At 49.9% G+C, this 140,754-nt stretch overlaps 3 protein-coding genes across 4 annotated transcripts; 1 reads left to right on the forward strand and 2 right to left on the reverse strand.

The window, feature by feature from the left end:
* Positions 1–6,444: 6,444 nt before the first annotated feature.
* Positions 6,445–19,362, reverse strand: TBATA (thymus, brain and testes associated). Its single transcript, XM_053888560.1, has 10 exons — positions 19,288–19,362; positions 17,294–17,450; positions 15,701–15,936; positions 14,672–14,827; positions 13,736–13,812; positions 12,100–12,273; positions 10,115–10,196; positions 9,207–9,351; positions 7,679–7,731; positions 6,445–6,664 (listed from the first exon to the last, which is right to left on the reverse strand). Exons 2-10 carry the CDS (start codon positions 17,338–17,340, stop codon positions 6,579–6,581), a joined length of 1,056 nt encoding a protein of 351 aa, XP_053744535.1. The 5' UTR covers positions 17,341–17,450; positions 19,288–19,362; the 3' UTR covers positions 6,445–6,578.
* Positions 19,003–93,896, forward strand: SGPL1 (sphingosine-1-phosphate lyase 1). Its single transcript, XM_019444438.2, has 15 exons — positions 19,003–19,291; positions 35,984–36,045; positions 60,300–60,465; positions 66,713–66,780; positions 70,294–70,441; positions 73,686–73,762; positions 75,858–75,986; positions 82,842–82,930; positions 84,351–84,456; positions 85,818–85,916; positions 86,545–86,694; positions 88,007–88,245; positions 89,567–89,713; positions 90,680–90,800; positions 91,301–93,896. The coding sequence occupies exons 1-15, from the start codon at positions 19,018–19,020 to the stop codon at positions 91,439–91,441; spliced, it is 2,016 nt and encodes a 671-aa protein (XP_019299983.2). The 5' UTR covers positions 19,003–19,017; the 3' UTR covers positions 91,442–93,896.
* PCBD1 (pterin-4 alpha-carbinolamine dehydratase 1) lies at positions 85,024–101,300 on the reverse strand. Of its 2 annotated transcripts, none has more exons than XM_053888559.1 (4): positions 101,120–101,300; positions 98,280–98,411; positions 97,677–97,757; positions 85,024–90,777 (listed from the first exon to the last, which is right to left on the reverse strand). In XM_053888559.1, the coding sequence occupies exons 1-4, from the start codon at positions 101,120–101,122 to the stop codon at positions 90,766–90,768; spliced, it is 228 nt and encodes a 75-aa protein (XP_053744534.1). In that variant the 5' UTR covers positions 101,123–101,300; the 3' UTR covers positions 85,024–90,765. The 2 variants fall into 2 exon arrangements, with proteins under 2 accessions (XP_053744534.1, XP_019299985.2); XM_019444440.2 differs by lacking the exon at positions 85,024–90,777 and adding an exon at positions 96,529–97,059.
* Positions 101,301–140,754: the final 39,454 nt, after the last annotated feature.

Genomic DNA, 140,754 nt, shown 5'->3' on the forward strand with positions numbered 1-140,754 from the left:
CGTCCTCAAAGGGAGTAATCCGATGACCCAGCAATTCCACTCCTAGAGAGCTACCCCGCAGAGTTGAAACGTGTACGCACACAAAAACTTGTACATGACGGTTCCTAGCAATATTATTCACAAAAGCCAAAAGGTAGAAGCAATCCAACTGTCCATCAGCTGATGAATGGATAAACAAACGTGCTGTGTCCATAGAATGGAATATTACTTGGCCATAAAAGGAATGAAATACTGACACACGTTACAACATGGATGAATCTTGAAAATGTTATGCTAAGTGAAAGAAGTCAGGCACGAAAGCACATGTTATATGATTCCATTTACATGAAAAGCCCAGAATAGGCTTTGTGTGTGTGTGTGTGTGTGTGTGTGTGTGTGTGTGTGTGGTGGCGGCATAGGGCAGAGGGAGTGCTGAGGGAAAAGGAGAGTACAGCAGTTTCTCTTTGGAGTGATGAAGATGTTCCGGGATGGGCTATATTGCACGACTCTGTGAATTCTAAAAACCCTTGAATTTTGTACTTTAAACGGGTGGATTTTGTAGTCTGTGAATTGGATTTCAATAAAGCTGTCATATAAAAATAATAGTGGGGGAAACTGGGTGAGGGAACTCTTTGAACTATTTTCACAAATTGTCTGTAAACCTGAAACGGTTCTAAGATTAACCTCTTATTTTTAAAAAACTTACAGATGAAGTGAACAGAGACCAGACTGATTTCCTGGCTTCCCAGGACCCAGTCTTTTCCAATCCCTCTATCCCAGGCAGCTTGAAGAGGGCAATAGGGAACATATAAACCAGTGACACTCAGCCCTCAAGCTAATGTTCAGAGGGGAGGATGCAAGCAGGGCCCAGATAAACAAAAGCAAATGGGAGGGTTGGCTATAAATGTTCCAGATCCAATGTAAGCAAAGGCAAAAAGCGGACGTGGTGCCTAGACAAGACTTCCACAGGAAAAAAGGGAGGAAGGAATCAAAGAAGAAAGAAACGAGAGAGAAGAAGGAGAGCCTACAAGGGAAAGATGAAGCATCCATTCTGGAAGAAGACACCCCCAGGAATTGGAGAAAACAGACAAATGTTTTGCGTTCTCAAGAAATTAGAGATGACTTGAATTATCTGAAACGAGACATTCAAGTCAAGACGAGGCAATAGAATGAGTTGACAAGGACGTTGTGGGGACTAAGAAAAGAAACCAAGGACAAAAATAACACCGCACTGCGAATGGTTATAGTAGAGTCAGATCAAGGGTATAATTGACACGATAGCAAAATGGAAGACAGATTTGAGAAAAGTCACACAGCCTGGGGCAGAAATTAACCCAATGTGCAGTAGAGGTAAACTCGGAGACCGCCAATCCTCCCATGGGAAAGATACACCAGCAAGCTGTTTCACCTCTCCTCTGATTTCTCATCCATGAAGTCGTGCTAATAACAATATCTGCTACACAAAGTTCTGGGGTGTGCAGGCTCAAGAGGATGGGCTCTGCCCATTCAAGCTGCTCAGGATTTAAATCCTGAGTCTCATTCTTATTACGCGTATAACCTTGACCGACTTACTTCTTTCTTCAGCCCCTTATCTGTAAAATTGTCCTAACAGCAGTCATACAGACTTTGTAAGTTTCCAGTGTGGATTAAACACTTAAGAACCGACGGATACTTCTTGACATAACTTAATGAGTATGTGATTGTTTCAGCTCATGGGAACTTCATAAGTAACGTGCATACTGATGACAAATGAGAAGCATCCCCATTACATAATATTAAAATGCTCACTGTCATCATTCCTATTTAACATTAGTCCCTGGAAGTATTAGCTAGTGGAATCAGACAAGAAAAAAGGTATTATTAGCAGGGAGGTAGGTGTGGTCTGATTGAGACTTACAAGAGAGTATTGACAAGCACAAGATTAGGTAGCCAGAGGAAGAAGGAAAGACTTGATCTCGGTGGCTGGGGACAGAACTAAGGTTTGAGAAGCCAGGAAAGGTAGTGACATCTCTGTTACTGTAGCTCCAAGGTGAAGTCGGATACCACGTCACGGGTGGTCCAGCGAAGGTTACCCATGGGCTGGGAAGGTTGTTAGAGAGCTTCTGAGGGGTATCCAGCCATGGGATTCTAAGGTGCTACCAGTGAGGATACAACCTCCCCTGCCTTTGCTGCAAATGGGTCTCCCGCCTATTCTCCTCTATTTATGGGGAGTGGGGTAGGGGAGGGGCGGTTGTTGAGCCAGCACACTGGGCCGGGAGAAGCTGACCCCCACGTGTGTCCTTCAGCTAGAGTCCCAAGTGTCTCATCTTTAAACTGCCATATGTTCTAGTCAATGTCACCCGAGGTGTGGGCGACATAACTCTGGGGGGTGCGATGATGAACTTAGGTGGCCCAAGGAGGAGGAGTGTTGATACACTGCTATTTATCGTCATGTGTTCGAGGAACTTTTATAAAGAACGCATCGAAAGCATGATGCCATGGGCATTATTGCTTAGATCAAAACAATATTTAAGTAAACAAACTAAGAAAAGTACCTTTAAAGAAACCTTAGGAATAGCACAGAGAGTGAAGCATCATAACACATTCGCGATGGGGGCATCAGAAGGGCTCAAGTTTGGGAACCCAGGGCTCTTGTCAGTGACTCCGGAGTCTGACAAACCTGGATTCTAATTCTGGAGGCTTCACTTACCAGTTGCATGGCCTTAGATGATCCAGGATCCCTTTCATCATGTGGCATAAAAATCAATACTTTTGCACACTCATCTCCTTAGCAACCCTGTTCACAACCCAAAGGTCCGTCAATGGATGAATGGAGCAACAAAACGTGATGCACACATTCGACGGAATGTTATTCAGCTTAAAAAGGGAAGGGAATTCTGATGTGGGCTGCAACACGGACGAATCTTGAGGACGCCACGCCCAGTGAAATCAACCAGTCGCAAAAAGGACAGCTACTGAATGGCTCCACTTACTCGAGGGACCTGGAAGGGTCAAATCTATAGAGACAGAAAGGAGAAGGATGGTTGCCCAGGGCTGTGGGGACGGGAGGGGGAGTTCGTGTTCAACGCGTGCAGAGTTTCAGTTCTGCAAGATGGAGAGAGTTCCGGGGGTAGATGTGGTGATGGTCGCACAACATGCACGTGTTATTACTGGACTATACACTTGACGATGGGTAAGGTGGTGAGTTTTACGTTAAAAATGCATAGAAATCAACTATAAGAAGTAATTTTATGGACTCATATAATGGGGAACGATGGGGGACAGTCAGGGGCTTCAGGTGTGACCGATGCTTTCCAGTGATGGCATCCCCTCAAAAGCCAATATTCCCCTCCTCCCCCCAAATCCAAGGACAGTCTGTGATTGGCCCAGCTTGGGTCACATGCTCATCCTGCCCCTGAACCAGTCCCTGTGCCCAGGGATTGGGGGCTGTGGTTGGATGGAATTAGTTTCAGTCCCACCCTGGAAGGAGGGTGGGGGACACCTTGGGCAGGCACAAACAGCGGCTACCACAGTGGCTAAGGAGACTGGATCCCAAGAAGGACCCAGAGCCATAGGGGAGAAGGTTGGAAAGGACAGTCTATCTTCATGCTTCAGGCAGAGAGGCAAACGGTAGGGAGAAACTTCAGGGTCTGGAGCCAGGGGAAACCTAAGAGTGACCTAGAAGTGGCCAGTGTCCTGGCACCATGATGTCCAAGTGGGTGCGGAGTCACCGCAGACAGGGGGCGCTGCTAAGCATAGAGACTCTGCAGAGCCCTTAGGAGCCACAGCCCTGGAACCAGCCTGGCCTCCAAACCACATAGGATCTGAGGGCACAGGTGACGAGGAAGGCAGGCTGGATGCCACTGGCATTTCCAAGAAGGCCAGCGACAACTCTGACCAGTGCTATGTGATGTGTCTGGAACCTCCAAGTGCCCTCTGCTGCCTGTCCCCGTGGGGGTTAGTGGTGATTCCCTTAAAATCTGGAGATAGGACGTGGGCCAGTTGAGGGACTTTGAAGAGAGTCAGGGAGTGACAACAAAGCCCGACTTGCTCCGTATCTGAGAGATGGGGGAAGAGGAAGCAGGAGGAAGGTGGGCGAAGTGGCTGGGAGTGAGAAAGCAGCAGGCCAAGGGTGGGTGGCCCGCAAGAAGGCGGCGTAGAAGGAAAGAGCACTGACTGAGGAGCCCCGCAGCCCTGCGTCTGATCCACTATTTATTGGCTGTGTGAACTCTGATGTGTTACTGTTGCTTATGCTCTAAGCCTCGGGTTTTCCACCTGTAAAATGTGGTCATGACGCCTGCCTTACAGGTTGTCTTGGGCGCCCAATGGGGTCAGGGTATCCGTACGAGCCCAGCTCGGTCCTCCACGTCCCTGCAAGGTAACAGTTTCCCATTGGTAGAGATTAGTGTTCTCTTCCACAGTGTTTTTCTGTGTGCGTGGTTCAGCTCAGACCCTTTATCTTTCTTTCTCCCGATAGACCGCAGGGCTGCGGAGAAAGATCTGTTGGCCATCTACCCTCCAAATATATGTGTAAGAAGCCAGGCCCAGAACACCCTGTCTTTTAAGCGCAGTGATAAAGGGTGCAAAGGCCAGGCGGTGACACAGGCATTTTGCAGGGAGTTGCAAAAGCAAAATAGATAAATAAATCTCAAGGACCAGCTCAGCAGCTCTGGAGAGAGGGATACTCTCTGGAATAAGACAATGACGAGAATCTGCAGTGGCAAATATTAACCTCTTGGTAATACTTCCCGAACAGTTAAAGGGGAGGTAGGAGGCTTACTGAAACAGCCAGGTGTTCTGTGCCAACAAGTATGATTTATTCTGGAAGCAGATACCTTCTAGGATGTTCTACTGTGTGGATGGCTAAAAATTATTCCTAAGGGAGGAGGGAGAGATTGTCATAACTACAATTGCCAAGGGGCAAGGGCCCTGGTCTAGGAACAGACCTCTAGGTCAGCCCGTTGACAGGGCTGGACAGCCCAAGGGAGGGGCTGGAGAGCCAGGGAACGGGGACTGGGTGGGGGGGGGGGAGCTGAACTATTGAATCGGCAAAACTATTAAATGAGAGAAAATTCCTACACGGGCTACAACATGGATGAGCCTGGAGGACATCGTACTGAGTGAAATAAGCCAGTCACCAAAGGATAAATACTTTGTGACTCCACTGATACGAGGTACCTAGGGCAGTCCAGTTCCTAAGGGGGTGCTGGGGGCAAGGAGGGGGAACGTGGAACAAGTGTTTGATGGGCACACACATTCAGTTTTGCAAGGTGAAGAGCGTTCTGTGGACAGATGGTTGGTGATGTTTGTACAACAACGTGAGTGTACTTAATCACCGAACTGTATACACCTGAAATGTGGGTAGAGTGGCAAGGTCTATGCTATGTGGATTTTAGCAAGATTAAAAAAATGGAGAACAATGAAAGTACAATGAACGTGGGCTTTCTGGAGGCGAACGCGTGGTAGGGGTGCAGACGGGGGAGGACGAAGCCAGCAAGATGACAAGGGGCGTGGTTATAAAAGAGGCTGCCGCCAGGGGGACGTCCTCCGTGGGAGAGGGGACTTTAAAAAAACAAGGCGATCTCATAGGGACGTGAAGCTGTTGGCTGGATCCACAGCCAATCCCCGTCCAGCCCCTGATCTGGACCGAAGCCTGCGGCACACACAAGGTTTGCGTGAACGGGGTATTTGAGGAAACCCGGAGGGACGCAATCGGTCTGAGGTGCCCGTGAGGTGGGGCCGAATCGAGTGGCCAGAAGAGGACGGAGCGGTGATCCACGGACCTAATTCAGTGGAAGCAGGAGCTCAGAGCCACAGGCGACCATGACACTGTAGATCCTCAGCGCCTCCCATATCTCCGCGCCCCGGCTTCCCAGGGAATCTGCAGAAATCCCAAGGCTCACGCTGGACTCCCCAGAGGGTCAAAGCCCATCTTCTCTAGATCGTAAAGGGGAGCGAAACCCCAGCTGGGTCACATTTCCGCTACGTCCCCTCCTTGATCTTGCCGACCACCGTTTTTGTTAACGCTCACGCTTTTTGCATTGCAGCCACAACCTTTGGTGAGGGTTGCTGTCCGCAAGGCAGTAGAGCACAGCGGGGAAGAGCGGGGGGGTTCCCGAGCCAGACGTGCTGGATTTGGGTCCTGGATCCGCCACTTGCAGTGTGGATTTGGACAGATGGTTTGAGCCCTGATTTATTCATCTAGAAAATGGGAGCGATGATATTAGGAGAGCTTCTGGGAGAAGCTGGTAGTGATGGAGGTATTGGTATTACTTTATGGAGGGCTGTGGGTTCTTGACCTCCGCTCTGACCTACCCAGAGTCCTGTGTGTGTTGGCTCGGGAAGGACAGAGCCTCATTCTCAGGCTGCCTTTCAGCTCTCAGGAACACAGAACCAGCTGAGCCCCGCGTGAGTGATTCCACTTGGGCTTTCTTCAAGGGAGTGGGGCACAGGCCTACTACCGAGAGTAGGCATGGAATTGTCCTCTTAAAGGGAAGGTAGGTTTTTAATAGGCTCCCTGTGATAGGAAAGTCGGGGTTGCTGTTGAGGCCGTAGGGCTGGGAACAACCTTGAACCTGGGGGCTGCTCTTGAGCAGGGCGGGCAAAGTGGCTCAGACTCCTCAGCATTCTGCCTCTGGCTTTGACGGTTTCTCTGCTGCGTTCTGGCTTGAATGCATTCGGAGGACTTGGGCTTTCCCGAAATACTCTGGGAGAAGGGAAGACATCGGTCAGGAGAGGACAGGGAGGGGACAGGCCCCAACTTGGGAGCTGCTCGGGAGACCCAGGTGGACCAAGACGTGGGTCAAGCCCCGCTTCTGCTCTGGGCTCCGCTGGTGACTCGGGAGGGGCCGACTCCCCTCCCTGAGCTTCACCACTGCCTCTTCTGTCTACACCCAGGGAACAAATACCCAAGGAGTGCCTACTCTGTGCCAAACACTCAGTCGGGCCCCTGGGACCCCTTACAGTCTAGTGAGGGAGAATCGTGTACATGCTGGATATCTGTCCTCTTCTCTCCCCCTGCCCTGGCCTAAGGCACCAGAACCATGTAGCAGCCTCCTCCCCGGTCTCCCCTCATCCCCGCCTGCCCCCAACAGTCCATTTTCTACTCAGCAGACAGAGGGGTCCCCCATGCCCTGCATATAACCCTCCAGTGCACACCTATGCCCTCTGCATGAGACCATGGGCCGGCCCTGCCCACCTGGCCCATTTCCCTTCTTACTACTGTCCTGCCCCACAAGGCCCTGGCCACCCTGGCCTGCTTATGCCTGCTCGTGCTCTCACGCACACACCAGGCAGGTGAGGGCCCTACTTCTGGGCTCTCCCCAGACCTGCACAGGGCTGGATCCTGCCTGTCGTTCAGCCCAAGGAGCCCTCCCCCGACCCTGCCAGTCCTTCTTACTGTCCCTCATTTTACCCTGCTTTATTTTCCTCTGGCATCTGTCCCCTCAGGTGTTTTTATTTGTTGTCTGCACTCCTCCTCACGGGGCTAGAAGCTCTATAGCAGCAGGAACTTGTCTGGAATCTTCCCCAGAGCCCCACTCACAGCCGCTAAGCAAGCCTCTCTCAAATGAATGAGTGAATAGATGAATGGATGGAATGGGCAGCTTCCCTAGGACTGGGACTCATCTCTGGGGTCCTTGACCCCCCCCCCCCACCCGAGGAGTACAGCCAGGGTGGGACTCGAGGAGCACCCGGGATGATCTGCTGCGTGGAATCTTACCCGGTTTGTCGCCTTTGGGTAGAGGCGGTGTCTTCGTCTTCTTCAAGGATTGGCTATAACCGACACAAAGACAAATCTGGGAAGGCGAGGCCTGAGCCCTCTGCTGCAGAGTGGAGGCAGGGAAGTGCTCCGGGGAGACGCAAGAGCCCCCCCTCCTGGAGAGCCCCAAAGTATCTGTCCCTGGCTGGCACCACCCAAGCGGGACCCCGACAGACAACTGTGACTCCATTGCCTGCTGTGGCCCCAAGGAGCCAAGGCCCTTCTGCCCCAGGAGCGGTAAGGGAGGCCCCCGCACCAGCCCACCCCAGCCCTCACTTGGTCCCTGCTTCCTCGCAGAGAGGAAGCCTTCCCCCGTGAGTGGAGAAAACAGAATTTCTGCTGCCCTGATAGAGGGCTTCAGCTTTGCACCAAAGCAAACCTTTTTACGCACCCAGTGTAATTTTCTTCCCTAGGGGTCTGGGCGAGGGGTTTTGAGACGTGAAACGGAGGCCACCAGATGGGCGGTGGCTTGCCCCAGGTCATAGTGAAGCCTGCCTTCCTTCTGTGCCTCCCGTGGTCTCTCAAAGTGGAAAAGAGCATCCCGTTCCGGGCCAGAGCAAGAAGCCAGGCCTTCTGGTTAATGAGCACGAACACCTGCCTCCTTCCCCCCTGCCCATGCTGCAGCCACCCCACACGTGTCCCCTGGAGCGAGCACGTTCCTGCCTTCCCTTCCTGACTGCCCCCACGCTCTCATCTGCTCCTGCAAATCCTTCCTACGTCAGTAGTGTTCCCCAAGCTCTATCAGAAAAGCTCCGGAGATTGTCCAAATCACGCATCCCCCGGTTCGTCCCCAACCTGCTGTGTTGGAATCTCTAGGTATTCGCATTTTTAACAAGGTCTCCGGCAAATCTGCGTGCGGCTGGGCTCAGAAGTTAGACCAGCCCAAGGCCGAATCAACTGTTCTCGAGCCTTAGGTCTCTCATCTATAAAATGCAGGCGGTTGTATGGACCACAGACGTGTAAAGTGTCTGCCTGGACATGCCAGGCAGGCACGGTGGGCACCCGCTATTGCTAGTTCCGTTGCTGACGCCCAGGCCCTCCTCACCTGCTTCGTGAGGGCTTCCCTTTCCCAGTCTCCTCCAGCCATCCAAGGCGCTTAACCCCGGCATTAAGGTATCTCTGCTTGCCTGTGTTAGCTTTCCTCCTCTACTTGTCTTCTCAAAGACCAAGAGCATCTGGAGGGGTAGATGCGGCTTCTCCAGCCCTGCCTTGTTTATAGCTGACACAGGTCACCCCTTGGGCATCCCCCACAGCCAGCCGCCAAGGTCCGGTCTGGCAGAGGGGCCTTCATGCAGCACCGGCTGGACTGGAGGGTCCCTGAGGAAGGGCCCGGGCCCGCTCCCGCTCCCCCAGCATCGGCTCCGGCAGCCCAGGCGGTGGCCAGCGCCGGGATGCCTTTTCTGGACCACCCTTGGCCTCACCTGGGAGGACAGGAGGCTGAATGCGAGGGAACAGTTCTGGGAACTGCGGGGAGGGGTGCAAAGCTCACCTGCAGGGTGGCTGTTTCCTCTCTTGAGATGGCTCTTGGCCTTCCTGGAGCTGATCCAGAAGTTTTTCTACTGGGATGGAGTCTAGGGGCTGAGGAAGGAGCTGCGCCACCGCTGTCTGCAGGAGCCCCAGGGCCAAATCTTTCTCTGCAAGCACAGCCAGGGGGTGCAGTCCTCAGTGGCTACACCCACCCTGTCCTGTCCCCACAAGGGACGGGCTGGAAGAGGGGCCTCCAGCTCTCCTGCCCAGCCTGGCCCAAGCAGCTTTCTGGCTCCAGCTCCCTCTTCTGTCGTGGCCCCTGTGGGCACGCGGCCCTCCTCGCCCCCCCCTCCCCCCTTTCTGTCACTACTCTTTCATTTGTGTACACCTTGTTCTTGGCCCCCTCTGGCCCGCCCACCAGCCCACCCACCAGCCCACCGGTCCTGCCTCCTCCCCTGCCTTCTGCCCCTCCCCCGCCCCGCCTCCCCTCTCTCTGCTCTGCCCCTGCTGGGATACACCTTCCGGCCTGTGTGCCAGTGTGCGCGCGCGCACGTCATTCCCGTGTTCGCGAGCATGCGCCTGTGTGCTTATGTGCACGTGTTGCGTCTGTGTGTGCGTGTGCCCCACGGCGGTGGGTGAGGGGGTGTGTCTGCTGAGTACACCTTTGGACCCCGCCCTCCCAGGTGCCATGGCCAGTGGTCAGCGCAGAGGCACCTCCGAGAAGCAGGGTCGGGGCAATCCCACTGAGGACGGAGGAGGAGGGTGCAGGGGCGTGGTGCAGCTGGGAAAGGTTAGTTTGGGGCTCCAGAAAAGGAGAGGGGGCCCAGGCGGAAGGCCCTGGGCGGGAGCCGAATGACACCCAAGTCCTGCAGAAGCAGAGAACAAGGCCCTCCACTTCGAGAAAGACGTGGGCACGGGCTGCGTCCTCACCTTTCGGGGGAGCATATAGTAGCCAGAACTGGATAGCGCTCAAGGAGTCTGTCTGCAGGATTTGGCAGAGGAGCTCCAGGATCTGTGGGCAGGAGGACAGGCCTTGGGTCAGGGTGCCCGGATGGCACGTGCCAGCCAGCAGCGCAGGCCCCCCTCCCGCTCCCACAGCCACACGCTTGGCTAAAATGGTCCCCGCGATGGACCCTGCCCCCGCAATGGTCCCCTTCCCTGTGACTTCACACTTTATGGAGTGCTTTCTCTCCCGCCAGTCCTGGAGGGACATTCCTAACCTCCTCACTGGCCAGATGAGGAATCTGAGGCCTTGAAAGGACACCTAGCAGGGACAGTGTGGCAGAACGCAGCCTCTGAATCAGGTACGTGGGCCCCTCATTTGTGAAGCCTGCGTGGGCTGATTTTACCCCAAAGTCCCTCACTGGGGAGGCAAAGGCAGAGCTGGCCAGTCAGCTCCTTGGAGACGCGCCGAATCCTTGGTGTGGGGGTTTCAGGGACCACACAGGCCTCCCCACCCTGGAGTTCCCAGGGTCTAGAGATGCCAGCAAAGAGGTGGAGTGATCCCAATGGGCGGGCTGAGGGCCAGGGCTGGCTGATGCCGCAGATCGCCCAGCGTGGGGCTCCGTCCCGCCGAGCAGCGTGCACACTTTGCTGTCAGCTGGTTCCTCAGCCTCTGGCACCTTTGCCACTTCGGGGCCCTCTTTCCCCCGTGTTCTCCAGTCACGGGTCATCGGGGGAAGATCCAGCTCTGTGTCAGATGGGCTAAGGGGGCGGCTGTGCCTATGGTCGGCCGGAGTTGGGGCCTGCGGTGGGAGGTGGAGCCCCTGCAGTCCTGGGAAAGCGGGGTCCCCTTAGTGCTTGGCGGTCAGTCTTCCCATGACCTGAAGGGGCCCCGTCAGTCCCCAGCAGGTCTGTCTCATTCTTGGCAGAGTGGGAACTAGGCCAAGGCTCTTCCCAGGCCTATGCCTGCTAGGGTGCCCCCTTATCCCCAGATACCCGCCTGCTGTCGTGACCCCCACCCTGGGTGTGCCCCTGGGCCCTTCTCCGTTCTCCGCATCCAACTTACCTGCCCTGTGCCCCCTCCCCACAGGACCTGAGAACCTAATTCCAGGCAAGATGAGGCCGCCCTATGGTGGAGAAAGTACTGCTCTAGTCCCAGCTATGCTGCTCCCTCTCTGGGGACCTGGGCCACAGAATGTCACTTGGCAGGGCCTTAGCCTCCCTATCCGTGGAACGGGGATCCTGGGCCCTGTCTGCTCTATCCACTTCACGGGACTGTTGTAAGTCTCCAAAGGGACCGCGTGCTCGGAAGTGCTGATCACGGGGAGGGTGTCGAGATGCTGGCTCAGTGTCTAACCTTTCCTGGAGAATACGTATGCGTTGTCGCAGGGGACCCTCAAGTCGCCTCAGCCCAGCGGAATCAGTCACGGACTCATGCCAGGCCTCGATGGGAAACTTGCACGCGGAGGAGGTGGGTTTCTGCTTCATGTGGTACAGACCAAACCCCCCAGAGTGTGTGGGGACCGGGCTGGGACTGGCCTTGCAGCCTGCAGGCTGCAGCACACCAGGGCGTGGGCTGGGGACACGGCCGGCAGGACCCTGCTCTCCACGCGTCTCACTCCCTCCCTGAACTCATCCAGTGCCACGGCTGGAGCAGCCCCTCGAGACATGTTCCTGCTCCCAGCTTGGGTAGATCCTGGCACTAAAGCCCCGATGGGAAAGGCCTTCAAAGAGCGGGGGTGGGGAAGGCTCACACAGAAACCTGGAGGCCGCAGGGGATTGGATCCAGGCTCCTGACTCCCAGGTCTCACAGCCTCGGGTACAAGCGGCCCTGGGAGAGGCCGCACTCGAAAGCAGTTTGTAAGCACCTTGGTGGGATTACTGTGAGCCTGGGAGCAGCAACCACCACGTTCTCAGCCCTCAAGACGAGGCCTCGGTTGGGCCTGTGGCCCCCAGCCTTCCCAGGGCCTCACCAGCAGCTCCTGATCCGGCAGCTTGAAGGTCTGGACTCCTCCATCTTTACCAGAGGGATAAATCCGTGGGTCCTGGCGGGAGTGACGGTGGCCAATGGCTCTGGTGCCAGTGGGGATGAGCCTGCCGGTCTCAGCTGAGTATTTTGCTCCCTGCTCCCGCGGAGGCTCCTCCTTCTGCTGGGAGCAAAGTAGCTAGAGACTCCAGGCAGTGAGAGACAGAGAGAGAGAGAGAGAGGCTCAAGGAAGAAGCCAGAGCAGAAGAGAAGGAGGCCCAGTCACACCTCCAGGGCACCATCACCTCCTGGAATCCCAGCATCACAGCGTTGCAGGGACCTGGGAGGATGACCGGGCCAGCCCCACCCTGTTCTGGACCCCTCTCCCCAGCCGGGAGCCCATCAGTTAAAGCCAAAGTTCTTCCTCCTGGAACTTCTTGAATGCTGGAGCCCCTGGTGGTCCTCTGAAGTCCTCATACTTCCTCCTGGGTAGACGCTCCCTGCCCAAACCCCCCAAGCCCATCAGAGATTTGAAAGCAGTATCCTGGGCCAAGGCCCCCGTCGCCTACCTTAATTCCTAGCTCAGCTGCCCCCAGGTCTTTCCCCCAGAGCTTGGCATCCTTTCTTTGCCCTGGGAAAACCCTTCTGAGCCAGGCCTGTGGGTACAAGGCCTGGGACCTCCTACCCCTGCAACCCCAGTTGAGACTGGTAGTATCTTTCTTCCCATTTTAAAGGTAGGAAAAGTGAGACCCAGACAGTTTAGCTGAGTTGCAGTGAGCATTGCAGTGAGTTAGCTGCAAAGCAGGGATGAGAACTCTGCTGCCCAAGACAAGGGCAGGGGGTGCCTGGGTGACTCAGTCGGTTGCTTTCAGCTCAGGTCATGATCTCATGGTTCGTGCGACTGCACCCCATGTTGGGCTCTGTGCTGGTGGTATGGAGCCTACTTGGGATTCTCTTCCTCCCTCTCTCTCTGCCCCTTCCCCGCTGTTGTGCTCTCTCTCTCTCAAAATAAATAAATAAACATTAAAAAAAAAAAAAAAAAAGACAAGGGCAGGACCAGACTCTGTCCCCAAGGGCCAGGCCTGTCCTAAGTCCAATTCCAACTACCTTCAAGCTGCCTCCCAATTGCCTTTACTGGCTTACCAGCAAACAGCACCCGTGAGGCCACCCCATCCTGTTTGAAATCCTTCAGTGGTCCTCCGCTCCTTAGGAGATCTGACACTACACTAAGTTGAGAAACTAAGAACAAACGCCTCTTTTTGCCCACATTCAAAGTCGGCCCCTTCCCACCCTCCCCCCGATGGCTGCCCACTTCAATTCCCTGGACCTCAGCCCCGGTCTCTAAAGATGTCCTGCGTTTCCCAGCTTCTGAGCGTTTGAGCCGCCTGCCCCCACGAGGAATGCCTCCCCCGTCGGGTTCTAAACATCCCACCTCTGTTATGAACCCTTCTTGGACTTCTCCACCTAGCCACGATGGACCCTCCCCCTTCCGCTGGTGCCGCGCAGCCCCTCCTCCCGGGCCAACAGAGCGCCCCTGGTGAGTGCTGTCTCTGCACCCCATTAGGTGGAATCCACTCGGGAGGGATTCCAAGGGACGGCCCCGTCGCACCCCTTCCCAGACAGCTCCTGTGTTCCGCACCCACCTCTTTGCTCTTCAGCTCGTTCTCGGTGAAGACGGCCACCCGAGAAGCCAGGTTCTTCAGTTCCTTCTTCCAGGCCTCTGGGACGAGGGGACAAGACGTTGCCAGCTGATACCCGGGGTCCTCCTCTTTGCCCTCCCTGCGGCACTCGCACTGGGAGGGCTGTGGGGGGTGGGGAGAGCCTGCTCACCTCCCCAGCCTTCTGCCCTGTGTCCTACAGGGAGAGGGGGAGGCGGTGCCCTTGAGGGAAGGAGTGGCAATGCCCCCATTGGTAGGTGAGTGCCGTCGCTACTGGAGGGGGCTGAAGTTCATATCCCAGCCTGTGGCTTCCCCGGGGAGGTGCTGGAGATGCTTGGCTACAGGGGCCGAGATGCCTGCGGTTTAATCTAGCTTTGCCTCTTTTAGGAGCCGGAGGCTGGCACCGAGGTTGGCTCAGTTGCTATGCTGTGCCAGTCACTCAGATACTGGACTGTTCCTGGCGAACCCTCCCAAGCCTCTCTGCGCTGCAGGGCTGTCCTGGTTCCTCCTCCTTGGGGGCTCTCCCCACCCCCACCCCCGCCGGCGGGCTTTCCCTTGGCCCTTCCAGAAGGGTCAGACTGGGCAGGGCAGGGCAGGGGCCTCCGGAAAGCTTTTGCTCCAGCCCCGTCTCTGGCTGGATGGCTCTCACTGACTGGTGCCTGAACATACAAGCTGCTCAATATTTCCAATATCATTCCTGCCTGTAGCTGTCAATCACATGACTATCTGCCCGTCCTCTGTGATAACGCCTCAAACACCTCAAATCTGAGTAGGGGCCACATTTCTGAGGACCTGGGCAGTGGGGAAAAACGCAGATTCTGCTGTCAGAGGAAATGTGGAAAACTCTAGGGTGCCCCACGGAACCCCACTGACCTAAGAGCACTGGTCCTTTCCTTCCCAGGCACCTGCCGAAGTACCCACCATAAGGAAGCCAGGGGTCCCGATTGGACTGCGGGTCTCCGATGGGGACAGGGATGGTGGGCATCGCCATCAGACAGCGGGATAAGAGTGTGGCTTGAGGCAACGGGGCCAGAGAGAACTTGTCTCTGACGACACAGACGGGCTTCCCGGTGAAATCTGTGAAGGGTTAGAGGCTGTGGGAAGGAGGGCCTGGGCCTTATCTCTGATTATCTCTAGAGCAGGGCCACTAACTCTTCCGCTGCTACCTCCTTGATCTACACCACCATCAGGCAGGCCAAGAGAGTCACTCCTGTCACTTCTTTGTCTTCAACCTTCCAGTGGCTCCCACTGACTCAGTGAGATGGTTTAATGGTAACTGGGGTGACCTCTAAGGCCCACACAATCTGGACCCCCCCCCCCACCTCCTTTCTGGTGTATCTCCCTTCTACCCCTCCTTACTCTGTTCCAGCTGTACTGGCTTCCTTGCTGTTCCTCCAGCAGAACCAGGACACCTGCCTCAGGGCCTTTGAACTTGCTGTTCCCAGCTGGGACGTTCTTCCCCCAATATCCACACGGTTCACGCCCTCTCTGCTTTAGTTCTTTGCTCAAATCCCGTGCTATTAATCAGGTCTCCTCCCCTCTAGAGCCTTGGCACTTACCACACTCTGACACTTATCTATTTCCTATCCTTCCCCGTCAGAGTCAGCTCCATGACGGCAGGGACTGTCTTACCCTGCTGTGTCCCCGGGGCCTAAAAAAAGTGCCTGACCCAGAGTTCCCACTGAATAAGATACCTGAGTGGATGAATTGGCCTGCGTTAGAGAACGGAGTACCGTTCCGGGGCCGAACATTCATCCGTTTCTCTGATTTTTAAAATGGCAGAATTGGCAATGAGGGAAATCCTGTAGGGCTACACGGTCTGCCCTTGAGGTCTGCCCCACAAGTCCAGTCTTCCCTTGACCAAGTGCTTGCCAGTGGCCAGGCAGCTCTGTGACCCAAATCTCCATCCTCTCTGGGCCTCAGCCAGGCCCTGACCTCCCCCAGGCCTACCTTGGATGTGGGTCACGTGTTGTGGGTGGGGGTGGTGCCGGGAGAAGAAGGAGTGGTGGCTGAGGCGGCCAAAGCGGTAGGCCCCGGGGCTTTGGGCCTTGGGGGTCCTCAGCGCCGCTTGGATCAGCTGGAAATCCACGATCCCTGGGATCATCAGTTCTTTCCGTGGTCTGCCATTCCCGTGGCTCCTTGGGCTGTGCCCTAACTTCTTTTCAGGCTTCAGATGAGCCCTTGGACTGAAGGAGAAGGTCAAGGAGAAGCTAATGGAGCCTCCTGGCTGCAGTGCCCACCCAAGCTCAGAGCTCAGTGCTTATATGGAGTCTAGTCCCGAGACACGCTGAAGTCGCTTTCCAGGATTTCACTTCCACCCCCATGGCACCCAAAGCCAGGCCCCCCCACCCCGGGGTCCTTTCCCAACTGGCGCAATCCAGTTCCAGGGAGCCTTCTGTCTTCCTAAGGTGCTTCCACAGGGAGCTAGGATCTACTTGAGAAAACTCAGATGAATCTCCCAAGATCTCCGTTTTCTCCCGGAAACCATCTCTAAAGCCGGAAAAAGGACATAGACCCACCTACTCATCCAAATACGTGGGTTGGAGCAAAGGTGCATCGTATACACCTCCAGGGGCAGGGGGCAGACAAAGAGCCTCTCCCCAAGCCAACTACTGACAGCTCAGGAGAAGCCAGCTATAGGCAACACCCCCCCACCCCCCACCCCACCCCCACCCCGTCCCTGTACCCTCCGCGCAGACTTGGCCCAGACTCAGCGTCCAAGGGCCAAAGCTGGAACAACAAGGCCAGACCACGTCAGCAAGTCCTTTGCGGTGGGGGCCGCTCCCAGGAGATGCCGAGCTGACGGGGCAGCTATCAGAGTTGCAACGCTTCGGGGAAGCGTCAAGCTCTTGCTTGGCTTCGCTGGAGACAAGCTTCTCAGGTTGTCTGTCCTCCACCCTGCACCCCTTCCCTCTCCTGACGATGCTGGGCCCTGCCTCCGGAGGAGGAGCTCAAGGTCAGTCCAGCAAGGATCCAAAGGGGGGTTGCTCTCCACCTGGGGCCTGGTGAGACCACCTGCCTTCTCGCTGTCTTCATTCCCTTCTCCCGGTGGCCCTGGCTGAAGGGAGTCCCTCTGGAGAAGAGACGGACTCTGGATATGCTAAGCAAGACGCTCTGCCCCGGGACCCTCTGAGGATTTCGCTGACCAGGCCCCTGAGTTTTCGGTGCTGTCCTCCATCGGCCTCTAAGGGATCTGGGACTTAAAGAAATAAAGCAAACCTTCTCTGAAAGGTGCAGTTACTTGGTCTCTCCTACCCCAACTGACAGAGGGAGTCACCCCTTAAAAACCCCAGGAATTCTTGCACTCGGTGCCTCTACCCCCTGCCACCGTGTCCTTTCCCTCCCCAGGGAGGGACCCAGTCTGTGACCTGTGCTAACTCAGGCCTGAGAACCCACGGGGGGCCTGGCGGATGGCAGCAGAGGGTGAGGGAAGGACTGCGTCTCTTGGCCCCTGGGTCAGGTGAGTTCCCCAGGCCACGCCTGCCCCCCCTGCCCCACCCCCCCCACCCCTTTGGTCAGCAGGGCAGGCGCTTGGGGTCCTACCTCATCAGTGGATGTTCAGCCAACGGGGTCTTCGCCTCTGTAGCCATCGTAGACTTTCTAATGGATAAAGGCCGGCGCACTTAACCCTAGCGTTGAAGTTGGATAACAGGAACTCTCACAGACTGGCGGTTCCTGGAATTGTAAACCGGCACAGACACTTGGGGGAGAGGAATGGACAGCATCTCATAAAACCGAATACTTGCGTATGCCGTACCGCTCAGCAATTCCCTTCCCAGACATTCAGCCAAGAGAAGGGCGACCGGGGCCATCTGTGAGACTGTTCAGACCAACATTGTTCAAACTGGCAAACACCAAACATCCCATGGCGGAAGAATGGAGCTGTGCTCTGTGTGGTCAGCTGAACATCACCTTGCAGTGAAAACGAACCACAGCCACACGGAATGACATGGGTGAATCTCACAAATACAATTGCAAAGTCAAGGCAAGCAAGTCCCAGAAAACCTTACGGCCTGAGATCCTTTTTAAAAATAAAGTATAGGGGCGCCTGGGTGGCGCAGTCGGTTGGGCGTCCGACTTCGGCCGGGTCACGATCTCGCGGTCCGTGAGTTCGAGCCCCGCGTCGGGCTCTGGGCTGATGGCTCAGAGCCTGGAGCCTGTTTCCGATTCTGTGTCTCCCTCTCTCTCTGTCCCTCCCCCGTTCATGCTCTGTCTCTCTCTGTCCCAAAAATAAATAAACGTTGAAAAAAATTTAAAAAAAATAAAAATAAAAAAAAATAAAGTATAAAGGCAAGCAAAAGTCTCACAAATGTGATCAAATGAGGGGAAAAAGGCAAGAAAATGCTGACTGCGGTGATTCAGCTAGTGGCTGTTTCCGAGGGAAGTTGGGGGTTGGGGTGTTGAAATGGGGAGGGAGTACATAAGGTGTGTTAATGATGATATTCTCGTTCTTGGTTTGAGAGGCGCACTTGCTGGTGCCCATTATAATATGAAATAAACTAAATCAGTGGAGTGGATGAAGGATGATAGTTGTTGAGGAATTGTGATCAGTCTAAATCTATAGATCCGAATATAGCTATACAGCCATGCATATACACTTACATTTACATTTACATAGATGTATCTATTTATCTGTCCCCAAAGTGCAGGGATTGCGGGTGCTAGGAAGGGAGCTGGGACAGGAAGTCAGTGCATTCTGAAAATTAACTCTCGGTCACAAGATCTGCAAGGGACCCCAGAAATCCCCAGGGCCAAACGCTTATCAGGCTAGGGTGGAACTCGGGGTGGGGGGGGGCAGCACTGCCTGAGACTGGGGAAGGAGAGACTTGAGGTCCCAGAGCAAGGACCCAAACATCCTGACTTGACGCCTTTAAGGAGAAAAACAGTTGGCAGAACTTCCTTGGAGGGAAGCTGTGGATGTTCTCGATGACAGGGGCTGCGATCTAGAGCACTTACATGCTGCAGGCTTGAGAACAGGCCATTTGGAAGCCCCAAACCCATCTGCCTACAGGAGAAAGTACTTGTTAGAACGGAGACTTTCGAACGCTCTTGACTGCGCTCATAGTAAGAAACTCATTGTTACATTGTGACCTGATTCACATGTGCGTGTGCACACGCTTTTGTGTATGTGAAACTGAAGCAGGAACATCCCGAAGCAACACTTATCCTTGCTACATCCGATGCACAGTGATATTTTCATCGCACTTTTTGTTTTTTATTTTGTAAATGTTAGCTGTGACCCATTAAATTGATTTTATAAGCCACTGATGGGTCACAACCCACAGCTGCTGTGGAAAGGTCACCAGGGACTCGAGCAGGCCAGGCCTGCTTTTCCAGAGCGGGATGGGACGGGCCCCACTGTGTCTGCCTCTGCCCTCGCTTCCCTCTCTGCCTGGGGCCCCAACCAGCTGAGTCCAAGGGGTCTGAATGCTCACACCAAGCCTGAGACCGAACATCCCTTTCCTGTCTCAGCTCCCCCTGGACCCCTGTCTGGCTCTGGTGTCCACTTCCTCCCCTGGAGAGATCCGTGGACTCACCGAGGTAAGTGCCTGCTACAGCATGTGGGTGAGAAGTCCCTGGTGCCTGAGCAGAAAGGAGCAAGAGGGCACATCAACAGGGAAGCTTGGCTGATTCTGCGGGCAAGCCTGTCGGGCTTTGTGACTACGTGAGCCAGTGGTTGCTAGGTTACCCCTTCCCCACAACTCCAGAACCAAGCTCCCCAGCGCCCCTCTCCTCACCACCCTGGCTCCTCTTACCCCTCCAAGTTCCCTTTCCCCCTGGCACTGTGTTTTCAGTGGGGGCCCAGGGAGACGATGAGAGTCTGGGGTTGCTTTCAGCCAGCAAGCAGCAGGCAGGGAGAGAGAAGCTGGCAGAGAAGGCTGATGGAGCTGGGGCCCTGCTCTGTCAGCCCGACCCGGTCTGATGCCACCACAGCGGGCTCTGCCTCCACACGTGCCGGCCCGTTTCTGGGGACTGATTGGCAACCAGCTGTCTCTTAGCCGGAGGGAAGGAGGCTGCCCAAGTGACCCAGAGCATCCCTCCAGCCCCGCTCTAGGCAGGATAGCTGGGTGGAAAGACTGGTCTTCAGTTGGGCTGGGGTTTTGGCTGATTTGTCAGATGTCCCACCTTAGGTAAGTCGCCTGTGCTGCCAGGGACACAGAACCGTAGTAAGAAGGCTCGATTCGAATACCGGTTGTGCTCCTTCTCAGCTGTGTGGCCTCAGACAGATGACCTGATGTCTCTGACCCGCGATTTCCCATGTCTCTGAAATGGAGATGCTACTTCCACTCACTCTCATGGGATTGTTGGGAAGACTGAGTGACTCAATGCATACTGAAGTGTTTCCGACAGTGTTAGGCACTAAGTAAGAGCTCCTACCTCCTTGCCTATAAGGCGGGGTGGCCTCACCTGTTCCCGCGATTAGGGAAGCAATGCATCGAGGCTTATGCCTGGCACACAAGAGGTGCTCTAAAATGGTAGAAATAATCATTATGTCTTGATGGAGATAGGAATTTTTTTTGAGGGAGACAAAAAACACGCGTGTGTGAGTGGGGCAGGGCAGAGAGGGGGTCAGAGGATCTGAAGCGGGCTCCGCACAGACAGTAGAGAGCCCGATACGGGGCCCGAACTCACGAACTGTGAGATCGTGACCTGAGCCAGAGGCAGATGCTTAACTGACTGAGCCACCCAGGCGCCCCTAGGGATAGTATGTAGGTGGGATGGGTCCTTAGTCTGAGGACTACCTTGGGTAATTCACTTGATTGCTCTGAGGCTCAACTTGGACGTCCGTAAAATGATATGAGGCTATCCCTCAGTCCCTACGGGTGTGAGGAGATCAGACACTGTGGCAGGGGCAAACAGGTAAACTAAGGGAAAGTACCTGATGCTGTGTCCTCTTCTTCCAAGGGAAAAAAGGAAGGAGGAAAGCTAGAGACAGACCTGACTCTTTCAAAAGTTCTACCCCTCCCAGCTGAGGGTGCTGACCACTGGTGGGGTACTCCCTGATCTGTTCCTTGCCTCCCGTGCTTCTCCATCCATATAGGTCACGATGGTCTCCTTATAAGTATGGCTTTTCCGGGGCCTGTCTCTGCAGGAATGAGGGGACCCCTTTGAAACCATTCTGCAAGCCCCCTCTTCCACCCTCCTGGGAATCCTGGCTACTATTGCGATAAACAATACTGTGTTTGAAAAAAAAGACAAAGCTTTCTTCCCTCCTGCCCAGCCCCTCCCTGCTGCTTCCAGCTCACTTGGGGGATCTAAAGCCCCCCTTCCCCTTCCACCCCTTCCATTGTATTCTTCAGGACCAAACACCAGGCCTGCAGGCAGATTGCAGCTGCCTGGCGTGGAGAGAATACCTCAGGGAATACACTGTTCGGTAAGGTTGTTACCAAACTTGCTTCTAGTCGGCTTCTTTTTAGAGCATCCAACACAGGAAGGTCTGTCTGCCTGGAAATGCTTTGAAGTTTAGCCCTCCTGCCTGGATGCCTCAGTTATAAGAGGAGCAATATAAACTTTTATAGAGAGTACTTGCTATGTGCCAGGCCCTGTGCTCATCCTTTCAGATGGGTTATCTCAGTTAGCCCCGTAGATGAGGACATTAATGATCAGAGAAGTCCTTAGTGACAGGTGCTACAAACGTTTATACAATTTCTAAAATTGCCACTTTGTTCTTTATAGCTTCTATTTCTTTGCTGCAGCTTTCTATCCCCACCGCCCTTTATTGTAAATGCGTTTCTAAGTGCTCACTGAAACAATATTTTTTATCATGGCTGCTATAAAATCTTCATCGGATCATTCTAACATCTCTGTCATTTTGGTGTTGGCTTCCATTGTGTTTTGTGAGGAATTTCTCCAGAAATTTTCAAGTTTGGAGCATAGGCCGTACCTTTGCATTGTCTCCAGGAGGTATGGTGAGGCCTGCGTTTTCATTCCTGATATTGGACTGGATTTGTTCATTCTCTCTTTCTTTCTCTTTTGTTTTTCCTTGATTCATCCGGCCAAGGGTTATTATTTTTGTGAGGTTTTTTTTCCTTAAAAAGCTCCATTTTTTAGGGAGTTTCTTTGGGCCTTGTGTTCCTTTCTTTGGGCCTTGTGTTCCTTTCATAATTTCTTGATAGGGATACTTACGTCATTGACCTTCGGTTTCCTTCTTTCCAAATCCATGCTACATTTAAGGCCACAATAGCTGCATCCCACACATTTTTCAAGTTTGCAGGAGATGAATGCTGCCTTAGTTCGGCTTCAATTTGCATTTTCTCTAGTCAGATGGAGTATCTTTTCCTATGCCTAAATGCTATTTGGATACTTTTTTTGTGTGATTTCTGTTCATATCTTTTATCCACTTCTTCTGTTTGTTAGTCCTCATATGAATATATGCATTTATATATTAGAAGTTATCCCTTTGTAACATAAGTAAGAAAACATTTTTTTCTGGTTCATTATTTTTCTTTTGACGTTGCCTAGGCCTTGAACTCAGTTTTGGATCCCCGTCCTGCTGAGGGCTTACTCACTGACTTCTGGAGTTCAAACAGGAGAGCTCATTTTGACCCTTTCTGCCTTGTTGGGCTTTCATTTATCGCCACGTAAGGTCCACAGAACAGAGGCCACAAACACAGGCTCCAGAGACCCTTGGGCCTGCCATCTCCTGGCTATGTGATCTCAGATAAGTTTTGACAACCTCTAGACCCCAGGTTCCTCTTCTGTAATGTAAACATAATAATTCTGCCCCTTATGGGGCCGTTCAATCCCTAAATAAGATAACGCGCCTATAATCACTCAGCACAGTGCCTGGCCCATAGTGAAGACTTGGGGCATGGTATTTTTTTTAGATTATTGTTTACCCAAATCATGTGAACATTTCATGAATAGCTGCTGTGTTACCCTAGTGCTGTCCCCCATCAGTGCGGGAGAAAGTCCTGGGGTCACGTGCCTCTTGGCTCACCTGCTGTGTCTTTTCTGTTTCGTATGTGGAGCTCTGGATTGTGGCCAGTACCACTGGGTGCTTTGATGGCTGCCCTGAAAACGGAGAGTCGGCCAGGCTCTTGGGGTACACCCGCCATGGCATTGCCTGTGCCTCTGTTGTCTCCAAGTCTGTGTGACTAGCCTTCTGGTGGTCTTTTAGAGAAGAGGGGAGGAGAGAAGGGGTGTAACTAAAGACCACACATGGTTCCCCTGGGATGATCAAAGTTACCTGGTTACCTGTCAGCTGAGCAGGACTCACAGCTCTGGAGCTGACAGGTATAGACTGGCCTAAGCCAGCGCTCAGGAAGGTCACCCAACTGGAAGAGCAGGCATCACAGAAGAGAAAAGAAGCCTGAGCCCTCTAGAGACATCTAAGGTCATGGAACCACACAAGCTTCCTATATTCATCCTTTTGCGAGCTAAGTGTCTCTCTGACTCCCACCCCAAGTTGTCCCGTCACACTCCCTTTTGACACCCAATAACTCATTCAATTACGTCTATTTCTTCGCCGCCGGGTCGGAGGCCAAATCTGCCTTGTTCATCGGCTCGCATAGGCCGCCACTCTGCACGGTGGTTACACGGGTGTGTTTGTTCTGTGTGAATTCACTGGGTTCCTGGTGCAATCCCTGGTGCCCAGTAAATACTAGTTGAATAAATGAATGGATGAATCATGGAGCATAAGGTAGTTATTTAGGCCATTCACCCACTACATGCCCAAATCCTTGCCTCAAGATTCCTACCAAATGTGTGCCAGAATTTGTCAATAAAACAGCTCTGGTGACAGAAAGCTCTCTACTGCTCGACGCTCCCTGTTTATTTTGTGTAGTCCTGTTGGGCGGCAAAGCTCTTCTTAATACTGAGCTGAAATATATTTCCATGAGGCTTCCAGTTGGTATTCTTGTTCTTCCCTTAGGGTCTCATAAAGCAAACGTAGGTCTTCCTTGTGATCACAACCCTCCAGACAAATGAAGCTAGTGGACACATCTACCTCTTGTCCAGGCTAATTATAAAATCATTGACTAGATACCTATTGAGTACTTACAGCATGGAATGGACTAGAGCGTACAAAGATGTCTTCAAGAGGTTATAGGTCTTGGGGGCACCTGGGAGGCTCAGTCGATTAAGCGTCCGTCTCTCGATTTCAGCTCAGGTCGTGATCTCACGGTTCATGAGTTTGAGCCCCGCATCTGGCCCCGCACTGACAGCACAGAGCCTGCTTGAGATTCTCTCTCACCCCCTCTCTCTGCCCTCCCCCTGCTCATGCTCATGCATGTGCCACTTGTGCACGCTCTCTCTCTGTCTCTCTCTCAAAATAAATAAACTTTAAAAAAAAAATGGAGGCTACAGGTCTTGTGGGGAGTCAGGGAAGTGGAGATAGAATGTGGTAAGTGCTGGGGACAGTGGAGACACAGGGAAGGAGAGCCCAAGCCCACCTAGGGGTCTTGGGGAAGGCTCCACAGAGGGATGGGTTATAGACAGTAGAGCAGGGAGGAGAGATGTTCCGAGAAGAGGAGAGCGTGTGCAGAAGTCTGGGGATACGAGAGCCGGAGGCATGTCGCAAGAACTCTAAGTAGTTCCACACCGCTGATGAGACCAGAAGGCCCAGATTGGGCCAAACAGTTCAGTTGTCCCAGAAACCTTCGTGTGTCCTCGGCCTCAAAAGTGTCCCGGGTTGGATGATAAGCTATGTGGGCACTCGATGTCTGGGAAATAAAGTCTCAGTGTGGGGTAGAAGTGAGGGAGATGACGGTGAAGAGAGGCAGAGACTGATCATAAGAGGCCTTGTGGGCCAAGTTCAAGAAAAGCATTCCGTTGACTGAACTTTGTATGGTGTCTTCCCTTTGAAGTCATCTTCTCCAGAGGTAAGCTAACTCGCAGATCAGTGCATCTATCGACAGATGATTATTGCGATGGGCTGCCATTTATGGAAGACTTACTGGGCAGGTGCTTTCCACACAGCCTGGGCTACGGCCCCGGCAGCCTTGGCGGACCCTTGTTCGCGCCTATACTGTAATTGATTCTCTGCCGGGAGACCTTGGTTTAGACTTGTTTTTTATGGTTGTAAGGTTGTGTCCTGAGACAACACTGGGAAATCCCCTCAGGGCTTTCCGTTCCCAGCTAGAAACTTTGTAAGGCTTCCCTGGAGGGGGCGAACTCCGGTGGAGAGTAGGCTTATTAGCGATAAACAACTCGCTTCAAAGGACTGGAATGATTTGTGTACTGGAGAGACTTGTAAGAATATTCGAATGAAATGAGCTTAATTGGGTCTACCATGATGCAATAACCAGGTAGCCTTGACTTACATGTTTGAAGGGCAGCCAATGGACATAGTTTAAATTTTTGCAATTCTTGAGATACACGAGGAGTAGACAGTCAGAGTGGGCATCTGAACTATGTCCGAGCGAGCGGTTTCCTTTGTAGCGCCTCCTGCGACATTCGGAAGTGGCAGGTGTTGCTGTATGCCCCCAAGGCTAAATGTAGCAGTCGCCTCAAGGATTAGCTTCAGGCTGCTTTTGCCCACCAGCCAGCAGTGGACCCGAGGGCTAGTGGGGGCTCCCCGTCTCCGACCATTGTTCTGACACTTGGCTCAGAGGGGACATGAGGTTCCTAGGAATGGATAGGTCACCCCGCCCTTCCCATGCTGCCTGTGTCAACCCACCGAAGTTTGAGTTGAGTTTGGGAATCTCAGTGTATTAATTTGCTAGGGCTGCTGCACCACGGGACCAGAAACTGGGTGGCTTGAATGACAGACCCTGTCTCGTAGTTCTGGAGACTTAGAGATCTGAGATCAAGCTGTCAGCAGCACTGGTTCCTTCTGAGTGCTGGGAGGAAGAATCTGGCCCATGCCTCTCCCCTCGGCTAGTGGTTTGCTGGCAATCTTTGGTGTTCTTTGGGTCGGAAAAGCATCATCTCGACCTCTGTCTCCATCTTCTTCGTGGCATTCTCCCTATGTGCGTGTCTGTGTCCAAATCTCCCCCTTTCGAAAGACCTCTGTCACACTGGCTTAGGGGCCCACCCTACTCCAGTACGATCTCATCAGTCCAAGCACCCATCTTCTCTAGAAGAGAAGGTCATCTTCTCCAGGTACAATCTAACCTCACAGATAGATCAGTACATCTACTGATAGATGATTATTGCGATGGGCTGCCATTTATGGAAGACTTACCAGGTAAGTGCTTTCCACATAGCCTGGGCTATGGCCCCAGCAACCCTTGACCTTCCCTGGAACCGATCAGCTCTACTCCTTGCCTAGATGAACGCAGAAGCCTTGGAACTAGTCTGTCCGTTTGTACCTGCAGCTAACCATTCTCCACAGAGTGCAGAGGGACTGATTTAAGACCCAAATGTGATACAACCAGCCCCCTGATTAAAATGACTTCAATGTCTGCTTGCTGATATTTGGATAAAGATAAAAGTGCTTCATCCTACGGGGCCCTGTGGCCTCAGACAGGAGGCTGAACATTTGCCCCCAGCCTCAGTTGCTTTCTTTTTCTTTTTTTTTTTTTTAAAATTTTTTTTAACGTTTATTTTTGAGACAGAGAGAGACAGAGCATGAACAGGGCAGGAGCAGAGGGAGAGGGAGACACAGAATCCGAAACAGGCTCCAGGCTCTGAGCTGTCAGCACAGAGCCCGACGCGGGGCTCGAACTCACGGACCGTGAGATCGTGGCCTGAGCCGAAGTTGGACGCTTAACCGACCAAGCCACCCAGGCGCCCCCTCAGTTGCTTTCATTTAAAAAACAATCGAGGGGCGCCTGGGTGGCTCGGGGTCGGTTGAGCGGCTGACTTCGGCTCAGGTCGTGGACTCGCGGTCTGTGGGTTCGAGCCCCGCGTCGGGCTCTGGGCTGACAGCTCAGAGCCTAGAGCCTGCTTCGGATGCTGTGTCTCCCTCTGTCTCTGCCTCTCCTCTGCTCATGCTCTGTCTCTCTCTGTCTCAGAAATAAATTAACATTACATGCTGGAATTTTTTTTTAGAATTGCATTAAATTTGTAGGTTAATATGGATATAATTACCATATTTTGAACTTGGAATATTACCACCAATAAATATTGTATATCTGCCCATAAAAAAAAAGAAAGAAACATTAAATAAATAATTAATTAATTAAATAAAAATAAAAAACAATTGAATTGGCAATGCCCTGTTCCTTAGTAGAGGTGCTGAGTATGGCTGTTGACTCCCTGAAGATTCATGAAGCTTGACTTTGATTTGTGGACTTATGTGTCCATGGGGTATATTTCAATTAAAAGACAAAACTTCAAGACGTTTGGATAAGTTGCCCAACGTTCTGGGAGTTCCTTGGTCACATTCCCCTTTATAAAGGGCTTTTAGATCTCTTGACAACCACCATACAACTACAGATTCTGTCTCTCTCTCTCTCTCTCTCTCTCTCTCTCTCTCAGGGGGAGGAAAGCAGGAATTAACAAACCGGGGTGATTCAGCAAGTTACATCATGGTCACAAGATGAATTATGGAAATTGTAACAAGAAAAAACGACATGGTCCTTCAGCGTTTTTGAGCCCCTTTTGTCCGGAATTCATGCTGTTTCCTGTTGCTAGCGGAGAATAAAGAGTGATCTGTATGTTGCATCTGTCTCCCCAGTGCCCAGAGGGGTCAGGAGTGTGCTTGGGTGTCAGCACCGCGCGTCCTTTCTGCTCTAGGGAGGGCGGCTTCTCCGGAGCAACAGTCTTCCCGGCAGAACTTGGGCGAGCAGCAGGTTGTGGCCAGCTCCTCCGTGTCTGCCCCAAGGGACAGGGACTTCGAAATCGCTTGGGCACCTGAGAAAACAGGAAGAGCTCTCCACACAAGGCTGAAGGCGTCACTGGTAGTCTCTGAATGTGGCTTCTTTGGGGCAGTGACCGGCCCTGTAACTGGGCTCTGTCTCTCTGGGTGCTAAAGGCACTACAGGAGTCCTAGCAAAGAGAAGAAAGTAACTGCTGACTCTAGCAGGCTCCCAGGACATCACGATTTTAACATTGAGAGATTTTACCAAAAAACTCTGGATTTATAACTTACCTTGAAAAATGGAAACGTTGGGCCTATTCTCCCATTCTGCTTACAACCGCGGCGCCCATGACACCCTGCCTCATGCCCCACAGTTTCGGTTTCCCACACTCAGCTTTTATTTTATTTATTTATTTTCTTTGCTCCGTCCTGGGCACTTTCTACCGAACTGTTGTAGTTTACTTATTACATTTATTTGTCTGACTCCTTCCACTAGACTCTAAGTCATACTAGGAAAGAGATCTTTGTTTCGTTCAGTGAAACATCCCCTGCCCAGGATACTGTCACCTAGCATTTGAGTGAATGAATGAGTGAATGAATGAGCCAGAGGCAGTCACTTCACCTGCTTGGGTCCCTGAAGGTGCGGCTGTGCACTTGCCCTACACAACTGTCCCTACTGACCTGCACCCCGGGCCTCTCCCTCTCCTCCCTCTTCCTCTTGTCTCTCTGGCCACACCGGCCTTTTTGTCCCTGCCACTGGGCCTTGGCACATACGGTGTCCTCGGCCAGAACACTCTGTCTCTTCCTCTCTGTCTGGTTAACTCCCGTTCATCCTGTGCACTCAGCTCAAGCTCTCCTTGATCCCTCAGCCAGGTCAACCCCCCTGGGCATGGAGAATGACTGCCCTTAGTTTTTTAAAAGCCTGCTAGAGAGGGGCGCTTGGGTGGCTCAGTCGGTAGGCATCCGACTTCGGCTCAGGTCATGATTTCTTGGTTTGTGAGTTTGAGCCCCATGTAGGACTTTGTGCCGACAGCTTGGAACCTGGAGCCTGCTTTGGATTCTCTGTCTCCCTCCCTCTCTGCTCCGCCCCTGCTTGTGCTCTCTCTTTCTCTCTCTCTCAAATATAAAGTTTTTTTTTTTTTTTTAAACCTACTAGAGAAAATTACTTTAACTCTGTTTCTAACCCCCAAGGTTTTTATTTGCTGGTGGGGATGGACGTTCTCCCCTCCTCCGCTGACCCTGAGCTCAGTGTAAATCCAGAGCTCCTCTGAGTGAGTCAGCCTGGGAGCTGGTTCTGTGGGGCCAGGAAAGGAGTAACCACGGGCCAACGCTTGTAATTACCCCCTTAGTCCTCTGTTTACGCCGGACTTGTATTACCTGGACCTCTTCATTGCACCCTATCTGTGTCAACACTGCTGGGAGAGGGGGAGGGGGCCTGGCCTCCTTGGGCATTCTGGCCACACTGCTCACCCTGAGCTCAGGACTGGGACAGACACCCACCCCAACCAAGTAACTGCATGATGGAGGGCCCTTGCCGGGAACCTGGGGACAGAGAGGTGGAGTTCCCACACAGAGGCCTCTGGGAAGTATAACCAAAGTGAGGCGTAGAGAATTCTAGACTGCCAGAGTTGGACTGTAGCTTCCCCTCTGTACCCAATTTTGAGGTGAGAACATTGAGACCCAGAGAGGGTAAACGGTTCATCCAAGGCCACACAGCGCCCGAGTCCCAAAGCTGGCACAAGAACCCATACATTTCATTACATTTCCAGAGCCTGGGCTCCTGGAGCTGAAATGCCAGGAATTCTAGGTTCAGTCTCCACTAGCTGTGGGACCAAGGCATAGAAGCTGATGAGAATGGGTAGAACGTGGCACCTCTCACCTGGGAGTGTTCAAAATACAGATGTCTGGGCCCCACTCCCCATTCACCGGGTCTGCAGGAAAGCCCTGACATGTGGATTTGGAAAAGGTTCTTGGAGATGCTGACATGCAATGCTACCTGGGGAGGCTGGGCCTGGTCGGTGCTCAAGTCCCTTTTAGCTTGACAGATACTCAGCCGCAGATAATAAAATGAGGCTTGTGCTCAAGTGCATTCCTGGCCTCAGTCCACGGTAGCAGGTCTCAGTGGGTCGGCTCAGCTTCCAAGGGGGCATCCTGCAAATTTAAAAATTTTGCTTGTCACATGATGAGGATAGCGATCTTGCCATACAGACATTGCAAGGGCAGCCCCTCACAGTGAAGAATTGCCCCTGGGTCCTGCACATCTTTTTGACATTTTGCCAGAATGTTCATGTAGGTAAAAAACCAGGTCATGGGGCGCCTGGGTGGCGCAGTCGGTTAAGCGTCCGACTTCAGCCAGGTCACGATCTCGCGGTCTGTGAGTTCGAGCCCCGCGTCAGGCTCTGGGCTGATGGCTCGGAGCCTGGAGCCTGTTTCCGATTCTGTGTCTCCCTCTCTCTCTGCCCCTCCCCCGTTCATGCTCTGTCTCTCTCTGTCCCAAAAATAAATAAAAAAAAAAAAACAAAACAAAAAAAAAAAAAAACCAGGTCATGGTCACATGAGCCAAAATCCCAATGTCACTTTCATGCGAGGAGTAGATTTCTTTGAAAACATGGTTTTATTAGGGGCACCTGGGTGGCTCAGTCAGTTGAGTGTCCGACTCTTGATTTCGCCTCAGGTCATGATTTCACGGTTCGTGAGATCGAGCCCCATGTTGGGTTCTACTCTGACAGCATGGAGCCTGCTTGGGATTCTCTCTCTTCCTCTTTCTCTGCCCCTCCCTTGCTCATGCATGCTCTCTCTCTCTCTCTCTCTCTCTCTCACATGCTCTCTCTCCCTCCCCCCCCAAAAAACCCCCCATGATTTTATTATACATGCTTCCTGAAGTGCAGCCACCATGTGGAAAGTTGCATGTGAGTTGTCCTACCTTGCCTGAAACTTTACAACTCCTAATCCACCATTTTGGAAAATCACATCACCCATGGCAGGGCTACTAACATAGTATTTGAGTCCCTGAGACAACACCTCCGTACTGGTGTGCATTTGCAGCTTTCCAGGTCACAATGATTGTAGGTAGTTCTACAAGGATCCTGATTTAGCCCCCTTTTTTTCTTTCAAATGTCAACAAAGGAAACACGACAATATTCAAATAATTACTGTTTTCTCTTAAAAACCTGCTTATCCATTGTAAGTCCACGTATCTGCCAACTTCATGTACGATTTCATGACCTGGCTTTCACTTTTAAAATTAGGTCACTGTACTGCTTTGCGAGAGAATTATATGCATAGGTCGGTACACCCCCTGATTATAACAAATATATTTTGTAACCCCCATAACCAGAGAGTGTGAGGTCTGGTTGATTTGAGACGTACTGGTCTGCCAAGAACAAAACCTGTAGGAACAAATAGATCTGAGGCTCTTGGACAAGACTTGATAAGGCCTAGGGTGCCCATATGGGGCAAGGGGAACTTTAGAAAGACTGACCAACCATGAGGATGGGGTGCCGGTGGGGAAGGAAGAGGGGCCAACAGTAACACGGTGAGGGGGCTGGGCTTGGTTTAGCCAGTCACAGAGCCCAGATTTGGATCTCAACTGAGCTCATCCTAGACATGTGTGGTTCAGATTAAACTGATGTTCTTGGGTCCCTCTTGTGGGTCTGGGCCTGTGTTGGGTACACATGTTCCCCTCCCAAGGTACCACCACAGCCCTGGGGTAGATGCTATTAACCCTTGTTTGACAGCCGAGGAAGCCCAGGCTCAGCCCAGCAGACTGAGTTGTCTGAGGCCAAGTAGTAATCTCTGGGTGGAAGCCGCTCTGCCTGCCTTCAAAGCCATTTTGTCAGCACAGCCCCAGCTGGTTTCCTTCTGCCCCAGGAAGTTTGTATTTGTTTGCTTTCTGATAAGCAGTCACTCTGGTTTTGATGCTTTGCTAGGAGTGATCACACAGCCTAGACGGCAATGGGTGGCTTCCTCAGGAAAAGCGGGCTTCCTTGGGAAATGACTCTTGTTTCTCAGGGCTCGGCCGCTCTGACTTTTGGCACCTGGGACATGTACCTCAGTGGCCCACTGCACCTTGCAGTCTATCCCAAAGCGGCAGCCTCTGGGCACATGCTCCCGGCCTCAGGTGCTCCCATGTCTGGCTGGCCCTTAGCCCTCCTTCTTCTCAAGGCCACTTCTGTTTGTGTTGGCTGGTTCCGTTGTGTCACCCCAATCTGCTGCTGTTGCCTAGTTTCCCACCTCTCCTTGGGGAGGGCATTTTAGACTCCATGAACAGAGGTCCTGCGGGGGGCTTTCCTGTGGGCCCTTCCTTTCCAGGAGGGGTTCAGAAGCTACGAGGACATCTGCCCACAGCCCTGTCTTGAGGTGAGCTTCCACAGAAGGTCCCCAGTTGGGAGGGGAGGTGTCAGGGACAGGAATGGAGTCATGGGTAGCATGTTCCTGCGTTTTAGAGTGGGGCATGTGTCCTCATGGATGGGGGGAAGGCTGTCACTAACTTGGCCATGGATAGCTGTCATTTTAAGCAGCACCAGATTTGCTGGCAAGAATTGTTTTGAAAGAAGCCGCGTAGGGAAAAAAAAATCCCAGACCATATTCCTTCTCACTCTGCCCCCTGGCACCCCAAGCCCTCTGTCATCAGCATGAATTTCAGTCCCTCACCTGGTTCCCCCTAGGTATTCCCAGTCCCTCCCAAGTGTTTGTTACCCTGGAAGGCACCATGACGCCACCAAAGGCCAATGTGGGGAGCATTAGTTCTCTTCCTCACCCCTCTAAATATTCACCACCCCCCTTAAACCATCCCAAACATATGGTCTTAATAAAAACACCATGCTTTCTCTGCAAGCAGGGCATCCTGGGAAGTACTTCTCAAACTTTCTGGTGCATGTCTATCACCAGGGGGTCTTGTTTAAACGTACCCTCGGATTCAGTCTTCTGGAGTGGGGTTCCAAGATCCAGCATTTCTAGCAAGCTTCCAGGTGATGCCAGTGGTGCTCCTTGGGAAACCACACTCTGGGTGTGGAAGTCACCCCACCTCTGTCTCCCACCAGCCAGCGAAGCCTCTCCTAGCGAAGCCCCTACTGTGGGAGTGTCTGATGGGGGCAGAGGGGAAGCAAAACTGCCTGTGTCCCTTCTTGAGCCCCCTCTTCTTTTTTCCTATCCCTCTTCCCTCGGCACTGTAATTCCCTCTTTTATTTGTATCTTCTTTGTTCTCACTCCTCTTGCTTTCTCCCAAGGGCCCATCAGTATAGCTAGGACATGTGAGGTCGATAGGCAGTGGGGATTTTGTTCCATTTTGGTATAATGTGATTCCCCTGTGAAAGCTGAAATTATCTCCCTTAATCCCCATGCATCTTTTATCTTTGGCAGCTTTCTACTTGATGTTTCTCTTGTAATCCCTGATGTTATTGTATAGTTAAGGGGAGTGTGGGGTAGAGGAGCAGGGGGCCTGAAGTCTCTCTCTCTCTGTCTCTCTCTCTCTCTCTCTCTCTCTCTCTCTCTCTCACACACACACACACACACACACACACACACACACACACACACACACAGATACAACTTCTGTGCTCTGCAAGGAACTTCCAAGAGTCAAGTTCCTTTCTGGTCCTTGGTTTCTTCATACATATACTATGGGGTTGTGCTGGCAAATAGGGGAAGGTTCCTCTCCCTCTAACATTCTTTGAGCTTAATAAATCAACCAGCATATTTTCATTTCTCCCTACAAAATCCGGGGTTTTAACTTGCCATCCAACTCTACCCCATGCTTCTGTGTGTCTTCTGAGTGATCACTTACCTTCTCTGAGCCTTTGCACCCTCGTTTACAAGTTGGGAGATGATGAGAGTCACCTGATCTGGGCAAGTTAGGACACAAACAGGGCCCCGGATGTGAAGGTGCCTATCATAGTTCTTGGCAAAATAAGTTTCTTACTCAGCTCGGGCTGTTATAACACAATGCAAGATAAAGGTGCTGGCAGATTCAGTTTTGGGTGAGGAGCCTCTTTCTGGCTTGCAAACTGCTGCCATGGCATCATGTGCTCAAGTGACCTCCTCTTTGTATGTGATTGGAGAGCGAGAGAGCTCTGGTGTCTCTTCCTTTTCTTGGAAGGACACTAATCCCATTGCCGGGGCTCTGCCCTCATGATCTCATCTAAACCCAATGACTTCCCAGAAGCCTCACCACCACATTGGGGGTTAGGGCTTCAACATACGAATTTTGGGGGGGGGGAAGCAAACATTTAGTCCACAACAATAAGGATTAGTCAATGAGGCCGAATTGGTTGGTTCATCTGGGAAGAATGAACAGACCGTTCACGATGCGTGAGGAGCAGTGAAGTCGCACCACAGAGGTGTGGGGAGGAACCAGAGATGGACCCTGTCCTCCAGTCAGCTGGCACAGAGATTTTAGAGTAAAGGATGAGAGGTGGCAGCTAAGAAAGAGACCAGGGAGAGCAGATCCTGGGATGTGAAGAAGAAATAAAACACAGGGGTGGAAGTGGGGGTGTGGGGAGAACGTGCCTGGAATCCCAAAGTAACTCTTGATGAGTAGGCATCGGCTGGAGGTCCCAGGACATTTTTCTGACCCTCCGACGCTGAGAATGCGAGTCTGCTGGGAGACGGCAGCAAGAGCGGTAAGGGTCTGGGGGTGTCAGAGCCTGATGCAGGAGCTCTGAGAGGCAGACGTATCTCGGACTTCTGATGGGGTGGGGCTGAGGGCAAGGAAGCCCAGGGATAACCTGCTTGACTCTTTCAGAGGCTTCACCATTCTGGCTGGGAGTTTGGGAAATGCTGAGGGGGTGTGCAGAGAAGGGCCGGGCGATAAGGGATTTCATCCTTTTTTTTTTTTTTTTTTTAACGTTTATTTATTTTTGAGACAGAGAGAGACAGAGCATGAATGGGGGAGGGACAGAGAGAGGGAGGAGACACAGGCTCCAGGCTCTGAGCTGCCAGCACAGAGCCCCACGCGGGACTCGAACTCACAGACCGCGAGATCATGACCTGAGCCGAAGTCAGCCTAGGGATTTCATCCTTGAGAGCACTGGAGGAGTAACGATGGCGGTGATGCCACCCTAAGTTAGCGTCAGGAAGACATTTGCAAGGGGATGGAATTGGGTACCCTCGATTGGTGTCATCTTTGTTAAAATTCCAAGATTCCGCCTAGGGGTCGTTCTAAAAATCGGTTGCAGAAAAATACCGTGTGCTGATCGCTATCAGTTACATGTCGCTGTGGTGCCTTTGATTCTGCTGTATTAGTGTCGTGGGTAAGTCATGCAAAATGTGTTTGAGACTTAGCTATTTCACCTGGAAATGAAGGGAGAAGGGGCAAATCTCTGAGTCACCTATTAAAATCCCAAAGGTCTCTCTAGAGACCCATCTTGGGTGGTTGCCTTGGATCAACCTGTACAGTGCTCGGCAGGCTGACTCTCCAGGGCCTCCAAATGACCAAATGTGACCAGGAAGTTCGTTTTTATAACCAACGTCTAGCCTTAAGGAGAAGTGGCGGACCCTCTGCCTCCAGCGGGTCGCACCTCCCCCGCCCAGGGCCCTGGTGCTGGCCTCTGTCTGGCCAGCAGGCGGCGCGCGGGGCGGGGGGGCCCGGAGGGGAGGCGGGCCTCTGGCCCGGGCCGGGCCGTGCGCGCGCCCGACGCCGGCGCCGCGCACGCCGGGGCTGGGGAGCCATTTCCGGGCGGGGAGGGGCGGGGCCGCCGGCGGTGGGACCTCCAATCTCGGCGGCAGCGGCTGCAGGGGGAGCCCGCGCTCCGCCGCCCTGCGAGTCTGTCGCGTGGTGAGGAGGAGCCGGGCCGGCGAGAGGGAGAGGCTGAGGGGAGGAGCGGGGAGGCGGACTCCGGGCAAAGGAGTGCAGGGGGGCCGTTGCGGCTCCGGAAAAGGGACGGTCGAGCTGGGGCCGAGGGCTCCCGGGTGGGCTGGGCAGGGCAGGGCCGGGCAGCGCGGGGGAGGAGGGAGGGTCGGGCAGAGCGAGGGGCTGGCGGATGCCCGCGGGCGCGCGCTGAGCCTGGGCGCGGGGGGCCCGTGAGTGGGTGCGGGAGAGCGCCGGGGCCGATAGGGAGCGGGCTCCGAAACCCCAGTCCCGCGGAGGTAGGAGCGGACGTGGGGCAGCCCGGATCCGCGGCTCCTTGCGAAGAGAGGAAGGGCTCCGGGGTGGGAGGGATGGGGTCGCGGACGAGGCCAGGAGGCTGGACGCTGGGACGGGCTGCCCGCGGCGCCCGTCCGACTCTTCGCCCCGCTGCGTTTGTGGGCTGGGCCCCGGGCTCCGGTTGGCGGCGGGCTGGGCGTTTCCCCGGGGTGTCTACCTGGGGGGCTTGCTTCGTGGGAGGCTGGGCCTGGATTCGTTTGCTCAGCTGTGGGAGGGAAGGCCGGTGCCAGCAGGGTTCTCATTCGCTGGCCCGGGTGCTGGGGGTGGAGTGTCCTATCTGGGAGTGAAATCTGAGCTCTCAAAGGAGGGAGAGAACCATTTCTTGACTGCTCTAGCGACTCTGGGCGGGCAGACGCGACAGTTTAAAGCTTTGGAAGTAAACAAACCTGGTTCCCTTTTGCAGAGGGGAGGCTCCGTGAGGACAGCTGGAAGAGGAAGATGCCGAGTACGGACCTTCTGATGTTGGTGAGCTTTCCCAAACATCCCCTTTGTCATAAGGCGCTTGTCCCTTAAGTTTTATTTTTAGTCCAGAGGATCTGAGTGTGTAACTCTCACTTCTGATGCTTGCTTTTCGTAGCTGAGCCTTCCTGCTACCTTTATTTTGGGTTTAATGTTTGAGATGGGTAAGTGACTGAACTAAACATATGAATATATTTGTATTTAATGAATGCGAAGAATCTTTTACAGAATTCTTGCAACTTATTTTAATCTCTCCCTTCCCGTACTACCGGAGCAGTATTAAAACTTGTATTTAATTTTGTTTGGGTCTGCCGTATATTCGTTTATAAGCGTGTGTCTCCCAGACTAGAGTTATGATTCCTCAGAAAGCAGATATCCTGTCTTACTTGTTTAAAGAGGAATAAACAGGGGCACCTGGGTGGGTCAGTCGGTTAAGCGGCCGACTTCGGCTCAGGTCATGATCTCACGGTCCGTGAGTTGGAGCCCCGCGTCGGGCTCTGTGCTGACAGCTCAGAGCCTGGAGCCTGTTTCAGATTCTGTGTCTCCCTCTCTCTGACCCTCCCCTGTTCATGCTCTGTCTCTCCCTGTCTCAAAAATAAATAAAAACGTTAAAAAAAAATTAAAAAAAAAAAAGAGGAATAAACAGCCTGTCATGGTGCTCTGTGTATAGTAAGTGCTTAACAAATGCTTGTTGAGTTAAACTGGTTTGAATTTGAGTTATTTTGTTGGACTGAGAAATATGCCTGCTTTGGTAGAAGCTATTTTTCCCTCTTGAGATTTTCTGTGCCTTTTTTTTTTGTTTTGTTTTGTTTTTTGTTTTTAAATAACTGAGCAGGGAGAATAGCATTGCCAAATGCATGTTTACCAAAATGAAGTTTTATTCTTGGGACCTTTATGATTCCATAGAGGCTCTTTATTGTGAGAATTGCAGGGAGCCTATGGTTTTTCAGTAGCTATATAGAAAAAGAGCGTTTCATTTTTTTTTAAAGTTTTTTTTTTTAGTTGTTTTACATTTATTCATTTTTGGGAGAGAGAGAGAGACAGAGAGCATGAGTGGGGAAGGGGCAGAGAGAGAGGGAGACACAGAATCTGAAGCAGGCTCCAGGCTCCGAGCTGTCAGCACAGAGCCCACGCGGGGCTCAAACCCACAGACCATGAGATCATGACCTGAGCTGAAGTCGGTCGGCCAACTGCCTGAGCCACCCATGCGCCCCAAGCATTTTATTTTTAATAAGCTATTTCTCTGAGTCTGAGGTCTCTTTGTGCAAAAGCATTGATTTAAAAACCATTCCTTTCCCTTTTTTTTTTTTTTAATCTCACTATCGCAGAGAATTGGTAGCCATCACTGGGAACTTGGCAAAAGTGAGTAGTGAGGGTGTTTTTTGTACCCGGTGCTGACTTTCTGTAGTGGCAAAACCTATAAGGTCTGTGGGAAGGGTAAAGAGGGAAACTAAGTTGTGATTAGTTCAGGTGTGAGGCAGAGGGCAAGGATGATTTTAAAGACAGGTAAATACTTGGTTTATCCACAGATCCTGGTGAAGAGTTCCCCTAAAATAGTTTCTTGCCTCAGATGTCATGGATTGTCAGTGGATAATAAATAGCCTTATGTGATTTTAAATTCTTAGTGCAAGAGCCATATGTTAGGAAAATTAGGAGCTGTAAATAAGTAAAAGGAAGCAACCCCCAATAATTCCACTACTCGGAAATAACTACCGTTAGTACCTTACAGGGTTAATGCAGAATGATTTGTAACTATTGACAATTTGCTTTTCCTCTTACAGATCAGCATTTTTATGTAAATTAGGATTTCTGTGTGTGAGTAGGATATACCCTCGTGCCCAGAGATGTGCTTATTACTTCTAAGGCCCGTGGGCTCTCTGTAGCAGTGCTTTTATTCAGAATGTTAACTTTGGAATCAGTTTTGTTTTGAAACATTTCTGTAGCAATCACCACTACTTTTCATTTTCTCATTTGATGATCTAGAATATTTAGGGTGTTGATTTGCTTGTTGGTGTAGAGAATTAAATTCACACGGATAATGACTGGCCCTCAAGAATCCTCATGCTCTAAAGATATGGCACTTGTTCCTTGAGGTGCTTTCTCTGGAAAAGTTGTTATTCCTACTTTTTTTTTTTTTAATTTTTTATTTAAAAAAAAATTTTTTTTTAACGTTTATTTATTTTTGAGACAGAGAGAGACAGAGCATGAACAGGGGAGGGGCAGAGAGAGAGGGAGACACAGAATCTGAAACAGGCTCCAGGCTCTGAGCAGTCAGCACAGAGCCTGACCCGGGGCCCGAACTCACAGACCGCGAGATCATGACCTGAGCTGAAGTCGGACGCTTAACCAACCGAGCCACCCAGGCGCCCCTTCCTACTTTTCTTTTTCTTTCTTTCTTTCTTTCTTTCTTTCTTTCTTTCTTGCTTTCTTGCTTTCTTGCTTTCTTGCTTTCTTGCTTTCTTGCTTTCTTGCTTTCTTGCTTTCTCTCTCTCTCTTTCTCTCTCTCTCTCTCTCTTTCTTTCTTTCTTTCTGTCTGTCTGTCTGTCTTTCTTTGCCTGTGCTGTGCTAAAGAATCAATGGCCAGGGCCCGGTGTTCAATGGGGGCATTAAACCATCATTATCTGTGTTCTTTAGTTACTTTGTATGAAGCAGGAGACTTGTTCTGGGCCCTTTAACTGGGAAGAAAGGACCCTAGTTAATAAAAAATAGCCTGCATGCAGGGCAGCGTATTGTAGAACCTTAGAACCTCAGAATTAGAAGTAATCTTGGAGGCCATATGATGCAACTTCTTACTTACGTTGTATATGAATCCTTTTTTGAGCATCTCTGATAAATGATGTCTAGTCATCCCTCCTTTCTGCTGGGGAAATAAGATGGACATAAGCTAGGAGATGGTACACGGTGGATCCAGGAATAACAGAAGTCTGATAGTTAATATTTATTGAACAGGTATTACATGTTAGGTGCAGAAATAGATACTCTACATATTTATTTAATTTTCACAATAACCCGTGGAAAAGTATGCTGGCATCCTCCTTTTGTAGATGGAAAACTAGGCTTAGAGAGGGTACCACAGTGATGAAGTTTTAACCACACTTAAGTCTTACTTCTAATCCCTCCTTTTCTGCTTTGCAATGCTGTCTCTGGGCCACGTTCCCCATAAGGGACAGAAGAGGTTGGTGAGCTTTGTGACTGATGGGAGGGGGTTTGTGTGGACTGGGACTGGGGCAGGCTGAGTAGGATAGCTGTGCCCTCTAAGGGAGCACTTTGGAAGCGAGTGTGTGGGGTGCTTTTGTTTTCTAGTACGATCTTGTCTGAAAATCCATATTTTTAAAAAAATGTTTTTAAATGTTTATTTTTGAGAGAGAGAGAGAGTGCGAGCGAGGGAGGGGCAGAGAGAGAGGGAGATACAGAATCTGAAGCAGGCTCCAGGTTCCGAGCTGTCAGCACAGAGCCTGACACAGGGCTCAAACTCATGAACCGTGAGATCATGACCGGAGCCGAAGTCAGATGCTCAATCATCTGAACCACCCAGGCACCCCTACATATTTTTTTATACAGGTCTTGTTTATTTTCTCTCACCTTGCAGTTAGGGCACTATATTGCAAACTTAAGAGTTATATTCATATAAGTGTAATGCTGCAGTCTTTGAATTTCATTTCAGAATCATAAAGGGGCATACCACATATTTGTTATAAAGAGAGGGCGTTGGGTTTGGTAGGGTTGGAAACTATTGTGTGGACAGGATACTGTGAACCCAAAGCATGAAGATGAACTGGGGTCTGTCCGTGACAGACCTTGTATTCCAGACTACAGAGCTTGGGCTAACAGCCCTCAGCGCTTTCTTGCCCTTAATTTTGTCCTCTTTTGATAAGGTGGTTTGCCTGCCTTCTTCCACTTGCTTACTTACCGCACGTCACGGCCTGTAATACTTTCCACCTGTGTCTCACAGAGAGTAAGAGGGGTGAGAGTATCCATCGGACCCTTGCGATGCCTTCAGAAGAATGTCAAGTCCAGAAATTTTTTTAGGAATTTTTCTCCACGTTGGCAACCATTCTTTTCATCCAAGTTCTCCTCCTTCCTAGTGCTAGGGAAAGAATACTTTATGAAGCCAAGTCTTCTCCTTAGGTGGCTTTTCTCTTGTGAATGGTGCGGTGAATCGTATGCACCATGACAGTGCTGGGTCGAGTTTGAGATAGTTTATCTAGGGCCAAGGTTCTCACATAAGTGTGATTTTGCCCCTCCCCCCCCCCCCCCCCCCCCTCCACCTCGAAACATTTGGCAATGTCTGGAGACATTCTTGGTTGTCATACTTGGGTGCTAGTGGTCAGGGATGCAACTAAAGGCCCTACTATGCACACAGTCGTCCACTCTCAAGAATTATCTGGCCTAAAATGTCCGTAGTGCTTGGGTTGAGAAACCCTGGTCTAGGGTTCCTTACCATAGGTAATGGCATCTGGGTAGTCCTTGCATTCATACAGGTAGGGGACTGAGTCTTGTCTTAGAGTTTAATGGGCCTTTTACAGTGTTACTTAGGGTTGTTTTGCCCATGGATGAAGTCCTGCTTTGGGATATGTATATTGGACAATATACAGCATAATCTTCCATAACACAGTAAAATTGTAAGAAATGTTTTCCTTTGCAACATTTCTGCAGCACTCTCTTGATTTGGAAACAGTAAGCCTGTCTCCATTTTGTGTTTTGGGTTCAGATGGAATGTTTCTAGACCTTAGAGCTTTATCTTTGAGCCTTGAATCTTTTCCAGGCATGCTTTCTTTCTGAATGTCTGATAGGATTTGAGCAATAAACCAAAAAATCGACGCTAAAAGCTCATTTGTAGTATTTGAATCTGGTGTCTTATTTGTAGGATTGTCTCGAAGAAAGGGGGAAAATTCATTGGGACTGGTAGGACCTTTAAAATTTTGTTGACAATTTGAATGGCCCTCATAAGATAAGTACTGTATTTGGCATTGTTCCAGCCTTATTAGTAAAGTAAAACTTTAACGGCAAGTTTGATAATTTTTCCAGCTGTTGGTCTAAAGGAAGGAGGGGTTATAAATAGAAAAACCTCAGATCCCAGTTTTTGGCTTGGCTTTGCTGTCTGGGTGTCAGGAACTTTTAGTAACGTTTGCCTTCTTAACTAGGCTTTGCCCAATGTCCTGTTACATAGTTTGCATACATTGGTGGCACAATTGGCCGTCATCGTGGGATTAAGAATTTTCTATGGGAATTGATTTATAGTGAATCAGGAAACATGCAGAACAGAACTACTGGGAGAAAAACCATGCTGTGGGGTAAGAGGAAATACGAGGCATCTGGGAAGATAGAGTAGTACAGGCTGAGTCATCGGTTGGATATATCGATTATCTCCTGGGAGCCTCCAGTAGTGGGACTGAGGAGATGAGAGGACTATTTACAAACTGGGCAGAGTCGAGGAAGACCAGTAGGGGTTGGCGAAACACCTCGAGGCCAAGAGCCGTTAGCATTGTTAGGCTTGAAGGGGCAAAGGTGCAGTAGTTTCTGGAACCTTGAGAGGTTAGCTGTAGGCGAGAGTGACCCATAGGATTTCTGCCACTGCCAGCCGGTAGCCCTGCAGGAAGGGAATCCAGGGGAATAAATACCTCAGACTCTGTCAAAATTTTCCCACCCTCTGATCTCATGCTGGAGCCTTTCGCTGGCCAAACCCAACCGGAAAGGGAGCCTGGGTGATTTACTTCATGGAGGGCAGCCCGTTGAGGCACATAGAGGTGGAAGGTTGGGCTGAGGGTGTGGAGGAACCAAGGGAGGATAGCCAGTGTGCTAAAGTTGAGGTCAAGTTAGTTTTGAAAGGCACAAGTGAGAAGACAGCTTGTTAGCAGAGTCTGGTAAAATGGATAGGAGATGGAATGTTCTAGAGAAGGAATGTTCTCGCCGATAACAGAAGGATAGATTCAGAGGCAAAGTGTCGCCACGGCTTTGGCAAGGCCAGAGCTGCTTTTTTCCAGAGGTAGCCTCAGAATCTTAATTGCCTCAAGGGCCTTTAGAAATCCTGCAGTCCAGCTTCCCTTTGCTCTGTGGAAATCCTTCCCCCAGTGCCCTGCCAGGGGTGGGTGTGGGATGCTTTCTCAGGGAGCTCTTGCCATTGTTGGACAGCTTGAATTGTCAGAAAGGTTTTCATTTGTCCAGATCACTGAACACATCCATTCCGGTTAGGTTTGGCTGCTTATGAGAGAAAAACTAAAGTCATGGCGATTTTTAAAAGGTAGAAAAAGACTTCTCTAAAGTAAGAGGAACCCAGAGTAGACAATTCATGGCTGACGTGGCCATTCCTAGGTCTTTGAGGAGGTTCCCCCGCACATGGTGTGTCCCCTCCTGGTCCAGGATAGCCGTGCTGAGCTTGAGCTGTCAGGTTCATGTTTTCTCAGGTAGGAAGAGGAAGGGCAGGAAGAAGGGCTTGCCCTGCTTTTAGGTTGAAGGTGTTTTCACGTGGAACTTAGCATACATACACAAGACTGTATAAAGCACATCGCTACGTTTTAATAAAAACAGTCATAACATCTATCCCCCAGGCTAGAAAATAGAACATTTGGGGCGCCTGGGTGGCTCAGTCGGTTAAGCGTCCGACTTCAGCCCAGGTCATGATCTCACGGTTAGTGAGTTTGAGCCCTTCACCGGGCTCTGTGCTGTCGGTGCATAGCCCGCTTCCGATCCTCTGTCCCTCTCTCTCTCTGACCCTCCCCCACTCATGCTCACTCTCTTTCTCCCTCAAAAATAAATAAACATTTAGAACATTTACCTCCAATCCCTGATGACATCTCCTTTCCTTCCCTCTAGGGAGAACTATCCTGATTTTGGGAATAATTATTCTCTTGCTGTGTTAAAGGAAAAAAAAAAAGAAAAAAAGTGTTACCCCCATGTATACGTTCCCTAAGTTCAGTTTTGTTTGCTTTTTCACTTGCTGTAAATTGATTTATATGTATTTTTTGTGGTTTTCCCATGTTGCTCGGTGTTTGTGAGACTCATCCATGTTGGTCCGTGCAGTTTATTGGTTTTAGGTCCTTGATTCCCACTGTTGCATAATATTTCATCGTATGACTGTCACAGATTATCCGTTCCATGATGGGCACTTGGGTGGCTTCCAGTTTGAGGCTTTTTTGAACATTACCGTTAGGAACTTTCTGGTATGTGACAGGGGGTCAGAATTGCAAGTTTTTCTGGGATTTAGTCCTCCTGGTGGAACTGCTGCATTATGACTTCGCTAGATAATGGCAGACTTTTCAGAAGAAGCTGCAACAGTTTATACTTCTAGCAACAGTATATGAGAGTTCTTGTTCCTACACAGCTTGGGAAACCTGGTATTTACAAGGCTTTTTTACTTTTTGCCAGTCCAGTAGGGGTGAAGTCTAATTGATTTCCAGGTGAATTCCCCTAATTACTAGTGAGGGTGAGTGTCCTTTTCAAGGTCTGTTAACTCTTTGGAGCTCCTGTTTTGTGCGGGCCTCTTCCAGCCTTATGCTTTATCAATTATTTGTTTCTCCTTGTAGTTCTATTAGATTTTGCTGTATGTGTTTTGAGATTTTGTTACCAGGTGCATACAGATTTAAAATTGTTATATCTTACCCAGGAGGTTGTGCTTTTTATCTGACAGTGCTTTTTTGAGTTCATATAATACAGCTGTGTGAGCTTTTTGTCATGTAATGGGCAGATTGTAAGTGTTTGAAGGAATGGCTTGCCTGTTGCATAGGCAGAAACTGTGGAACAGTCTTCCTCCTAGTCCATTTTTATGGCACATTGTTATTTATATGTCCTATTATCCCATGAAGTGGATAAATCACATTTATTTTATTTTATTTTATTTTATTTTATTTTATTTTATTTTATTTTATTTTATTTTATTTTATTTTGTTTTGTTTTTTTTTAATTTACATCCAAATAGCATATTGTGCAACAATGATTTCAGGAGTAGATTCCTTAATGCCCCTTACCCATTTAGCCCATCCCCCCCCATACCCCCTCCAGTAACCCTCAGTTTTTTCTCCATATTTAAGAGTCTCTTCTGTTTTGTCCCCCCCTCTTTTTATATTATTTTTGCCTTCCTTCCCTTATGTTCATCTGTTGTATCTCGTAAAGTCCTCCTATGAGTGAAGTCCTATGATACTTGTCTTTCTCTGACTAATTTCACTTAGCATAATACCCTCCAGTTCCATCCATGTAGTTGCAGATGGCAAGATTTCATTCTTTTTGATTGCCGAGTAATACTCCATTGTATATATGTACACCATATCTTCTTTATCCATTCATCCATCGATGGACATTTGGGCTCTTTCCATACTTTGGCTGTTGTTGATAGTGCTGCTGTAAACATGGGGATGCATGTGTCCCTTCGAAACAGCACACCTGTGTCCCTTGGATAAATGCCTAGTAGTGCAATTGCTGGGTCATAGGGTAGTTCTATTTTTAGTTTTTTGAGGAACCTCCATACTGTTTTCCAGAGTACACCAGCTTGCTTTCCCATAAATCACTTTTGAATTTAAAAATGAAGTAGAGGGGTGCCTGAGTGGCTCAATCAGTTAAGCGTCCAACTTTGGCTCAGGTCATGATCTCACAGTTCGTGGGTTCAAGTCCCCCATCAGGCTCTGTGCTGACAGCTCAGAGCCTGGAGCCTGCTTCGGATTCTGTGTCTCCTGTCTCTGCCCTTCCTCGGCTCATGCGATGTCTCTCTCTCTCAAAAATAAAGAAACATTAAAAAAAATAATTACAAAAGAAGTAGAGTTTTCGGGTGCCTGGGTGGCTCAGTGGGTTAAGCGCCCGACTCTTGATCTCGCCTCAGGTCGTGATCTCTCAGTTCTTGAGTTCAAGCTCCGTGTTGGGCTATGCACTGACAGCACGGAGCCTGCTTAGAATTTTCTTTCTCCCTCTGTCTCTGCTCCTCCCCCATTCGTGCACTCTCTCTTTCCCTGTCTCAAAATAAGTCAACTTAAAAAAACATAAAAAAAAAGAGGTTCTTTTTTTTGAGGTATATCTTACAGTAAAGGGCACAAATCTTAATGGTACAGGTCAGTTATATTTGCATATGAGTATGCTGTACTCGCTGCCCAGGTACAAAGAATGGCCAGCATCCCAACAAGTTCCCTCGCATTTGGTACCCACCAAAGGTTATCTTTCTTCTCACTGTAGGTTAGTTTTGCTGATTTTTGAACTTTGCATAAATGGAAACATACAGTTCACGTTATTTTCTGAGTATCCTTTTTGCTGAATCTGTGAGATTCAGCCATGCCCTTATATAGCAGTATTTTTTTTTTTTTAATTTTTTAACGTTTATTTTTTGAGATGCCGAGACAGAGCATGAGCAGGGGAGGGGCAGAGAGAGAGAGGGAGTCACAGAATCCGAAGCACATTCCAGGCTCTGAGCTGTCAGCAGAGTCCGACGCGGGGCTTGAACTCACGAGCCATGAGATCATGATCTGAGCTGAAGTTGGACGCTTAACCGACTGAGCCACCCAGGCGCCCCTGGGTAGCAGTAGTTTTAAAACTCATGGCTGTGTAGTTGCACAATGTATAAAATCCCACCATTTATTCATTCTACAGTTGACGAACATTTCTGTTTCTGGTGTTGGCTGTTTTGAATGACACTTCTACGTTCTTGATTGAACATGTCTTTTGGTAAGCACAGAATTGCCGGGTCATGAGGCGTACTGCCAGACAGGTTTCCCGAGTGGTTGTCCGATTTACACTCCCACAAGGTTTTCTTAATATGTAACTTTTGCATTTCGCTTTCCAGCAACAAATCTTAAATTTCTGTTACCTGCATGCTCCGTGTGGGAGACAGCATGGAAAACTCTTTCCTGAAGCAGGTTAGGCACTTTTAAAGTGTGAAACACCCCTCCGTTTCTGTAATTTCCCCGGAAAGGAAAAGCCTACTGCATTCTTATTCACCTCGTCCATCACTATTAATAAACATTTGACGTAAAGAGAGCAGAGTTTTCTGTTAAGGGCAGACGTTTAGATTTGCAAAACCCCATTTGTAGCAGATAATTTGAAGGTAAAATCATAGTGCTCTGGAACTCCTTGGAGTCTAAGTAGCTGTTACAGTAGGTTTACACTTTGTGCTCCATATTGGGGAGACCTTTTTTTCTGGAGGCTTTTTCTGAAGGCATTTAAGTGTACTCCTTTGAAATGCATTTTGGCTGACGGATCTAAAAAGGGATACATCAGTTCTGTCTTGAGTTCCAGTCTTACTGGTGCTGGGACAGGTGAGGCAAATAGAAGATTCTGTTTGCAAACTCTAACAGGAAGGACCAGAGGACAAAAACAAGAATGCCATGGGAGACCTGCTCCTTGGCTAGCTGCATTGCAGCCAGGGCAGACGAAGGCCTAAGGTTATATTGCCCAGCCCTTTTTGATAAGCTTGTGATTTCAGATGCTTTCCCAAGACTCGTAACTATAGCAGTCAACAGCAATCTGTCCAGATGCCTGAAATCAGCCTTATGATCTGTAAACATAAGTGGGTAACCAGTTTAGTCTTGTTTTGTAAGTAAGAGGACACTTGTAATCTTCTGATCGAATTAAATAGTGGAAGGCCGAGAGTTGATGTAACATGTGTCTTATTAAATGGAGGAGCAGCTCACTGGTCGCCGGCGTCTTCCTACCATCCTCTGTAAGAAAACACAATGTAGGGGTGCCTGGGCGGCTCAATCGGTTAAGTGTCCTACTTCCGCTTGGGTCATGGTCTCACTGTCCGTGAGTTCGGGGCCCTGCGTCTGGCTCTGGGCTGACAGCTCAGAGCCTGGAGCCTGTTTCAGATTCTGTGTCTCCCTGTGTCTCTGCCCCTTCCCCACTCACACTCTGTCTCTGAAAAATGAATAAACCTTAAAAAAAATTAAAAAAAAAAAAAGAAAAAAAGAAAACACGATGTAGGCATGGGAATCAAACCACTTACAGCCTCTCCCCGCTCTATCTGTGGGACTTTGCTTGAGACATTGCAAAGGTTACTTGTCCTTGCTGCTTACTGAAAAGGAAAGGGGAATGTTTCCTCACAGAGATTCCGATTCCTCAAATACTTAGTGTTTATTATCTGCGGTTGCTTTCTTATTACCTTACTGCACTGAATACTCACAGCAGCCCTGAGAGTAGATAGATGGGGGTATCTTTTTGTCCGGTGAACTTTTTGTTGAATTATAGCAATGGCATCTGTTTTTGCAGATGAGCAAAATCCTGCTGCATCGAGACTTAGTAATGTGCCAGAGGCCACACAGAGCTAAAATTAGAGTAGAAGCTTTTGATTACCATTCCAGACTTTCCAGGGCACCACGGCTGCCTATAGAACACTAGTAACAGGCCACTCGGCGATCCCACAGAAGTCGTGACGAGTGTCAGTTCAGCACGGCACTCAGAGGTGGCTGTCCCTTTCACATACCCCGGGTAGTGGCTGGAGTGTGTGTTTATGAGCTGCCAAAGGAGAAAGTGTTTTTTAAAAACCTCATCTAAAAATGTAGCAGTTAATAATTCTGTTTATAAACTCTTAAAAATACATACCGTAAGACAATAGTGATCCTCTTTGTCTAGTTTGTATATAATTTCTAAGTTAGTTTTAGACATCTAGGGTTGATTTCATTTGGAGTCCAAAGCTTTATTCTGTGTTTCTGGAATTGCAGAGTTTCTGCTGGTTTTTGGCCCATATGGCAACTTGTTTTCAGAAAGGCTTTTGGGTTTTTGGGGGGTTTTTTGTGTTTTTTTTTTTTGTTTGTTTTTAAAGAAAGCCTGTGGATCTTAGGTGGTTGGTCTTAGCTACGTTTGGTAGACAGAGATGAAATTGCTGGGTCATAATGCCCCCCCCCCTTTTTTTTTTTTAAAGTGTACAGTTCATCAATTTTTTATCGTGTTCTCATAGTTGTGCAGCCATCCCCACAATCTCAGAACATTTTCAGAAGAGACCCCCCAGTTGTAGCACTTACTCCCTTATGTGGCTGCAGTCCCCGGGCCTGGAAGCCGCCACCCTGCTTGTTGTCTGCACATATCCTTATTCCGAGTGCTGCATACACACAGAATTCTACAGTGTCTGGTCTTTCGTGATCAGCTGTTTTCCTTAGCATGGTGTTTTGAGGGGTCATCCTGTTGTAACATGGATCAGAATGTCGTTCCTTTTTATTATAGTGCTGAGGCTTGTCCTGGAGAATTTGAAGTAATGGATGCTACTTCTCCTACAGGGAACACAGGAGTCTTGGGTTTACTTTACATATAATAGAATACTTCTGTGATTCGTTTTAGAGAGGGGGTCATTAACCTGGGGAAGATGGACCCCAGTGATGGCTTTTAGGATGTCCTGAGCCCTTTGTAATTATCTTCAGGTTTCATGTTCCCAAGCATTTTTTTTGTGGGGAAGTTTGGGGACTGAGAGTTTTTAGCTTTTGTTAAAAGATAATTTTCAAAGGGTGCCTGGGTGATTCAGTTGGCTAAGCCTTTGACTCTTGATCTCAGCCTAGGTCCTTTTTTTGTTGTTGCTGAAAAAAAATTTTTTTAATGTTTTATTTAATTTTGAGAGAGAGAGAGAGAAAGTGTGTGTGAGCTGGGGAGGGGCAGACAGCGAGGGAGACTCAGAATGTGAAGCAGGCTCCAGGCTCCGAGCTGTCAGCACAGCGCCCGATGCAGGGCTCGAACTCACGAGTTGTGAGATCATGACCTGACCTGAAGTCAGGTGCTTAACTGACTGAGCCACCCAGGCGCCCCTCAGCTCAGGTCTTGATCTCAGGATCATGAGTTCAAGCCCCACGTTGGGCCCTATGCTAAGCAGGGAGCCTACTTAAAAAAAAATTCACAAAAGGTAAAATCATGACACTGAAACAAATACAAAATGAACACACACTAAAATTTTACTTTGCTTATAAAGAGGAAACCAGGCAGATGTTCTAACCGGTTTGAAAGAAAGGTCCAAAGAACAGACACATTTTTATTTATTTTTTTATTCTTTATTTTTTTCAATATATGAAGTTTATTGTCAAATTGGTTTCCATACAACACCCAGTGCTCATCCCAAAAGGTGCCCTCCTCAATACCCATCCCCCACCCTCCCCTCCCTCCCACCCCCCATCAACCCTCAGTTTGTTCTCTTATGCTTTGGCTCTCTCCCACTCTAACCTCTTTTTTTTTTTTTCCCCTCCCCCATGGGTTTCTGTTAAGTTTCTCAGGATCCACATAAGAGTGAAACCATATGGTATCTGTCTTTCTCTGTATGGCTTATTTCACTTAGCATCACACTCTCCAGTTCCATCCATGTTGCTACAAAAGGCCATATTTCATTCTTTCTCATTGCCACGTAGTACTCCATTGTGTATATAAACCACACTTTCTTTATCCATTCATCAGTTGATGGACATTTAGGCTCTTTCCATAATTTGGCTATTGTTGAGAGTGCTGCTATAAACATTGGGGTACAAGTGCCCCTATGCATCAGTACTCCTGTGTCCCTTGGGTAAATTCCTAGCAGTGCTATTCCTGGGTCATAGGATAGATCTATTTTTAATTTTTTGAGGAACCTCCACACTGTTTTCCAGAGTGGCTGCACCAATTTGCATTCCCACCAACAGTGCAAGAGGGTTCCCATGTCTCCACATCCTCTCCAGCATCTATAGTCTCCTGATTTGTTCATTTTGGCCACTCTGACTGGCGTGAGGTGATATCTGAGTGTGGTTTTGATTTGTATTTCCCTGATGAGGAGCGACGTTGAGCATCTTTTCATGTGCCTGAAGAACAGACACATTTATAGATTAAGAACATTAAAATGAGTACACAAATGCCACCCAAACTATTTTCTTCCATAGTGGAGAGGGAAGTCACTTGAACCTTTACCACGTGGCAGGTTTTACGTGTTTATAGATGAAGAGTGGTTTGCATTGCTGTAATCATTTCCAACTTCCAGAGTTGTAAAATAGCTTCCTTAGAATCAGACTCTGGTAGCGTAGAGGGACATCCTAGACAATGTATAATTTTCCATCGAAATCACACATTGTCTTCTGCACTTTTGACGATCAAAAAAGTTTAAAACTCTTTCAAATGTTAACTTTAAATTGAGTGTCTTACCTCAGTTTAAAAAAATAGCTCCTTTGTGACTGGATTTTAAAGGCCGACTTGCCAAAGGGTGTTTTACATCAATTGAGGGCCAGTCAGAGACCCAGGGATTGGTCTCTGGTTTGTGCTTTTGAATAAGATTACATGTTCGAAATCTCCAGAGAGGTAGACTTTGCAACTGACTTAGGTTCCACTTCTGGGCATACGCTCAGTGTTTCTTATCTCTGACAGCAGCAGGACTATTGACAATGGAGATTTCTATAAATATAATCTGGAAAGTCTAGGTATCTTCACTCAGGGACAAAGGTAGATAATCCTTTTAGTAAACTAAGTCTGGGAAGGGAGAAGCCCTCTGACTTCTTCCCCAACTGTGGTATACTCAGGGAAGTCAAGACTTCCCCTTTATGTGTGTAGAATACAGGATTATTTCTGCTGGTCCTTGCTTGCAGTCTAAGGAGTTACCATTTGTAGTGCTCAGAGGATAGTGAACTTTTGTAATTTGAAGATGACTTCTGTGTATGTGCACACTGGGCTACTTACCACAAGAGACTGGGAGTTAAGGCCGTCAAGTTTGAGTAGTACCTTCTGCCCACATCTTACCGCCTTGCCTTTGGGTGACCATCTATTTAGCAAGGAAACCCGTAATTGCTCTTACCTCAACATCCCTCAGCCTGTTCCTCTGCTTATTGAACTTGGTTTTCTGCATTTAGCATTCGCTCCTAGTTTAAGCTCCCCATGGTGCCTTTCTTGATGCATTACAGAAGACAGGGGCTCAGAATCCTTAGTTGACAGAAACCACACCAGTCTTCACTTGATGCCTTGTCCTGACCATGAGTAGATAAATCAAAAACTGATCCACCCGTTTGGCAGGTTTAGGGCTGTCAGCTTTTACGAGCTCAGAAGCTTTGATTTTCCATGAGTACACTTAAAAAAAAATTTTTTTTTTTAATGTTTTTATTTATTTTTGAGACAGAGAGAGACAGAGCATGAGCAGGGGAGGGGCAGAGAGAGAGGGAGACACAGTCTGAAGCAGGCTCCAGGCTCTGAGCTGTCAGCACAGAGCCCGATGCGGGGCTTGAATTCACAGACTGTGAGATCATGACCTGAGCTGAAGTCGGACGCTCAACCGACTGAGCCACCCAGGCGCCCCATCCATGAGTACGCTTCTAATGACTTGAGAACATGGCATGTCAGTCTCCTTTCTGAGGCCAAGATTGTGTCTCCGTGATGGTAAGGTGCTTTGCCTGAATAATCTAGGGCTAAGTGTAGGGCAGTTATTAGACTTGGTAAATGTTTGTGGAATAGTACCAAGCGTGTACCTCTGACTCTTGAGCCATGGCTGGAAGGGAAAACGTGGACTGTTAAGCTTGTTGAGGTGAACTTCTCAGATACCAGATCTCTTGTTTCACATAGTGGAGTTTTGGAGGAAGTGTATGGTTTGCCCTTTACCTCCTAAGAAATGATGATTCAGTCCCTTCAAACATTTCTGTATTTGGTTTCATTGCTCGGTTCTTACTTCTTTAATGACCCAAGGGAGTTTTTCCTTCAGGCTTGTGATCTGGTTTTGCTAATAAACATTAATGCCTTTGAAGGCTCTAAAAACAATAGTGTTTTCTTACCTGTTTGCGCTTTGAAATTCTGCAGAATGTGATATGAAAGAGAACCATTTAATTAGCTTTGTTTTCTGTGTTTTTAGGGCAGAAGGGAAGTAAGAATGACTACACTAACTCTTTGGGGTCTCCTGTCCTTGAACTTTACTCCTTAACCTTAGTCCCGGGCTTTAGAGTACCATCTGATCGCAAGACATTAAGACAGTGGGTGAACTGGGTAAAACAGGTTTTTCTTTTACTTAGCAGCCCATTCCTGCTTTAAAGCTTGGATTTCTGGCTCTTCTGGAAGAACTGTTGAGTGGTGAAGTGTGTAGTTGTACTAGACGTAAAGAAAGTGGACAGAAGAGGAAAAACAAGTCCCTTTTTCTCTGCAGCATTGCAGGGTGGTGGCAAGTTTTGATTTTCATTAGTGTTTGGCTTAAGAATAGTTATTAGCCAGGAGCAGTGAAGCGGTCTTATGGATTGACGTGACTGGGCCCTCACACTTCCAGGGATGCCTGGGGATGCCTTTTTACCCTCATCTGAAAGATGGATAGCCGCCGAGTTTGGTGACTGAGTCTTCGTAATATGTTAAGTCAATTACTGAGCGAGTCTTCTGCAAAAGAAGGGGTGGGGAGGCTGTGTGACCTTTGGGTTTCAGCGTCTTCATCTGTGAGGGATGGAGAGTGGTCATGTACTGGTCTTTAACCTGTCGTCCCTGGTGGCTGTGAGACGATGTATCTTGTGAGCTCATCAGAACGGTGCTGGTGTGTGCAGTCTGGTTACAAATACCAGCGATTCTGCTCCACAGGTTCAAGTCAGTGGGAGAGATGCAGGAGAGGGGAGGCCGAATCCTCCCTGGGGTCTTACAGAGCAGTGCTGAGTAGATGCGGTACTGTAATTACTTCATTTGAGTAATTGTTGGGTTCTTACCACATTAAAAGTAGTGTAGGACATAGAAAAATTGTGTTGTTTGTATTCTAATCTGCACTTGGTACCATAAGAGAGGTCACGTGTGAAAACAGTTACTTGGCTGTTCTCCCCCACCAGGGTTGAATGCTTTGCTGCTGGGACAGATGAACTCACAGTGCAGTTGGCCAGTGCAGTTTGGCCCTGACTGACTCTTGAGAAATAGCCCGAATGGAGGCATACTGGATATCTGGCATAGTAGAAATGCAAAGAAGTCATTGTGCTGTGATAGGAAGGTGAACCTTTAGCAGAGAAGTGGCTTTCCCAGAATCCCGATTTCACAGTGACTCCACGGTGATACCGTGAGGCGTCACTGTTGTGAGTTTCTCCTTTCTCCTCCCGTGAGAGACAGACTCACGCTTGGACTCTGGTCTGCGTGTGGCCAGCAGCCCTCATTTGCACAAGCGAGCATTTCGAGTGGCACAGGGTGTTACTGGAGCCAAAGGAAGCTGGGGAAACTAGCTCCTGCGCTCTTTGATTTTGACCAGAAAACCTTAGCCGACTCTGTGCTGGGTAATAATCAACTGAACACGGTTGCCACATTTTCTTTGGCAAGGAATCTGTGTCGCTGTGGCAGTTCGGAAATTATTAGTAGAGTCCGTCAGCCTGACAGTGGGAATGTTTTTCTTTGATCTTTAACCTGCTTTTCTTTGAGGTGGGAGGGGCAGGAAGGGGAACCTATGTTGGAATAACTTGTTGCTTCCTCTGCTGGGCCTCACAGCATTTGGTTTTCTTGAGTTCTCTTCTTTTAGGTCCGACTCCTCCAGCAAACGTTTAGATGTGTGTAATATTGTGGAGCCCTGAGAGATGGTTCCAGACATCTTGGAATTCAACTCTGCTCGTGAAGTCCTGTGTTTTAGTTCTGACTCTGCTACTGAATACTTTGCTGTAGAGCAAACTTAACCTTTCTGATTTCACTTTGCACCACCTAGGATGTGAAACTGTTTATTCTATTGTTTTTAAAGTTTTTATTGCTATTTTATTTTACATTTATTATTTCTTTGAATGTTTACTTTTGAGAGAGTGAGAAAGCATGCACTCACACACACACGCGTGAGTTGGGGAGGGGCAGGGAGAGAGAGAATCCCAAGCAGGCTACACGCTGTCAGCGCAGAGCCCTGTGCGGGGTTTGGTCTCATGGACCCGTGAGATCGTGACCTGAGCCGAAATCAAGAGTCGGGCATTTCACGGACTGAGCTGCCCAGGAGCCCCGAAACTGTTCATTCTTAACCTGAGGACGTGTGAGATTATAAAGTACAAATAAAATAATATGAAAGCCATCGAAAACTTTAAGTTACATAAATATTACTAAGTGTTCTCTACAAGTAAGTTAATGCTCCTGAGTACTTCGCTCTTTCTTCTGCATGTTTGTCATGGCCCCTCTAGCCTTCTCTCAATTTTAGTCCCTCTGTGATCAGGTGGTCACGTAATCTTTGAGTTTGGCAGGGGAGAGAAAGTTCTAAGTGAAGCAAACAAGTGATCTCTGATCCTTATAAAATAGCACGTGTACAGTAGGTGCTCGGAAAATCATTGTCGAGTGGCGGGGAGCTTCAGTAGCCGTGGGCATGTGCTGCCGAGAGACCTCCTCTTACGGGTGGGGGTGTGGGAGGCAGCCCTGGGGCCGCCGCAGCCGCCCGAGATGCCATTGCTCGTGAATAAAACGAGTACAGACGGTCCGCCCTGGGAGGTGCTGGAGAGAGGATTGTTGTTATTTGTGTTAGCTCCGAGGAGGGAAGCACCGTCCACTGTGGGCCTGGAAACGTCTGCCAGATGGTTTTTTTCTCTTGGTCCTATTCAGTGTTTCTTCTGGTATAAATTGGCAGTGAAGAAATTCGACGTGGAAAAAATACCCCTGCCTCATTGGCAGTTGATCAAGTTCAGTGCTAGTTCTCGAAGGAGTTTTTTGGGGGAAGAGGTGTGGGTAGTGCCGCGGTGGGAACTTGCTTGTGGAATCTTGTGCTCTTGAAGTCATTTAGGGACGGGAAGAGTTAGCAGTTGTTGGGAATCGCCTTGGGCTGGTACCAGTAAGGAAGAAACTTCTGCATCTCTTTGACTGACTTGTTTCATCACATCATAATCCTGGCTTCGCAGAAATGTGAAGAGAATAAATCATAAGTGTAAAAAGCGCTGAGACCTTGTACGCTGCACAATACCTCTGTGTTAACAGCCTTCACTGCATTACACAACCGCCTTCTCTAATTAAAGAAGCTGGGAATACCATCGCTGAGGCACTGCTTTTAAACCTGAATGTCAGGATCCATTTAGAGGGATGCAGAATCAATTCAATGGGTCAAACATCTAAAGAAAGAAAGTAGACATAGAAAAAAAAAAAAGTGCATCACAAGTAATAAGGCGTTAGGTACATTATTCTGGAAACTTTTGTTTTGGTTCCATATCTTTCTGTTGCTATGTGTGTAGATGGTTGTAAAATGGTTTCTGTGTGTCTGTATTGGAAAAGTTTGAAATCCCATGGTCTAACAAATAACATGTCTCAGATTTTCAGAATTTGTAGACTTCCATTGCTGTGTTACTTTTAGGAAAGTGTCTTGCTCCCTTGAAGTGATTTGGGGGTTGAAAGAGTTCAACATGATTGGGAATAGCATGCCACCAAGCTCCCATGAGTTCTTGCAGCTCCTTTTGTCTAACAATGATTAGGATGATTGAGTACTATTTCGATGTCTTCCAGGCATCAGCTAAAACCTAAACCATTTGATTAGACATGGAATGAGTAAGAAGAGAAAGGCCGTGTAGTTTCCTCGTCCTTATTTGACAGTAGCTTCTTAAAAGAGTTAATATTTTGAATCCTCCTACCACGAAGGTTTGTCTTTTCTTCTTTAATATTATGCTTTACAAAAATTTACGGTATTCTTTGTCACCATTTTACATATATTCGGTGGGCAGAGTGTTCTGTTTGTTTTTATCCTCTAGAGGAATACATTCCCAATTTGATGACAGACTGGAAAGGAAGGAGTACTCTACTTGCGGAGTTTTTACCAAAACCACCGTTCTCTTAGGGGTCGGAGAAAAATGCCCACACACCCCCCCCACACCCCCACAGATACGCATAGACACAAACACAATTTATTTATTCTGTGACTGTTATTCTGTGTCCCTTTTTCTAGATAAAGAGTAGAGGCACAGCTTGGTGAAATAATTTGCCTGGCGTTGCACAGCAAGCTAGTGGCCTTCGTGGATGACCATTCAGAGTTCTTGTGTTTCCAGAGACAGTATGTAGGTTAAGTTGACATAAACAAAAGCTTGAGTATTGTAATCATTAATATATATGCAGGTGTATATAGACAAAAAATGTACTTCTGTAAGCAAAAAGACACGGTGGGAAATAGTAATTATAACTATATTAAGTTTCTGTGCTGTTTCTATGTAGACCTGTTTACCTGTAGTCATGACCCATGCATACAATTTTAGTTTGTTATGATCTGTGCAGTACATCCAAGGTAGATTCTGCCAAGAACATAAATTAGGAGAAGGAAACCCTAGGGATAGCACTGGAGGGTAATGTGTTAAGAGATCCTCTGTCCATGAACACTTAGAATGAGGAATTGAAGGAATACTGAACACTGAGTCAGGAGGCTTGGGTTCTGACAAGCCTGTCTGGATGGGCCTGGGCATGCTGTTTCACTTGGGGGCTTCTGTTTTATAAAGTGCAATTGTAGGCTTTATCTCTAAAGTTCCCTTCAGCATTTAGATTGTATTCTTCCCTAGGGCTGGAGTATTGCATCAGGATCCAGCCTGGGGTTTGTGCTGTTTGCAAGGCCCCAAGGGACTGCCTCATCCTTTTTTCCAAGGAGATAGCACACCTTAGCCCACAGAGCCCTATAAAGCAGTGAGCCATTAGTGCTGTGAGGTGCTTATTCGTTGGGGACTGAGCCTAGGTTGTTTGTAGTAACCTAGAAGGACCTGGGAGAGGCCAGGAGATGTAATTTCCGTGACCAACTAGTTGCCTACTCAAAAAGCTCACTAGGACCTTTCCAAATACAGTATCATTCTGTCTTTGGAGTAGGAGAATATAGAAATATATCTCTTCTTAAGGAGATGTGTTTAAGGACTTGGAATCTAAGGACTCGCATTATCTTCTTATAGCAGTTGGCAAGAACATATATTCTTGCTGAAAGTAATTTTATAAATATTAGCGAGGAATGCCTTCATATCTTAATAGGCTTTTTGAAAATTGACATAGTTTGCATTTGCTGATTCTTTGCTCTCTCCCTAATGCTAATTATATTACTCTTTGTTAAGTGCTAAGAAAAGTTGAGAATATCTACGGGCATCTTTTGACATAGGTAACCTCTATTTTCTGGGTTAATTAGGAACTAGTATCACCAGAGGAAAAGCTGATCTGCGTGATTATTTCTTCCATCATCCCATTCATACACACTATCTATCTATCACTCTATTTATTTATTATTTTTTGAGTAGGACCCATGCCCAATGTGGGGCTTGAACTCCTGACCCTAAAACAGTTGCAGGCACTTCCGCATAAGTCAGCCAGGTGTCCCATATAACTATTTAACCATCTGGTTAGATCATAGCGTTAACACCAGAAGATTCTTTATGATGATGGAAATCATGATACATCTTTGATGATGGTAGAGTCCTCTGGTCCTCCTCAGGTCCTGACCAGCACGGTCACTGCTGTGCAGGATTGAGGTTGTTGATAGCAACAGTGGGCTCTGGGGAATGGCCAGGAGCTATGAAGGAGTTGCAGATAAGCTGTGTTTCCATGGATAGCCCTCTAGGGAAGCCAGCACTTGCCTGATGTTAATGACCTTATACCGAAATCTAATTGCCAAGGATAGGAGTGTTTTCAGTAAACATTTGTCGAGCACCTGTCCTCCTCCTAAGCTTTCACACTCCTACTAGAACATTGCATGTAGATCTCTAACAGGCGCATAACTCAAACTAGTATCATTATCTTTATCTCAAAATCTCCTTTACCTTCTTCAGCTTCCCTTTCTTGTCTAGTCTACCATGGTTTAATGGTGACACCACTTGCCCAGTCTCTCAAACATGAACTTGAAAAATTGGAATTACCTATATTCTTCCCACTCCTTACTTCTATATGCCCTACTTACTTCCTGTATCTGTGAAATTAGAAAACCCTGTTTGTACTACCTCCAAAAAGCATTTTTAAATCTGTGCTGCTTTTTAGCCCCAATGTCATGACTGCAAACCCAGTTTATTTCTCCCCTAGACTGCTTCAGCTCCTCTTAACGAAAATTTGTGTCTCTGACCTCTGGCTTCCTTCTCCTCGTCTCCCATCAGGTTGTTTAAAAAAAAAAAAAATTGCTCTCCTGATTAACAACCCATGCCTTTTGTTTCCTGCTGTTCTGCAATTTGCCTTTTTTTTACACTCAACATTATGTTCTGGAGAATTTTTAATGTGGTTTATTCAGATCTTTTTTTTTAAATGCTGCATAGTATGAATACATAAAGTGTGTGTATTATAGATTATTTAAACATTCCTCCATGAATGGACATTTGGGATATTAAATTTCATTGTTATAAAGAATACTGAAGTGAATGTCCTTGGACCTGTCTCTTTGATATGTAGATATCAAAAAGGGGAGTATCTGGGTCAAAGTAAGTATGTTTAAAACGTTAATAGGCAGTGACAAATCACTTTACAAAAATTGCCTGTCAATTTATATTCCCACTGTACATGGTTTTTTTTGTTTGTTTGTTTGTCTTTTGTTTTTAAGACCATTTCTAATCTTTCTAATCTGGACCTAGTGTACTTTTCCCAGTCTCCGTTCTCCAACTGACATGTTCACTCATGCACTTGGTCCTGGTCAGCCACTATCCAAGTGCTGTGTGGTGTGGCCTGTGCGCTGGGCACTCTGCTTTGTGTTGCGGACCTAGACGTGCTGAGACAGATGGGTCCCTGTCCTCATCTCTGCTCTTAGACCATGCCGAATGTTTTTTGCCATCCCTAGACTTTTTTTTAATGCTTTTGCAGCTGTCGCTCTCTCTTCCTGGTATGACTTCTTTTTTTTTTTTCCTTTTAACTTTTCTGCCAAGAGAATTTTCTTTGATAGATCTTTTAAACCCTTTGAACCACATTTTCCCCACCTCCTCTTAGGTGAGTTCGATAGGCCTTCCTTAGTGGTCTCTCTTATTAGCACTTTACTTATATCCTTTCTGTAGTATTGATCCTAATGAGTTTGAATGATTTGTTCATGTATGCGTCAGCCTGTGTATGTTTGCGTGTGTGTACATATATATGCACACACACACACACACACACACACACACACACACACCTCTTTCCCATTAGATTGTAAGCTTAGTGAGGGCAAGACCTTGTGATGGTTACCATAATGCTTCCCCAGCTTAATGCCTTAAATACTGATGATCCTTTGCAAATGTTGAATAAGTGAATGAATAACAAACTATCAGATGAACTTGTTTTGTACAGGGCACTGTGGGGGCTTATAAATATGATTAAGATCTGATCAGCCTTCAAGGACCCAACCACGTAGTCAGGGAGATAAAAAACAGATGAGTAGACTGACTGCAGGGCACAGTGTGATAAGCTCTGTGTGGAGTCACAAGTGACTACCTGAGGAGAATTTAATGGGAGAGATGAATTTTCATGAGTGGGTCATGAAATTTTCAGGAGTCCAGATGAGAGGACTTTATTCTTGCTTGTGCCAGATATTGTGAGGGATACACATAATGATAAGAATTTAAGAGTTTTGTAATCAAGGGGCACCCGGGTGGCTCTGTCAGTTAAATGTCTGACTCTTGATTTCAGCTCAGGTCATGATCTCATGGTTTGTCGGATCGAGTCCCACGTTGGGCTCCATGCTGATAGCACAGAGCCTGCTTGAGATTCTCCCTCCCCACCCCCCCCCCCCCTTCTCTATCTCTCTCTTTCTCGAAGTAACTAAACCTTTAAAAAATTTTTTTAAAAAGTTATGAAAAGAGACTTTTGTAGTCAAGTTGGGCTTGAGAGCAGAGATTGGCAGACTGTGGCCTGTGGGCCAAATCGGGCCTGCCGCCTGTTTTGGTACAGTCCGTGAGCTAAGAATGACATTTTACATTTTAAAAATTGTTTTTACAAAAAGAATATTTTGTGATCTGTGAAAGGATATGCAATTCCAGTTTTAGCATCTGTAACGAACTCTTGCTGGAACAGCCGTGGTCACTCATTTCCCGCCCTCCATGGTGGTGTCTGTGCTACCAACGGCAGAATGGAGTAGTTGTAACAGAGACTGGCTGACCTGTGACACCCGAACTGTTTCCTCTCTGGCCTTTTACAGAACCATCTGCCCACCCCCTGCGTTAGCAGATGGGAGAGATTCCAATAAAGTAGAGAGGAAGAGAGAGCCCTTCGTATCCAGCGGATTCGTTTGAGTCAAGAGAGTGGGGCAATGAGCACTGCAGTCGTAGTGAAGCTTTAGAGCTGAAATGATGCAGCTGAACCATTTATTTTATAGACAAGGCAGAAGATCAAAACCCTTGTCAAAGTCCACCTGACTCGGAAGCAGAGCTTTGAGGACTGTAGAGCATGATAAGAGTATTGCCGGGGTGGGGCCAGGTCATGAATGGCTTTGCCCTTGAAGAAGGAGGGCCGCAGAACAGAAGTCCCTTCTCTCTCTGAATGTAATGTTCCTTTTTTCCCCCTTGTATTTCTAGAAGGCTTTTGAGCCCTACCTTGAGATCTTGGAAGTATATTCCACAAAGGCCAAGAATTATGTAAATGGACATTGTACTAAGTATGAGCCCTGGCAGCTGATTGCCTGCAGTGTCGTGAGCACCCTGCTGATAGTCTGGGTATATGGCTTCGTCTTCCAGCCAGAGAGTAAGTATACCGCCCCCTCCCGTCTGGAAAGGTAGAGTGGAGTTTCACCAGCTTTAGAACTCATGGCTGATGGATTGGACTAATTTCTTGCCTTTGGTTTGGTTCTGATTTTTAAAATCTGTTTAGATAGGAAGTGGGGCATTGTCTTCTGACTGTAAAATTATAATAAGGTTGTCTACATAAAGTTATAATAGCTACTCGAATGTAACTGTTACTACTTTTGTTGATTTTTCTGGATCTGCAGCTTACATAAAAAGTCCTGAGAAATCAGTTGTTGTAAGGATCCACAGGTATCTCAAAGTATGGCTTAAGCCTTTCTCATGTTTAGTTTCTTGCCTGGAACATAATTGTATTGCCCAGAGTTCCCCAAGCAGGAATTTATTACTTTCATTTTAGGCCATCCTTTCACTACAGACTGTGTGAAATTGGGACAGCCCTGTTGCAGTGACCATTTGAATGTCTGCTGTGTGCCGGGCACCGTGCTGGAGTCCGGGGATAGCGACACAGGTTATACAGGGTCCCTGTCCTCTTGGAGTTGAACTTCTGATGTCAGGGGGCAGACAGCACACTTTGAGCTTCCCGGGTAGTGACTCAGGGAGCCTGAGGGACATAGTGAAGAGGAGGTCCCTTCTCGGGAGTGCAGGAAAGGTGAGAAGTGACGTGTTTGCAGGTCCGCCATCCTTCCTAGGGTCGCACCCACCCTTCCTCCCCGGCCAAACCTGGTTGCGCGTTCCCTCCTTGTGGATTGTTTCCTCCTGCAGGTTGTGCTTGGTGAGTGAAATAGGAGTGGTGGGTGTTTCTGTAACACTCCTCTGCGCCCCGTCCCCACCCGTAGCAGCGGGCGCCTGAATTAATGGGATGAAAAAACCCAATAACATTGAAGAGGACTGCTTGTCATTTCTCACTTGTTTAAAATTTCCAGGACCCTTTGCCTCCCTGATAACATCTGTTTCAAGGGGCTCCTTCACTGTACTTTGTCTGCTTTCCTCTTGTTTCCCCAGGAGAGTTGACGTAGAAGCCACATTCTGTCTTACCTGCTTACCCTGCAGAGAGCCACTGAGCTGTTCCAGTAACAGTGAAGGGTTATGGCGTAGTAAACATTGCACTTAAAGTGGAAACGAGGGTTGATTGCCCTGTCTCAATTGTAGTTCACTCCAGCTTTCAAAACCCTGCCCTCAGTTTCGGCTCCTGGTCCTTGTAAGATTTTCCCTTAAACTCTGATGTATGGGACTGGCTAACCCTTCTGCCACAGTGGCTTGGAAGGGGACACGCAGAGACACAAGGCCCTGTGTCTTTCTGCTCAGGCTTAGCCTGTCCAGGGAAGCATTCTGTTCAGCGGTGCCCACCACCTTGTCCTTCCAGGTGAAGCAGTCTGTTGCAGAGGACTCTAAGGAGTAGCAATAAATATACTTCCCTTCCTTTCTTTTTTATTGTGATTAAAATGTATGTGACGTAAAATTTACTATTCTGTGCATTTTCAAGTACATTCAGTTTGTGGCACAACCGCTCCTGCCATCCATCTCCAAAACTTTCTCAGTACCCTGAACTGAAACCCTGGCCCCATTAAATGATAAGCCCCCATTAGCATATATCCCCCCAGCTCATACCAGCCGCCACTCTAAGTACTTCTCCTTTTAAGGTGGTGCATTTGTATGAAGCAACATAAGGTTAGAAGTCTTGAGATTTATATTTCTTTGAGATTTATATTTCTTTGCTCTGATGAGTATGAGCTTCAGGCATTGACTTCCGGCTTTACTTCTGCGGGCCACGGTGCCTACTTGCATTTTGCTCACCTGGTGGGAGAAGCATGCCGTCTTAGGTCCTGGTACTTACCTGCCTTTAATGTCGCAAACAGAATATGCTGGCCTCTGTGCACTCTGTGAGAAAATTACTAGTAGCGGTGTGTTTGTGGTATGTGCCATGTAAATCTTTGTAAGCCCAACTCCACATTATTTAAATTATTTTTAAAAAAATTTAAGTAGGCTCCATGCCCAAGGTGGGGCTTGAACTCACGACCCTGAGATCAAGAGTCACATGCTCCACTGACCAAGATACCCAGGTACCCCTTAAGTCATTTTTTTTTAACTTTATTTATATATTTTTTAATGTTTATTTATTTATTTGAATTTTTTTTAATGTTTATTTTTGACAGAGAGAGAGAGAGAGAGAGAGGGAGCGAGCGTGAGTGGGGGAGGGGCAGAGAGAGAGGGAGACAATGGAAGCAGGCTCCAGGCTCTGAGCTGGCAGCACAGAGCCCGACGTGGGGCTCGAACTCACAGACCATGAGATCATGACCTGAGCTGAAGTCAGACACTTAACCGACTGAGCCACTCAGGCGCCCCATAAGTCGTTTTTAATAACATGTTTTTCTTATTACGAAAGTAGTACGTGTCCACTGTAGAAAAGTAGGCAATACCGATAAGCCATAAGAACAAATTGAAAATCTTGCTTCCTAGAGCTACCCACTATTTACATATGTCTTTTTCTACATTTAAATCCAGTTGAACCATACAAAATCTCTTTTGTAGGTCAAAAGTTTTGAATGTCAACAATTTCATATAGTTTCACACACAACACACTTTTTATTTTGTAACTTCTAACTTGAATTTTAGACACAGATCAAAGTGTCTTCTCTCTAGAGGTTGGAGATAGTCTTGATAAAATTGCCGTTTTTTCAGTACCTTGCTCATGTAGGGGAATTGTGCTTACCACTGAACAGTCGAGTTATTTTTAGCATATTGCCCCAGAGGAGTCTAAAGTCTGGACTAGAGATAAATTCTGCTGATCTTCAAACTCTGAATACACTTCTGAGAGGAGAGGATAATTCTGGAACACAGGATGGACGCTGCTACAGATAAGAACAGGAGGCTGTAGGAAGATGGGGGTGGGAGTGTGGGCAGGGGTCAGCAGCCCTCTACGGTGTTATCTCTTCCCTAATTCTGCTCTGTGATTATCAGCTCATATCGCTATAACTTGATGTTGATTTAACTGTGGGGTTGTCCATAGTTCATGACTAGGAATCAGAGTTATGTGGTGGGAGGAGGTCATAACACTCCCAGCTTCTAGCCTTGGCACCTTAACTAACACCCATAAGCTCTCTCAGCCTGTTTCCTCACAGTAAAATGGGCAGAAGTACTACCCGCCTTCCTTAGTCATAGGGTAATATGAGTATCGAGAGGCATAATTTGAAAGGAATCTGTAAGCTGCAAGGAGCCATACGTTGTTGCCCTTGCATTGGCACTTACTATTTTATTACCTTAAAACACTATAATTACTTTTCTTTATGTACCTCTGGGGACTTTTACTTTTGAGATTATCTTTTCAGGTCATGACCACATGATCTTTTCATTTCTAATTTCTCCATCTCCGATCTTACATTTCTGTTCTTTCTACCTGTACTGTTAAATCGCACGCAGAGTTGACTCTGTCCTCCCCGGCCCAGGCACCTTACTGTACTTCTGCTCAAGGGACTCCTTTTTGCTGACCCCATTAGTTATTTATTTCATCTGTTAAATAAGGGAATTGTTCTGAATTTTTACAGCTTTAATACAGTTAGAAATATCAAATAACAAGCAGCTTAAACGTCCAACGCTAAATTTACATGCATTTGATGGGCTGTTACGGTAGTATTTAAAACTATGTTTAGGAAGCGTTCTTCACGTAGAAAATTCTGTAATCGAGAAGAGGGCACGGCATTGTACATGCTCTAGGATCACAGCTGTGTACTTCAGTGTGTAGAACTTAAGAGTGGAAGGAAGTACAGTAAAACCTTGGTGTGCGAGCATAATTTGTTCCAGAAGCATGCTTGTAATCCAAAGCACTTGTATATCAAAGTGAATTTCCCCATAAGAAATAACGGAAGCTCAGATGATTCGTTCCACAATCCAAAAATATTCATATAAAAATGAGTATAGTACTGTAATATAATACAAAATAGAAAAATAAGCAGCCTGCACGTTAGAAAACCTTCGTGACTGGTGTGTGGGAGACAAGAGAGAGGAGGGTTATTGTGTAGGACAGCTTTCACTATCACTAACAGATCACTGCTATCTGTTGACTCAATGGAATCTTTCTTTTTGTGCAATTTTAACAAGGAACCTCTGCAATGACCTAGTATAAAGCAGAGCATTCCTAAGCTCACTCTTGTAGGGAAAAGCAAAGGGCCGTCCATTGGTGCTTTGAAGTGACAAAAAATACACTAGTGCCAGTTGTGGGCACCTTTGAATGGTCTGAAAAATCACCGATTTCTGCCAAACACTGCGGCCTGAGACTGTGCATCCGAGCATGGGAGATGATTACCCACAATCCTGCAGAGAGAGAAAGAGAGAGGAAAGAACCATTGGTTCAGTTGTGATCATGTGACGTTGGGCGTCATGTACTGCTCGTATTGCAAGACATCGCTTGTCTATCAAGTTAAAATTGATTAGAAATGTTTGCTCGTCTTGTGGAACACTCGCAGAACAAGTTACTTGCAATCCAAGGTTTTACTGTCTTCCAAAGTGTAAACAAAATAGCAACTACAAACAAGTGATTTCAATCCCTTTGTCTTCTTATTCAGTCTCAGACTCAGTTACCTGCTTTGCTCCAGGCATTGACAGAGTATTGGCTCCAGTGCTGGGCCACAGAGGGCAAGGTGGAAAGACAGGCCTGCAACCCAAGCAAAACAACTAGTAAAGATTTAAGGTGTCCTGTCATCAGCGGTGACCGAAGGCACAGATGTAGTCTATGCTTGTCGGAGAGAGTTCCACTGGCCGGGGAAGTTGGAATGCCCACATCTAGAAATGTAGCAGAAGTTCATATTCATTTCCTGCCTGCACAGAAGCTAGGTCTAGGTTCCTTATAGACTCATTTGGGATAACTGAGAATTCCTGCTGTGCATAGAGTCCTGGGTGTCTAGGGCTAGGAAAATTGAGGCTTCAGTGTATTTATTTATTTTTTAATGTTTATTTTTGAGAGAGAGAGAGAGACAGAGGCAGAGTGTGAGCAGGGGAGGGGCAGAGAGAGAGGGAGACCCAGAATCTGAAGCAGGCTCCAGGCTCTGAGCTGTCAGCACAGAGCCCGATGTGGGGCTTGAACTCACGAAACGTGAGATCATGACCTGAGCCAAAGTTGGACACTTAATCGACTAAGCCACCCATGTGCCCCTTGCTTCAGTTGAAGTCCGTGCTCCATCACTGATGTGATCTGTGGCCTTGAGCAAGTTATTAATGCTTGATCCTTAGTTGCCTTTGGATGGTAGGCAATGCTTTCTGTATTGAATCTGAATTCATTAAAAGTTATGATGGTCTGTTTAGATGCCATGCACTTACAGTTATTATAACGGACAGGATCAGAATTCCCTATTTGTCCTGTACTCTGCCTGACAGGGAGTCCGATTGGTGTCCGTGATACTGAAGCCCTTTTTAGGTCCAAAAAATGTTGAAATGCTGTCAGGGTGTATGTTGAATGAGAGACTGGAGCATAGATCCTGAAGAAAAAGCGTGGCTTGGTCATTTGTTTTGGGGAAGGGAAGAGAGCTTTTGGGCACCTGAAACCTCGGGAAGGTCACCAGCTCTGAAATGATGTTATTCGACCCAGCATTCTGTTTCTGGGAATTTATGCTCTAGGCACGCGCTGAGGTGTGCAGTACCTGTTGCAAAGTTCTTGTTTCACTGTGGTTGGTCATAGGAAATACTAGAAATAACCTAACTGTCCACCAGGAAGGAGCAGGTTAAATCAGTTATGATACATCCATATGGTGGAATATTTTAGAGCTACAAAAATGAGTGAGGAAGCTCTGAGCTTTAAGAGAATATTCCTAAGTAGAAAAACAAGGTCTATTACAGTTACTAGAGTATGCTACCTTCTGTTTAAAAGGTGAGACAAATAAGATTTTATTTTTATTATTGCTTGTATAAGCATAAAGAAAGAAAAAAAAGAAAAAAACTCTAGGTAGGTATTATAGAAATGAATAGTAATGGTGTTTCCCTGAGGGTAGGATGAAAGTCTAGGGAACCGATAAGAGGGAAACTTTTAACTCTGTGTGTGTTTGTTAATTTAAATAACTTTTTGAACCATGTAAATTATATTACTTATTTGAAAATTTAAATGTCAGAGCTTTTTTTTTTTTTACAAAGGAAAGAAACTACATTTACAATCGGAAGGCAGGTGAGATCACAGAAGGCACGCGGAACAGTTCATATATTATGGCTAGCAGGTTTCATCCATGCAAACTTAGGTGGGTAACGGAGCCAATTGTATCTTTTAGGTTTGTGGTCAAGGTTTAAAAAGAGATGTTTTAAGCTCATCAGGAAGATGCCTATTATTGGTCGCAAGGTAAGTGGAATCTGTACAGATCTTCTCCCCTACCGCCACCCCATAATCATTTCCTCTTTCTTCTATTTACCAAACCTAGTGTGAATTCCCAAGGGTGAGGGTGATTCCGTTCCCCACCTCCAAGGAACATCTGACAATGTTTGAAGACCTTTCTGGTTATCACAGCTGGAGGGGAGTGCTATTGGCATGTAGTGGAGAGTGGCCGGGGGTGCTGCTAAATATCCTACAGTCCCCCACAGAAAATTATCTGCTCCAAATGTCAGAAGTGCCGAGGTTCAGAAATCCGACTTAACCCTTTCTCGAGCATATTGACCAAAGGAGAAAGGCCATGTCTGTTAAGGAAGAACTTGAAATTAGAGAACCTGACAGACGTGGCTATAGAGCAATATCTGGCCGTGCTGACTTTAGGTATATATCTGGGGTGGGGTGCTTACTTGGTTTAGACCACGGTTGGCAGACTTTCTCCATAAAGGACTAGATAGATAGGAGAGGTCTAGACTTTGCAGGCCATCCCGTGTCTTTCCGAACTCTTCAAGTCCGCCCCTGCAGTGGGAAAGCAGCACAGGGTGATGGGTAAAGGGATGAGCTTGGCTGTGTTCCAGTGAAACTATCTTGACGAAACAGGCCGGGGTCAGATTTGGGCTGTAATTTGCTGACAGGGTTAGAAACTTAGCACTGTTCTCTTGCTCTTTGTACCTGTCTGCGATATAGTATGTTCCCTTCACTGTGTCCTCTCTCCCCTCACCCACGCTGAGGATAAAGACTGTCACCTCTGCACCCTTCCCTCAGGTTCCTTATCACAGAAGAAGATAACAGTGCAGGCCCTGGGCATGCTCGGAAGAAGGCACATGAGTCCTGAATGTCGTCATCTCTCCCAGGGTCCTGCCTGCCCCTCAGCTTTCCTTCAAGCTTCCTTTCACTTTTGGCTCTCAGTTCCCTTTCCCTTTTCCCCTCTCAATTCCCTTTCCCTTTTCCCCTCTCCTGACCAAAATTCATTCAGACCCCTGTGCTAACTCTCCCATAACTGTGTATTTATTTTCAGGTGCATTTCCTATAGGGGAAGTAGAAGCAGTTATTGGAGGTAGAAAAGGGGAATGGGAGTGGATAGGCTTTGATTTGACTCCAAATCACCGTAAGCCCTAAAAGGAAATCTCCTTGAGTCCTGCTAGAGTTAAGGGATAGGGGGAGGGTGGACTGGATCTCGAAGGATACTAGCATTTTCCCTTCTCACTCCCTGGATTTGTCTGCTCTTTTTCTTCACACATTTCTCCTTCAGTTTCAGATTTTGAGACAAATAAATTCCAGACACTATTATTAAATTCATAAAATAGCAATTGGAAGGCACTTAAAACCCATATAATGACCTTTCGTTTTTTAGAACCAGATTTTGAGGCTCAGAGGCAAAAGTTCTTTGTTTTGAGTGAGCGTGTGTATCCTTGTGTCATTCATTCCCGTAAATTCACTTACTCAACATACAATTAGTGAGCACATGCTCCGTCAGATACTACTCTGGATGCTGGGGTATAGAGGGGAACAAGACCAAGTCCTTGCTCTGTGGAGCTTATATTTTTGTAGGAAAATCAGAAAATAGGTAAACACATAAGAATTTCATTTTTTAAAACAGTTTATTTATTTTGAAAGAGACAGTGCAAGTGGGGGAGGCGCAGAGAGAGAGAGAGACAGACAGACAGACAGAGGATCCCAGGCAGGCTCGATGCTGTCAGCACAGAGCCCAACACAGGACTCGAGCTCACGAAACCTCGACATTACGACCTGAGCCGAAACCAAGAGTCAGATGCTTAACCAACTGAGCCAGCTAGGCACCCCAAGAATTTCATTTTGAAATAAATGTTGTGAAGAAATTAAAATGTAATAGAGGTTCTGAGGCAGGAATTTGGGGGGGGTGCTTTCTAATATAACTCATTATCATTTTTTGTCTCTCTTATTACAACAGCATAGTCTGTGTGTGGAAACTCAGCTTTTTTTTTTAATGTTTATTTATTTAGAGAGAGAAAACACAAGTGGGGGAGGGGCAGAGAGAGAGGGAGACAGAATCTCAGGCGGGCTCCACGCTGTCAGCACAAGAGCCCGACTCAGGGCTCGAACTCACGAGCTGTGAGATCATGCCCTGAGCTGAAATCAAGAGTCAGACACGGAACCGACTGAGCCGCCCAAGCGCCCCCAAGGCTCAGCTTTCATAGTTTGCTCCTGTTGCACGCTTTCCATTTATGCGGCATAATTCTTCACGTACATCTTTAAAAATATTTTCGCTTCCGTCACACGCCTCGCGTCCATCACGTGCCCGAGAGTGTGGCCTCTGCTGTCTGCCGGCGCTCGCTCGCGAGGCGGTCGCAGGCGTGTTTCAAAGGTGCGGCTTTCCCTGTGGTTTCACTGGGGGCCACGTCTAAGGAGGTGCTCTTGTGTTGGAATCATCCGAGGCTACAGATGGGAAAATCTAAATGTTTGCAGTCAGATCGTGGGCCTGACACTTTCACCAGTGTGTTGCTGAAACCTTCTCGCTGTCACACACACAAATTGTGACATGTAGCCCTTTTTCCAGATCTAGCGCCCCACAGTCTCTTAGCACAGATAGCAGCCCCTGCTCTGTTTTGTTTTGTTTTTTTAAACCCTGTTTCTCCTCCCCACCTCTCAGCATGCCCCCATCACTTTTCACTACCTGACCTTCATTTTCGGTCTCTGCTGCTAAAGATAAGCCTCATGAGAACAGGAGTTATTTTCACTTGTACTGCCTCCCTTATTTTGTCCACTGCGTATCCCTGGCCCATAGTAGTAGTTCAACAAAGTAGTTCACAGGCTGTTGTGGTGAGGATGAAGAGAAAATAGCCATAGTTGATGAACTGTAGCAGAAAGGACCCCAGCCCCTCCTAGCACTCGAGGGCCAAACAGGACAGGCGGTGGACAACCTGAGGAGGTAGAGCGCAGTCCCCCTGGCATTCTACCAGGGATGTCTTGTGCACGCACATGAGAAGTTGTGGAGGGCCTCCGGGTTCTGGGTGTGCCCTGCGTGTGTCTGTCTGTTCAAGGAGCTCATCACCTCCTCGAGTACTAGGATCCCTCTTACCGCTTGGCTTATTTTCTGGTGGCTGTTTGTGACTCTACCTCTGTTTCTTTAGCACACACATTGTAGGTGTTGCCAGGACAGGAATAAGGTCCAAGTACTGCTCTCAGAGAGGTGCCGACCCTGGCAAACGCGAAGCGTTCACGTTTACGCGCTCGCCACGTAAAGCAGTGGTGAGGTGAGCACGGCAGAGGAAAGGTGTGGGGAATTGGATGCATCTTTGACTTTCAGAGAGAAAGGTGACGTTTAGTCTTCTAAGAGACATTCCAGAAAACAGCAGGTAGAGTGTCACCATATCTTGTTAAGAACAAGATGCCGTCGTCCCCGTTTTGCACGCTCGTGTCATGCCCGGCCTTGAGCGGCTGACTTGGTCTCTGCTCACCACACTGTATCCTTCCATCTCCGTGTTAACTTTCTCTCCCTTATCTTTGGAGATCCAAGATAACTTGAACAAGACCAAGGATGATATTAGCAAGAATATGTCGTTCCTGAAAGTGGACAAAGACTACGTGAAAGCCCTGCCCGTTCAAGGTCTGAGCTCGTCGGCGGTTCTGGAGAAACTCAAGGAATACAGCTCTATGGGTACGATTCTCGGCAAATGCGAGCTGTTGACTTCCTTAACGTGGCTGGTCTGGTCATCGTTTCATGATTGTACAGGTTAAGAACAGTTCACCCTTGGAACTTAGATGCTCGTGAGGCCCCGTCTCAGAGGCTGAATTTCTTTCTTTCTTTTTTTTTTTTAAAGTTTATTTTTTTTTTTTGACAGAGAGAGAGAGACAGAGCATGAGTGGGGGAGGGGCAGAGAGAGAGAGGGAGACACAGAATCCAAAGCAGGCTCCAGGCTCTGAGCTGTCAGCACAGAGCCCGATGTGGGGCTCGAACTCACGGACTGCGAGATCACGACCTGAGCCGGAGTCAGACACTCAACTGACTGAGCCACCCAGGTGCCCCTGAATTTCTTTTTTTAAAAAATTATATGTAAATTCGTCCTTCATCCATAAAGCAAAACAGTCTCCTGAGACAGTGGAACTTGGTCCCATTTCCTTTGGTAAGCCTGAATAAAATAAGTACATTTGTCTTTTAAAAAAAGCAATGAAAATGAAATACGGATCCATTATAGAAATTGTGAAATCTGCACAAAGGCACAAAAGAAAATAAAAAGTGACTCTAATTCTATCATCCAAGATAAACACAGATGAGATCCACATATAAGTCAGAGGTGTCAGTGTTTTTGTGTAACACAAACACATGTACACATACATGTACACGCATGAGTGTATAAGGGAAGGATGAATATACCGAGTAGCTCAATGTTTAAGAGTGTAGCCCACGGAGTCAGCCTGGATTCCCACTCTGGTTAGGCCACTTAAATATGGTCTTGGGTGCGTTACTTGACCTGTGTCTCAGTCTCTGTCCTTCTACAGTAGGGATCATGATAATAGAACTTACTTGAATAATCATAGAGCTCAAACAGGATGATACAGGTAAATGTATAGTAACTGGCATATAGTAAGTACTCAATAAATGTTAACTTACGAATACAAATACATGTTTGTTACAGATTAAGATCATATTACAAATATTTAAAAAAATAAGCTTTCTGGTTTGTCATCATTTTAGATTTAAAGAGAACTTGCAAATGTCATACATACAGAGATTTCCCATACGCCCCTCACCCTGCTTCTCCTGATGTTAACACCTAAACTCACCACGTTAACACTGGTTAAAACAGTAGTTAACTAAACTGCAAATTCTGTTCCTGTTTCACCAGCTTTTCCTCTAGTGTCCAGGATACCACATTGCATTTCAACAAACACACTTAAAATTTTCTACATGACGTGTTGAGTTTTTGACAGCAGATTGTATAAAATTAGATGCAGTCCAGGATTTATAGGTGATGGAAAGCAGGGATCGGCACTCTGAGACCTTTGTATTAAAAGTTTCCATGATTATGAGGGCAGATTGCTGCCACTGTATTTCCTTCCTTTCCATTTTTTACTCATTGTCCATTGCCATATTCTGTACCACAGGTAAAATGACAGGAAATGAAACCATGTATCCTATTTTCGAAAGGCTGGTGGCCTCTAATCTGAAGACACGCATAATACAGTCAGTCCAGTGTCCTTTAAGGAAGAGGGAAAGTCACACTGGCAGCAAGCCAGAGTTTGGCAGATGAGCTGAGAGTGAGGACGTTCACTGCTCAGTCTTCTCTCTTGTGGGAGCTGAAGATCTTGGCTTGATAGAGCCCGTGGCTACAGTTTTCAGTCCGTGCCTCTCTGTAATTGCCTTCTCACTGTGCACTTTCAGTAGGGCACAGCCGTCCTGTAGCAAAAGGACCTGGGATAGCCACGCTGGCAGATTTGTTGATAACAATGTAGGCTGCCTTTGGAGAAGCACGTCAGACAGGAAGTGGAAAGTTAGACCTCACGTTCTGGTCAGGAACCTTTCTTCTGAGCTTGATCCCGGTGTTGACCGCGTTCCTGATGCTGAGTGCTACTACATGTGTTGCCAGAAGGATGTGGCTAATTGTTGGGGGAGTGGGTTCCAGGCTCATGCGAAGGAGGGGACACTGAGACCAGGGGCCGATGGTACATGCATCGTCATGGTTTGTCTGGTCAGGGATTCAGTTCCCGGACTCCAACTCTGATGAGAGTGTACTGCCAGTTCATACTTTCTGCCAACTCTGCTCGTAACGCTCCTCACACTTCTTTGACTGGGTAGGAAGGGAGAGAAGAAGGAACCTCTTGCAGAAAAAAGTCAAGTTAGTCATACAGAGACCAGAAAATGAGTAGAAGTAAAGGAAAGTTTTTCTCCTTTATTTTATTTATTTATTTTTTTTAATTTTTTTTTTAAGTTTATTTATTTTTGAGACAGAGAGAGACAGAGCATGAACGGGGGAGGGTCAGAGAGAGAGAGGGAGACACAGAATCGGAAGCAGGCTCCAGGCTCTGAGCCATCAGCCCAGAGCCCGACGCGGGGCTCGAACTCACGGACCGCGAGATCGTGACCTGAGCCGAAGTCGGACGCTTAACCGACTGAGCCACCCAGGCGCCCCAAAATTTTTCTCCTTTAGAAGATAGTTGGGGCTGATGACAGCGTCTTCGTTGGACTATATATTTTTTTAATGTTTATTTATTTTTGAGAGAGAGCATGTACAAGGGGAGGGGCAAAGGGAAGGGAGACACAGAACTCGAAGCAGGTTCCACACTCTGCGCTGTCAGCACCAGAGCTGGATGCAGGACTCGAAGCCACAAACTGATATCATGACCTGGGCCATAGTCAGATGCTCAACCGACCGAGCCACCCAGGTGCCCCTGGACTATCTGTATTATACCTGGGTGCTGTGAATATCTTTTCACACTGTTGTTGATAGTAACGGAAGATCTTTCATCTTTATTTTGCTGCGCTAGCTCTTTATTGGAATGCTTTTTCTTGATTTATAAGAACACCTTTGAGTTTCCACTCAGACTTTGGGGTTTCTTTTGTACCAGTGGGGTTAACTTCTTATTTCTTCCTTATTAGAACCTGAGTGTAGGGGCACCTGGGTGGCTCAGTCGGTTGAGCATCGGACTTCGGCTCAGGTCATGATCTCACAGTCTGTGAGTTCAAGCCCCACGTCGGGCTCTGTGCTGACAGCTCAGAGCCTGGAGCCTGCTTCAGATTCTGTGTCTCCCTCTCTCTCTGCCCTTACCCCGCTTGTGCTCTCTCTCTGTCAAAAATAAGTAAATATTAAAAAAAAATTTTTTTTAAATAAAAAAAAAAAGAACCTAAGTGTCTTCCCAAAAGTTCCTGTTTACTGACTCACTGGTCTTAACTTTCTCTACAGATGTCTTCTGGCAAGAAGGGAAGGCGTCCGGAGCTGTGTACAGTGGGGAGGAAGAGCTCACTGAACTCCTCGTGAAGGTGAGTGCCAGTCAGTTTCTCTCCTTAGTTGGGTAATTAAAATAAAATATTACGTAGGGGCGCCTGGGTGGCTCAGTTGGCTAACCATGATCTCATGGTTCGTGGGTTTGAGCCTTGCGTTGGGGCTCTGTGCTGACAGCTCAGAGCCTGGAGCCTGCTTCGGATTCTGTGCCTCCCTCTCTCTCTGCCCCTCCCCTGTTCATGCACTTTCTCTCTGAAAAATAAATAAACATTAAAAAGATACTTAAGGAAAGCTTATTGTTAAAAATAACTTCAGAGAGTCTCTCTTTACCCACACATAGGTGAATATGAATCGTACTGTTAGAGATCTCTTCAGTCTGTAAAAAAGTACAATATGACCTATGTTTTTAGGCTTATACATGCCCTGTGTAGAAGGCAGATTACTAGGGAAGGTAGTCCCCCATCATTTGAGGTTATTAATGACCAGACATATTTTGTTTGCTAAGAAGGGATGAGGAACAGAAATTTGGTCATCATTTCCTATACTACCCACATCTCAAATCAGATGATCTGAGAATGAGCAGTAGGCTCACTCATGATTCAGATAATTCTTGTTTTCTGTTGACTTTAGAGTTGCCTATAGCTTCTTCCTTTTCTAATCACATTTATTTCTTAAACCCTGCTTTGTCATGTAAAATTGGCATGGGCCTTATAGTCTCTAAGGTCTTTGTGTTTGATTATAATAACTATGAAACTCCTCATACCTTACTAAATATTACAGGTTTTGCTCTGCTATGTCTTGACATAGTGCTCTGATCTTATTCTCTGCTTAAAAATCTTTCAGTGGAGAGGTGCCTGCGTGGCTCAGTCAATTAAGTGTCTGACTCTTGGTTTTGGCTCAGGTCATGATCTCACCACCATGAGACCAAGCCCTACTTTGGGCTCCATGCTGAGTGTGGAGCCTACTCGGGATTTTCTCTCTCTCTCTCTCTCTCTCTCTCTCTCTCTCTCTCTCTCTCTCTCTCCCTTCCTTCCTCTCCCCAAATCAAACACACAAAACAAAAACAAAACCATAAAAAAATAAAAAAACTTTCAGTGGCTCCCCACTACCTACAGGATAAAACCTGAGCTGCTTTTGTAGCAGAAGATGTAAGCCCCGTCATGAGCCAGCTTTCTACCTGTATTTTTAACCACTTTGTTACTTTCCCACATAAACTTAAACTTTCGCCTTTTCTCTTTGCGGCAGGCACATAGCTCACTCATACCATGTTTTCCTCCCCTTCACTCCGCCTGTTCTAAATGATGAATTCCTATTGATCTGTCACATTCCTAGTAATTCCACTCTACAGACACCTCAGACCCCTGGGGATGTTTGTTATTCCCCCCTTAGGGCCCCTTCCTTCGCTTGCATGCTTCTGGTACTGCACTGACCACAATAGCTGGTTTGTGCTGGATCCCCTCCTAAGTGCTTTGCATGAGTGTTATGTTATTTACTCATCGCTAGAACCCTAGCAGGTAGGGACCATAATTATCCCCTTGAGCATATGAGGAAACAGCCTCAGAGAGGTTATTTGACCTAAGATTACACAACTAGAGGTAACAGGTGAAGCTAAGATTGCAAAATGGGTCTGTTTGTTGTTTTATTTTATTTTTTATTTATTTTTTTTAATTAATTTTTTTTTTAACGTTTATTTATTTTTGAGACAGAGAGAGACAGAGAGTGAATAGGGGAGGGGCAGAGAGAGAGAGAGACACAGAATCTGAAACAGGCTCCAGGCTCTGAGCTGTCAGCACAGAGCCCGACGTGGGGCTCGAACTCACGCACTGCAAGATCATGACCTGAGCCGAAGTCGGCCTCTCCACCGACTGAGCCACCCTGGCGCCCCTGTTTGGTGTTTTAGTATGTGCTTTTAACCACATCTATGCTTCCTTTCTCACCATGCTGTAAAATAATTTATTTGCATGTCTGTTTCCTCCACTATATGTTGATCTTCTTTATGTTGGAGAACACATCTTACCATTTTTCCGGTTTCTAGTGTTGTGCCTGATACTTAGAAACTTTAGTGTAGTGCATGGTTTTTTGTCCCATGCGGTGTATTTATCATACTTCATATCTGCTTGCATTTCTTTGCAGGCTTATGGAAATTTTGCGTGGAGTAATCCATTGCATCCAGATATCTTCCCAGGACTGCGAAAGATCGAGGCAGAGATTGTAAGAATAGCTTGTTCCCTGTTCAATGGGGGACCGGATTCCTGTGGATGTGTAAGTATATGCAGGGGCCTCCAACTATCTTATTTTGTTAGCTTAAAATAGAAGAGTTTGTTGAAAACATTTTATTATACAGATAATATGTAATTATTGTAGGAAGATCCATTTTAACAGCAATGTAAAAATGTTAACTTTTGCAATTAAAAAAAACTTTGTTTTTAAGTTTATTTATTTTGAGAGAGAAAGAGAGCAGGAGCAGGGGAGGGGCAGATAGAGAGAGGGAGGGAGAGAATTCCCAAGCTGGCTTCACACTGTCAGCACAGAGCCCCACATGGGGCTCGATCTCACAATCTGTGAGATCATGACCTGAGCCGAAACCAAGAGTTAGGAGCTTAACTCACCGAGACACCCAGGTGCCCCAACTTTTACAGTTTTTAGAACATCGACATTTTATTGTACATTTTTTAAAAAAATTTTTCATGTTTATTTATTTTTGAGAGAGAGAGAGAGACAGAGTGCGAGCAGGGAAGGGGCAGAGAGAGAGGGAGACACAGAATCCAAAGCAGGCTCCAGGCTCCAGGCTCCGAGCCGGCAGCACAGAGCCCGACGTGGGGATTGAACTCACAAACTGTGAGATCATGACTTGAGCCAAAGTCAGACGGTTAACCGACTGAGCTACCCAGGCACCCCTTATTGTACATTTTTAAAGATTTTTTTTTCATTTCAGGTTTTTATTTTGAAAAATTTTAAACTTTATATGAGTTCCTATAACAGTTTAGAGAACACCGTGGATTCGCTAAATGTAAATGTTGTGCACATCTGCTCTGTCTATTCTTTTCTTTCTCTCCCTCCCTCTTTCCTCCATCCACTGACACACCCACTGCCTACCCATTGGTCTATATAATTTTGTCAAGCCATCATAGTGTTTTTGATATACTTCTCATTGTACTCGAGCTGGAAGTTTATTATTTTGCTATAAATCAAATCTCTTTTAGTTGGTTTAGGAATAAAAGAAGGGGAAGTTATCATTATATTTAAAGACACATGTAAGGATTTTTTGTTTCAGCTGTTCTTTCTAGTAGATGTTTGTTCATTTTCCTAAACTGTGATTGATAAACGTCTGTTTAGATTTGTTACTACAGACCGATACTTGCTTTCTCTAGAAGAAACTCAGGTCTCTCAATCTCTGCTTATGCAGGGTAGTTAGATTTAACTCAGCATGCTGTAGTGGTAACCTAGAGGCACTAAGCCTATCAGATACTTTTATAATCATTATAATATCTACAAATTTATTTTTTTTTTATTAAAAAAAAATTTTTTTTTAACGTTTATTTATTTTTGAGACAGAGACAGAGCATGAACAGGGGAGGGGCAGAGAGAGAGGGAGACACAGAATCTGAAACGGGCTCCAGGCTCTGAGCTGTCAGCACAGAGCCCGACGTGGGGCTCGAACTCACGGATCGTGAGATCGTGACCTGAGCCGAAGTCGGACGCTTAACCGACTGAGCCACCCAGGCGCCCCTCTGCAAATTTAACTATTGAAGGGCCTGTCCAAAGGCAAGAACATTTTATAGTTTTTTGTTTTTTCCAATAAGCAGTAGTTGTTTTACTTTATGTTGGCACCATGAAAAATCAACACATTCGTATATTCTGTATCTAACAGAATGGTATTCCTGGCATTCGTTCCCCCCCAGAATTCCAAAGCTGTTAAAAACTGAGCCAACCATAATCCAGCAATGGGTTCCTTTATGGCATTTATATGAACAGGTGGCATGGTGGGAGAGGCCAATATACTTAGAGTATGTGGGTATTCTCCTGTGCCACAGACTCTGTGGACTTCTAAGAGGCCATCAGTGAAGCAACCGGAACATCGTTTGGCCTTGTGTGGTCAAGTCAAGGATACACGTATCTCATGACCCTGAAATGTCACTACTCAGGGCGTACCCTAGGAAAACTGGTACATGTGTGTATCAGGATGGATGTATACTCATAGCAGCACTGTCCATGGTAACTGCAAACTGGCAGTAACCAGTGGCTGTCAGTAGTGCGGTGGAACATTGTAGAGTAATTTGCTTCAGTCCATTGGAGCTGCTGCTCCGATTAATGCTCAAATTGGCCCATTTTGACCAGTGGGAGCCTCTTAGTTTTGGCTCTTGGGTCCTTTTGTGTGACTCATGTAGTCTTTGAAAGCTTCCTTTCTTTTTCCCTTTTTTTTGAGAAAATACTTTTATTTGATGAAATATTCCAGGTTGACCTTGCATGCTTCCAGACCCTGATTCAGCCACTTGTCCAAAGAGCCCGGTCTCATTTAGAACTCTGTAAAATACTTACATGGTTTGTGAGTCAAACTTACGGAACAAGACAGATAAAAACTCAGCCAGAATAAAATCCAGAGAGACAAATAGAAGGCACAGAAGAGGTTGAGAGCCATGAGGCTAGAGTGAGAAGGGCTGACACACATCCGACAGGTGGTTAATTACCCAGGAGACAAGGGGAACTTGGACAGGCGTAGCTGTTAGAGCAGCGATGTTCTCCGTAGCAGCAGTGGCTGGGTGTCTGTGGGTAGAGGGAAGAGGGGCTGTGAGGTGATAATCGTTGGAGCCAGGAGATAATTACAGAGCTTTCATTGATTCAAGTAATTGATCAATGAGTTAATTTTTAAAGTAAGCTCTGTGCCCGATGTGGGTCTTGAACTCCCAACCCTGAGGTCAAGCGTCACATGCTGTACGCACTGAGCCAGCTAGGCACCCCTGCGTGGCAGTTCTTTATCGTTCCTTTGCTTGGCGTATATTTTGTTTCTTTAAATATATTGCACGTGATTATTTTCTATTCTGTGTCTAATTCCACCACTTCTGAGCCTCAACCTGTCTCTGCCGGTTTCACTCATGTTGTCTTGTGTTGTCATATTTGTGACTTCGTTGTTGTTTCAACTGTGAGCCACTCGTCTTCCCGGGAACCTATCTTTGAGGCCTAGATGGAAATGAAGGTCTGGCAGAGAAGATGTGCAGCAGCTCCTGCCAGATGCGGGGGAGTCGCTGGGAAGCGATCTGCGTCCGATGCTCAGCTTGCAGTTTCGTGCTACGGCGGTGGCGTGAGTTCACACCACAGACTCATGTGAAAGCGGTCTCGTTATCCGTTCCTGAGAGTTCTTTGTTTTTCTTCACCTGCCCGTCAGAGCCGAGAAAGCAGTTTTCTTGCTGCCCTCTTCTGCACCACTGGGGTATTTCTCGTTCCCCTGAGAATGTGGGTGCGGGTCCCAGGTCTTCAGCCGTGTGCTGTCAGAGTCCTTCCCGGGGGCAGGCCCTGAGTTGATCTCCTGTCAGTTGTCACAACGGGAGTTTGGTGTCCGGGGGCGGCAGCAGCCCTCACGGCCGAGGCCGGCTCTGGCCCTCCTGTATCTGTAGGATTCTCGACGTCGCTTTGTCCGGGTTCAGTTTACTCCTTCGTGTTAGCTCAGTGGCGGGTGTAAAAAACTGTTACTGTTTCCTCAGGCTTTCGGTCGTCTCTCGCGGGAGGCCCAGCTGTACGGTCAGTGTTGCCGGAGATGGGGTTCCGGGGTGGTTGTTTTCCCACGTGACCGTGCGCACTTCGCAGCCTCTTTCCCTCTGGATTTTCTCTTCCCCGCTTTGTCCTAGGCTGCTCAGCTCTTCCTTGGAGAATAGGATTTCCCAGATTTGCGACCGTCCCTGTGTTTCTTGTTGGAACCCCGTTTGGTTCCCCGTGTCTAGCCAGGAGGACGCAGCTCTCCATGTGCGGAGCGGCGTCCGTCTTTCAGTCTGTCGTTTGCTAATCTGGTTCGCTACACTTGCCTCAACCTTTCCTCCAAGTCATTGTTTTTGTTCTCGGCAGGGCTTATTCTGTTTCCTATGCCTTAATTCTGTGTTGGGATCGTTTGGTACTTTGTGCTTTGGGGTCTGTGGTCTCATCATCTTGTTTTTGGTGTCCAGTCATTCAGCACTTGTTCTCTTGAATCCACGTTTGGTTTTTTTTTTTTTTTTTTGAATCCACGTTCTTATCATATTGTCCTATAGTGACCAACAGGTGCGTGGATTTCCCTTCTCCTTAGGCTGTTACCATTTTTTGAGTTCGGCTTTTGTTTTGCGTGCTGCTTTTTTTTTTTTTTTTTTTTCTTTTTGAATCTTTGCATGGTTACCGGGCCATTTTCTTTCATCATGGCTCATGCTCCTCGGAACATTCGAGTTTGTTCTGCTGCATGGTGGCCGATCTCTCATGTGAGAGCATTTGGTTGAGCGCCGCTTTGTTGCACCTGTGTTGGGTTCGGTGGGTCTCGTCTGAGATTTTGTTAAGAGTTATCTCTTAGAGTTCACTCTGCCTAGCTGGAAGAGAATAACACCCTTGGGCTTTGATTGTTTCTTTAACCCGTTCTATATCCCTGAAGCCCTGACTTCAGGGGTCGGTCCCCACATTCTCTTCTCATTTTGCTGGTTTCTCCTTAGCTGCCAGGGCTACCACTCACTGATCTGAAGATAACGACACCCCCTCCATTGTTTCTCTGAAGATTTGGGGGCTTTAATGAGCATTCTCAGGATTTTGCCGGCCCACAGGACAGTTTTCAGGGCCTGGAGGGGGGATTAGGAACTGTATTCTGCTGTCTGCTGTACTTCAGAAACTTCTCCTTTTTCCTTGCCATTATTTGAAGTATATTGCTTCCGAGTATCTGTCTCTTTGTTCGGTGATTGTTACTGCAGGTTTCTGCTGCTTCTTTTCTTCCTTCTTCTAGGTCCTGGGGGAGAGAAGGTAGTTGTGGAGCGGTTTCAGCCTTCCATCTTAATCCAGAAGTCCAACCCTGGTTTTTGTTTTTGTTTTGTGTTTTGTTTTTGCGTTGCTACAGTTAAACCATGCCTCTTCCATTTTGATCTTTTTTAGTGGCTGTGTCAGGGATCAGGAGAAGGATGGAGTCTGAGATCTCCAGTCTTTTCTATTACATAAAATTTTATAAGAGAACTAATTACCTCTGGGATTATTTCAGTTTCTCTGTTTCTCTCACCCTTCTCTATTTCTGTCTCTCTCTTATATCTCTCTGTCTCTCTCTCACATGTGTCTGTCTCTGCTGCTTTTGGTGAAAACAGTTCGGGGTTCAGAGATGGGAAAGAAGACGACAGAGCCTCATGGCTGGGCTGTCTGTAGCATGCTCCCAACTAAGATCTTAGCTCTTTTTATTCTTTGTTCTTCAACTTAAGCTGTTTTTCCTTCTATTAACTTCACTTGCCTCAGAACGGATGAGAGGTTATCTTGTATACTAAAAGAAATTCTGTTGCCACAGAGAACAGTCTTGGCTTGCGCAAATGCCTTTGGCTACAAACAGCATCTGAAAGAAAATTCTCCAAGTAGGCCATGTTCTACTCTTGTTCTCTGACGTACTTACATATTAACAGCGAGAGTTGTTATAATGTTGGAAGAAGTTGACTAACATTACAAGTAGTTATTGAGGCTTTTCTCACTTCACGATTAAATTTCCATTTTTTTCTTTGGGCACACAGGGCAGTGGGAGATTAGCAGCATAGTTAAACGCAGAATTGGAGTGCCTGACTGGCTCAGGTGGAAGAGCATGCTACTCTTGGTCTCAGGGTTGTGAGTTCAAGCCCCATGTTGGGCATGGAGCCTACCGAATAAAAATTAAACAAAAATAAATAAACATAGAAATTGGGGGATCAGCAATAAAAATCAGAAGTAGAATGTAGATATTCCTGCCTTTACAGTCAAAGTGCACTGTTGTTTGCCCAACAAATAATGATGTTGATTTGATTCGTTATTGGACTAAAAATAGGGTGTGTGCGCTGGGTGACTAGGGGTTTGGAAATACTTTTGCTTAGGTCATCACGGGACCTTAGTAAGAGACTGACGCACTGGAGACTTGGACGTTGCTGGTTCTTCCCTGACTTTCTTCACAGCTGGTTTGGCTCCTCATGTCACATTCTGAGGTCTTATGCTAGACCACAGGACGTGCTGCTGGTTTGCAGAGCTGACCTCCTCTGTAAGCATTTTCATTGTCTCCAGCACAGAAGTGCCGGGATTTGTAAACCGGTCTCCCTTGCCCAAGTTCAGTGCATTACCTTGTGGGTGATGCTCACATGTTTCACGAAGACTTCCTGAATCAAAATGTGACTGACTTCTCTCAGCTAATCTTCCATGTACCTGCTGACCACTGGGATTTTGTAGCCAATGGTATTTTTGTCCTATATGTGGTTACTTTAGGAAATTTCAGAAATCACCGTCTCTCATTCCATCTCCTGTTAAGCTGTACTAAATGAACAAATGTAGAAAGTTTTACTTCTCAGCAACAGATGCTAATGGATGGCATTGGGTGAATTATTTTAGCCTTCGGGGCTTCTCAGCTGTACAATGAGGAAGTTATCTAAGCTCGTATGAATCTTCGGAGATGAGAAGTCTAAGAAAATAACCACCTAGCTCAGTGCTGTGGCTTTTTGTTTGATTGTTTGTTTGTTTGTTTGTTTTGAAATGATTCATTCTTAGATGCTATCTAAGAAGATAGCCTGATGGGTATGACATGCCTGTGTTGGTCATGGTTTATGAGAGTCACATCAGGCTTTGAAAAGTGTTAGTTGAGGTTGTATTAGGTGTCAGCTATTAGGCTAAGTGCTCAGAATATTGTCATGAGCAGATCGGTCCCCACCTTCATGAGTTTGTAGTCCAGTGAGGGAGATCGGGCTCATGACAGGCCCTCTGAGTGTTGGGAACCAAGATTGGGCTTAGCTGATAAAGCCAGATTTCCTTCCGGAAGACATAGCAGTGTCTGCTCTGCAGAATGCATTCGAGACCTTATCTGCTTCTGCATCAGACCACCATCAAGATCAAGGTGGCATCGATGTGCTTGCTGATCGTTGTCCCTCACTCCACTCCATGGATGTCGTCTCTTCTTTATTACAGGTGACCTCTGGGGGGACAGAAAGCATACTGATGGCCTGCAAAGCTTATCGGGACCTGGCCTTTGCGAATGGCATCAGAACTCCAGAAATGTATGTATGTGTGGCCTTTAGATTATCTGTTTGGAGTACCGCTGTTGCAAACAGCCTGACCATCTGTTTTCTGCTTCTTGTCTTCCGTCTTCCTCTGGCAGTTCCAGTCCTCATTCTTCCTTTCCTTTGCCCTTGACCCTCATCCCTTCACATTCTGCAATGTCCTGGGTGGATCAGCCAGTTAATTTTAAAGGTCATTCCCTTTCCCAGCTCGCAAGTTTGTACACGGCATATACGGATAGCAAGAATGAGATCCTTTTTCTAAAAGTGACAGAGTGACGGGACTACATCTTTGAATTCTGTGATTTTATTATAAGTAATCTGGAGCCTAAGGAAAACTCTAATTACCTAGTTCAGTGAAAGTTACTTAAATATAATAGGCTGCCTCGGGGTGCTTCCTGAGAAGATTTCAGCCTGAGGGCTGTTTTTTGGGAGGAAAACTTTAAAAAATTTTTTTGAGATTCATCCATAATGGCACCCCATGGGCATAATTTTGATAGTTGGCTGCATTTTTTTCTCTAGACCCTCTCCTTATCCGGTGTGTTTATACTGCATCCTCTGGGTTACTGTTTTCCTGCAAATGTCACTAAGGGTTTTGTTGCAGGTGATCTCAAGCCTGAGAGAGTAAATCACGGTGCCATCTTTCTCACACATAAATCTTAGTGCCTGGTACTTACTCAGTAATCGAGACTTTCCTTCCTTAAGGGGAACAGATTGATTTTGAGAGTGTAGTAATTGAGAGAAGTCTGAAAGCAAATACATAACCATGGCTCAGTCTCCTTTTCAGTGCTATTTGTCTTTTTTTTTTTTTTTTTTTTTTTTTTTTTAAGTAAGCTCTGTGCCCAGCGTGGGGCTTGAACTCATGACCCTGAGATCAAGAGTCACATACTCTACCAACGGAGCCAGCCAGGCGCCCCCCATTTCAGTGCTATTTGAAATGCTGCTTCCAAGTTTACAGGAACAATGGGAATTTTCGTTTCTCACAGGCTGTGGGCTTTCAGAGATGGAAGGAACCACTGACTTGGTAGAACACCCCAGCCAAGCGGTCTTGGGTTCCTGCTTGGCTGTGTATTGTGTCAGGCAGCACGTTCCCACCAGGGTCTCCCGGCTTTGGATGGCCAACACAAAAAGGCTCTGCCAGATGCTGGTCTGATCCAAATTCCCAATCCCTCATCTTTTACCTGTCAGCCCTCATTTATGCTTCGGATTTGCTAAATCACAGGGAGAAATTTTCTATAGAAAATCATTTGACCTCTTTTTATTTGTGGTTAAAAAGAAAAACAACATAAACACTTGTAAAAATGTGAGGAAAAATAATTAGAAGTTTGCTCTTGGGGATTTAGATGAGCTGCTAATGAGGCTCTCTCTTGAACCCTGCTTTTATCTGAATTTCATTATTTTCCTCTTCTCTATCATTTAGTGTGGCCCCCCAGAGTGCCCATGCTGCATTTGACAAAGCAGCCAATTATTTTGGGATGAAGATTATACGGGTTCCACTGAACAAAATGATGGAGGTGGATGTTCGGGTGAGTTCCCCTGAAGGGCCATTTCCTGCTGGGGACTGTGAGGTGCAGGAATGTACCCGACCGGCTGACTTTTTGCAACGTCGTGCACACGTGGGCTCCAGAGGCCTTGGACTGTAGCGGCCAGAGCCGACGAGCTGCTGCTGGCAGTGGTGATTGAGTGTTTTCATAAATTCAGAGGTCTGATAGCAAGATGATCTATCTAGTCCCTGACTTGAGACTTCGCAGACCTTGATTTTGCTTCAGCAACATCACTTTCCCCTTTGTCTTTGTACCGTGAGCACGGACTCACCTGCCCCCAGACTCTTCTTGTGGTTTTTATTGGCCTGAATCGGTATCCTTGGCAACAGAATAGTAACAATATTTATTCAGAACCAAACTACCCAAGTTATTAGCACTGGCATTATTTCTGCCTGCCATCTTTACTGATTTATTAACTGACAAATTAATGAGTTGACAAATAAAAAATATATTTAAGGTGCCAGCTTGATGTTTTGAGATGTGTATACACTGCAAAATAATCCCCACAGTCATACTATTGAACATACCCATCTCCTCAAATAGTTACTGTTTTCTTTCTTTTTTTTTTTCCTCCTTGGTTGGCATACTTAAGACTCCCTCTTCGACCTCCAGCTGATTTCAAGCATACAGTGCAGTATTGTTGTTTCGTGGTCACATGGCCATCCACTAGCCGTCCAGAACTTGCTGTTAGACATCACTGAAACTCGGTGCCCCTCATCCCCCAGCCCCCAGCAGGCAGCATTCCACTCTCTGCTTCTGAGATTGACTGCTGTACCTGCCGTATGTGAGATCATGCAGTATTTATCTTTCTGTTCCTGGCCTGCTTAGCAGTATGCCTTCCAGATTCATCCCTGTTGTCATAAATGGCAGGCTTTCTTTTTTTAAGACTGAATTGTAGTCCTTTATTTTTATGCCTTGCCTTTGTGGAGAACTTTCTAGTTTCTAGAGTGCTATACAAATTGCATCTGAGCTTTATGACAGCCCAGGGAAGTTGTAGAAGCTGTTAGTATTTTTGCAGCGCACAGGTGAGGAAACAGACCGGGGCGGTTAAGTAGTTTACCTCCGGTTTCAGCGCTAGTAAGTGGGGCCGGGACATGCTCCGCGGCATCTTCGCCCGATGCTGTTTCCTCCCACAGTGATTTGCTGTATTGTGGCCTCAGGCTGTTTTTCCCAGATGGACCCCTCTGGCCTGGTTTTCTGTGCTGCCCCCATGGCAGGGGCGGTCTTCTCTCGGGTTGGAGAGGTGGAGGCAGCGGCACTGGAGGAGCGCAGACCCTGAGCCAATAGCGACAGAGAGTAATGTTGACGTGGCTTCTCATTTTCCTTTCGACTTTAACCCCTAGGCGATGAGGAGAGCCATCTCCAGGAACACTGCCATGCTCGTCTGTTCTACCCCCCAGTTTCCTCACGGTATCCTAGATCCTGTCCCTGAAGTGGCCAAGGTACGCGGGAGAAATGGGCCGCTTGCTAGGCAGTCAGGTTGAGATTTTATAATAGAATCTAATGGTGCGGGACTCGGCAAGGAGAAGCAAGTGCGAGTTCAGGTTTGTGCACAAATCCCAGGAGCCGCAGAGGAAGCCGTCCAGCTCCCTTCGGAGCCTCTGCTGTAGGGGAGGGATGACACAAGGTAGAGCCTTTGTTGAAGCTGGATACTCTGGATACTCTGAAAGAGCGCCGCTGTTTCCATTCAGCCGGGAGATGGGCTGCTTGTTAAGGGTGTGCCTCGCAGGGGGCCGTGTCCCTCAGGCTCCCCGCCCCGCCGTTACTAAAGCAGCACCTTTCCCCCCCTAAATCAGAGCGCTGCTTGTGTCCTGTTCGGCTTTGCATTGCGTTTGGGGCCCTGCAGTATTTAGATATAAAATGCCACATTTCAGATGAATTATTTTGAAGGCTAAATACATTTGGAAGATGAGCTTTATTAGGAATGTCAAAACTAGCCAGTTTTTTAAAACATGAAAGCCATCGTGCATGACGGCCTTGGGAGTACAGCACACCTTTCCACCTGTGTCTTACAAAGTTTTTGTTATATGGCTATAAATGAAATTCTCTTGCGGTCTCTTTTGGAACTAGCTGGCTGTCAGATACAAAATACCTCTTCATGTGGACGCTTGTCTGGGGGGCTTCCTCATCGTCTTTATGGAGAAAGCAGGTTACCCGCTGGAGCAGCCGTTTGATTTCCGGGTGAAAGGCGTGACCAGCATTTCAGCTGATACCCACAAGGTGAGGCGGGGAAGGACCGAATGTTAAAGTAGCCATTTGATTATTTCGATTACTATCAACAAAATAAATTGGTTGGAGCGTTAGCGTCTGCCAGAAATGTAAAATTAAGTCCGGCTCTTTGCTCTCACCAGGGTAGCTGGTTCAGGTGACAAGTAATAGTGAAAAGAGACCCATTATCTTGGCGGCATGTGGCTAAGAGAATTTCTGTGCCCGCTGACGGCATGTGACTGGGACATGCTAGGACCTAGGCATGTGGCCCCCAGAGCAAAGCTTCCTGAAGCTTTCGGATCCTTTGGGGTGAGGTCGATGATAGAACTCCTAAGAGGGTGTATGCTAGTGCTGTAGCTCCGCGCTCCTGGGGCTCCTGCCCTGAGCGACCGTTGGGGCTAACGGGAGAGTCCTGTGGAAAAAGGGAAGAGCTTAGGTGCTTGGGAATGTTCGGATGCTGCCGCCCCTGGGGGACTGAGACCGAGTGTAGGTTGGTCAGGAACGCTCTTAAACGGCATCCGGATGTGGAGACGGAATAGTGGCCTCGGGCTGCGTGCTTTGTCTTGGCTGCACCGGCAGAGTTCATTTTAATTTCCAGTGTAGTGGGGACCTGGTTCTCAGACTCTGAATAATGTGTACGGATCTTCCGTCAGGATCTGATCCGATTTCACCTCGGCCCCCAGCAACCCCTGTGCCCCCTTCCTTACCGTCTCTCCCGGTGTCTGTCAGGGAGTGAACTTAGCTCCACGTGAGCTGCAGGGACAGTTCGTTAGGAGGGCACGTTTTCTATAAGGAAACCAAGCGCACAGTTTATTTTTCAGCTGCATCAAGTAGCTTCTGGACTCTGAGCACTGTGATTTTTTTAAAAGGAAGTATAATACCAATAAAAATAACGGGAAGGGAGTCAGCTCGTGATTTGAGTTGTTCCGAGTGACACGAATTCCACCCTTCTCCGCTCAAAGAGAGTTCCCTCCAGCCTTTAACCTTCTGACTTTGAATTCTTTTTTTTAATTTTTCAAGTTTATTTATTTTTGAGAGAGAGGGTGAGAGCAGAGAGAGAGGGAGACAGAGGCTGCGACGTGGGCTCTGCGCTGACAGCTGTGAGCCCACGGCGGGGCTTGAACTCCCGAACTGTGAGATCGTGGCCTGAGCTGCAGTCGGACGCTCACCCGACTGAGCCCCCCGGGCGCCCCCTGACTTTGAATGTTTCACGTGGGCGGGAAGCAGAGAGAAGCGGGCGCGTGAGAGAGAGGTTTGCGGGCTGAGTTTGTGGGGCAGGCGTGCCCGGCAGAACCGTGGACTCACCTGTGCTTCTCCCCCTCAGTATGGCTATGCCCCCAAAGGCTCGTCCGTGGTGCTGTACAGTGACAAGAAGTACAGGAGCCATCAGTTCTTCGTTGCTACCGATTGGCAGGGTGGTATCTACGCTTCCCCGACCATCGCGGGCTCACGGCCTGGAGGCATTAGCGCGGCCTGTTGGGCTGCCTTGATGTACTTCGGTGAGAGTGGCTATGTTGAAGCTACCAAACAGATCATCAAAACCACTCGCTTCCTCAAGTCAGAGTATGTGTGCAAGATCGGGATTCTGCCTCGTCTCTTGCTTTGTCTGCTCGTAGGTTCGAGGCGTCTGCCTGGCCAAGCACCCGTACTCCCAGCCCGTTTACCGTCCTCTGGAGACTGGGGGTTTAGGACAGCAGCTCAGGAGTGTGGTGCCGGCCCGAGAGGATAAGTTCCCTTGGTCTGCTGTGACTCGGAGGGTCAGATCCAGGCTTCGTCTTTAGCCATCGTGTCTCGAAGGACGTGTCAGCAACCGGCAGCTCTTACCAAGGGCTGATAGTTCAGTGCGAACTTGAGCATGTGTCCTAACCATCTGGAGGATGTGTTTAAAATGCAGAATTCTCATTCAGTAGATCTGGAAAGGGAGTCTGAGGGTGTGCGTCTCTAGGAAGTTCCCAGTGGGAACCGAAGCTGCCAGTCTAGGAATCACACGTGGAGGGAGAATCGCTAGTGTAGGAAAAGAATCGGGGATGAGGCGGAATGAATGGGGGCGGGGCAAGTGAGGAAATCCAGGGCTGAGCTAAGGCTGGAACTAGGCTGCGTGCTGGCTGGCTTACCTGTGCACATATTACCCGCCTGTCTCTGTGGCTCACCCGGGCTGGGCAGGCTTTTGCAGAGTCCTGAAGGTGAATGAAAGTGGCCAGTTAGGCCTGTCTCATTTGAAAGAAGCCTGCATATACCCAGCTGGTAGACCCGTGTGTTGAGAGCTGCTGTACCATTTCATGCATTAGGCATGACATGTAGGACTTTAAACTGTGGAGACAGATGATTTTGCCAGGATTTTCTTTTCTGTACATCTTTTTTTTTTTTTTTTTAATTTTTTAAATGTTTACTTATTGTTGAGAGAGAGGGAGAGAGAAAAAAAGTGCGAGTGGGGGAGGGGCAGAGAGAGGGAGACAGAATCCGAAGTAGGCTCCAGGCTCTGAGCTATCAGCACAGAGCCTGACGTGGGGCTCGAACCCACGAGGCCCGAGATCATCGCCTGAGCTATCGGACACTCAACTGACTGAACCACCCAGGCGCCCCTTAACGTGCATCTTTTATGCCTCAGGTGCCTCTCAGGCATATCAGAATTTGGGAGTTGGGCAGATAGGGTAAGAGCCGATGATTCTGACTCATTGGAGCTTGGTGGGATTTGGGCCTTTGAATACTTGTAATGTTTGGGGACCACTGCTCTCAGTCTAGCCACCTGATTTTAGAAGGTGAGAGAGCTGAGGCCCTAAAAGATTAGATTGTGTTATAGGGGAGACATTGAATGATTAGAGAGGTGATGGCCCGAGGAGTATATGTGGCTGAACTTCCTTTCTGTTCCTTTTTTTGTTTTCAGGCTGGAAAATATCAAAGGCATCTTTGTTTTTGGGAATCCTCAGTTGTCAGTCATAGCTCTGGGCTCCCGAGATTTTGACATCTACCGACTGTTTAACCTGATGACTGCCAAGGGATGGAACCTGAACCACCTGCAGTTCCCACCCAGGTAAGCTGGAGGAGCCTCTTCCCTTCCTGCGCACCGTGGCTGCCAAAGAACTCGGGTGGCAAGGTGACCCGAAGCGTAGAGATCGGCTATGAGGCCGGGCACCGCAGTGGCAACTGTAGTAGCTGTAGGATTGCGTCTTGCCATCTGGAATTACTCTGTATCCAGAACAAGACGATTAGCTTTAAAACTAGCAAAATTAGGTGGCAGCCTCTTGAGACCAGTGGCCGGTCACGAGACGCCTCCCCACCGCCCCTGCCGTCTTTCTAGGCTGTGCTCTCTCTACCCGTCTTGTGTACCGCCATCACATGGTGCCTACAAACTGACTGCTTCCCTCAAAACCTCCCTTAGGGCCTCTAATCGTTCAGGCCCGCTGCTCTCTCCTTTAATATGCCTTTGTAATCTAACCTTCCATGATGCTTACAAATAAATAAACACTCCACCCCAACGGCAGAGGTCTCTCCTGTGTCTTCTACGTACCCCGATCCCTTTGACTTCGTGGTGCCACTGCCAGTCCTGTGTGGACTCAGTTTATTCCTCTTCACTATCCCTCTGTTCCTCAGTCTCCCTCCAGGGGGAGTTAGAGTTTCTTCTTTGCCTTGAAGTCCTTCAAGACCCCAGCCCTGTGGCCCTGTCCCCATGAAGGTGTATCATCTAAGGTGAAAGCATCCCCTTGGTGGTCACGTGGCTCAAGGCCTAGCAGTTGACCGTTTTGGAGGGGAGGGGTGGGACAGAGCTGGCAGCTGTATTCATTCTGTCAGGATGTTCTCGATCATGCTGAGGCATGAAGCCCTCGTGTCAGCCCATGCTCGACAGCCCATGTATTGATCTCCCTGATTCCCAGGACTGGGAACACTCGTCACAAATCACATGAAGAAGCCAGCGATAAATTCCTGTGTGGGGGCTGCTTTATTTTAGAACTTTTTTCCCCCGCGGTTCATCTCTGTCTGTGTCTGTCTTCTCCCGTAGTATTCATTTCTGCATCACGCTGGTACACACTCGGAAGCGAGTAGCCATACAGTTCCTAAAGGACATCCGGGAGTCTGTCACTCAGATCATGAAGAATCCTAAAGCAAAGACCACAGGAATGGTAGGGACACTTGGGATTTTTTTCTTCCTGTGGACGTTTAGGTATCCTGGGGGGGTTGGAAGAACCAAATGACCTCGAGTCTGTTCCTGCCTCTGTTATGTCTCCACAAACCTTATCACTCCAAGCTGATAATCTCTGCCTCACCCGTGTCCAAGGTGTTTGGTCTCAGATGAAGTATGCTATGTAGAAAGCACCTTGTAAATTTAAAAGTGCCATACAAAGGCAGGTGGTGGTCCTGTCCCTTTGAAAAGAAAGTTTTGACACAGGAAAGGCAATAGCCTGCCTTTTCTGGAATTTTCTACAGCAAATCCCATAGGCTGGTTCCTTTGGGCAGAAAGGCAGACTGGCAAGTACCTGTGAAAAACTGTCTGGGTGGGCATGGAGTGGGGAGAAGAGGGACATGGAAGTCAGGGATGGGAGGAGGGGGAGATCAGAGCCACAGCTTCATCTCCATCCCTGTCCCCCTCATTGCCAGTAATGATCTCTGACTGGATTTGTAGGGTGCGATCTACGGCATGGCCCAGACGACCGTCGACAGGAACCTGGTGGCAGAATTGACCTCAGTCTTCTTGGACAGCCTTTTCAGCACTGACGCTGTAACTCCGAGCAGCCAGATGAACGGTTCTTCGAAACCCCGCTGAGTCTGGACCCTTCGTTGCCCCGAGGGGCTCCTGGCCTTCAGAAGGTTCTGGGGGTGTGGAACAGGCCGCGCACAGTTCGGACATCTGGTCTTGCTCCGTAGATCACGACGAGATGGACCACGAGACGGCTTGATCCTCAGGATTCTTGTTCCTCCTATCATCCTTTTGTGGTTTTGAATGTGGAGTTCCCAGAGGAGTCCATTACCTAATTATTTTGCCCTTGCTCTCAAATGTTACCCTAGGAATCGTTTTAGCCATTTCCTTCTCTAACCTTCTAGCTTTCCACTTCACTTCATCATTGTGTGACAGCTCTGACCTGTCCTGATTCCTTAGGGAGACTGGGGTATGGTTTATGCGATACGAGAGGGTTTTCTTTGTTCTCTCAGGCAGCTGGGCGAGGCAGCTCGGAAGCATCCGTGTGACACGCGTCTCCCCGGGTGGGTGTTAGGTGTACTCTAAGCACGCGGCCTTCTCGGCCCTCCTCTTTGAGTAGGTGAGTCGTCCGTCTTAGAGTCGCTTTCAGCACACCTCACTGTATTTTTCCAGGACACAGCTGGGCAGGCCGCTGTTCCTGGTTTGCAGGATTGGAGTGGCCGAGCAGATCTGCTCAGTCTATCAAGGCAGGCTCTGGAACGGCCCTCTTTCGTGCTCCAGGCCCTGGTCTGATACTTGGTTGCTGCCGTCTTTGGAGATATGTGTTTGAAGTCATGCTCTCATTGGTTTGCTGTTGTTCCCCTGGATTAAGAGAACGTGGTTTCTAGAGAACCCAGGACTTTCCGGCCCTCGTGCTGCCTGTCTGAATTGGCAGTGTTCGGAGCACACCTGTACCCTCTCCCAGGCTGGTGATGATCGGAAACCAGGGCCCTTTCCCTGCGTCTCTGAGTGTCAGAGCAGGATGAGTGCCCAGAGTCACATCTCTGTCGCCAGAGTTGGTGGTCCTCCCCTCCCCACCCCCCACCGTTGTAAGCCATCATGTACGAGTACGTTCACTTGAAGGAACAGCTCAGAGCACCTTCACGAGTTGCCTTGACTTACCCTAGGTGGGTGCCAGTAGGGTGTGAGAGAGAGCCCCCACGGCAAGGAAAATTTTCTCCCCGTTAGTGTGTTCGTCCTGCCTCTTTCCCTATATTCATCTCGCAAAGGTACTATGGCAGTTTAGCCTCAGGTACTGGACACTTCTCGGCCCTGGCTAGAATGAGACAAACTTGTTAGGATAGGAAAGCATGACGGCAACCGTCAGTTGCGGCCTAGGGCCTGGGATTCCTTCCTAAGACTAGTTGCTCAGGGTGGTGCAGGGACAGGACCAAACCCTGCACCCACTTCCTACCCCCTTCTCCCTTGCATGGGGCCCTGATCTAGGTGGAGCCACTGTCTTCCTCTGAAGACGACATATTGTGTGCCTTTTTCCTCACAGTGAGCAGTGGTGGGCTATTCCTGACCCAGGCCCTGGGGGAGGTGCAGCAGTCTTTGAGATTTTTGTTTGGGTAGGGGAGTACTTTAGGATGAGTCAGGAGAAAATCTCCTCTGTTCCATTACCCTTCTCAGGGACTCCTGAACCATTCAGCCTCTTGAGGCTGGTATCCTCTGGCCTCCCTCACTGGGAATGCTGGCCAGGAGAGCCAAGACGACCAGACTTTCCCCGCCCCCAGGCCTTTAGCACTGTACTTCCTCCACAATAACTGTGATTAGCTGGCTGTGTCACTGCAGGGCTGGTGTGGTATGTGTTCCTCCTGTCCATTGTGGGTTCCAGGAGAGGTTGGGGCGTGTGTGTGTGTGTGTGTGTGTGTGTGTGTGTGTGTGTTAGAGGGAGAGGCTAGGATCCTTTGGACCCGGGGGTCGCGTTCCCTCCAGTTACCGAACTGGTGGGCACCCCCCCAAGAGAGGGGCTCTGTGTGAACTGTCTCTTGGGTCTCCGGTGCATTCGTGGTGCTGGACAAACCACCCAGCAGGCACCACTGTGGTCTGTTAGCTGCTAAACTGGAGAAGCACATGCCCTGCAGAGCAAGCTGTTGCTTCCAGTGTCTGCAGGCCCCCCTCTTCCGTGACAGCACTGCTGCCCCGGGGGCAGTGGCATTTTTTAAAGGGACCTACTGTAGCCACTTTATGATCATGAGCCTTAGTTTGACTCAACACTTGTGGGCTTTCCATTCTCTGTGTATCTGTGCACCTAGTAACACCTAGTCTGGCAGAGGTGGGCAGAAGTCTTCACGATGTCATGTTGCTAGCAGATGTCACATTGGCCTCTGCAGAAACCGTACTGTCTTGTTTCTACATTAAGTACTCGCGTGAATATACTGCCGTGTCACTTTTAATATTACCAGTTTTATACTTGGAAAATGGTACTTGCCTCTTCTAAATCTTTTCTGTATTTAACCTCCTTCTTCCCATCTCAGTGCTCCCTTCCTAACTGCAGCAATATCTTAAAAAGCAATTAATTAAATGTCCCAAATCTTAACTAATGTGGATGGTTGTATTCAATGATTTGGATGCAGGTGGTTGATCCAGGGGGAGGGGGTCGGGCTGGGGCAGTTCTAGAACGGGCTGCTGGTGGGACATCGCCCCCTTGTGGTGAAACGGTTGTGTGTGGCCGCTGATACTCAGGGCCGTAGCCCTGGGCGAGAGCACCTTTGCAAGTGGCTTCTCCAAGAGTGGTGGTCATACCGGTTTTAAGGAGTTCTAGAACTTAGGTCTTTAGCTCCCCAGGACCTGGGCCCTGCCTTGTGTTTTCTGTCATCTTCATCATTACTTCTGCTGATACCTTAATGATGGATTGAGCCCTCTGAGGTGGGCCCCAGCCAGCTGGGCACTGGCTTCGAGGCCCGCATTTGATTTGGGAGTTGGTGGAACCCCTCAGAATAGCTCTGCACATGTAACCACTGGACACCTTGTTCCGTTACGAATAACAAGTGAGCAGTCTTTCCAAAGGGTTATTCGGGTCTTGGAGGCTGTCCTTCAGGTAACCCAGTTTCTCAATTCCATTTGGACTTTGTCAGAATCAAGCCAAGGAATGCGGTCTTTGCTATAGTTTTCTGCTAAATGACTTGGTTTCCTGAGCACCTACTTGCTCTGGGTAAACCCTAGAGAATAAGAGGCCAGGATATGCTTGGTTAGGGGACCCGGTCCATCCAAGAGTTGCTGTTTGAATGCTTACTCCTGCTACTTACTCTGTGAACCCTTTTGCCTTCCCTGTGGGTTCTTGGTAGCAACGAGCCACTTTTCACTAGACCTGGCAGTGACAGAAGTGATGATGGAGGCCGGATTTGATAGCCACCAGCTACAGCCTGGCTAAGCAAGAGTCAGCTGTTTGAGAACCTTTCTTGAGTTGGGAGTCTTAATTGCCTTTTTCTTGGGCTTGCTTTTTCATAATCTCTCCTTAACATCTTCCCATATAACTTCAGTTATTTGCATGAATTTTAGAACATTTATTTTGGAAAAAGTATTGCTTATAGGTCTTTGTCCCACAGAAAAGTCCTTCATATGACTGTAGTGTCCTCCAGGATGGTGTTTTCAACCCCTGACCCCTGAGTAAGCAGAGGCAGGAAGGTGACGTAACATGTGCTCCATACTTCATGTCTGGTGGCTTCTGTCCCCTAATCCGCAGTCATCAGATCAGAGCCCACTTAGGAAAAGTTAAGTCAGAAGTGGGGCAGACGGGAGAGCATCTGAATCTCATTGGTTTTGATATTAAGCTTTGCTAAGAACTTGCTCTTGACCTAGGTATTGTTATCTTTAGATCCTGCTAGTACCTCTTACCAACAGTATGCTGACTTCTCAGCCACCAACCTCTGTCTCTTTTCTGGCCCTTGTTGCAGGACCAACTCATCCAGGGTAACTGGGTTGTGACACCCTGTTCCAAGGGACTGTGGCATTTGCAAGTCAGCTTAGTATGCCGGCACCTTCAGGCTAGGGGGTCATAGGTGAGGGAGAAGGGCTTCCCCAAATCTTGCATAATGGCATCCGCAAAAGGACATCCATGTGGCATGCGCTGGGGAGAGAGGATACTGTGCTCTGTGGCTCCCACTTCTCCCAGACACAGCACATTATGGGAATATTCTACCCTAGAGTCACTAGGTTGGAGAACTGGTCTGTAGGAATTGGCTCCTTAGCTGCTCAGGTGGTAAAATAGCCCATCACCTCCTTAAGCTAGGATTTTTGTCCTCTCCCTTATGTAGTAAAAGCAAGTAATCCTTGAGGATTAGAAATCTCCCCATGGGATGGGGCACCTGGGTGGCTTCATTAAGCGTCCGACTTTGGCTCAAGTCATGATCTAGCGGTTCGTGAGTTTGAGCCCCGTATTGGGCTCTGTGCTGACAGCTCAGAGCCTGGAACCTGCTTCAGATTCTGTTTCTCTCTCTCTCTCTCCCTCCCTCTCCCCCACCGCCCCACTCATGCTTGCTCTCAAAAATAAACATTAAAAACATTAAAAACAAATCTCCCCATGGGATGTAGACCAGACAGATCATACAGCCTAAGACTGCCTTTTTTTTTTTTAATTTTAGTGCAAGTGTCAGTGGGGGAGGGGCAGAGAGAGAGAGAGAGAGAGAGAGAGAGAGAGAGAGAATCCCAAGCAGCCTCAAGTCAGCACAGAGCCCGACATGGGGCTTGATCCCACAAATGGTGAGAGCATGACCTGAGCCAGGATCAAGAGTTGGACACTTAACCAACTGAGCCACCCAGGCGCCCCACGCAGACTGCCTTCCTAGTCACAGGTCCCACCACGGATAAACACAGTGTCCTACACACCTTTACTTGTATTCATGGTGCCCCCTCAGCCATCTCTGCCTCAAGAATTCCATTCAGGTCTTCGAAGCATAATTTAAATGAAGCCTCCAGAGTCACCCTTGTCAATCGCCTCATGTTTCCTTAGCTCATTTCTTATCCTCGCCTCTAGCACTGACTTCATTCATCCTGCCTAGTGATAGTTAACTGCTTCCTGCTTAATTCCCCTACATGACCGTGAACTCCATGCAGACAGGGTGGCTCGGTCCTGCTTTTCCTCCGGTGCCTTCATTGAGTAAGTGCTCTAAATGCCTCTTGACTCCAGTTTGGACTGACCTGTGGAAAAAACCATGTTCCAGAGCTTGAGGCCGAGTGAAACAGTAGTTTTATTTGAGGCATAAAAGCACACGTGTTTCTGTCACATACGATGGGGTTGACTTTAGGGTCCTGGCTTCTAAGTTAAGACTGTGCATCTTAGACACAGCTTCTTGGGAAATGAATCCGAAAAGGAGCAAGACACAGCCTGGCAAGAAGACCATTACTGTTGTTGGGAAGTCGCACAGAAGGGGAAGATAGTACTCGATTAGCATACGTGTGCCAGAGCGCTGGGGATAAAGCGTGGTCGGCAGTGAGGCTGGCACCTCCTCTTACCACAGCAAGGACTCTCCCCTAAACGGAGGCAGCGGAGTCCACTTGGCAATTCTGGCTGTAGAACATCTCAGGGCTCCCCAGCTCCCTCCCTGGATTCCCAAATCAGTCCCTCCACTTCCCCCAAAGACTTCCACGAGGAAGGGCAGGGCCTATGTCATGGACACTGCTACTTGTTCGATGAAGCTGGCCAGGTTTATGTCCCGTTCTGAAAGGCCTGCACACTCATGGGTGCTCAGGGTGATGTGGACCTGAAACAAAACCAGCGATTAGGGCCCAGCTCATCTGCTGCCTTCGCCAAGAGCAGGAGAGGGTCGCGGCTACGGGGCTCAGCCACACCAAGGATTCCAGAACAGTGGCCAGGCACTACAATCTCTCCTGGGGGCTGCCTTGCCTGCCTGAGAGTCTCTAGCAACAGTGTAAACCCGCCACTCGGCACAAGGCGGGCACTGAATGACCGCATTTGTTCGGCAGGCAGGCCGATCTGTTTGCTGTGCGTGGGTATTCTTAGCTCAAGTTACTACTTTTTCATTCCTCCACACCTCCAGGAGGATTTAAGTCATTTGGAGCTATTAGCAATGACTACTCCCGATTCCCAAAGTCTTGCCTTTTGTGGGTTTTGCCGCCTTAATGTCTCCTTACTCTCTACCTCAACCGCAAGTTGTCTCACGAGTGTTTTAATTTGCACCTTCTTTAATTTGTAGTGAGACTGACTGTTTTGCAGGGGTGTTGACGCTGATTCCAGGAACGAGCTGAAAGGACCAGGAGGAGTGGACAGGCAGCCTCTGGGTGGTGAGGCCCCTAGGGAAGCCCAGGGAAGGGCCTTCAGAACAGGCTGGGCTGGACCCAGCAGGCAGGCATCGCTCACCTTGTTGTACACGTTAAACCATTCGGGGTGGTGGTCCAGTTTCTCCGCCTGTAGGGCCACCCTCGTCATGAAGCCAAAAGCCTATGTAGTGAAGTGAGACCCGAGTTAGTGCTCTGAGAGACAGAGGGCTGCTAGGCCCCTTTTCGAGCTGGTGTGAGACCTAGGTGCAGGATGGACCGGCTCCCCACAAGGAGACCCGTCCAGCTTTAGTCACCCCCCTGGCACCCTGCGGCTGGTTCTGCGCCGGAGTTTGAGGCGGTCCTTCTGAAGTGGGAAGAAAGTCTGGTTCCTAGGGCCCCTACCTAACTAGGTGGAAACACCACAGAGCTATTTAGTTCTGGCCAGTCTTTTGGTTATCTACTGAGATGTCTTGTTTCCTACTTGACCCGTTTCCTCTAAGGATTGTTTCTAAAAGTTCCAGGTATGGAGGGCCCAAGACCCATCTCCCCCCCTCTCCAGTCCCCAAGGATGACACTCCCAAGTCATCCGGACCAGGGTAGTGTCTGAGGGTCTCGGGTAGGAGGGCTTTAAGGGAGACAACAAGTCCCGGAATGGGACCCCGTCGCCCCAGTCTCAGACACTCTGTCCCACCCGGTGCCATACCCGATTGAAGTCTTTGAAGTGGAACTGCTTGAAGATGGCATCGCGGCCTTCCAGCTCATTCCACCCCACGGCCCTCAGGTTTGGCAGCAGCTGGTCCCTCTCCTCGGCACTTAGCCTGTGTGCTTTGCCAGCCTAGGAGAGGAAATCGAGGCCCAAGGGCATTTCTTTTTGCGATCCAGGAGAGTGCCCCATCCCTGGGGAAATAAATGTAGCCAGCCTGGGAGGGCTGTTCTAAAGCAATTGACAGGGAGGTGTTGAGGGTGGCGCCCTGCCCTGGAGGTGGGACCCTGGCTCAGGCACTGATCCTTTCTTAGATTTGGACACTTCTCTCTAAGAACAGAAAATCCTGAGGTGTGATGCAAGTCCCTGGGGTTGAGCAATACTCCCCCCTCACCCCACCCCAAAGCCTGACAGATTCCCCCCTCCCCCCGCACACACACCAAATAGGTCTCTTAAGTTAATGAGACAGATCAAGCCCAGATTCGAATGTACACCACCTTTCAGAAAAAGAGTACCCAGGATTCTCCAAACTTTTTCTGTTCTGGACTTCATCTAGTTCACCCTATGCCAGTGCTGTTGTTACTCAAGGAACCTGAGGCCTAGAAAGGCAAAATGACCACTGTGCTCCTCCCCCTACTTTCCCCTCGGTCCAAGAGAACACAGGCATTGTTCTCAAAGGGGTTCTGAGTCTGCCTCCTGGGGCTGGGCAGAGGAGCCAGCACCTAAAACACCTTCCAGATGACTCTTAGCCACAGCACAGTTGACATCCACTGGCCCTACCTCCCAGTGGGTATTCATCGTGGTCCCATGTAGCCTCTGAGTACTGGCTGCCGGGCCTAGGGGTTTCAGACTCCCACCTTCTTTTCTATTCTGTCAGCTTGGGGAGTCTGAGCCAACAGAGCTCAGTCCCAAAGTGGAAGTAACTTGGCCAAGGGCGACTGGCAAACCTTGGGCCTCATCCTATTTACCTATTGTGCAAAGTGCCCTCAAGGCAGCCCAAACTGGCACAGCCATGGGTGGAACCCTCAGAGACAGAAGGAAGCCAAGGTCAGTTCCACTCCCTAGGAGGATCCAGGCCTGGCACCAGGGATCCCAGAATCGAGACTTCTGAAAAGCACTCCCCCAGGACAGAATACAGAGTGCTAAAGGAGAAGTGAATCAATGAGATCAGGGGAGAGAACGTGAGGGAGGTTAGTTTAGCTTTCCTGAGGCAGCCGGTAGGCGTGGGCCGAGTTGGCAGGGCCGGTTCAAGCCCCAGTCCTGCCATCCTCCAGCCAGGCGACCCTGTGGCCCTCACCTCCCTTGGCTTCAAGGGCAGAAGGGGCCAAGAACTTCCACTGTCAGATCAGCAAGAGGAGCCAGTGGGACACTTTTAGTAGACTCCACTGTTACCAAGGGCACGGCACCTGCATTTATAAAAGGAGGCCCCTGGGGCTGGCAGGCCTGATGGGCCTCTCCGGTGTGGGGGTAGATCTGGAAAAGGATTGCAGCCTCCTCGAGGTCCATCTTTCTCTGCCTCCTGAAAACACTTGTTTTCTCTGGACTGACCTGGCTTCGTCAGGCTCCTTTCCTCAGCTCTGAGAGGTCTGCATCCAGTGCCCCACCCCTGCTCCCTTCCCAGAGCTGGCCCTTTCTCAGTGGCTGATAAGCCTGGTCCACGTATCCAGGCAACTGGATTAACTGATGTCAGCCCAGGCATCAGAACCCACTGCTTAGTTCTTTGGCCCAGAAATAAGTGGATGGGTACCCTTGTCCCCTGGGAGGCACCCCTTCCTCGAGAGTCTTCTGGGGACCCCCAAGTGTCACAGCCTGGGGCTGAAATGACAAGCTGCTCCCAGATCTGGGATTGGGTGGGGGGGAAGGGGCAGTGTTTGCTCGGTAAATCACAGGTCAGGCCTGGCCTCTGCCTTGTGGGGGAGTGTGCTGTCGGGTTACTGATTACCCGCCCTGCCCTGCATCTTTGGGGCCTCAGTGCACCACACAATCAGCCTCACTCCCCACCGCCCCTCCCTCCAAGCCACAGCTTTCCAAATGCCCTCTCAGCTGTTACCACAGTCCCCCCTGCTCCGGAGGCTTTGGGACCACAAAGGGGCTGTTTAGTAAAGCTTCCCCAGGCTAGGCTCTCCTCCCCTGCCAGGGCCCACCTTCACCTGCCCAAGAGCTGAGCACAGGGCCAGGGCCCTCCTGGGGGGAAACCCAGCCTGGAGGAGGGCTGATCCTGAGCAATCAGGCCCCTATTGCTGAGCACAGTCCCGGAGCTAGGCACCAGGGGCTGGCTCTGAGGCCAGGGGGCAGCACAGGGTGCACAGAGGGCTTGGCCGGACCCTGTGCCAAAAGTGCACGAGAGAAAGGTGGTAAACAGGCGCGCAGAACACAGAACCAGCCTCCCTCCTTCTCACACTCACACTCCCCCTTCCCTCAATACGGAAGAGGACTGGCGACCGAGGGGGAAGAGGTCTGCGGGCTCACTAGATGCCTCTCCCCACTCCCCTGACCGCCCTGGGCCCACCGCCCACGCCCCGCCCGCGGCAGCGAGGGGGCCGGGTTATACGGGCCTGGGAGCAGGACCAGGCCTGGGCTCCCGCCTCGCTGTCACACGGACCCGCCACCGCCCCTCTCCCGGTCTCGGCTCACCCTGGGATACTACCAGGGGTGCGGGTGGCCGCGGGGCGGAGACCCCGGCTCTCCGAGCCCGCGCGCGGCCAGCGGGCGCAGAGCTCGCAGGCACCGTACTCCACCCTCGTCGCCCCCCGCCGCGCCCCCGCGGTCGGACCCTTTCCTCTCCTCCGCCCTCCCGCGCGCCCCGGCCCCCACGGGCGGCGGGCGCGCGACCCCCTCACCATGGCGGGCGCGACGCAGGTGCGGACGCGGCCGAGCGGCAGGTGGCGGCGGGGCGACAGGGCGGCGCCGGGCGCTCGGGGCAGCGGGCGGGGCGGGACCGCGAGGGCCCGCCCACTGGTAATCGTTAACTCGGCCGAGATCCGCGCTGGGCCTCTGCCCCGTTCCAGCACTTTCTTCAGGGCTCTAGTCACCGGGAGCTCAGGGACTGAGAACGTGGGGCTCTAGGTGCGGACTTCTGCGTCTGGATCGCTCTGTGCCACTTAACCAGCCCTGTCACTCTGGGCGCGAGATTACCTCTTCCTTTTTTAAAGACAACTGATTGAGGTATTGACCTACAAGAAACTGCACGTAACCAAAGGGTACAGTTTGCTGCGTTTTGAGGTATGTGTGCTCTCGTGCAAGCATCGCTGCAACCAAGTTCATGAACATATATACATCATGCCTACAAGTTTCCCCCTTTCTCAGCCATTGATATGCTTCTGGTCACAATATGTTAGGTTGCATTTCCTAGAATTTTATGTGAATGGAAATCATACAGTACATACACTTGTGTCTGGCTTCTTATCTCTCAGCATAATTACTTTGAGGTTCACCCATGTGGTTGCGTGTATCAATAGTTTCTTCCTTTCTATGGCCAAGATAAAATAAATTTTATCGTATGATATCGTATGGATATACCACAATTTGTTCATCCGTTCTCTTGTTGATGGGATTTGGGTTGTGGGCAGTTTTTCACTATAACGAATAAAGCTGCTGTGAACTTTTCCATCCAAGTCTGTATACATGCATGCTTTCATTTTTCTTGAGTAAATGCCCAGGAGTGGAATGACTAGGTCATATGGCAGACGTGTTCATAAGCTTGTTAGGAAACTGCCAGACTGCTTTCCAAAGCGGTTGTACTGTTTTACGTCCCACCAGCAGTGTCTGAGAGTTCTAGTTTCCCTATGATGAGGAAAACAAAGGCAAGAGAAATGCAGCTTAAATTACGCCTGCGTACAGCTTGCAGCCCACGGAGAGACACCTGAAACATGCAGAGTGTGACGTTGCTCAAGGCACTCATGGCTGCCTTACTGCATTGATGTTGTTTGATTAAAGACCAAAAGTAACCTTATCTTAATAGCAGCCAGCCCCTCAAGGTCCTGAAAGCCTTGCTTCCAAATTCCTTAGAGACTTACACTATCCCTAAGCCCCACTAACCTAAGAGTATATAAGCAGTCACTCCTCACAACCCCAGTGCAGCTCTTTCTGCCCCCCCGGGTCCTGTCGGTCCTGTCCCTGTGCTGTAATAAAATCACCTTTTTGCACCAAAGATGTCTCAAGAATTCTTTCTTAGCTGTTTGCTCACAAACCCTCGCAGATGCCCCAATGCTTATTATGGTCAATCTTTTTTTTTTTTTTTAAGCTTATTTATTCATTTTTACAGAGAGACAGAGGGAGAGAGAGCATTTGCACACTCATGAGCGGGGGAGGGGCAGAGAAAGAGAGAGAGAAAGAATCCCAGGCAGGCAAGCTCAGCGTGGAGCCTATCCCGAGCCTCGACCTCAGGACTGCAAGATCCTGACCTGAGTCGAGATCAAGAGTCAGGCACTTAACTGACTGAGCCACGCAGGAGCCCCAGTGGTCAATGTTGTTCATTTTAGTCATTCTAACTGGTGTGTAATGGTATCTCACTGTGGTTTTCCTTTGAGTTTCTGTAATGGCTAATGATATTGAACACCTTTTCATGTGTTTATTTGCCATCGGTAAATCTGGTGAATTGCCTGTTCAAATTTCTTGCCCTTTTTGTTTATTTGTTTGTTTGTTTGTTTTTGAGCTGTTTGTTTTCTCATTGGGTTTTGAGGGTTCTTTATTCTGGATACGAACACTTTATCAGAGATCTGGCTTGCCATTTTTTAAAAATGTTATATATGTTTTTATTATATATATAATACAAACATGTTATGTAAACCCGGAGATGGTACTAATACAAGTACATGTTCATATGCCGATTCCCAGAACTAACGACAACTATTTTAATCTACCTACTTTTGTGCTTTCTTTTTAATTTTTTTCTAAGGGAACATAGTGTGTATTCAATTATTTTAAATGCCCAGTCTAATATACTAACCATATTTTTTTAAAAAATTGTTTATTTTTAAATTTACATCCATGTTAGCATATAGTGCACCAATGATTTCAGGAGTAGATTCCTCAATGCCCTTTACCCATTTAGCCCACCCCCCTCCCACAACCCTTCCAGTAAGTGGCTGCACCAGTTTGCATTCCCATCAGCAGTGCAGAAGAGATCCTCTTTCTCTGCATCCTTGCCAACATCTGTTGTTGCCTGAGTTGTTCATGTTAGCCATTCTGACAGGTGTGAGGTGGTATCTCATTGTAGTTTTGATTTGTGTTTCCGTGATGATGAGTGATGTTGAGCATTTTTTCATGTGTCAGTTGGCCATCTGGATGTCTTCTTTGGAGAAGTGTCTATTCATGTCTTTTGCCCATTTCTTCACTGGATTATTTGTTTTTTGGGTGTTGAGTTTGATAAGTTCTTTATAGATTTTCGATACTAACACTTTATCTGATATGTCAGTTGCAAATACCTTCTCCCATTCTGTAGATTGCCTTTTAGTTTTGTTGATTGTTTCCTTCGCTGTGCAGAAGCTTTTTATCTTGATGAGGTCCCAATAGTTCATTTTTGCTTTTGTTTCCCTTGCCTCCAGAGACGTGTTGAGTAAGAAGTTGCTGCAGCCAAGGTCAAAGAGGTTTTTGCCTGCTTTCTCCTCGACGATTTTGATGGCTTCCTGTCTTACATTGAGGTCTTTCATCCATTTTGAGTTGATTTTTGTGTATGGTGTAAGAAAGTGGTCCAGGTTCATTCTTCTGCATGTCGCTGTCCAGTTTTCCCAGCACCATTTGCTGAAGAGACTGTCTGTATTCCACTGAATATTCTTTCCTGCTTTGTCAAAGATTAGTTGGCCATACGTTTGTGAGTCCATTTCTGGGTTCTCTATTCTGTTCCATTGATCTGAGCGGCTGTTTTTGTGCCAGTACCGTACTGTCTTGATGAATACAGCTTTGTAATACAGCTTGAAGTCTGGGATTGTGATGCTTCCAGCTTTGGTTTTCTTTTTCAAGGTTGCTTTGGCTATTCAGGATCTTTTCTGTTCCCATACAAATTTTAGGATTGTTCTAGTTATGTGAAGAATGCTGGTGTTATTTTGATAGGTATTGCATTGAATATGTAGATTGCTTTGGGTAGTATTCATATTTTAACAATATTTCTTCTGCCTATCCAGGAGCATGGAATGTTTTTCCATTCTTTCATAAGCTTTCTATAGTTTTCAGTGTATAGATTTTTCACCTCTTTGGTTAGATTTATTCCTAGGTATTTGATGGGTTTTGGTGCAATTGTAAATGGGATAGATTCCTTGATTTCTCTTTCTGTCGCTTCATTATTGGTGTATAGGAATGCAACCAATTTCTGTGCATTGAGTCTATATCCTGCGACTTAGCTGAAATCATGGATCAGTTCTAGCAGTTTTTTGGTGGAATTTTTTGCGTTTTCCATATAGAGTATCATGTCATCTGTGAAGAGTGAAAGTCTGACTTCCTTCTGGTCGATTTGGATGCCTTTTATTCCTTTGTGTTGTCTGATTGCTGAGGCTAGGACTTCCAATACTACGTTGAATAACAGTGACGAGAGTGGACATCCCTGTCGCGTTCCTGACCTTAGGGGGAAAGCTCTCAGGTTTTTCCCCTTTGAGGATGACATTAACATTGGGTCTTTCATATATGACTTTTATGATCTTGAGGTATGATCTTTCTATCCCTACTTTCTTGAAGGTTTTTATCAAGAAAGGATGCTGTATTTTCTCAAATGCTTTCTCTGCATCTACTGAAAGGATCGTCTGGTTCTTGTCCTTTCTGTTGATGTGATGAATCATATTGAATGTTTTGCGGATATGCCAGTTTTTAATTTGCGCTCCACACTGTCTTTCAAAGAGAAAATGCTCTTAATTTTGATGAATTCCAATTTATCAAATGTTTCTCTTATGGATTAGTTTTTTTGGTGCTGCAACTAAGAAATCTTTACCTAACCCAATGTCACAAAGATTTTTCTGTTATGTTTCCTTTTTGTGATGTTTTCTCCCATGTTTTATAGTTTTTGGTTTTGCATTTAGGTCTATGATCCATTTCGAGTTTATTTTTCCTGTGCTTTGAGTTATAAATCCGAATTCACTTTTTGCATATGAATATTCAATTCTTCCTTTCTCCACGGAATTGCTTTTATACCTTTGTAAAACCTCAATTGAAGGTATATGTGTGGTTTACTTATAACTGACCTATACGTGTGGACTCTATCCTGTTCCATTGATCTGTTTGTCCATCTTTTAAAAAAAATGATTTTTTTAACATTTATTCGTTTTCAAGAGACAGAGACACTGAGTATGTGTGGGAGAGGAACAGAGAGAGAGGGAGACACAGAATCCGCAGCCGTCTCCAGGCTCTGAGCTGTCAGCACAGAGCCCAACGCGGGGCTTGAACCCACGAACAGTGAGATCGTGACCTGAGCCGCAGTCGGGTGCTCAACCGACTGAGCCACCCAGGCGCCCCCAACTGTAGGTATTTTTAATTTTTGTAAATGGATCGCTGTGCCATATCTCATTCAGTTTCTTTCACCCATGTCTGCTATCTGTGTACTTGGTCTGTAGCTTCTAACTGCTGCTGAGTGTCCCAAGTTATCCTTCCTCCAGGGAGGGACACTCAGGTAGCTTCCGGCTCCCTGCTCCCACCACCACCACTACCACCCGCCCCCCCCCACCCCCAGCATGTGAGTGTGCAACACACACATAGCAAAACAACAAAGAATGATGTCGCAGTCGGCACCTCTTCCAACCCTATGGCTCCCCGGCTTCTGGGGAGTTAGTCAGGCAACTTAAATATCAATGTCAATATATAAATATGTAAATATATATACATATATAAATACAAATATATAAATATGTAGCCTATAAATCCAGCAATCCCCTCATGGGTACGTATCGCAAAATAGCTTCCGATGCTCTGGACAATGGCCATGCTGGTCCTTATGTCACACGCATCGTGTGAGGGTTCCTATCACACCTAAGGCTACACTGGACATTCTCCAGCTTTTTAATTTCTGCCAAGTGAATAAATATAAGCCGATAGCTCACTGCTTTACTTTGTGTTTTTCTGATTACTAAGGATTCTGAGCCCCTCTTCATATGTTTGTTAGCACTTGGGGCTTATGGCTTGTCAATTACCTTTTTTTTTTTTTTTATTTTAAAGATTTTTTTTTTTTTTTATCTTTAAGTAATCTCTACACCAACGTGGATCTCAAACTCACAACCCGGAGATCAAGAGTCTCATGCTCCACAGACTGAGCCAGCCAGGCCCCCCCCCCCCCCCGTAAATTACCTTTTAATAGTCTTCCCATTTTTAAAAGAGTTTACAGTGTTCTCTCTCTCTTTTTTTTTAGTTGATTTGCAAGAGTTTATATCTAGACACTAATTGCTTTGTCCACTTTTTTGGATATTGCAAATATGTCCTCCCGTTTGGCCATCGACATACTAACTTCTTCCGTGGTGTCCTTTGTTGGGAGAAATTTTGTGTTTTGGTGTACTAGGCTTATCTCTTTTTTTTTTCTCTGCCTTATAACTTTGTGCCTTTGAAGATTTATCTGATAATTTCCCTGCCATGACAATATTCTTCCTTTTCTTTTGTTAACTCTATGGTTAGATAAATGTAAGACCTAAATGTAAAGGGTCCCCTTTTATATGCAGTGTTAGGCAGGATGTTAGCTAGTCTCCAAAGACCACATCCAATGGACCTTGACTGTCTGAGTTCATGCCTCGTGGCTTCTGCTCATCATCTGCCAGTGTGGGACTGGGGCTCCATGGCCGTCCAGACCTTCAGATGACTTCAGCCCCAGCAGACATCTGCCTGCAGTCCCAGGTGAGACCCCAAGTAAGAACACTGCCCAGCAGAGACCAGTCAACCCATGGAATTATGAAAACTAGTTGTACGTTTTCATTTTAAGCCACCAGATTTGGGGGTGGCTTGCCATCCAGCAATATAGGGAACAGGACACATAGATTCCCGAACAAAACTTAGTACCTGGAAGTGGAGTGCTAAAAACCAGCTGCCTGGGAATGGTGGGTGGGGAGAAGGCAGAAGGAAGGCTGCAAAGAGAGTAAGGAAGGTGCCCTCGCACTCAGGAGGTAGAAAGCTACAAAGAGTGTTGCTCCCACACTAACATGGGGAAGGCTGGATATACTACAAAATCATCACTTTTCTTCTGTTGGCCATGAAGCTGCGCTCTCAGGGCGAGGAGCCTGAAGTCCAAGGGAGGAATGCAGACTGGCTCTGGCACTTAGGAGGGAAGGGGGGGACACACACAGCTTCCCTAACAGTGGGCAAGAAGAAATCAGCTAAAACCTTAACAAGTAGTTGGGAGCCAGGGCGCATGCCGGAATAGCAGCCCAGAAGAGCTGGGGCCACAGACTCGGGGACAGTTTGCCTTCCGAACCCCAGCAGGTGCAGAGGTGAAAGATGGGAGGGAGACCCCTCAGCGGGGCAGGGACCGGAGGGGATTGGCTGCTACTGTGGGGAAAGTGCCAAACCCCGCCCTCCTCCAGACCCTGGTCACCAAGGAGCAAAAGCCTCAGTCACTCGGAGAGGACCCACACACTCTCACTTCCAGAGCCCAGATAAAGACCCACCGTGGCTTTATTTCCAGTAGGAGAAAAAAAATCTCTCTGCCCCTCAGGTTTGGTGCAGGAAACTGCTCCGAGCCCGGATCCTATACCAATACTTTTAGACGTCAGCTACCTGTTGATGAGGATGTGGGCCCGCTGGAGCTCTCACACATTGCCGGTGGAAATCCAAAATAATTCAGCCACTTTGGAAAGCAATTTGGCAACTTTTTATGAAGTTACACATACACTTGCCTTATAGATCAGCACTCTTACTCCAAGAGAAATGAAAATAGGTCCATGCAAAAACCTATGTGCAAGTGTGCATAGCAGCTATATCTGGAAATAATCCAAATGTCTATCAAAAAATGAATGAATAAACACATATGCATTCATACATTGGAATACTACTCAGCAATGTAAAAAAATGGGCTGTGGGCTCATTGAATGTAATGGCTGAATCCCAAATCCATTATGCTAAGTGACAGCAGCCCAAATGTCAATTGTACTGTATTATTATTTATATAATATTCTGAAAAATACATTATTTTACGCAGAGAAAAGATTAGTGATTGACTGCAAGGGGCTGGAGGGGAAGGACCTGGCTCCAGAGGGATGCAAGGGAATTTTGGGGGTGGCAATTAAAATATTTTGAATTCTGATTGTGATGTGTCAAATGACTGGATGCCTTCGCCAAAAAGTATGAAAATGTAAATTATAACTCAGTAACCTTGAATTAAAAAACAAATTTAGGGTATGAAATCTCAGGACAGTCATAACCATTGGATAGTTAGGTTCAGAAAGATGGCAAGTGGGCTTCTGGTAATGCTTTGTGTCTTAGTCTGCATGTTGGCTTTGTGGGTATGTCGGTGAAAAGTCGTCAAGCTATACATCTATGAATTATGAACTGTTTTAGATGTATATTATACTTCAGTAAGAAACGTTTAAAAGACAGTGATGAGATTCTTATTGGGAAAAAAAGAGGACTCAAGAACAATTAGGAAGATTGTCTCTTCAAGTCACCTGCAAGAGAGAAGGGGCTACCTAATGAACTTGTGCTTAGCTCCTAGCTGTCTATGATGACATTGAGAAAAGAGGGAATGGTGAGCTGGCAGTGAGCTGTTGGGTTGGTTGGTTGGTTTGTTTTAAGAAATCTCTCCACCCAATGTGGGGCTTGAACTCACGACCCTGAGATCAAGAGTCACGTGCTCTACCAACTGAGCCAGCCGGGCACACTGAGATATTCGTTTTTTTGAGCAGAATTTAGATGAAACAGAGAGGAGTCAGGACAGTCTTTCCAGTTAGCAAAAGGTTCTCAAAGTAAGAAATGCCTTCACAGTAAAGATCAAGTCAGGGCTGTCATTGTAAGACTCTCTGTTATGACCTTAGATTTGGGCTGCGTCTCATAGAAACTTTCAGGTAGACAACAGGTCTTCTAGAAAAATCTTTAGGATGTGGCTCTTAGAACAACTTTACCAAGCAGGAGAGCTGTTAACAATCTTAAGGACATTATTCTGCAGTTCCCTGACTCACAGCCAAGGTAGAGAGGGGCCTCTCTCGAGGACATTTGTGGCTGGAATTTTTGTTTAATAGAATAAACCTCCATAAGATTCATAGGAACCTCAAAAATGTTTTTTAAAAGAATTGTATTGGTAATAGCACTACCAACTTGGAATGAAAAGATAGAGACAATTCACAAGGAAAAGAGTCTACTGTACTTCCTACCTTCTAGGAGTAGGATTCAGACAGAAAAAGCTATTGCACTTCAAACAGGAGCATTTCTTATCAAGAAGAAAAAGCCTCATTTCAGAGAGAAGAACTCAGTGTTCTAAGCCAATAGATATGAAGATTTACTCCCAGGGGCAGGACTGGATCCAGGATCATGTGATCTATGATCATACCGTGATGTATTTCAGAATTGCTAAGGCCCACTGACTACCACGTGCCCCTTCTCTGTCCCCCCCCACCACCATTTTTAGAGAGAGAGAAAGAGAGAGAGAGAGAGAGCAAGTGAGCATGAGCAGTGGAGAGGGGCAGAGGGAGACAGAATTTCTCAAGCAGGCTCCACGCTCGGTGTGGAGACCCACGCGGGGCTCGATCCCACAACCCTGGTGTTAAGAGGGCAAGCTTGAAGCAGAACCATATTCTGGTGAAAGTGAAAAGGACTTATCATCTTCCTATAGGAAGCGTCATTTCCCTGTCACCCCTTTCTCCCCAGTGGGGCAAGCTTTGACTCATGAGCCATGTTCTCTGTGGTGGAGTACGAACGGATGAACGAACCAGGGGTCTGGGGGCCTCACATCGGGCTAAGCGGCCTCAACTCCTCCATTTAATGCCTCTGTCTGTCAGGATGGGGTTACGCTGCAGAAACAAGTAACCCCCCAAACCTCAGTGGCTCAACATAACGAGAGTTTCTTTCTCTGACACCGAATCCGAGGCAGGCTCCAGGCTCCGAGCTGTGAGCACAGAGCCCGACGTGGGGCTCGAACTCGTGAACCGCAAGATCATGATCCGGGCGGAAGTCGGAGGCTTAACCGACTGAGCCACTCAGGCGTCTGGATTAGGGTTGGTTGTATCTTAAGTTTTAGCTCACAGGGCTGTGCCCAGCTTCAGAGGGAGTGGGGAAGTGCAATTCTACCACGTGCCTGGGAAAGGACGCTGGAAATATCTGATGAGTTACATGAAGGACCCCTATGACGGAGCCCCTGGAGAAGTTGGATGCCGGCCCAGGTGGAAAGAGAGGCTGTCCTTTAGGCCACACAGCATGGGACTGGGCGTCAGGCATGTGGATAGCCCCAGGGGCACGGTCTGCCCAAGGGAAACTTCTGAGGCCCCTAGGTGAGTCTAGAGGTTCACAATGTCTGGATTTGTTTGGGCCATCTTCTGATGATCCCATTCTACCCCTAAAATGTCACCCTCCATTAAATGACTTAATGACCTCTTCCAAGGAGCAGGTACAGATCCAGAATTTTTGTATAAGCCTAATGTATTTTTTTTAAGGTTTATTTTGAGAGAGCACGCGCACATGCACAAGCCTGCACACAGCAGGGAGGGGCAGAGAGAGAGAGAGAGAGAGGGAGAGAAAGAATCCTAGGCAGGCTCCACATGCTGTCAGCACAGAGCCCGATGTGGGGCTTGATCCCATGAACTGCGAGATCATGACATGAGCCCAAATCGAGGGTCAGTGGATTAACCCACTGAGCCACCCAGGCACCCCTGTGGCGGCCCTCTTTTCTTTCTTTCTTTCTTTCTTTCTTTCTTTCTTTCTTTCTTTCTTAATGTTTATTTATTTTTGAGACAGAGAGAGACAGAGCATGAACGAGGGAGGGGCAGAGAGAGAGGGAGACACAGAATCGGAAGCAGGCTCCAGGCTCTGAGCCATCAGCCCAGAGCCCGATGCGGGGCTCGAACTCACGGACCGCGAGATCGTGACCTGAGCTGAAGTCAGACGCTTAACCGACTGAGCCACCCAGGCGCCCCAATGGCCCTCTTTTCTTTAAGAAAAAGAACACAAAGTACAGAAAAAGGCTCCTCCCTCAAATTTAAACTCAAACGCGAATATTTACTCAGAAGGAGAAAGGCAGTTGCAACAAATTGCAAGTTTAAACGAACTGCTATAAACATCACAGAGTTCAGAGAAATAATATAATATTTTAATTGGGGGCCTGACATGCCACCTATAATAGTATTTATTTCCTACGATTTCATCTACATTTTGATCACCTCTTCTATGATGGTAGTTTTTCATTAGCCTTTTGTAAAGAGAGCATAGGAAGATTCATTTCGATAACTACGCTAGAAGAAAGAAAGAAAGGATTATTTTGTTGAGAATTTCGAGGCATAAACTGACTTCACACATCCGTGCTTGCCAGTACAATCTGGATCTGACGATGAAATGCTGATACATTCTGTCTGTGCACTACAAACGGAAAAAAACCAGCAGTGAATATGTTAATATTAATTAATTAATAATTAATAACTGAATATGTTACATTATTGAGGATTTCGCTAACAAAGGAGAAGATGTCTTGTTTGACCAGGTGTTGATGAAAACGAAAACACGCGTTTTACAAATGGTACACAACTGACAACTGGAAGAATTTTCCAGACGTTCGGTGCTGGCTCTGTACCTAGGGAGGCTTTTTCCTCCTATATGGGCCACCTGCCTTTTGCCAGGGTCCAAGAGACACGTGCAGGTCACATGCAGAGTCTGCCCCGCACCTTTCTGTTGCTGGCCGGATGTGTTAGCATAGCAGGAGGCGGGGATATTTCTGGAAGCTGTTCCTACAACCAGAATGGCCAGCAATAGCTAACGTAGACACGGCAGTGACTGAGAATTACTTACATGTATCTATCCCTCTGAACCCAAATTAAGTGCGTTCCTAACTCAGCTTGCCCGTAGCCAGATCCCCAAACACATCAACATCTAGTCTAACACAACCCTACCTGAGGTGAGCAACACCAGGAAAGTGGGAAAGTCTGAGAGACAAAAGACAAGGGGGCTTGGCCTATTGGGTTTAAACTACCAAAATATCTTTCTTATAAATTTTATTCTTTTAAAGTTTATTTATATATTTTGAGAGAGAGAGAGAGAGAGAGAGAATGAGAGCGAGAGAGAACGAGCGAGAGAGCGAGCAGGTGTGGGAGGGGCAGAGAGAGGGAGAGAATCCCAAGCAGACTCCGCACCGTAGCGCAGAGCCCGACGCGGGGCCCGAACCCGTGAAACTTGAGATCATGACCTGAGCCAAAATCAAGAGTCTGATGCTTCACCAACTGAGCCACCCAGGCGCTCCCCCAAATACCTTTCTTTTGCAACTTTCACAAAAACACGTACGTCATCTGGGTTGGTCCTTGGATGGGTCCCATGGAGGGGAAGGCCCCGAGACTCAGAATCTGTTTGCTCCAGTAAATGAAGCCCTGCCAGGTGGCCTTCCCCATGGACTTCACCCACTTCCGGACTGAGCTTTATTTGGTCTCTTTCTTCTTTCCTTTCTTTCCCCTGCTCTGAGGGATGAAAAATGGCATCTCTGAATTCCCCACGGTGTCTGACCCTACGTCCTGTACTTAATACCCTCTCAACAAATGTTTCCCAGATCTGCGCTCACGTACTGTTCGTATGCTGGTTGAGATGGCCGCCGAACAGCATATAAGCTATTCTAGAAGGGCTCTCTCAGGGTGACATCTCTGTCACCAACATTTACGTACCGCTAATTTTTTTTTTTTTGCCAGATCCGAGGCTAAGGATCTAGAAGTTAAAACAAAAAACAAACGCAAACCCACACAACCTTTGAAAAAATAAAAAAAAAATTTTTTTTATTGAGGTAGACTTGCCATTTGGAGACGCTACATTAATTTCAGGTCGTACACATGGTGAATGAACAAGTCACACACACAGCCTTTTTTTTTTTTTTAAGTTATAGAAGGAACACATACTGATAGTAAGAAAACAACACGGCAAAACATCACAAAAAGATTGTGGATATTACAACTGGGTGAAAACCGTCTTTCCACGTTGCTTTGTACCCACCCAGGGTCACCACGCAGAGGCGACCGCAGGAACTGGGCTGGCGTCTGTGCTGAGGTCTGGCTCCTCCCCCAGCCTAATTGTGGGATCTTGAGCAAGTTACTTAACCTTTTGGAGCCTCAGTGTACTCAACTGTAAAATGGGGATGATGATGATGATGATGATGATAATGATAATGATAATAATAGTTGCCTTGTAGGGGCGCCTGGGTGGCTCAGTCAGTTAAGCGTCTGACTTGACCTCAGCTCAGGTCATGATCTTGTAGTTCATGGGTTCAAGCCCCGCATTGGGCTCTCTGCTGTCAGTGCAGAGCCTGCTTTGGATCCTCTGTCTCCCTCTCTCTGCCCCTTCCTTGCTCTCTCTTTCTCTCTCTCAAAAATAAATACAACATTAAAAAAAAAAATTAGCTGCCTTATAGGGTTTTTGCAACGACTAAATGGGCTATTCCATGACAAGTGCCTGGCATTGTGCCTGTGTCCTGTTAACCCCACATGAAGGTCACCTGCACCGCCTGTCTGCCCACTGATGCTATCTGCCTCCCTCTGCCTGAGGACGTTCTGGGCCCCTAGAACAAGCTCCGTAGAGACAGATGTAGAGGGAGGGTAATACCCTGTTCCCCACCAACGTGGACCAGGACTTAGTGGGTACAGTCCGCTTCCTTGCCCCTTGGGGGAGCAATCCTGGCATGTCCTACAGGGTCTCTCAGGGTCCCCAGCGGATTCAACCCATTGCCCTCAGTGCTGTCCTGCTCTTCAACGCACATGCCCTTGATTCTCCTTCCTCCCCCACCTTCCCACCTGCTATCTTTTGTTTTTCTTAATTCAAGACGGTCCTTTTCCTGTTGATTTGTAGGATAACAGCCCCTCGTTTGTTACAGATGCTGTAAATATGTTCTCGGAATCTCATTTGCCTTTTAGCTTAGTGGTACAGCGAAATGTTAAATTTTTAGAGGGTCAAGTCTGTCTGACTCTTCCCTTGTGGTTGCAGGGTCTCATGTCTAGCTTAGAAAGGGCTTCCTCGCGCCAAGATGAAAAAATATTTGACAGCTGGTAAAGTGTTCAGATTATTAATCTCTCTGGAATTTACTTTCGGGTGGCGTGTGAGACATAATAAATAATACTAGTAACAAAATCAACAAAAACAGCGATACTTACCAGTTTGTTGTCCAAATGGATAAGGAAGAACCCCACCCTATTTGTTCAGACCTCAACTAGTCTATTTCCCCGCCCCCCCCCCCCCCCCCCAATCTGGATGCTGCTCTCGCATTTTCCCCGAGTTCCCATAATCCCCGTAGCATGGCTTCTGGAGTCTTTGTTCAATTCCTTTGATGCAGCAACTCTGCCCTGTTTTAATTACTCTAGCTTTACAGCGCATTTTGATATTTGGTAGGTCGAGTCTCATGTCACTTTTTTTTTTCTTTTTTCAAAATGTTACTCTTCCAGACGAGCTTGAAAACCAGCCTCTGTCAAGTTTATAAAAATCCCGTGAGGGTTCCGATTGGAAATGCGTTGAATTTATAGATTTAATTTGGGAAGAATTGACATCTTCATATTATTGAGGCTTCCTGTCCAGAGTATGATATACCACTCCATTTATACAGGCCTTCTTTACGTCCTTCAGTAAAGTTTTATTGTGTTCCTTGTACGGGACTTGGACATTTCTCATTAAGTTTACTCTTTGGTATTTTATAGTCTCGGTTGGCCATTGTGCATAGGATATTTTTCCCATTACATTTCTAATTGGCCATGGTTGGGTGTGCAGGTGGGTGTGAATTTTGATAGTAGCTTGTCTGCAGCCACACCGATGCACTATTTAGTTTTAGTGTTTTCCTGTGGATTAGCACAACTCTCAACCAGCCGTGCCTGTGCCACATGGGACAGGCCCCCCTCCAAAGCGGAGGTCTCTGTTGTACCTGGTTGGATGCACTGACCCCCGTGGGGCTGCCTGGGGCAAAACTTTCCACTCATGGCCCCTAGAGCGCTTCCAGTTCTAAGCTTCTCTGAGTTCATAATTCTGGTCGCCGTGCCTGTTTTCACATGAGCGAAGAATCTTGCTTCCTCTTCCGGGCTTTGAGCCTCAACGTTTGCCGCAGGGGGCGCTGCTTTCCCATCCTGGACCCTGCTCTGTTGTCTGTGCTTCTGTTCCGGTAACTGGCCTTCCCTGAGGCCCAAGTGGGGGGTGTCCCCTTTCTCAGCAAATGAGGCTGCTCCTCAGGGACTCTCTCAGCAGTTCTCCAGGGGTGCAGAGCCTCAGAGCCAGTAGGCAAGGATGGCAGGGCCTGCCGGCTGGAATCCTGAACCTGGTCACCTTTGCGCCCTGTCCTAGGCCCACGGAGCCACCCGCGGGGCAGCTGCTCCCCACCTCCACCCCCAACACAAATGGCTCTTTCCCACTCATCTCTCACAGGGAGCATGGTTACCTATCAGAAGGGTCTGGAACAGTGGTTCTCAATCAGGATGGTGGTGACGGTGATGATTTTGCCCCCCACCCCCCCCACCCCCCGCCGAGATCATTTGGTCCCTCCCCATCACATGTCTGATGCTCAGCTTGGCACCTGGCTCCGATAGGCACTCATTAAATGTTGTTGAATGAAATGAGGTCTGAAAGACAGCTTAGGAGCCACCCAAGAGTCCTGAGACACTTGGAGGTGGCCACTGGTGTTTAGGAAGAGATTTCCCTGGGGTTGCTCAATGCCTCCAGTCACGGGACACTCACTGTCTTAGACGTACTCCATTCTGGGATGGCTCCAGCCATCTGGGCAGAAGTCCTTGCTGATGGGGGAGTGGTAGGTCAGGTGCTTTCCACTGTCTGAAGGCCACGTGGGACTGGGGACTGGTGGCAGCCATCCTGGACAGCATAGGTCTAGACATCAGAAATAGAAAGTCTCAGTTTCTTCCTGAGGGAGAGAAAAACCACCACATCCTCGTGGCTGATGAGTCAGCCTTCCTTCCAAAGGACAGCAGGGAACTTTGGCAATAGCGGTAGAAGCCAAAATCACCAGTTCAATTTTTTTTTTTAAGTTTATTACTATTTTTAAATTTGTTTTGAGAGAGAGACAGAATGCATGTGTGCAAGCGGGGCAGGGGCGGGGCGGGGCGGGGGCGTGGGGTGGAGAGAGAAACCCCAAGCAGGCTCTGCACTGTCAGCACAGAGCCCGACGCGGGGCTCGATCCCATGAACTGTGAGATCATGACCTGAGCTGAAATCAAGAGTCGGAAGCTCGACCGACCGAGCCACCCAGGCGGCTCCACAAATTCAGTTCTTAATGGGTCTCTGCCATGCTGAGACCAGTGTCCTCTCTCAAGGACCCTCCGGTCTAGGGAAGGAGACAGTTATACCGGTAACACACGTGACAAGTGCTATCCTAGAGGGATGTGGTGGGGCCGTAGTAGAGTGACACAGCGTAACTCTACAAGTGGGTGACAGTGTAGCGTCCACATGGAGGCATGACCGGCGCAGGTCTTGAAGATTCCCCGGGAGCTGGCCAGGCAGAGACAAGGTATGTGTTGGGGGGAGGGGGGGGCCTGGCAAACGTCAGCTGGCCTGAGGGAGGGCATGGCCTGTTCCTCAGGCGAGTCCTCAGTGAGCTGACCTGGGAGCCCCGAGGCGTTAGGAGAGGCTGACGGTGGTGGGCTGTGCATGCTTCCGCGGCGGGCTTCCCCGTCTCCGAGCCTGGTTCAGACCCTGTGGAACGGCAGCCCTAGGCTTTGGGGGCCTGGGGAATCCAGTTTTGCTTCCAGGCATCCTTGCAAGGCTACTTTCCACCAACAGGGGGCAGGGCAACCTCAGGAAATGATCCCCATTCTTCGGGCTTTGGGCAGCCAGATGAAGACCCGCGTTAGGTGAGACCTCTCCGTACTCAGTGGACAATTACCGAGCTTCAGGCTTGGTGCTAGGCTCTGGGCGCACGAAGACAAACCCTGCCCCTTGCAGCCCGTGTCCCTGAGGGCTTGTAGGGGCTGCAGGGAAGCAGTGATCAGTTCCATCAAGGTAGAGGCCAGAGGAGAGGTAGGAACTGCTCCCTAGAGAAGGTCGCTCTTTGGTTCAACCAAGACCTCTTGGCAGACGGGGTTTCATGATGTGCCACCGAGGGGACAGAGCCCGGTGCATTGGGGGTGAGACACAGACTGGAGTGCCTGGCTGCTGACTGCAGTCCTGGATCCCAGAGCGTGAGGTACAGGTAGGTACAGGGGCCAGAGAGCTGGGACAGTGGCAGGTGCGGCTGAAGGGACAGCTCGTGAAGGACCCTGGAGCCGCGCTAAGGAGCCCCGTCCTGGGGCAGCAAGGAGGAGCAGACAGAATTTCCTTTCAGAACACAAGATCGAAAACAACTTTTCGTCGTGAAAATGTACAAATACACCCCAAAGTGTGTAGTATAATGACTCCCCTGTGCCCACCGCCAATGGTCACATCCTGCCACGTTTTCATCTACTCTGCCTCCACGTTTTAAAAGCTTCCTGGGGCGCCTGGGTGGCGCAGTCGGTTGAGCGTCCGACTTCGGCCCAGGTCATGATCTCGCAGTCCGTGAGTTCGAGCCCCGCATCGGGCTCTGGGCTGATGGCTCAGAGCCTGGAGCCTGCTTCGGATTCTGTGTCTCCCTCTCTCTCTGCCCCTCTCCCGCTCACACTCTGTCTCTGTCTCAAAAATAAATTTAAAAAAATAAATAAAAGCTTCTTATTGTAGGAAATTTCAAATACGCAGAAAAGCTGGGAGCTGGTGTAATAACCCCCATAGACCACCACCTGCCTGGCTCAACAATGAATGATTTGCCAAGCTGGTTTCAGCTCTACCCACACCCTCAGATTATTTTGAAACAAATCACACTATCAGTTCATATATCAATATTTCAGTATGTATCTCTAAAAGTTAAGAACTCTCTAAAAACAAAAACATAACTGCACTACTGTAGCAAAGTTTAGAGTCATTCTTTAATTTCGTCCCTTATCCAGGACTGACAGAATTTTAAGCCCAGAAATGGCCAGACTTGGGTTAGCGTGTCAGGATCCTCGCCGTGGCGGAGAGTGCGGGACGAAATGGAGGGACGAGGGGCTGGTGTCGAGGCATCAGCCAGGAGACTTTTATGAGAGACCGGGGTAAAGCAATGAGCGCGTGAACTTGGCTAAGGCAAGGCCGTAAAGGTAGGGGCCGTGGAGAGCTTACCGGCTGCCAGAGGCTACGCGTGTCGTGTTAATCCTCACAAAGCCCACGAGGGACGTCTTGTTATCTCCTGTTTGCAGGTTGGAGACCATGGCTCGGATGGACTGAATTGGAGAGCATCATTCCCGAAGCCTTGGTTCCTCACCTCGAAGGCAATGCCTTCCTGGGGCATGGGGGCCACAGAACCGGGGGTGGGGGGGGCTCAGGTGCAGGGGTGTCAGCGGAGCTTCTGGCAGGTGAGGGGTGGGGGAGGGAGCTGTCTCTTTTCCAATTCCCACGGGTGCCCGTGGAGAGTCCGGGTGCTGGTGGTGGGTGAAGGGTCCCCTTTGCTAACCTGTACCAACGACACGCCACACATCCCAACCCACTCTGCCCTTTCCCTACTTTCCTCTCCCGGTCCCCCAAGCGGACTGCCGATCCCCATTCTCCATGTGAATGAGGCAGGGGGGCCTCATCTGTCAGAATCCAACTTAACACTGTGCTAGCTTGGTCAAGCCGGGGCTGACAGAGTCCCTTTTGATTGTCCTTGTAACATATCCTTAGAAGAAGATTGTGCTCCCCGCCCCCCATTCTTCACCCCACGGAATCTCCCGTCTGTAATCGACACGGGGGCCGGAGGGCTGTCCACTTCTCTTCTGGGAAGCATCCCTCTTCCCAGGGCCAGCAGCCAGGGGGAGGGGCGGCCTTTTGTCCGGGGCAGGTGAGCACAGACCTCCTGCTTGCTCAGATTGGGAGCCCCGAGGTGGTGGGAGCAAGTCCACAGCCAAGTTCAGGCCCATGCTCGGTGACGCGGTAGGGGTCTCCGGCCCTTCCTGGGCCTCCGTGTCTCAGCTGTGAAATGAAGTGTCTTGTCTCATGGAGACTCTAGGGAGACCGTCTCGGGGAATTCTGGCAAACCGAAGGACTGTGCCCGGTGAAGAGGGCGTCATGGCCAGTTTTGTTCCCCGTCGCTTCTGGACCTTGTGGCTGAGATCATTTCTGCTGTTCCTTCCCTCCCCAAAGTCAGGGGATGCGGCCCCTCCCACCCTGAAAGCCTACAAAGCTGCAGCCCTGCGTGCCCCAGGGGCAGTTTCTCTGGAGGAGGCCCGGGGACTTCCTGCCCGCGTTAGTCCCTCTCCTCATCTTTCTGGATCGTGAATCACTTCTCCCCTCCAGCCCCTGCCCATCTGACAGCTGCCACAGTCCCGGCCCCGCACACCTACCTCCCCTGCGGCCCAGACGAGCCCGTCTGTCTTCATTAACCAGGGATTTGGGCCACTAGTGCTGTGGGAAGCTGGGTCCTGGGAGGAGCCTCCAAGGCCTGGGCACCCTGGGCCAGAGCTCTGGGGACAGTGGCTTTGGAGGAAGATGAACAGGGCCTCGTTGGTGTCTGTTGCCTGATGACCCAGGAAAGCTGGGTGACCGATGTTTATCGATGTCTGATTCAGACTCCTGCATGCCCAAATCAGCCAACTATGAGCTGCTCTCCCGGGGAGCCTCAGGTGTGGCCTCCCCAGGGCCAGAAGGGGCAGCAGCGTGGTCCCTTATTTGATAGATGAGAAGATAGATGACCGGAGAGTAAGGGAATTGCCCAAGGTTACTGCCAGCTGTGATAGAAAGCCAGGGGTCCTGCGTCACTGGCTGGGTTCTCCCCTCTGCAGTGGGCCCCCCCGAGACATGTTGGGGCCAGGCCAGGCTTGCCCCGCCCCCACCCAAACATCCCGGAGGGGCTCTGGCCGGCACGACTCTGGCGCCTGACCTCAGGCTCCTCAAGACCTCGGAACCAGAGGGAACCTGGGGGCTCACCCTGTCCAGCCCCAACCTCAAATGGCAATTGTGGAAATGGAGGCACAAAGAGGGGAGCTACCTGCCTTCAGTCAGGCCACTGGGGAGCTCCCCTTCCGTCTGGGCCCTCTCATTCCTCTTCCTTTTCCTCCTTCACAAGCAACTGTGGGCCAAGGAAGGGAGAGGGCTGGACAGCCCTCCCCCCCTGCGCCCTGCAGGAACTAACAGGACCAAGTCTCCCTCTCTGTCGTAGAACCCACCTCGTTGTTCCCCCGGAGCCTCCCCAACTCAGCTCCCGCCCTGGTTAGAGCACTGGATGGGGAGGCCAGAGACCTGGATTCGAGTCCTCTCCCTGCCCATTGCTGTGTGATCTTTAGTAAGTTGCTTCGCTTCTCTGAGCCTCCCCTGCACAATGGTAGCATTAATTCCACTGCCTTGATCAAGTGGAGGAAGATGAACAGGGAGAAACACTAGACAAGTATAAGGGGTGGGCTTGTTCTGAGATGGCTAGAGGGACACCGAGAGAATCAGTGAGTATACAGAAGTTGGGTTCTTTCTGGGCCCCAGAAGACTGGGAGCGCTGACTCTAGCTCTGTCGCTGATTTGCTGTGTGGCCCTAGGCAGGTGGCCTAACCTCTCTGTGCCTCCGCAGAAGAGCACGGCGATCTATGCTTCTCCACGCTGTGGTATCGACCTCCTGGCTACAGGCGAAGCTAAGTGCGGAAGAGCTTGAGGATCCTTGGAAGAAAGACTGTTTATAAACCTAAGAGATTATTAACAACATCCAATAATCACGCTGTCTGCTAACAAAAGTAATGACGCCCTAAAGTTGGGCAGAGAAACCAGCCCTGTCAGCACGGCAGCTCCTCGCTGGTCTTCCTCTCAGGCTCTGAGGGCTAATAACCCTCTGTGTTCATGTGGGGCTTTGCCTCTGCGAACCAGCCGCTAATTAGTTCCTCCACGGGCGTGCCCAGGAGGTAGGCAGGAAGGGCATGGGGCTGGGAGGGAACTCGAGCTTTGGGAAGGGGGGGGGGGGGGGTCCAGCCCGGCCACCCAGCTGCTCAGGGGCAGGGCGGGCCGGGAACAGAAAGATCTCCCGGTTCTCAGCGCCTGCTTCTGCTGCTGCGGTGAGCACCAGGGCAGACGGCTGGCCCTTTCCTGGCCTCAGTTTTGCCGCCCGAGCTGCCAGTGCAGAAAGGCCAGATCGCCTTCGACTGGTCTCTCTGCCCTCCTTGAAGCTGGGCGCTGCCACAGGGAGGGCACTCGGCCGGAGGGGGGCCCCGCATCTTTAATTCCGAGCCTGGGGCCTCCCACAGGGCGTCTGTCCTCTCTGGGGCCAGGTCCTCTCGGTGGTGCCCAGGAGTCAGGCCTGTGAGATGGCTCTCTTGAGTCTCAGTTTCCCCATCTGTACAGTGGGGTTGGAACTACCACCCTGCCAGGTCTGGGTGCCCAGTCCCTGGCTCCGGGCCAACCGAACGGCTGCACCGCGGCCTCATCCTGGCTGAGGCCTGAGGGGACACTCCTCCTGGTCCGGCTCCGGACGGCTTGCTTCAGCCGCCTGCTCTCATTCTGTCTCTCTTGCATCACACAACCTATTTTTAACTTTCAGCGTTGGGGGAGGGGAGGAAGGGCTCCGTGGCAATGGTTTCTCCTCTCTCCTTTCCTTCGTCTTTTGCTCCTGGGTCCTCTCTGCTCCCTGGGCCCTCCCCCAGCTCCCCCTGCCTCCCCATCCTGTCCTGCCGTCCTTCCTCCTCGGCTCCACTCGTCCCCTCCCTGCCTCCCGCTCTCCGTCAGGGTGCCCCGCTCCTCCCGCTGCCTCCTCCCAGTCCTCCCCCCGACCCCCGGCCCCACCCCTGTCCAGGATGGCATCCCCTCAGTGGCAGCAGGTCAGTCACTTGCGACCGCTGGTGGCCCATCTTGTGGACGCTTTGTGGCCACAGCTGACCCGGTGACCACGTCCTCCTGCTGCAAAGCTGACTTCGTTCTGGTCTCTCCTCCCACCTTGCTAGACGAGCCTCTGGGTGCCACTCCGTCCCCGCCACCGGCTGCTGGTGTCGGCCAGCGAATCAGGCGGCTGCGGGGACGACTTCTGGGCGCCCCTCCACCGTCTTTGGCTTCCAGCCTGTGGATTTGCCTGAGTCCCCCTCCTCACCCACCCACCTCACCTCAGTCCTTATTGCCCTTGTGGGCCCTGTCCCCCTCCTGGCTTCAGGCCATGCGCGTGACCAGGCCCGGCCACCGGGAGCCCCTCCTGGGTTTTTGCTGGATTAGGAAAGAGGGTCTTTCCGCTTGGTGGGATGAAGGTGTGACGTCCACTCAGAGCTGCCCGGGGCCTGTCGCCCACATCAGGGAAGACCCGCCTGAGGAAGAGGTCAGCAGGGAGGAAAAGGGAACCATGTGATAGAAGGAGAGGGCAGATCTCCAAGCCCTCAGCTGAGCACCTGGATTCAACCCGGGGCGCTCTCAGTGCCCGTCCCCACCCCCACCCCGGGTGGCTGCCCCCCAGGTAGGAGGCTGTCTTCGGGTGCACGGCGGGAAGCCACACGGTGGGGGGGTGGTGCGGGCAGAGACTAGAGCCCATCTTGTGGCCCACAGCATCTGGGAGGCCGGCGCCCCCTGCGAGGACCTGCGGGAACACCGGCCTGAGGCTCGGGGCAGGCCCGGGAAGGTGGGGCTGGGGTCACCCGGCTGTCCCAGCCCCAGCCAGCCGCACTGCTCTTGGGCCAACACCGCTGTCCCGTCCCTGGGAAAGAGAGGGGGGTGTGGAGTGTGGGCTGGGGCTGCCCCGGGAGGGGCTGGGGTGAGGGCGGGGGACCCCTTCCTATGTGTGGGGCGTATCTGGAAGTCAGTGTGGCGACTGTGGAGGTCCACACTCGGGCCTCCCTTCCAGAGAAGCTGCCCCAAGAGACGCGGCTGGCCGCTGGCTCCCAGCCGTTGCCCCTAAGAACCTGCTGCAGTCTCCCCAGCCAGGCCGCACCCCCCCACCCCCGTTAATGGCCCAGCACTGGGGGGACTGGAGCTGGGGAGGACAGTGCGGCCCGGCACGCCTCTCCAGCCCACAGCCCCGGACTCTCCTGTCTGACGCTGTGGGGGACCCCCAGCCCAGCCCCAGCTGGCCCTGCCGGCTCCTGGGGTCACCTCCAGCCTTTACTCCCTGCCTTCCTCCTGCCCCAGGGCTCTCTCCCCTGCTGGGACACAGCCACCTCTGAGAAGGCTTCTCTGGCCCCAGCCCAAGGAGCCCACCTCCGGGCCTCCCCGGGCCCTCAGCCTTGACTTCTTGTTTGGGGCCCCGGCTCGGTGTGGCCCACAGCAGTGGGCCTTGAGGTACTTTACCCCCTTGTGAGTGTCTCCTGGCTCAGAACGAGTCCCTGTGTGCCATGAGGGCTAGGGGTTCAAATCCTGGCTGCACCATTAGCCCAGCTGTCTGGGCTCATTGAAACGGAGAGAAGAAAGTCCATGGGCTTTGGAGTCGGGCAGACCCGCAGCTTGGTCTCTTCGTGTCTCTGGGCTTCAGTTTCCTTGTATGTAAAACGGGGAAAGGGCGACCCTAAGAACGTCTGGGGAGTGCCTGGGCCGGCCGGTGGCCGCCTCTCCCCTCCCCTGCCTGCCTTCGGGCCTGGCTCAGGGCCTGGCACCCAGGAGGTGGGGAGGGGAGGGGAGGTGGCGGGAGGAGGCCGTGGGCGGGCTCTGCTGGGGGGTGTGAGGGCTATCCTGGCCCCGGAGGGCTCAGAAACACCGTTGCTGCACTGGCTCCAGTGTGAGGCTCCGTAGGGCAGGGGCCGGCTGGGAGACAGGGAGAGCAGGAGGCAGGGGATGAAGGGCAGAAGGCACAGAGACAAGGAGGGAGAGAGACCGAAAGAGAGGAGATGGGACACACGGTAGGGGAGCTGGAGGGAGGCTGGCAGAGAAGGACGTGAAGGCACAAAGGTGTAGAAAGGCACCATGTGGAGAGAAGTAGGTACAGGAGAGCCCTACTGTGCCCCGCGCAGGTGACTCCCCACAGGGCACGTGGGAGGTTGACATATGAGTGAGGGTTTCTGGGGGCTGTCGTTTTCCTGGGCAAAGGCCACGGCTTCCCATGCCCCCGTGAGTGCTGACGAGGGGTCCTGAAGCCCGGGGGCGCAACTGAGGAGTGGGCGGCCACCTGATTAGTAGGGGCTCTGGGGGCCCGGGAGCGTTGTGAGCAGCCCCTGAGAGGGGCCACCCCTGCACTGGCCACTCAGAGAGCACCCGGACTGCAGGGGCCCCGGCGGCAGGGCAGAGGAGGGGCGGGAAGGACAGTTGTGGACTTGTGGTGAGGCTGGCAGGACTTGAGGGCTCATGGAGGAGGAAGAGAAGGAGCGTGAGTGACCAGATGTCTGGGTATCTCTGGGATGGAAAGGTCCCCTCATCATTCCACTGCCGCGGCTTGGATGCCTCCAGCGTCAGGCAGCTCCCCACCCCTGCTCTGATCAGAGAAAGCCTGCTCTGACACCGAGAAGGTCTTTGCTAGGTTGATGCTTTCACTCTGGCCTTGGCCGTACGGTGTGTGTGTGTGTGTGTGTGTGTGTGTGTGTGTCTGCACTGGGGTGAGCTGTAAACGAGCATATGATGCTACAGGATTGCTGGCGGGGAGAGAATTCTAGGAACTTTTGTCCGCGCCCCAAGAGGAAGCAGAGGTCTTTCTCTTCGGGTCCTTTATTCGCTCTTGGGCCTCTATTGCCCCAGAGAAGGACTTCTGACAAATTCACTTATACTGAGATGCTAGAAAATTACTTCCTAACTTCCTCTGTAAAGAGGGCAGTTTTTAACCCAAGGCGACACTTCACTTTCGGTGGAATGACAGGCAAGGGGAAGCTGATGGGAGAGCCTTAGATGAGAGAGTACACTCTCCACTAAAATCTCTTTTTCATGTCTTAATTGTAGGTTCTTGGCCGATGGGAGCTATCTCTTCTGCTTTTTTCTGTGGACCCCCCGACCCCGAATCAGGGTCCAGTGACACCCCCATCACCCCATGGGACTCTCTGTGAGTGGCAAGGATGGGACAGTAAGCATAGCCTTTGCACCCATGAGCCACATACGAAGCAAGTTCTCAACTAAGGCATGAGTCCTGGCTGTGGCTGGCTTGCTGCGCAGCCTCGGGCAAGTCATTTCCCTCTCTGGGCCGCCATTGCCCATCTGGGAAAGGCAGAGTTTGGACCATAGTGTCCTTGAAGTCTCCGCCAGCTACAGAAATCCGAGGTCCTGGGCCTCTGATCCTTCTCAGGTTGCTGGGCAATACCTGGGCGAGGCTCTGGGTGCAGCGGGACACGGGGCATGGACTACACATGGCCCCGTGGCCCTCGGCCAGCCAGGCACCTGACCCCCTCCACACATGATAGGAGAGTTCTCACTGCTGGAGGCCCACAGGCTCTCTTGTCCGACTTCCTGGGTGACAGATGGAGAAACTGAGTCCCGGGTAGAGGGATGGCTTGCCTGAGTCCCTGAGCAGGTTAGTATTGGGTCGGACCTATAAACAGTTTTCCCGTTGTTCTGTGCAGTTGGTAGGTCTTGCGGACAAATCCTGGTGGGCTCCCTGTTAGAGGTGAGAGCTAAGATAGGTTCTAAAGGAAAGCATGGGTAGAGGATGGTCTTCTAGGGAGGGGCCCCAGGGGGAGGGGAAGGGGAAGGGGTTGCGGTGCGCACCTGCCCTTGGCCCTAGAAGCCCTGGTGTCTGAGGCGGCCGTTCTGCACTCAGTCCCTGGTGTGCAGTGATGGAGGACAGCTCTCCCTGTGGGGTGCGCTGTCCCCGGACCAGGGGCTGGACTGGGCTGGACGTGGCTGCAAATCAGCCATGGGGCAGAGCGAGAGGAGATGGTTTATACATCTCAGGCACCTATCCTGTAACTCAGAATGGGCAGCGACATGCCATTCTAATGAGCTTGTAAATTTCCTTGTCACCCGGGAGGTTGACAGCCACGACCAGTGCCACGTCGCTCACCCTAGGCTCCTCCAGGGCCTCCCCGGGGCTGGGAGTGGATACGGAAGGTGACGAGGCTTCAGGTTCAATCACGCAGGCCGAGGACCTGACTTTGGCCGCCCCACCCCCCTCCCTCCCTGCCTCCCTCTCCTCTCCTGGATGTCTCTCCCCTCCGGCAGCTGATCCCACCGTCCTTGCATATGCTGTGCAGATTCTTCTCTCCAGATCCCGACTGACACGGCTCCTGCCTCCTAGAACACCCTCTCTGCTCTCTTCAACTCTCCAGAGTCTTCTTTCAAGGCCTAGGGAAGACTTCCGCCTCCAGGAAGCCTCCCGTAGCTAGCCCAGCTATAACCCTGAGACCTCTGGGGAGAGCTGAACCCTGTTTCGCTTGCTAACTCCAGTGAGGAGGCTGGGGGCGGCCTGGAGCACCAGAAAGGAAGGGCCAGGAGGCTGCAACCTGGCTCAGCGGGGAAGAGTTGTGGGATCTATTCGTGATGTCTGCCAGGGTCAGGAAATAGAAGACTGCAGGGCCTTCTGTTTGCTTTCCGTGCCGAGGCATCTGGGCCAGGTGGCCGTTTATTTTAACATTTTCACACGCGTTGACATTAAACCTCTCTCGTTTTTTTTTTTTTTTTAACTTTCTGTCTACCCAGGGGAGACATAGCCTTTTGATGGCTGGCACTTTCCCTTTGAATCCCCTGCGTCCCTCAGAGTGGTAGGCATGTGTGAAGACGCGACAGACCACGGTCAGATCGAGGGGCATGAGTAAAATGCTGTCACTTTCCCTGGAGTTGGGAACCTGGGTCATAAGGCTTCAGAGCCATTTACAGAGGAGGGCTGTAGGGGGCACAAAGCGGGGAAGATGTTCCTCAAGGTCCCGGAGGAAATGAATGCTGGGAAAATCTCTAGTAGATTGGAGGTTGCTGGGTTGCTGGTGTTTCTTGGACCAGTGGGGCAGGGCCCAGCGTCCAGCCTGGCGTCAGGGTCCCCCAGGCTGCTGCCTTATGTCCCCTGGTCCCCACAGAGGCTCCCCCTTTTCTCTTCTGAGGCTCTGAAAGCATTCATTAGTGCACGGCCTCCCACATGTGAGATCCACACCTGTCATTTCCCCATTTTATAGATGGGAAAATGAAGGGCGCTCAGAGTTCATGGCTGCACCCCAGGGCCCATCCAGCAGTTTGGTGGTGTCTAAAGTGACTCTGGCTGCAAACAGAAGCTCTCTGTTCAGGCCAGGCCCCCGGCTCGTCAAAGACGTCATTCTCCCCTTACAGACCCTGATGAAGAGTGTCTGAGCTAGAGGGTCACTTACAGATTGTCAATTCCGAGTTTCCTGTGACCAGAAGGAGAAAATGAGACCTAGAGAGGACCAGGGCTGGTCCCAGGCCACACAGCCTCCCCTCACGGACAGGCTTCCTGACAACTGAGTCCCCTGAGAAACCAGAATATAGGGTGAGCAGGGCTGCTCACCCCGGGCTTTGCCAGGGCCCCACACTGCCCAGACCCAGAGACACTGACGCAAGGGACCCTGCAGGACTCCTGCTGTGGCAGCCAGCCTTGGTTAGCACTAGTATATGCCTTTATTTTCCCCCAAGTCAGACACTTTGACTTCCCACCAAAGACCTTGACATGGGGATGCTGTGCAGCATGACGACCATGGTACAGGCCTGGTGCTCAGAAGTTTTCAGCCTGGCCACCGATGCCCTGGGGCATTTAGCCCTCCTAGCCTCAGCTCCTCCGTCCCCCAAATGATGTGGCATCAGGGCATCTCTGCGGTCTTGTCCAGCTTCAAATTCTTACTATGGTGTAAATGACTGATAGCAGACTTTCCCTGAAGCCATGTTGGTGGCAAGTGGGAAGGAGAGCCTGAAGGCGAGAACAAGACCCTGGAGGGATACTGCAGATATGGGTCATGATGTGGTCCGGAGAGGAGGTCTGGGGGCCAGGACCCTCGACCTGCTTCTGAGCTCCCTTCCTCTCTGGCCTTTCTCTTCTTCCTTCTTTTCCTCCGCTCTCTCTCCCCCTTTCTTGTTCTCCTGCTGCAGCAGTCCCTGCAGCACTCCCCTCAGCATGGAGCACGAAAGAGCTGGCCCTTGGCCAGATTTGCATTGGTGGTTTATTGGTTTAATTAATCAGGGGCTGTAAACAGTGCCCCTCCTCCGTGTGAGGTTGGGCAGAGGCTGGGCCGAGGATCCGCAGGGCAGCTGGCAGGCATGAAAGAGCCAAGGAGGCCGTTGACGTCAGGGGCAGCCTGTTTTGAGGACTTGTGATTCCTGTAACCTTTGTCCCTTTTGGACTCTACCTAGAGGGACAATGCAAGTGGCAGTGACAGCTTAACCAAGCCCGGAGCCTCAGCCAGGGAAAGGGGGGCCCAGGAGACAGCCAGATAGAGGGAGCCCGGCCCCAGCAGCCCGGATCCCACCTGGGCCACCTCTTCTCCAGCAGGTGCCCTGCTCGGGGCCCCAGGGAAAGCTGTTCTTTAGTCCTCAGCCACGGAGCGGCGGTTCCAGGGCCCACGCTTGCCTGGCATCTCCAGATGCCATCACGGAGCAAGCATTTGCTGTGTCTGTAGAAGAGGGAGGAGTGATTTCAGGTGACCTGCCTCCTTCTAGACCAGGGAGCACTGGCCTGGGAGCCAGAACCCTGGGCTCTGTGCCTGCTTTCCAGCTGCCTTCTCTAGATGTGAGTGAGGATTGGGGTCAGCATTGTCTGAAGTCCCTTCTAACTCCATGGTCGTCTTTGCTCCCGTGCCTGGGAGATGTCCTTATGCCACGGAGTGCTGGGCACTGGGTGGGCGCCTCCCACAGCTCCAGGGTCAGTCAGTCTTCACTCCAGCTCTGTAAAGTGGGCAACCTCATCTGCACGTTACTGAGAGCAACTCAGAGAGGTTGAGTTACCTGCCTGTGGTCACACAGTTGTTAGGTGGCAAAGCTTGGTTTGAGCCCAGGCAGTTCTAGGAGGGGTCACAATGATGTTGATGGATTTCCCCTGGCATCCTCACACCCTACTGTCCATCGGCCCCTCCAGTCAGCCGCAAGGCACCTCCCTCCCTCCAGAGCATGAGAAAAGGGTCTGCCTGGGGGGACGGGGAGACGGAGGTGCTGCAGTCAGCCTTTGGTCTCATCTTTTTTTTTTTTAATGTTTATTTATTTTTGAGAGAGAAAGACAGAGCATGAGTGGGGGAGGGGCAGAGAGAGAGGGAGACCCAGTATCGGAAGCAGGTTCCAGGCTCCGAGCTGTCAGCCCAGAGCCCGATGCAGGGCTCGAACTCACAAACCATGAGATCATGACCTGAGCTGAAGTCAGATGCTTAACTGACTGGGCCACCCAGGCGCCCCTGCCTCATCTTTTTTATATGGGACGCTTCAAGACTTTGTGTGTCCTCCTTGGGCCGTGCTAATGTCCATATTGTTTCAGCGTTAGTGTATGTGCTGCCGAAGAGAGCACACCCCGTCCTTCGGAAAGGAAGCTGGGGCTCCAGGCTGGTAGTGCTGAGTTGGCTACACTTCACAGGGAGCCAGGAGGCTCCCTGTGACGGGGGGTGACAGGGGGTGGAGAGCTTCAGGGTGTCATCTCTGCAGGAGTGAGGCTGGGGGCGGGGGAAATGCCTTGGTGGCTCAGAGCCTGACAGCGCTGGCAGGGTCTTTGGGGCCCATTGCCCAGATGAGATCGCTGAGGCCCAGGGTCACGTGGGCTGGCTGGGGGTCTCTCTGGGAGAGTCTGGCCTGGCCTCCTGCCAATCCTCGCCCAGTTTCCGCCCCCATTTCCGCCTGGACCAGGGTGGCCAGAGGGCGGGCGCGGGTGGGGGTAGGCAGGAGCAGGGACCTGCCCCGCAAGCCTGTGTCAGCAGAACTCACGTCTGTCTCGTGAGTTCACAGCTGCTGGCGACATCTGCTCCGTCTCCCACCTCGGCACCACCTGCTTCCCCGCCACCCGGCCCCGCCCGCTCTGTCTACTGCTTCTCTCGGTTTCTTTGCGTCTCTGGTCTTCCGCCCTCCTCTCTCATTCTCTGGGTCTCTCAGAATTGCTCATCTCTGCCCCATCCCCTGGGCGGAGCCAGACCCTCCCGGTGCCCAGGACCCACGGGGCGGTGGCGGGGAGTGACAGGCGAACGTGACAGGCTGGGCTTGGACACTGCACGGCGGGAGCCTTTGCCGTGTCCTGGCTGACCACTCTGACCTTCCAGCTCCTCATCTGTGAAGCGGGATGGGGATGCAAGGTGGTGCCCCTGCTCAGCCCTCGGAGCCTCAGTTTGCCCATCTGTGAAATAGGAAGAATAAGGCCTTCTTCCCGGGCTTGATGAGAGAGCTCTCACCACAGGGCCTTGCAGACGTCAGAAGGGCCCAACAAACGGGGGCCGATTATTCTCGTTGAACCCGCCAGTGTGGGGAGCTCACCCCCTCTGAGACGGGAAGCAGGGGTGCCTGGTCTAGACGACACCTGACCATGTTGACATGCGTCAGTCCCTCAAGGGGTCCTCGCCTCTGCCGGCTGGCCGAGTCCCTCTTTCTCCTTCCAGGAGCCTCCCCAGCTGCCCACACTGCTGACATCTTCCTCTGGCCTCCTGGAGCATGACTGGCTGAGCCCACGCCTGGCACCTGTTTCCTGCTGGCTTACTCATGCTCTCCCACCTGCGGTGTTGCAACAAGTCTCCCAAGAGGTTGTCCTTCCTTCCCTCGCTCTCTCCACTCCGTTCTTGAACTTTAACTCGAGGGATTAAGAAACGCTTTATGGGGCAGCGGGGGGGGGGGGCGGATTTTGTAGTACGAAGTGCTCAGATCTTAAGTGGGTAGCTCGATGGATTTCTGCGTGCGTATACTCTGTGTAAATGCCTCACTGATCAAGGGACAGACAATTCCAACAGCCCAGGAGGTTCCCCTGGGCCCCTTTCCAGTCAATAATCTCCGGGAGGCAACCCCTCTTCAGACCTCGATCCCCCAAATTCACTTCATATAGCCCTGAGCTTATTCAAGTGGAGCCACACAGCAAACCCGCGTTTCTGTCGGCTTTCTTTCACGCCGCCTTCCGTGTGTCCTAATCTGTCCTTTTTCACGGCTGCGTAGTAGTTCATCGAACGGATGTGCCTTTGCGTGTTGAACCACCCCGCGGCCGGCGGGCCTGAGGCTGGTTTTCAGTTCCCGGCTAGCGTGGGTAAATCTGGGATGACCGTTTTGTTCGTGTCCTTTGGCAGTCATCCGCTTTCCCGTCTCTCGGGTGAACACTTGCGAGTGGAATTGCCGGGTCATAACCCAGGTATGTGTTTAGTTTCCGGGAATACTGCCAAGTGGGTAATTAACGCGCCCACGAGCGGCGTGTGAGAGTTCTGGTGGCTCCACATTCTTGTCCACGCTGGAAGCTCGCGTTCCTTCTTAATTGGAGCCACGGTGGTGGGAGTATAATGGGATCCCATTGTGGTTTCAATTTGCTTTGCCCCCGTGATTGATGGGGTTGGGAGCTTTTCACATGCTCCCTGGGCAGCTGGACACGTGCTCCCTGAACAGTGCCCGTTCGGGTCCTTGGCCGATGCTCTTTTTACTGGGCTGCTTTTTGCCCTTGATTTGGAGGTTTTCTCCTTTTTTTTTTTTTTTTTTTTAACATGGTCCGGATTTGATTTGCCTGTGGATCTGCGTGTAGGCGATATGCTTCTCGATCTTTCCCACCCGCTTTCTCACCCTCTCACAACCCCTCGCTTTGCCTTCTTGGGCAGTACACTGTCCCACCACAGAGCGTTTGAATGTGGGGGGCCCTCTGCCGGGTGGGATCTCCCCCCTCTTCTCCTCCTCACCACGTGTGCTTTCCAAGACCTGAATCAAACTCCACTTCCTCTATGAAGTCAGCCCCTTCCTGCTTCCTGCTCCACGGTTCACAGCCCTGTGCTTTGTGTGCATCAGTGTGGAGCCCCTTGGACACAATACACGTACGCTGGGGGTGCATCTGGGCATCTGTGTGCGCCTCTGGGGCAGGACGGTGTCTTCTCTTTGTCACAGCTGCTCTGTACCTCGCACAATGCTGGTTCCCAACCCACTTTTGCGGTATGTGTTCAAAGGTAGGGTTGAGGCATGGCCCAGTTTGCCTGGACACAGCACGATGGCATTAATAGTCCCTCCTGGAGGCTCCGAGGCGGGGGGAGCAGATGAGGGCACCAAGGGGCTGATGGGGGAAAGAACATTCGTCTCAGGGACAGACCTGGGTCTAGTGCTGACCTGCCACCGTGGACTGCGTGCTCTCGGGTAACTGTCTCACCCTCTGTGCCTCAGTTTCCTCTTCTGTGAAACGGAGGGAATACTTCTTTCTTCACCCGTGCCTCACCAGGTGGTTATGAGGGTAAATGAGATGTCAGAGGAGCGTGCGTGTGACACAACCCAGCGCAGAGGCACAGAGAAGCCACCCCTGTCCTACGCGAGCCCCTGCTTGTGAGGGAGGCGTCAGGCACACCCGCCCCACTGCAGCTGGGAGGGGCGCTGGGTGTGCTCTGAGCTGGAGACACATGTCCCTTGTTAATACTGACATCGAAATCTGGGACGTGGCTAAATGTCCTTTTCTGAATGTTTAAACTATTTCATAATTTACGTTATCTTTCAATGGAAAAACAAAAGCCCAGATTGGGCTCTTCCAGTGCCCTGGGCTGCTTACGAGAGGCCACCCTCCTGTCGCTCCGTCAGGTACCACATGTCGATCAGGCTGGCCCATGCAAGGCCGCCTCGAGCACCGCATGTAGGAGTCACCTCTCACAGAGGAGGACACACACCCTGTGTCCAACCCCACACACTCCCTTGGATGCCAGCCAGCTGAGGACAGGTGTGCGAGGCGTGGAGGGAAGGTGATCCAGTGCCTGGGGCTCTGCAGGGGGCAGGGGGCCAGACCCGGGGAGGGAGCAGAGGCCGGAAGTCACAAAGGCAAACTCCGCTGACTTGCAGAGGCCAGAGTGGGGCCCCTTAGAGGTCACGGCCCTCAGGTCTCTCCTCTGTACAGATGGGGAGTCCGGGACCCAGAAGGCAGAGAGGACTTGGTCAAAGTCATGCGGGAAATTCTTGCGGCCACGTCTCCCCCACTGACTTCACCTCCCACTCTCCTTGCCAGGGATCGGAAATGCTTTTCTGGGTTGCCCTCAGGCTTCGAAAGCCCGAAACTGCCTAGCAAACCCTCAGGCTTGGGCCGACCTCTGTTTCTTGGACCTGGGCTGCCCAGCGTTGAGATCCTCTGAGTCCCGGGGTGTCCAGGGAAGAGCCCAGGAGGTTCGGTGCGTAGCTCTGGGTGCTGGTGCCGGTCCACAGGCTTGTGGAGTTAACTATGGGCATCTCTTCCCGGCTCTGAGTTCACTAACGAGAGCCTGGAAGCCTGCAAACCAGCCCTTTGCATCAACAAATGCTCCAAGGCAGGGCCTTTCCCTGGCCGCTGAGTGTTGTGTATTTCCGAGCACCGGTGCAGGCCTCCCCCCTCCGCCCAGCATCGCTGCCTCCTCCCCCCACAGCCCCCCACCGCACCCCGACCCAACCCACGCCAGCCCCACTTTGTCGGTTTTACCACTGGGCTCTAGGTGAGAAGGTTTCATTTGAAGGAAAGCTCTACTGCTTTAAAATTTTTTGAAGAATTGTTCTCTTGGACCAACTTATTTGTCGTAATCTATCCTGGGTGTGCCAAGGAAGCCTACGTGTCGGGGACTAACCTGGCCTAACTTGCGTGTGCTGGGCTGACCCCTGAGTCCTGGGCTATCCTGGGCTCACAGGTGCTCCAAACCCACCCGGGTGTTCTAGGATAGCATGTGTCTCTGGGCTAACCTGGGATAACGTGTGTCTCCTGCACGAATGTGTGGGGCTGGGCTAGCCTGTGAGCTAGTTCCAGGCTAGGCTGGGCTAAGCTACATGTTCAGAGATAGCTTGCAGGTTCTGGGCCACTCTAGGCACCTGTTCCAGGCTAATTTGCAAGATCTGGGGGAGCTGCCTCTCTCTGTCCTAGAGATAAGGACCAGGAAGAGAGCTCTGGTCCTAGTGCCCTCTTAGTTCTTCAACGGTATGGAAGCTGTCCTGTTTTCCTTCTGATGAGAACAACCAGTACGAAAGAGCTTGGGGTTCCTTCAGGAGCAAGCACCCGGGACGGCCTCAGGAGTCCAGAGCCAGCCTCCCCCTGAGCTCGTGGGGGTGGAGGAGGACACAGCCAGCTCTTGCCCAGGGCAGGCGGGGCTGGCCTGGGCAGGTGAGGGACAATGGGTCATTGTGGGTTCTGGGGAGGAGGCCAGACAATAGGAGAGCTCCCCGTCCTTCCTGATTCTTCCTGCAGAAGGAAGTCAGGGACCTCAAGTGAGTCTCAGCTCCACCCCAGCTTCGCCAAGAGTCCCCTCAAGAAAGCCTGGCATTCGTGCACAGCTCTGTGCCTGGCGGTGTCACCCCCATCCACCCATGGTTTTGGTGGAAGGAGGATCATCTGTCCAGTTGGCAGGTGAGGAGCCAGGCTGGAATCCCAGGTTCCCCTAGCTCTGACGCCCGGGCTTCCGAGACTGCATGTCACTTGTCGGAATCCCCGTCCAGGAGCCTGCCCTCTGTCCTTGCTCCATCATCGGTCCCTCCCCAGAGGCAACTTGGCAAGAACTACTGTCTCCTCCGTTGCTCCTGGCCCCTGGGAACATCCACTCTGCCCCAGACCAAGATCCTGGTTTCTTGGCACCTGCTGGGCCCGCCGGGGAGAGAGTCGTCCCTGTCACTTGTGCCCCGTGGGTGTGGCCACACTATGCTAGACGATGCAGTGACAAGGGCATCACGGCCCCATCCCCACGGGGAAGTTCAGTGCTGACCTCGAACTGCTACCCACACCCTGAATTAGGTTCGGTCCTCAGCCGTCTTCCCCACCTGGCCACGTATGTCCTTCCTACCTCCCTCCACCCCTGACAGCCAGACCCGCTCGCTCCGTCCATCCTTCCACCCCTAGTTCCTGAGCCCTTCCTGAGAGGGTGCTGCGTACCCCAGGTCAGCACTGACCTTCCCCATGGGGATGGGGCCGTGATGCCCTTGTCGCTGCATCGTCTAGCATAGTGTGGCCGCACCCACGGGGCACAAGTGACAGGGACGACTCTCTCCCTGGCGGGCCCAGCAGGTGCCAAAGCCCTGCAACTTGCTGCTCCTGAATTCCGCTGGGCTCTGCTCCTGCCACTCCCTCCATGTGCAAGAGTCTCTCCTGTCTCCTCCTCTGGGGACTCTTCCCTGACTCCCCACACAGGTGCCTGTAGGTCAGCCTGTGAGCCCCGGGGGGTGGGTATGCCCGGGCCCCTTGAAAAGGGTTTCCTTACTCCCTGGGCACTCTTGTGGCAACCCCAGATCCCTCCCCTGAAGGGGTGCACTTGAGAACACCCCCAACCGGCAGGACAGCTGACCCCCTTTAGTCTACCCCTGCCTCTAGGAAGGCGAGCACAGCCATCAAGGCCACAGCAAGGGCCCTTCGCCCATGTCATATGGACCGGCTGGGGCTGGCATAGGGGCCTCTGCACTCACCAAGTGCGTGGGACAGGAAGGCGCCCGGGGATCCTGGGGAGGAAGACTCTGGGCCTCGGGCTTACAGGGAGACTTCAGGATTTCTGTCACCAGCCTGACATAGTGCTTCTGCTCCTGGTGTCTCACTAACCCCTCATTGCCCATTTGGCAAGAATCGGGGGTGCTGGGGCAATCCTGTATGGAGGGGTCCAGGATCCTGAAGGATGGGTCTGGAACCCCCCACCCCTAGAATAAAACCCCGAGTGCCTCCAAGGCCCACAGGTCAGAAGGGTCGAATTGCTGTTGGGCCTCCAGCCTCAGTGGGCACACACGCCCCCACCTGTGGGCCTACTTCCTCCCACCTCTGCCTCCCTCCTACCTCTCTGGCATCTTTTCTCTCCACCCCGCCCCTCCCCCCCCCCCCCCCACTCTTCGTCTACATATCACAGACCGTTGTTGACAGCCCAGATTTAATGCCCCTCCTCGGGGAAGGCTTTTCCCTGCTTCAGGCCACGTGGGTTCCACCTGCTCTTTGCTTTTGTGACCCCCTCCACTTCTGCTTCGTAGCAATGGTCTTGATTGCAGAGAAATAATGAGCTGTGTCTCACTGGCTGTTTAACATCTGTCTTCTGTACCACCGCCCTATCCCCTGCCTTCACCCGGTGGAAGCTTCATGACCGCGGGGGCCTTGCCTGTCCTTGAGTGAATCAGTGAATGAATGAATGAGTGAATATGTGAATGAATGAACGAACAGTGAGACGAGACTGCAGGAGACAATGAGTGAGGAAGTGCGGAGGCCAGCCCGGGGGGGGGGGCGGGGGGTCTGTGCAGGGGTCCAGGTGGGCACAGGAGCCTCCCCTGCCCTTGGCTCTGTGCCCCTGCATGGTGGGCATGCGTGGCTGGCCTCTTTGCATGGGGGTTGCCATGGGGGGCGGTGAGAAGTGGTCAGATTCCAGGCTCATATTGAGATCAGCGCCAGTAGGCTTTGTAGGTGGAGTGGACGTGGGGTTGCACAGAAGAGATTTTCAGCCTGACAAACTGAGCGGGGGGCCACCGAGATGGGAAAGGCTGAAGGTGAGCAGGTTTCGGAGGGAGGCCTGAGGTTCTGACCATTTCGGAATTCACTGAGCGGCCTGTTGGGCTCCAAGGGGAGGTGCTGGTGGACAGCGCCCAGTGTGAGTGAGTCTAGAGCTCCGGGGAGAGACTTGGGCTCTAGGGACGCATTTTGGAGTTGTTGGTGGATGGAACTTACTGGTACAGAATTAGGTGAGCTTATTGAGGGGACGAGGGACCCATCGGCTTAGGGGGTGGGCGTCATGGGGAGCCGGGGAAGAGCCTCAGGGCGGATGGAGGTGGGGAGGCCCAGCAGCCTCAGCGATGGAGGGGCCTGGAGAGAAGGAGGGAGAGGAGGGCCGGGGAAGGTTCCAGGAGGCGGAACACAGGAGGATTTAGAAGACAGAGAAGACGTCAGGGAAATGAACTTGGCTAAAGAGGCTCTAAACATCAGCACAGAGAGGAGTGACTTACTCCACCGACAACAGAGAGCTACCGAGAAGGCTGGTGAGCGAAAGACGTATCTGACAGGGCGGGCCTTGGGGACCCACTTCGTGGCTGTGAATAGAAGGGGCGCTGCTTTCATACTAGGGTCTGGACACGAGTTTGGGTTTGGGGGGAAGTTGGACTTCAGTTTCCTTTTCTGTCAAGTGTGTATGAGGATGTTGTTTCGTGGGGGCATTTATTTACCTGCCCATCTTCTCTGGGAGCCGCGGCCTGCCTTTCTGATGCTGGCCGCTAGGTGGCAGCCGGTCCCCGGGAGCCCCACCTGTAGTCCCAGGCTAGGCGGGGAGGACTTCCCTGGTGAGGGTACCGGGCTTAGCACTGCCGCCTCCCAGCCTGCAGTTTCCCGCTGGAATCTTCTCTCCTTACCCACTCATTGGCCAGAGGCTTCTGGGGCCTTGGGGCCCAGAGGAAGGCCATGAATGAGAAAGTCACCGTGCACACTGCCTGCGTGGGGGCCTCTCTCCGGAGCAGCTCTTTGCCAGGCACGGGGCCGAGAGGACACTCTTCTGTAGGGTTGCCACAGGTAGCCACCAAATACAGCATCTGGGACAAAATTTTGCTAAGAATCGTTCATAATTAAACTAAAATTCAAATTTATCCGGCAACCCTGACCCTGTGGCATTGGCCATCATCATCGGGGACAAGGCGGGTCACTCGCACATCTGCACTGAGCACAGGGCACTGGCAGAGGCTGCCAGGACTGAGGGCTATCAGAGAGGGAGCTGGCACAAGGGGACCAAACCCGATTTCGGCTCACGGTCGCCTCCCCCGGATGCTGTTCATCTGCCTGTCCATCTGTCCATCTGTCCGTCCATCTACTCACTCACCGATCCACTTACCTGTCCGTCCATCCATCATCCATTCTTTACCCATCCAACCATCCATCCATCCATGAGCTCGCCCACCCACCTGTCTCCTTCACTCCCTGTGGACTGGCTAGTGTCTGAGGACGTACAGACCACTGGCCACTGTTGTCACAGTCTCATGGGCTCTATTTCTGTCCTTTCTAGGTCCAGCCCACCAGGAGCTGGAAAGAATCCACGGCTCCTGCCCTGCCTTGAGGGTCCTGCTTTCCATGGTGCATTCTGGCTGGACACATCTTATCCCAGCTCGACTCCTCACCGGACCAGGAGCTTTGGCAACTGAACTTTTACCAGGTCGTCCTGTGCGTATGGTGGGGGGGACCAGGAAAGGCAGGGAAGGGAAGGGGGAACGAGGGCTGCAGGAGGCTGGCGCTGCGGGCAGGGTCCAGAGAAAAGGGCCTTACCCATGTGAAGGCACCAACCCGTGTCTCTTCCCCTCCTTGGGGAACATGGGGCTCAGGACCCTGAAAGCCAGCTTGGGGATGCCTCTCAGAGACCAACTGGACTCATTCCCCCGCTGTTAGATTGGAACCTGAGTCCCAGAGAGGGCCAGCGGGTGACCTAAGGACTCACAGGGTCCTACTCCCTGTCTGAGCTTATTATCCTACGTCCTCCAGGCTCTAAAGATCTAAAGATCAGCTTTAGCTCTTGGGCTCCGTCACTCACCTGCTATCCCCCAGGGGTCCCTGGCAGCCCCAGACGGGGCCTTCTGCAGCAACGCAGTCCTGGGTCCTGAGGACACCGCCTCCTCATCTGTCCTCTTCACTGGGAAGAAGATTCACAAGGCAGGTGAGTTAGTTTAAAGTAACCTGCAGTCTTTTTATCACCTTGATGGCTACAATGGATTTTGTTTCAGGGAGTATCCGTAAGACTTTAATTAAATCAGGAACTCAGGCCCCGCCAGCTTCCCTGCTGCTTATCAGCTTCTTAAGGCCGTGATTCATTACCCAGGATTATTTTTTTTCATCCCTGAAATAATCTTTAAAGGCCTTCTATCAGGGAGATTAAAGCCATAAGTCATACACGCCCACGTGGACGCTTTGTTTGCTCTGCACATGGGTGGTTGGTGGAGAGTCACCCAGAGGAACTGGCCTCCCGGCCTGGCTCCCTGACTGGGCGGAGGGTGGCTGGAGCTGTGGGTGCTGGGGTGGCCTGGGTGGCTGGGGAGGGGGGAGCAAGGAGCTCAGCACCTGGCTTCCCTCTTGACCAGAGACGCCTGATGTCCTGGGTTAGAAGGCCAGGCCGGTCGCATAATTCGGCCCTCTGCTGTCACCAAAAACACACGAGCATAACATGGGAGGGTGAGGGACCCAGCTCCATTCACCCCCTCCCTGGACCTGCTACCACCGCTACTTGCCTCTTCCTTGCTTTATGGTTTTTTCTCCTCCCTTCATGTAACGAACATTCACTGGGCCTGCCCTGGGTCACTGCGTTCTGGGTGCTGGGCAGGGCAGGACAGACGGGATGCCTGTTAAGGGTTACAGACAAGTAGTGAGCGATGACACCACATTTATCTCTCTCTTGGCTTCCAAGTCTCTTTACTTCTTTGTCCCCGCCACCACCCCCCAGCTCCTGTGTTTCTATGTCTCTGTCTCTCAAATTGGAGAAGCAAGAGGCAGGACTGCACACGGGAGGTAATGGCCTTCGAGCTCATTTTGAATTGTTCAAGGTCAATCTCCCCTGGGCCAGTTTCCTAGGGGGCAGGTCCCGGAGGCCTCATCCAGGTCCCCAGGCCCTTGAGGATTAATGAACGTTCATGGGTCAGCCTTTAATGGAGACAAAGACAACCAGGGGCATGGAGAGAGGGGGGCAGCCTACCTGGAGGAGGCGATGATGGAGACTCATGTTGGGCTGCGGAGCTTGGGGTCCAAGCACACCCTGCCCTGCGCTGGCTTCAGAAGGAGCTGGAGTGGATCCGAAACCACAGGCTCAAGGGGCTGCTTCATCTCTTTTCTGGGGTGATATATGAAGGGCTAAGGTTTAGCTCTTGAGGACGTGCCCCACCGAGGCCTCGTCCACTGCCAAGTTCGGTAAGTTGCTGGTGCCACAAGCGTCTATGTCTTCAGAGATGTCCTAGTGTTGGTGCTGGTTTCTGATTGGGCTGCTCTGTGCACGTGCGAGCAGGCAGCGGGTGTAGCCAGAGCAGTCTCATGTGGATGTCCCGGGTGAGTCTACACTGGACTCCCGGTCCCGCTGCACCTGCTGGATGGTGAGACCTGGAGTGGCGCTCGGCACCCATTGGCAAAAATTGATCTGCAAGGGGAACGTGTATGCGGTGTGGGTAGACAGAGGTGGGGTGAGGGGATCGGGGAGCTGGGGACCTGAGATGAGGTTTGGCACCTGTTCCCAGCACAGGGCCTGCAGCCGACTCCGCACCACAGCACGGGACTTCCGTCCGCCTTTTCGAATGTGCCTTGTTCTTTTCCACTTCCTGCCTTTGCAAGAGCGGTCCCTCTGCCTCCCTCCACTTTCCGTGTCCCCTGGACTCATCATCTGTCTCAGCTATGCCACCTTGCCCGGTGAGACCAGGTCCCCGTTCAATGCCCTCTGAGCCTGAGCACAAGTGGAGCTGATTTACATAGTGACCTGCAGGGACAGGCTCCCCTTCGGGCAGGACTGTCCGCACGGCTGGGCCCTCTGCCCGGCACAGAGCACACTCTTGCTGA

Source organism: Panthera pardus, unplaced genomic scaffold (assembly GCF_024362965.1).
Source record: "Panthera pardus isolate Hobbes unplaced genomic scaffold, ASM2436296v1 HiC_scaffold_22, whole genome shotgun sequence".
In the NCBI taxonomy this organism is placed as follows: Eukaryota; Metazoa; Chordata; class Mammalia; order Carnivora; family Felidae; genus Panthera; species Panthera pardus.

Bases quoted from the DNA above. Each gene is read 5' to 3' on its own strand.
- SGPL1 (XM_019444438.2), top strand. From the start codon at position 19,018: ATGGGTCACAACCCACAGCTGCTGTGGAAAGGTCACCAGGGACTCGAG. The intron at 84,457-85,817 runs GTGAGTTCCCCT...TTTAACCCCTAG, and splicing joins TGATGGAGGTGGATGTTCGG to GCGATGAGGAGAGCCATCTC. The intron at 88,246-89,566 runs GTATGTGTGCAA...TTTTGTTTTCAG, and splicing joins ACTCGCTTCCTCAAGTCAGA to GCTGGAAAATATCAAAGGCA.
- TBATA (XM_053888560.1), bottom strand. From the start codon at position 17,340: ATGGCTACAGAGGCGAAGACCCCGTTGGCTGAACATCCACTGATGAG. The intron at 14,828-15,700 runs GTAGGCCTGGGG...AACCCTTCACAG, and splicing joins ACACGTGACCCACATCCAAG to ATTTCACCGGGAAGCCCGTC. The intron at 13,813-14,671 runs GTGGGTACTTCG...CCCTCGTCCCAG, and splicing joins GGACCCCTGGCTTCCTTATG to AGGCCTGGAAGAAGGAACTG.
- PCBD1 (XM_019444440.2), bottom strand. The intron at 97,758-98,279 runs GTATGGCACCGG...TTCACTACATAG, and splicing joins ACTTCAAAGACTTCAATCGG to GCTTTTGGCTTCATGACGAG. The intron at 97,060-97,676 runs GTGAGCGATGCC...GTTTTGTTTCAG, and splicing joins GGTTTAACGTGTACAACAAG to GTCCACATCACCCTGAGCAC.